The sequence below is a fragment of the Sebastes fasciatus genome, chromosome 1 (genome assembly GCF_043250625.1).
Source record: "Sebastes fasciatus isolate fSebFas1 chromosome 1, fSebFas1.pri, whole genome shotgun sequence".
In the NCBI taxonomy this organism is placed as follows: domain Eukaryota; kingdom Metazoa; phylum Chordata; class Actinopteri; order Perciformes; family Sebastidae; genus Sebastes; species Sebastes fasciatus.
The window spans coordinates 36,281,330-36,425,508 of NC_133795.1; the positions used below are offsets into that span (position 1 = coordinate 36,281,330).

At 42.7% G+C, this 144,179-nt stretch overlaps 10 protein-coding genes and 3 long non-coding RNA genes across 13 annotated transcripts; 7 read left to right on the forward strand and 6 right to left on the reverse strand.

Moving 5' to 3' along the window:
- The first annotated feature begins 12,065 nt into the window (after positions 1-12,065).
- On the forward strand, positions 12,066-17,749 carry LOC141776538 (ral GTPase-activating protein subunit beta-like). The gene is made up of 8 exons (XM_074650193.1): positions 12,066-12,088; positions 12,189-12,353; positions 13,532-13,646; positions 13,814-13,949; positions 15,345-15,406; positions 16,656-16,737; positions 16,906-17,039; positions 17,142-17,749. Exons 1-8 carry the CDS (start codon positions 12,066-12,068, stop codon positions 17,415-17,417), a joined length of 993 nt encoding a protein of 330 aa, XP_074506294.1. The 3' UTR covers positions 17,418-17,749.
- A 523-nt stretch (positions 17,750-18,272) lies between these two features.
- Positions 18,273-23,416, forward strand: LOC141776546 (ral GTPase-activating protein subunit beta-like). The gene is made up of 11 exons (XM_074650204.1): positions 18,273-18,483; positions 18,805-18,917; positions 19,015-19,170; positions 19,313-19,498; positions 19,600-19,758; positions 21,569-21,698; positions 21,811-21,927; positions 22,559-22,662; positions 22,752-22,854; positions 23,074-23,128; positions 23,202-23,416. Exons 1-11 carry the CDS (start codon positions 18,321-18,323, stop codon positions 23,353-23,355), a joined length of 1,440 nt encoding a protein of 479 aa, XP_074506305.1. The 5' UTR covers positions 18,273-18,320; the 3' UTR covers positions 23,356-23,416.
- A 5,392-nt stretch (positions 23,417-28,808) lies between these two features.
- Positions 28,809-30,507, reverse strand: LOC141774366 (tripartite motif-containing protein 16-like). Its single transcript, XM_074647000.1, has one exon. The coding sequence runs from the start codon at positions 30,475-30,477 to the stop codon at positions 28,810-28,812; it is 1,668 nt and encodes a 555-aa protein (XP_074503101.1). The 5' UTR covers positions 30,478-30,507; the 3' UTR covers position 28,809.
- Positions 30,508-51,394: 20,887 nt separating this feature from the next.
- On the reverse strand, positions 51,395-53,074 carry LOC141774380 (tripartite motif-containing protein 16-like). Its single transcript, XM_074647026.1, has one exon. It carries the CDS (start codon positions 53,072-53,074, stop codon positions 51,407-51,409), a length of 1,668 nt encoding a protein of 555 aa, XP_074503127.1. The 3' UTR covers positions 51,395-51,406.
- Positions 53,075-55,526: 2,452 nt separating this feature from the next.
- On the forward strand, positions 55,527-57,269 carry LOC141774428 (uncharacterized). The gene is made up of 3 exons (XR_012595344.1): positions 55,527-55,627; positions 56,807-56,921; positions 57,077-57,269. It is a non-coding gene; the product is annotated as an uncharacterized LOC141774428 (long non-coding RNA).
- A 562-nt stretch (positions 57,270-57,831) lies between these two features.
- LOC141774435 (uncharacterized) lies at positions 57,832-60,525 on the forward strand. The gene is made up of 4 exons (XR_012595346.1): positions 57,832-57,860; positions 58,003-58,188; positions 58,290-58,432; positions 60,132-60,525. It is a non-coding gene; the product is annotated as an uncharacterized LOC141774435 (long non-coding RNA).
- A 505-nt stretch (positions 60,526-61,030) lies between these two features.
- LOC141776551 (ral GTPase-activating protein subunit beta-like) lies at positions 61,031-62,899 on the forward strand. The gene is made up of 6 exons (XM_074650219.1): positions 61,031-61,040; positions 61,117-61,220; positions 61,310-61,412; positions 61,632-61,686; positions 61,760-61,899; positions 62,724-62,899. The coding sequence occupies exons 1-6, from the start codon at positions 61,031-61,033 to the stop codon at positions 62,894-62,896; spliced, it is 585 nt and encodes a 194-aa protein (XP_074506320.1). The 3' UTR covers positions 62,897-62,899.
- A 4,320-nt stretch (positions 62,900-67,219) lies between these two features.
- Positions 67,220-68,899, reverse strand: LOC141774414 (tripartite motif-containing protein 16-like). Its single transcript, XM_074647079.1, has one exon. It carries the CDS (start codon positions 68,882-68,884, stop codon positions 67,220-67,222), a length of 1,665 nt encoding a protein of 554 aa, XP_074503180.1. The 5' UTR covers positions 68,885-68,899.
- An 18,630-nt stretch (positions 68,900-87,529) lies between these two features.
- On the reverse strand, positions 87,530-90,810 carry LOC141774360 (tripartite motif-containing protein 16-like). Its single transcript, XM_074646989.1, has one exon. It carries the CDS (start codon positions 90,787-90,789, stop codon positions 89,119-89,121), a length of 1,671 nt encoding a protein of 556 aa, XP_074503090.1. The 5' UTR covers positions 90,790-90,810; the 3' UTR covers positions 87,530-89,118.
- An 11,223-nt stretch (positions 90,811-102,033) lies between these two features.
- Positions 102,034-106,472, forward strand: LOC141774422 (uncharacterized). Its single transcript, XR_012595342.1, has 4 exons — positions 102,034-102,195; positions 103,377-103,800; positions 105,115-105,176; positions 106,426-106,472. It is a non-coding gene; the product is annotated as an uncharacterized LOC141774422 (long non-coding RNA).
- On the forward strand, positions 106,473-115,000 carry LOC141777280 (ral GTPase-activating protein subunit beta-like; the record flags this gene model as incomplete). Its single annotated transcript, XM_074651407.1, has 16 exons — positions 106,473-106,506; positions 106,671-106,804; positions 106,895-107,077; positions 107,558-107,706; positions 108,362-108,528; positions 108,861-108,964; positions 109,062-109,217; positions 109,360-109,545; positions 109,647-109,805; positions 111,600-111,723; positions 111,836-111,952; positions 112,837-112,940; positions 113,026-113,128; positions 113,348-113,402; positions 113,476-113,615; positions 114,819-115,000. Coding segments are annotated over 16 exons (2,088 nt in total), but the record flags the coding sequence as incomplete, so codon positions are not given.
- A 3,783-nt stretch (positions 115,001-118,783) lies between these two features.
- LOC141774443 (tripartite motif-containing protein 16-like) lies at positions 118,784-120,508 on the reverse strand. The gene has a single exon (XM_074647113.1). It carries the CDS (start codon positions 120,495-120,497, stop codon positions 118,824-118,826), a length of 1,674 nt encoding a protein of 557 aa, XP_074503214.1. The 5' UTR covers positions 120,498-120,508; the 3' UTR covers positions 118,784-118,823.
- Positions 120,509-141,909: 21,401 nt separating this feature from the next.
- On the reverse strand, positions 141,910-143,592 carry LOC141777593 (tripartite motif-containing protein 16-like). Its single transcript, XM_074652002.1, has one exon. The coding sequence runs from the start codon at positions 143,579-143,581 to the stop codon at positions 141,914-141,916; it is 1,668 nt and encodes a 555-aa protein (XP_074508103.1). The 5' UTR covers positions 143,582-143,592; the 3' UTR covers positions 141,910-141,913.
- Between the last annotated feature and the right edge of the window lie 587 nt (positions 143,593-144,179).

Sequence of the window (144,179 nt, forward strand, 5' to 3'; positions counted from 1 at the left end):
CCTGTACGGGCAGCCGTTTACTGACAGGCTAGTGACACATTACACACACTCCTGAGGCTGCAGAGATTGTTTTTAAGAAATCTCATAAGCCATTGTTTTACTGCTTAATTTTTCATTTTACATAAGAAAGTAGAGATAAGTAACCTAAGCAACTAGTGTAGTAATAATAATAATAATTTATATAACACTTGTCAAACTTAAGTACAAAGTTCTTTCCAGATTAAAAGATTTACAGAAAAGAAATGAAAAGTAAATCTAAATCTCATGTAACAGCGGGGCAGCTGAGCTGAAATATTCATAACAATTGTGCATTTTGCGATTAAAGCAATAAATTAGGCACAGATGTAGGGTTATATGTCACGAAAAGATATAGATATCGGGGCGCTGCCAATTCGGCCCCTGACGGACGCGGCAGCCATTTTCCAAAATGGCCGCAAAATAGGTTTTCCAAAACGTTGCAGAAAACTGATTTTACGACTCTTGATGATTTCCAAGGTGCGTTCAAGCTGATGAGATCAGATGTCAGAAGATCACAGAAATTATTTTTTTACCTCCTCATTTTTTAAGTGTACTTTTTAAAAGCTTTTAACCTGAGAAAAACATGAAAACCAAATAAAAGGAGCATGGTCACTTCAGGGTCAAACTTCACCCCCATGCCTTCATGGTAGAATGACAACCAATAAAGCAGTAAAACTGACGGAGATAACGCTGGATACATTTCTTGGTTACCAGTAACCTCTAATCACAGTTAAAGTGATGCTGAACTTTGGTAGAACTTTGGGTTGTATTGCTAGCAGTAAAACTGACAGAGATGACATGAGAGCTTTTTAGTTGGAGTAAGCACTTCAGGTTCATATGACAATGTTTTATTTTTGCAATGGCCTTCTAATCTGAACAAAGGAGCTGATATTTGTTCGGTCTCTAACCTGTGACCAAGCTGACTTGGTTGAACTTATAAGGAAACTTAGATCAGTCTCCCGTTGAAATACAGGGTTAAAGAGACACACAAGCTTATCCACCACAGCAAGGTGCCAACTCCAGTAGGATTCATTTTTGTTTTATTTTTTTCAAAGGGAGAGGGGAAACACCAAATGAAAACAGGCCTAAAGGAAGGCTCCCTACACTCAATATAACTTGAAAAAACTAAAACTAAAACTCCGCTATCGAGCAGCTGACTAGAACATGAATGAAACAAAAGAACCAGCGAAGGCAGGCCACACAGACCTAACCCACTCTAAGAGACTCTGAGAAGAGAAGAAGCTAAATGGTTCACGTGGTACTTCTGCAGATTGTTGGATTTATTATGTACAAGAATGTTTACAATAACCTGACTGTTGGATTTGTTATGAATAGAGTGATTGTGAGGAAAAGGGAGGTGGCAGGTGCTGTTTTCTTTCTCTTCATTTTTACTTGTGCAACATTGATTGTTCGGAATAAATTGTATTATTATGCTTTAACCCGTCTGTTTGGAAAATCTCTTTGTCACACAAGATTAACCAGCACGTAACTGGGCCTTGACCTCTCGGAGGTAGAAGGCCAGTTCCTTCAATTGGTGACCCCGACGTGATTTTCGGCATTGAGAAGCGTGTCCAAAGGACGGACAGACCGGCGAGAGAGAGAAAGGGCCCTGAAATCTTAAGGTAAGCAGAACCTGTTGTATCGAACTCTGCAAATTGGCTTACTCTAAATTATCTCTCTTGTTGTGCTGAATCTCCTTTGTAGTGATAAATGTTGCAAAAGTAAAAACTGGAACATTAGAAAAGCGTTTGGAACGCTGCGCTTGGAGCGCTAGAGTAGTGTGCTTGGAGCGCTAGTTTTTAGTAACGTCTGGGACGTTAGAGTTTAGTAAAAATAGCGCTTGGAGCGCCTGTATGAGTAGTGCGCTTGGAGCGCTAGTTTAGTAACGTCTAGGACGTTAGAGTTTAGTAAAAATAGCGCTTGGAGCGCCTGTATGAGTGTACATTAATAACTAGTATTCAGAGGAAAATTAAAACTTACTGTTGATACTGGGCCAACATCGCTGGAACATCAAAGTGTCCAGTAGAAGCTTATGTTGGTAGGATCACAGCGAGGGGCATAGCGACCCATTTACTCTGAATCTAGTTACTGTCATAAACTGAATAAACCTGTGTGAAATAGTACTGGACAGAATGGACGGAGAATTTGACAAAGACTGTGAGGAACGGGGTGGCTGTGGGCCTCCCCGTTTATCATTTGGACAGCAATGGGTTAAAGTCAGGACTAATGTAATCTGTACATTTGATCCTAAGACTAGAAATAAAGAGACTCAAGACCTAGATGAGACAGTGAAGGAAGGGCATTTTCCTGCCACGGGAAGTGAAGCCAAATTCATGCCAGTGATGAGAGCATTAATACAGGTGGTTCATAGAAAGCTGCTGCAAGCAGGACAAGACAAAGAAAAGGGACATATGTTTGTAAGGAGGAAATTGAGGAAGAAAGAAGACGAGTTGGCAAGTAAATTGGTAAAATATAATGTGATACAGATGGCTGCCCTATCAGCCTTAGGCAGCCAGACGAAAGCCACCCACGCAAAAACCGCTGAAGCAAAACCACTAGTGAAACCCTCACCCAGTCCTAGCGCACCCCCACCACCAAACCCACATACTAGCCCGCCGCCACATGACATGTCCCTCCATCAGCAGTACCCACCTGGCCCACATCCCAACCCCCCTCCTTATCCTCCTCCTACCCCTAGTCCGGTACCAACCCCACAGGACAGTGATTATACAAACGAAGTTATGGCACCATTGTTTCAAGTGTTAGGTGGTACTTTGGAACTAGAAGAGGAAATAGAAAAAGAACGAGGAGCAGGTTCAGCCTCAGAGACGGGTAGTATGTCTGATGTAGCCAGAGAAATAGACAGGCTAAGGGAAGAACTGAGAGATCAGGCTGAACAGTACAGGTTAGGACAAGCCATGTTACCACCAGATTTGCGTAATGGAGGCGTAAGAAGGAGAGCTCAATCTACCCCTAAACCCCACACAGAGAGATCCCGTGCAGAGTATCAGGATGTTCACACTAGTGGAGAGGTAGATGAGGACGCTGATGACGAGGCTAGTAGAGCAGTAGAGGAGGGTGATGATGATGAAGATGAAAACATTCCTATCACTATAGAGCAGGGGTCTCAAACTCGCGGCCCGCGGGCCAATTGCGGCCCGCAAGACGATATTTTGTGGCCCCCACCTTGATATGAAAGTTTAATGTTAGTGCGGCCCGCAAATTTTTTTTTTTTTTATAAAGTTTTTTTTGGGGGCATTTTTTCATTTTTATTGACAGGACAGTGGATAGAGTCTTGGAAAGGGGGGAGAGAGAGAGTGGATGCGGAAAGGGCCACAGGCCGGATTCGAACCCGGGCCGCCGCGGTCAGGACCAAGTCTTGTTACATGGGCGCCCGCTCTACCAACTGAGCTAACCAGGCGCCCTCAGCCCGCGAGTTTTATGTGAATGGCAGTTTGCCGTTGAAGGTCCCTTTGTTGCGCGAGCCCGAGCTGAACGAACCTACCAATCACAGTGGGGTATATGGCTCCCGGGGGCGGGCAATCGGCCGGGCTTGATGCAAGCAGAGAAACATTTCACAACAACTGTGGCGGCGCCCGTGTAACATCGCATAAACTCGATTAAAGCTTGATTTATACTTCTGCGTTGAATCGACGCCGTAGCCTGACGTGCACCTCTCCAGAAATGTAACTACACGTCGCGGCGACGCAGACCGCAACAGCTGTGATTGGTCCAGTCTCTCAGCGATGCTGAGCGGCCAGGACCAAGTTCTACTTCTCTCTGCCTCCATCTTTTCAATGTTTGTTCACACAAATCCACTCAGATATATTTTCTCTTTTCGGCGTTGCAGTAATATCAGTAAAAGTTCTGTGGTTCAACAGTTATTAGCTCCAACTCCCTCAGTTTCTGTTTGTAGTACAAGAAGAAGAAGGAAACTCATAGAGACGCCGCCGCCAACTAGCGGTTTGGTGGTGTAATTGCAGAGCAACACAAACACAGCAGGCACAACTTTATTGCGGAGTGACACCAAGTGGAATGAATATATATCTTGTCACACAGCCCCAATCATGTCTTTTTCAAAGCCTGCAGTGAAGAGAAAGGTTGGTGACGAGCACAGACAATTTCAGGAAAAGTGGGAGACGCAATAGAGGCCATGTTCAGAAGAACCGTTCATGTTCTTCAATGTTCCATTAATGTTCAGGACAGTTCATGTTCAGAAGAACCCATTCAAGTTAAAGAACTGTTAATAATGACGTTTGAGAAGATTGTTGTTTTTTTTAACAAAGCTTTTTTTGTGGAATACCTGATGCGGCCCAGCCTCACCCAGACTCTGCCTCCAGCGGCCCCCAGGTAAATTGAGTTTGAGACCACTGCTATAGAGGGAACCATGAGAACGCACTCCAAAGGAGGGATACATAGGAGACGGGAGGGTGGGGACGAAGAGGCGAGACCATATACACCCCCCAAAACTAGGTCACATAAAGTTTATGGAAAGTACGAAGACAAAGGTGACAAACAGAGGAGTCAGTGTGTTGGCATGTTTCCCATTGTGGCCAAAAGCAACGGTAGAGACGAGTATCAGCCGTTCACTTTAGGTGACATTCAAGCACTGAGTGAGCTCCTCCCAGGAATTCAAGAGGGAGGGGGAGTGTGGCTCACGAGCCTGTATAACAAGACCCGAGGGAAGACTTTAGCTATGGGTGATCTCAGGGCTATTTTGGGTTTCTCGGTTTTGGACTGGGCACTGAAAGAATTAGAAGCAGCGGCCGGAACAGTCCAGGTGTCAGATAGAAGCCCCCTTAACCCCTACGCTACCTCCTTCGGTAATGCTATTAGACAAAAGTATCCCATACCAGCGGGTAAGCTCCACAGCTTGGTGTTTAAGATTAAGAACGGGGAGAGCGGACGCACGTTCATAGAAAGAGCAAAGACAGAGTGGGCGGGGGCTACGGGGGTGAACCCAGATAAAGAATCACAGCAGCCTCTGTTCAGAATAGCTCTGTTAAAACATGCTCCGGAAGGAGTTAAGAGAAAGATGCAAGAGAATCCAGATATGGCAGGGGCAAAATCATCAAGATGGGAAACACATTTCTGCCATCATCAGGATGCAGAAACCAAGGAGGAGGAAGAGGAAAATGAGTCATTAAAAGAGATGGTAGCTCAGTTGACTAAATTACAGTTGGCAGATGCACGGACTCGTGCAACAGATAAGAAAAAGGGAGGGAAAGAGAAAGATACCCAGATGGCTCAAATTGTAACACCAGCTCCAGCCCCGCCACAGAATCCTTATCCACTGCAGGGCCCGCCACAGGCTATGTATCAACCCCAGTATCATGTTCCTTACCAAGCTGCCCCATATCAGCAGCCCCCTTATCATGGAGGCCGGAATAGAGGCAGAGGGAGAGGAGGAGGCCGGGGGAGGGGGTATGCCCAACCAAAAGGAGGCAGTTGTTACATCTGCGAAAGCCCGGATCACTGGGCACGTGACTGTCCTCAGAAACAACAACAGCAGATGAGAGGGCCTCCACAGCAGTCATATCAGCCAACAATACAGACTCCACCAAACCAACAGCTAGCTCCAATGCAGGCATACAGCGGGTACTCTGCGCAGGGACCTCCACCTGGTCCATATACACCAGGAATGTTCCCATAGGGGTGCCCGACGGAGATGGAGGGGCAGGGGCTGGCAGAGCCCTGTCTCCAGTTGACAGTGAACGGAAAACGAAGATGGTTCATGGTGGATACGGGAGCACGTTACTCCACCTTAGCTGAACCTCTGTGTTCCCTTTCCTCTCACTATGTTTCCGTTTTGGGATTTTCCGGCACTGAACAAAGACTGCCTTTTACTGTTCCCCTTCCTGTCCGGCTTGGGAGACAGGTGATGGAGCACCCCTTTTTGTATGCACCTGATTGTCCACGTGATCTCCTGGGAAGAGATGTTTTGGCAGCACTGGGGGCTTCTGTACATTGTTCACCAGAAGCTGTGATAGTGAGTTTCCCCGGAGGAGAAGAAATGGTGTGCTCCTCGCCCTCCAGTGCTGATCGCATGTGCATGTTGAGTCCTGATACCTCACCTGATGCCCCACCACCCTGTGCAGACATATATTGGGCCCTGCTAGCCGACAGAAACCCTCTGATTGACTTTTACAACATGTGGCAACCATGGATTAGGGCTCTACACCCTTACCTCCCTGTTCCCGATCCTCCCCACTGCACTCTGAATTATGACAGAAATAATGATCTTACGTATCAAGATGAGTTCCAACAGAACCTGTTAGATACAACCTGGGGGATAGGAGTAGGAGGTGTTTATCCACCTCAAGCAGGAAATGGCAGAGGCCGCAGCACTCGCTCTCCCAGATTACTCTCAACCATTCCATCTGGATGTCTCAGAGCAGCTTAGTACAGCCCATGGTGTCTTATATCAGAAACACAGAGGAGCTAGGAACGTATTGTACTATTGTAGCATTTTGCTAGACACACAAGAACAGAGAGCCAGCCCCTGTGTCAGATATGCAGCTGCTCTGGCAAAAATTGTAGACAAAGTAGGTCATATAGTCATGCACCATCCTCTACAGATTCTGACCTCTCACAGCACTGTAACATATGTCACATCCTCCTGTTTCACTCTCACCCCCCTCAGACAGACTAAGATCTTACAAGTACTCTCGAAACCACACATCTCCTTTGTACATGAGGGCTGTAATATGGCTGACAATATGACTGATGGCGAGAAGCACTTCTGTGTAGAAAAATCGCTGCCCTTTGTAAAACTAAGGCTGGACTTAGAAAACTCCCCTTTAATGGAAACTGACCTTAGCTTATTTACAGATGGTTGCTGTTTCCGTCATCCCACCGAAGGGTTAAAAGCAGGTTATGCTGTGGTGTCTATGAATACAGTAAAAGAGGAACCATGTACTCTCGATCACGGTCCTCTTGATGGGAAACAATCTGCTCAGGCAGCAGAACTTACGGCTGTAGTTTGTGTGATGGAATTTTCCATCAATTCCTCTCTTATTGGTAGAAAGGTCAGAGTGTTTGTCAGAGTGTCCCTCTGTTGACATTCTTGGGTTGGAGTCCTGTCTAGAGGAGCCACCGTTATCTGTACAGCTGTGCCTGTAGTGGAGACCGTAGAGCCAGTCGCTAGGGCAACCAGGGTCAGAGATGCCAGAGGAACGAAGTAAGTCATAACATGATAAGGGGTAAGACACTGAGCACCGGGGAGGAAGGACAGAGTTGTGAGGCCTTCACGCAGAGAGCATCTATTGTGGAGACCTGACAATTCTCCTTGATCAAGCTTCAATAAACCTTCTTTTGTAAGACATCATCAGCTCCGGACCTCTTCCTTCCAAAGATAACTTGTATATCAATTATTCCATCACAGTTTGTGCTCTGCGGTTAGCGGAAGGGAAGGCAGTGAATATTTTCACAGACTCTGCGTATGTGTGCAATGCAATTCACAGAGATATGTCTGGCTGGGTACAAGCGGGTTTTAAGACTAGTCAGAATAAACCTATGGCTCATGAGGAGTTGATGAAAGAGTTGTTGGAAGCAATCCAGTTACCACAGAGGGTAGCTGTGATCAAAGTGAAAGGACACAGTCAGGGCTCTGACTTAGAGAGTATAGGAAACGAAGCAGCTGATGCAGCCGCTAAAAAGGCGGCAGGGTATTTACCTACTATGATGGTCATGACCACAGCAGATCTCGGTTCTGAGATAACTGATTTCTCCATTATACAAGCTCAAGAATCTGCCACAGCAGCAGAACGAACCATCTGGGAAGATAAGGGAGCTATAGAACAGTTTGATGGTATATGGTATAACGGAGATCAAATAGTTATGCCCCCGTGTTGGATGTCCTCAATATTGACTCAGACTCATGGACTTGACCATAAAAGCCACAAACAGATGTTACGAGATCTCCGCCACTGGTTGATTCCCCGGAAACATGCTACTATAACTGACTTCTTGACTAAGTGTGACGTATGTAGTACATGTAACATCAGACCTACCATCACTCCTAGGGCAGGAAAACATCCTTCTCCCACTGCCCCGGGACAGGAAATCTTTATGGATTTCACAGATATGGGAGTAAGGGCTGGGGGGAAAAGATTCCTCCTAGTAATTGTGGACGCATTTTCACGTTGGGTTGAGGCCTACCCTACGGGAAAAGAGGACGCAAAATCAGTCATTAAATGTCTGGTGAATGAGTACATTCCGAAACATGGGTTTCCTAAATTGATCAGGTCAGATAATGGTTCACATTTCAAAAATAAAGACCTGCAATCTGTTGAAAAGGCTCTGGGACTACAACACAAATTTGGCACTGTGTACCACCCAGAATCGCAAGGAAAAGTTGAACGTGCTAATCAGACCATTAAGTTAAAACTGCTAAAAATCGTTCGCACGACTGGGCTCCCTTGGACTGAAGCCCTGCCCATTGCACTGATAGGCATCAGAGCCTCGGTCAATCGGTCAACAGGACTCACACCATTCGAGCTTACGTGTGGCCGACCTTTCCCAGGGCCGTCCCAAAACCCCTCTCCCCTTCCTGACCTCGGTTATAGACCATACTATTTGAAGGTTAATGCTCTTGTGTCAGCTCTCTCCTATACAGGTGACAAACCTGTCACCCCTGTCACAGAGGACGTTCCAGGACCTGACCCCGGACCCCCGGAACACCTTTGGTTGAAGGTGTTAAAGAGGAAGTGGTCGGAGCCACGTTGGACAGGCCCACACAAGGTTCTGGCCAGAACTGCAACAGCTGTGCAGCTTGCAGGAAAAGGACTCAACTGGTGGCACCTAACACAGTGCTCCAGCAGCAGGACAGGACCTGAAGCAGAGGAGGCAGCCCCACAAGGAGCCCAGGCTACGTGAAAAGAGGGTCACGTATATTTTTTATTTTTCATATACTGTATAAACTGTGACTGTGATGAGATACACATAAGGGAAAGAAGGTTACAAGGTCTTGCCTGTATTTACAGTTAAATCAGGCTAACATGGTTGTTTAGGTGGACTCATATAGGTGGTTTTTGAAAAACATTATATATCACATTGTATTAAAACTTGTTGCTTAGAATAAATGCTAAAATAGATAAAAAGAGGAACCAGGGGTGGGGAGAATCCACCAGAGAGAAGTTTCACTTCCTTTCCCAAACCAGTATAAAATAGGACCACCCGGATAAAAGTTTTTCAGTTGCGCACAGGAAAACAAACTAGAAGCATCATGCAGTACGGCAAACTGCTAGTGGCGTTTGCTGTAGCATTTGTGTTTACCTCTCTTGTCCTCGTTCTTCTGTACAAACTTTCTTAATGTGATTTGTCATGTATTTTAAATGTTTTCATTTCATATTACTATCTTAATGCAATTCATCATGTATTTTCGTGTTTTCAGTTACCATTTTAGTTATTCATGATAAAAGGAGGGAATGTGAGAGAAAATATCATGACCCTTGTGTAGAATTTGTGTACTCAGATAAATCTGAATAACCTGGGAAAGCACAGACTGTACTAGTTTAGATACATTACTTATCATCCTCGCCTCTGCACTCTGCTAAAACTAGCTAATCACAAGTAACTCTTTAACAATAGACAATGCTTTCACTCAGAAGCAGGGTGGAAGGTGTGGGCTACAAGGGGGGGAAGGCTAAACCAAGATTATAAAGAATGATGTAGTGAGGTAGCTCCCCTAATGAATATAAACTAGCTGACCAAATAGCTGCAGGTTTTGAAAACATACCTATAATAAGTGCTCTGATCCCTATCACTCCTAACAAAAATGTTGACCGCATTAACTACATCCACTATAATGTTCTCCATTTGACTAATCTAACCCGTGATGCAATTGCCGGACTAGCTGAACAAATGGCTCCTACGTCACTGATGGTGATCCAAAATAGAATGGCATTAGATATGCTGCTGGCAGAGAAGAAAGACGGTGTATGCTCAATGTTCCAAGACTCATGTTGTATTTTCATCCCTAACAATACAGCGCCGGACGGGACTGTAACTAAGGCGCTAGAGGGGCTCCGGACGCTGTCTGAATCGATGCACGATGACTCAGGTATCAACAGCCCCATTAACGACTGGTTAGACCGTACCTTTGGGAAATGGAAGTCCATGGTGGTATCTCTATTCTCCTCAATCCTTGCTGTGTGTGCATGCTTAGTATTATGCGGTTGTTGCTGTATTCCATGTATTCGCCACCTCACTGAGCGTGTGATTATTTCTGCTGTGCAACGAAAGCATCCGGATGCACCTCCTTCTTATCAGATGGCCATGTTCCAAGCTGAGAGACAGGGTCTCCTGGAAATGGTGGGGGATAGTGAAGATGTTGACCCTGAAGAGGTTGTGTGATGATGCTTATAATTAATACATCTGTACGTAACATGATGATGCTTATAATAAATATATCTGTATGTAACATTATCTGTAGGTGAACTTAGTTAAGTTCAAAAGAGGGTCTGTTGGATTTATTATGTACAAGAATGTTTACAATAACCTGACTGTTGGATTTGTTATGAATAGAGTGATTGTGAGGAAAAGGGAGGTGGCAGGTGCTGTTTTCTTTTGCAAGGTCAAGGAGAGGACGGAGCCAGAAGGAGATAACGAAGAAGAAGACATGCAGCAGAAACATCACGTGCCATAACTCATGAATATTAATATTGTGTAAACCATAAAACGCTGGATCAGGGATAGCTCGGGGTTCAGACTTCGCGAACTGACCCATGCACTGTATGTTGTCAGGGACACGTAGGTTGGATCCAGATATCTGTAAACTCTTTATTTTTACTTGTGCAACATTGATTGTTCGGAATAAATTGTATTATTATGCTTTAACCCGTCTGTTTGGAAAATCTCTTTGTCACACAAGATTAACCAGCACGTAACTGGGCCTTGACCTCTCGGAGGTAGAAGGCCAGTTCCTTCAAGATTCACACACCCCTATACAGATACAGCAACAACAGGACAGCACTCTCACTACCTCTGACAAAGAGATAATGGGCCTTTCCCATTTCCGATTTTATAAGGCTCGATTCCTCTCCTCGACTCCTCTCCTCGCTTCTTAGTCCCGCCCACGGGAGATGTGAGCGGAGGAGGCGAGGAAGAGACACGAGGAGAAAGGAAGAGAGGAAGAGAGGAAATATGTTTTGACAGACGTGAGAAGTCCTTTCCTCTGAAGCGTCACGTGAAGCGACGTCCGTTTCTGATGACAGCAGCAGCTGATCACAGCTGGATCAGCTGTCAGTCGGCTTTAACAGCTGTTAATGTCTGAACTGATCTAATACTAATAAAGACACAGTTATTATCAGTGGTAGAGCAGCAGTGTTTCCTCTGAAAAGTTAATGAGGGGAAATACCAGATCATCAAAAGAAAATTCTTTCTAATAAATGAAGAAAGTTGATTGAGGTCTGTTTGTTGTCAGGTGTTATAAAGCCCTTTCAGTAACAGACTCCTTCAGCTGCGGTGTGTGAAGCAGAGATCCTGCAGGTCCTTTCAGCTGTCACCATTCCCACGCATTTTCAGGAGGAAATGCATTTTCTAGTTAGTATTATTAGACTGCAAATCAGCCACATTATGATGAATAATAGTAGAGACAGGACTGTACAAAAGCCTCTTTACACGCTTTCAGATGATTGGTGTGAATGCATAGTGAAAACGTCGGGGACCGCACGGACACGTGCATGGGGTGTATTACTGTGAGATCGCTGTCATACACTTTTTTATATAGAGTTAATGGTTAATGGTAAATAGACTTGCATTTATATAGCACTTTTCTAGTCCTCAGAGCGCTTTACACTACATGTCAGCATTCACACACACATTCACACACTGATGGCAGAGGCTGCGAGAAGAAGCTAAATGATGAGTGAATCCCACAGATAGGTTCACGTGGTACTTCTGCAGATTCACACACCCCTATACAGATACAGCAACAACAGGACAGCACTCTCACTACTCTCACTACACTCACTTACTCTGTCCCCAGAGTTACAAGAAGCCAGCAGACCAAAGGGCCTTTTCCTATCATACCACCTTCTTATGGAATGATTTCCCTTAACATCACACAGTCTGTTTCTGTCTGACTGCCTGCCTCCCCACACACACACACACGCACACACACAATTTAAAACTTAAGTGCGTTCTCCCCTCCTCTGTCCAACCTTCAGGTTCTACCTGGTTCTCCTTCAGGGTCTGCAGGTGGAGGAGGTGTGTCCCCGTGTTCTGGCCTCCATCCTGCTGAACTCCACATGTCTGTTCTGCTGTGACCTGAGAGGAGTCAACCTGCTGCTCCCCTCCTTCGTCTCAGCTGTGGAGAACGTGCTGCTCGACAGGTACAAGTACTGCAAATACTACAGTAACTGTGAATACTAGAATCACTACCGTAGACACTGCTACTTTCAATACTTATACTGCAGATACTTAACTACCAATGACAGTTCTGCTGCTCTTGACCTCACAGCCTGATCCGGTCTGATGAGGCCCAGTGAGTCTCACCTGGACCAGGTTCTTGTGAGGAGCAATGTCAGATTCTGTTGTTTGTTTTTCCTAAAACATAATTTAAACAAACTGTAGTAGGCTATAGTTTTTTACAGTCAGGGGTTAGCGGGCTCCCGCCTCTGACATCACACAGGACCCCATGTCTCTCTCTAAGGATGGTGGGTTCACGTTGTCCCATGTTATTTCTTTAGGCTGAGCTGGACCCAGAACCCTGTGGGTACCAGCTCATTTCACCAGTTTTTTCACTTTTACTTTGAACTGATCTATTGAGCGCACAAATCCCTTCTCCTCCAGTTTATCTCGAATGACTTTATAAGCGTCACTTTTTTTGTGGACTTTATTTAGCATATTGCGTATGTTCCCTTCGGTCCAGATCATAAGCAAACATCGGACTTCTGCAGAAGTCCAAGTCAGTCCTCTCCAACTCATGTTAACATGTTGTTTACCTGAGTCCATCTCAACAACTAACCGTGCAGGCCTAGTTCAATTCGTGCAATTGGGTCGAAGTATGTTCTCACTGCCATCAAACCGCACTAGGGTCTTCTTGGAAACATGGTTGTTTTGGTCCACACCAGAGCATGATTACTGCGTTCACAACTGCCAAAACAAACCGCACCAGGGGTTGAACCGCGCCAGAGTTTACAGTTTAAACGGACTAAATGTTGGCTTGTGAAAGCAACCAAAAAATACAAAATTATTTGCATCAAAAGTACAATATTTCCCTCTGAGATGAAGTGTAGTAGTATAAAGTAGCAGAAAATGGAAATTGTCAAGTAAAGTATTAGTATCTTAAAATTGTACTTAAGTAAAGTACTTAGTACTTAGTTACTTCTGAAACTGCATATCTGAAACCTAAAGGAGGCGACATTTTGAATCATCCAGCAGTAATGTCTTCATGAAGGCTGTAACCAACACCTGACGTAGTCATACAATCACTGACTCTACTCCTACAGGTACAGACAAGTGTGACTGCAGGTAAATCTCTCTCTGTCTGTGTGTGTCTCTCGCCCAGAGAGCTGTTGAGGTTCAAGAGTTTTGTGAGTCCGGTGGATTTGAGGCGAGCCTCCATCCTGGTCCTGCTGTCCCTGCTGCCCCTCCCTCTGCAGTTTGGATCTGCCCAATCAGAGGTCAGCTTCTATCCACCCTGTTAAACACCTACACACACCTGTGCAGACCTGACCTGGACCTCACAGGTGAAGTAAGAACACCCATTAAAAACCACAGATACAGTAACAGTCAGCTGTGTGTGTGTGTGTGTGTGTGTGTGTGTGTGTGTGTGTGTGTGTGTGTTCAGGTGTTATTGGACGGGCGGTTCAGTGGTGATGATGTCACAGCAGGTAGCTTCCTGTCTCTGAAGCCCCGTCTCATCGGTGTTCTGATTGGAGCTCTGCAGACGGAGACCAACACCTCCAACACACAGCTAATACTCGGTCAGTTTCACATCCTGATCATTCATTCACTCATTGATTCATTCAGTCACTCATTCATCTCCAACACACAGATAATACTGGGTCAGTTTCACATCCTGATCATTCATTCACTCACTGATTCATTCAGTCACTCATTCATCTCCAACACACAGATAATACGGGGTCAGTTTCACATCCTGATCATTCATTCACTCATTGATTCATTCAGTCACTCATTCACCTCCAACACACAGATAATACTGGGTCAGTCATAGATTTCTGCTTAAAGTTTAAAACCACTCCCACCGGAGGGGAAAAACAATCAGTGCCACAATATGCAACCAAGGGCTGAAACACTATAATAAATGCCTTTAGCTAGCTAAACACATTAGATTTAAGCATGTCAAAGAATTATTTTAGCACCGTACGTCTAGCAGGGGTGCAGTTGATGACTAAAATGATGGTGGATGATGATGAAGTTAGCTGTTAGCTAATGTTAGCTATGTTAGCTAAGCTACTGTAGTTAGCTAAGGCCCTTGCAAATATAATATATACTGCATATTTCTGATTTATCCAAATTCCACTATAACACAAGCGATGTTATATAGCCTAGTACATTTTATATAATGAAATCTGAAACCTGCGTTTGCTTTAGAGTTGAAAGCAATGTCGGTCACATCAACTGACCACTAGACTGACTAGACTGGCCGCTATAAGCCACAAAGGAAGCTCGAAGCTGTACTAACAGATGCAAACTGTATTACCGTGTTTTATACACAAACTCACTGCAGGATAATCCTCCGTCCGTGGTGCCTCCCTTCGTGTGCGCCGGCAAGCTGAACAGTTTTTTGACTGCAGTGGAAATGTTGTTTTTGAAAGGCTAAATGCCAACAAATAAGAATTGAAGCAGAATATTTTGTTTAATAAAAACATGTTGTGAGTTTTGGAAATGATTACATTTATCTTTTTTCAATTAAGTTTGACTTTTTGACTTTACAACACTCGTTCTATAGCCCTAGAACGAATGCAAACTGTATTATACACACAGACTCATTGCAGGATAATGGTGCACATTTGAAACCATACCACGGTAACAATAAAAATACAGTCGGCACTGTCGTTGGTGCGCGACCATATTCCTATGTTTAACACATTCTACCCATAATTCAGAAACCCTTTATGTTTTTTAATTCTTCTTTTTCATTTTTAAAGTTTAAGGTTATTGGCGAGTGAAAGATGCAAGTGCTACAGCCACCACTAGGCTTCAGCAATTGTGCTCTGTGTCTATCTGTGAAACATGTAGCAGTGCATTGTGGGTTTGTTATTCTGTCAGACTCTACTGTTTTCATTCTGTCAGACTCTACTGTGTTACACTCTCCGCGTTCACACAGCCTGAATGAATTCTGTTCTGTGTAGCGGCCATGTTGAACCTGGTTCAGGACTCGGCTCTGTTAGAGGCTGCAGGACAAACTCAGCAGGTGAGTCCACTCACATCTATTGACATCTACTGAAACTCGACTGACACACAATATGTCAGATCAGATGAACATCATTACATAACAGAAATCAGATTTTGAAGGTTAATGTGTATAGAAACACTTTTCAGGTTGACAGTTAACCGTTTTATTCAGCCTCTTTTGAGGGAACATAAACAAAAAGAACCGTCTATATGTCATATTGTAAATTCTGATTTGTTGTTTTAATATTACACATTTTCTTAATGATCTTTACTGCACAGTGTCTTGTTGTCTTTCACTCAGTCTTGTAATGTTTGTGGTGTTCATGGAATCCCTGGACTTCAGATAATATTCATGAGGTCTTATTATTAACATATTTATGTAGATGAATATTAAAAAATAAATAAAATAAAATACATCCCCAGAGCTTTTAGAAAAGTGCTGAAGAAAAGTATGGCTTTTCATGAAAAAATAAATATTGTGATTGTGAATGAATCACTTAAAAAATGTTGGTGGGTCCAAAATTCATGTTTTGTTTATCTCCGTGGAAGATATCTGACGTTCGGTTCTCATTTCTAACAAGGCTTGTGAGCCGATAGTATAACAACGTTGGTATCACGTGGTACCTCTGGGTCATCAGTTAGTGTGGAAAAAACGGATAAATGACTGAGATTGAGGGTCAGTGCCTGACAACGACTTGTTTTGAAGTGAATGCAATGGAACGGGAGAGGGAGAATACGACATCTAGTGGCTGAATGTTATGAATGTTATCAATAGCACCTTTAAACTACTAAATTTGACTTAAATCCAACAATCAGCCTGCAGGTGTCGCCAACAGGACTTTACACTGTTACTCTGGGTTTCTATACCCCTGCGACAATGTGGTTGGGGGTAAAAATATATATAATATAATATAAAATTATAATATAATTTAATATATACCGCTCAGCGTGTTTGTCCTTCTGTCCGTCTGTCCGTCCTTCCCTCCATTTGCGTGTCACACTTTCGTTTCCGGAGCAGAACTCGGAAACTATTTCACTTAGGAACCTCAAATTTGGTGTGATGGTTGACAGTGTGGTCTAGTTGTGCCTTTTGGGGGTTAGAAGTCCAGGGTGCCCAAAATTTGTAAAATTTTTCCAAAAGGGCAAAACCTTTTGCTCTACTTTAGTAGGGATCAAGCAGTGAGTGGGGGTATGTGAGCCATGCTCACTTTACCCTTGTCTTTTACTATCAGGAAAAACCAAAACACTTCATCTACTTTTGTTTTCAGGAAACTGAGTCTCAGCAAGGAGGAGCTAGTAGACCCAGATGGACCGGGGGAACCAGTGCAAATAGATGGACCAGAGGAACCGGTAGTTAACTATGCTGATTGGATTTTAGTTAAGTTTAACTGACTTTTATAACATTGATCGTCCTGTCATGGAAATCTACGTGTGTGTGTGTGTGTGTGTGTGTGTGTGTGTGTGTGTGTCTGTCTGTGTGTGTGTTCGTGTGTGTGCTTACATTGCCATGGTAACCAGCCGTTCAGTCAGACGCAGCATCGATCCTGTGGGTTCAATTTGTGCGCCTGCTGACTCAGCGTCTGACGGCTCAGTGGAGGAATGACTCAGCAGTTTGTCTGTCTGCACTGGAAGTACTGGGAGGACTGGCTAAGGTGGGCACACACACACACACACACACACACACACACACACACACACACACACCATTAACTGTAAACGTTATTATGACGTTACTCTCTCCTGTTGGCCTGCAGGTGAAGGTTAGTGTGGAGGAAAGTGAGAGGATGCGAGCGGTCACTTCAGTTTGTTGTTACATCGTGTTTCAGTGCAGTCGTCCTCCTCCGCTTCACTCCAGAGATCTGCACTCCATCATCGTTGCTGCTTTCTACTGTCTGAACGTCTGGTTAATTGAACACCCCGCCATGCTCGACCACCAGGTAACTAACCGACAGGTGACAAACTGCCAGGCGGCTAACTCACTATACGTTTGCGTTAACAAGATCTGTCTGGCAGCCTCCCCCGCCATCTGATCCCACTCACCAGCACTGTAGGTGGTGATCAGTTGACAGCTCTGCTCCTCTCTTCACCCGAGTGTTCAAGACATGCGGCCGCAGATCTGATGATACAACCACAAAGACGATCATCGATCTTTTCCACCTGCTGAAGTCCACCACCAACGCCTCCGTCTTGCCAGTGTTAGGCTGCAGGTGCTTCTGCTCACACCACTCAATGAAGTCCATGAGTCCACAACGCTCCTTTTCTCAGCGTCCTTCAGCCAACATTGCGGAGTTGTTGGAGAACTTCTGCAGGTGGCAGGACTTGGAGTTGTAGCTGAAGTCCGAGGTGTAGAGGGTGAACAGAAATGGGGACAGGACTGTGGTTTGCGTGTATTAAATGTGGTTACAAAGGATATTTTCACAGTTTGCTGAATTATTGAAATAATGTTTGTGCAATTAGTTGTGTATATATCTGGTTAATATGATAATGATGATCAGCTGTGGTAGAAGGAGGTGGTGAGACTAAGTGTCTACTTGTGTAGAGTGGGACATCGGTACAGTCTTTGATCTCACGTCGTTGATATTTTTTGTATGTTAAAATGTGAAAATAAATGAGCTGAAATGAAGGCAGCGATATCTGTGACTGTGACTGTTGCAATTTGGACATGGATTGGAAAAGAACAGGCCACTACAGGCTCTTTCTGAACCGAGACCATGATCTTTCCCTGACGTGAAGCAGGTTTGAGTTGCCTTGTCTTAACCTGTAGTTGCCATGCGCAGATCAGATCAGATCAGATTCAGACATAATTCAGATTAGATTCAGACCAGATACGGCCTGACTCTAAAACTAGTCAGGGGGGACCGATTCAGGACTAAAGTCGGGCCAACCCCGAACAGTATCTGCACCAGTCTGATCTTTATTCATATCTCAGTGTTATGCAGGTTTCGGGGGCCTTCCCATTCCTTGGAGGCCTGCTGGATGAGGACGCTCTGATTGGCTCCACCATGAGTGATAGCAGTGTGAAGAAGTTCAGATATTTTGTGGTGGACAGCTCAGTGATCCTGGCCATGCTGGAACAACCACAGGGACCTGAACAGGGTCAGTCCTGACTCACTGATCCTGAACCACATATAGACGGAAACACATATGCTCATACAGCAGGAACACAATGAAACCAAAAAGCTCCCTGACCTTTCCCCTGTCATCATCAGTCCAACATTTCCACATGACAAAATCAAAATAATCTCTAAATTAACTCAAAAGTGTTTAACAGCATTTGACGACACAAACTGAGAGGCTGATGTAACTTCCTCTTGCTGCTCTTTTGTTTCTTGATGTTGCTTTTGATTCACTTTCTGTTGATCGACTAATCGATCAATCAACTAATCCTAATGTTCAAAAAATCCTAATGTGTCTAAGTGTGTGCAGCGCCATGTCCGTCGATCACAGTGCTGATCAGAGGACCGTCAGGAGGTCACACATGGACTCTACAGCTCCACCTGCAGCCCAGAGAGGGAAGAACCGACACACAGGTGACCACTCCCATCAATGACAAAAAATTACAATAAAATACATAATAATAGGCTTGAGATCAGTGTTTTATCTCTCCTGTCTGTTGATCTACTTTAGCAAACTCTGATCCCAGAACAGCGCGGTTTAGCCCAGGAGGATGCTGGGATACGAGGTGGTGTCAAACATCAGCTGTTTCCTGAAAACATGGACAGAGTTGCTTCAGTTAAAGCAGATCTGAGTATTCCAACTCTGCACGAGACCGTTACTGAGGAGGTATGAACCTGGGTCAACCCAGATCCAGATCCTGCTGGATGTCACAGAACTTTCTGAAGCTACATTAAAGTCAGACAGGTGTTCTTTACCTGTCTGTCTGTAAAGAATTAGCACCTGCAAACTCCTGCTCCTCCTCCGTCAGGTGCAGCAGCAGCTGGAGTGTCTGCAAGCAGCGTTGAAGAGACAGCGACGGGTCGAGGCTCGGCCGCAGGTGAGCGGGCGATCGGTCGTCATGAAGACCTGCAGGCCGCCGCCTCCCATTACCAACTTCCAGACGGCGAGATTCTTCCTGTCCCACCTGGGCCTGCTGACACCTGAGACCCTGAAGGTACTGAGGACTGGACAGAGATTGATTCATTGATTCATTTAGACCTGCGTGTTGCCTCGCCCGTCTGTCTCACCTGTCTCCCTCTCACTTGTCCTCTGTAGAATCCAGGTACCAGCGGTGTCCCGGCTCAGTTGGTGTCTCTGGACTCGTCCCTTCCAGGTTTCTCTGAGGATCTGAGACGTCTGGACCAGCTGCCGTCAAGAAACTTTGACTCTGCTTTCGTGTTCTACATGAGAGCAGGACAGAGGACAGCTGCTGAGGTCAGATACACCTGTCTGTCTCACCTGTCTGTCTGTCTGTTAGCTGCTGAGATCATTCAATATGCTTTATTGGCCTGAGTGTAACAATGACAATATCGTCAAAGCGTCAAGAAATAATGAGATTATAAAGAAAAAGGTGCAAATTAATAAAATCAAGAAAATAGCAGGAAACAATTAACCCTTGTTTGTTTCAGAGAGACTGTGGAAGTTGTTAGTGTGTGTGTGTTGATGTTGTTTTTGTTGCTCTCGCATTTGGGTATTTCCCCAAGTAAATATGGGTGTTTCTCTACGTCTGTTAGGTGTTCAAATTCAGGGTGTATTTTTATGATATTGGGAAAATGTTCATTTCTCAGAGCCTGGTATTTGGGGCATGAGGTGAGGAAATGAAGTTCTGACTCTACGTCTTGTCTGTTACACTGGGAGCAGAGCCTCTCGTTTGGCAGCCAGCTCTGTCTATGCCGACCTTTCTCTGTAGCTAGGCTGTGCTCGCTGAGTCTGTACATAGTCAAAGCTTTTCTTAATTTAGGATTTTCTTACTCTGGTCAGATAATTTGCTAATGTGAAGTCTCTTTTTAGATCACATTTTAATAGTGTTTTAGTTGTTTCCTTCCAATACGTAACATAGTTTTATTTTTGTTGGTTGATAATTTGGTTTGGTTTGATTGGGTTGGTATTGTGGTCCTTCTGGCCTGTCTCTGTCTCTTATGGTACGTGTCCACAGTGGCGTTTTCAAACATAAGGCACCGCCTCGCTTCCAAGCATTGGACGCTTGATCGGCTGCCACTAGGCACCTGATTGGACGAACGCTTTCCCTCGTGGGCTGCTGCTCTCAGCTTTCAAACCGGAACCAACATGGTGGCTCAGAAACTTTTTTCTCTTATGTTACGAAAATAGTTTAACGAAATGTGTTTCTGAAAACGTACAGTATGCAAGATTAAAGCCTTGTAATTGCTGAATCTGTCTTTATTTTAGATCGACAACAGTTAGTTTAAACATTTCTCGGGAGTTCCAAAAGTGGCGAGTCTCAACGGACGCCCCTGATTTACATAAAATAGCCTAGACCTCAACTTTATGCAAATGAGGAGCAGCCACCCCACTACCAGAATACATTGCACGGCTGCTTTCATAGACAATGACTGGGAAGCGGGGAAGTACGGATCCTGTGGACACCATCATGCCTGGTTCACACTACAGGACTTTAGCCCTGATTTTCCACTCGCCAACAGTTTTTGGAGCTCCCCGACAAAAAGCCCCAGATAGGAGGCAAATAATTGGCTTGGTGCTCGCAAATTGGTGCTCGAGCACTGTGTGAGAACTGTTCAAGGACGCAAGCTGAGAGGCTCGATGCTGCATCGGGGACACTTTCCAGATATCTAGCATGGTAAATATCTGAACATGTTGGGGAGTCTGTCGGGGAGCTACAACCAATGAGAGCGCAAGACACAGGTTGAGGGGAAACCTGTGGGATGGGTCACCTGTAACTGTGTGTGCTATGTGTAGCATTTGCAACACGCACCAGAGTTATTGTTGCACCTAGGATGTTGGATGTTTGCATGAATAAACATAGCGACTGATCTTCATAGGGGAAATAGTAAAGACGTGTGGAAATAGGCTATTATGTGAACACGTGCCAATGACAACATCACTTCCTGAATGTTCTTTTCGTGACAAAACGTAGTGTGAAAACCACAACGACTTCAAGTCTCCCGATTACAAGACAGGAAGTTGTGTAGTGTGAACAGTACAGCCATCTCACCACTTTGAAAGCTGTGTATTGTGAACTTGGCTTAACCAGTCCGTCTCTTTGTAGATCCTGAGGAACGTGGAGTCCAGCTGCAGTGTCCCGTCTCACTTCCTCGACTACCTGTCATCTCTTGGTCAGCCGGTGGAGGCGGGGCGACGACAGGGGGGCGGGGTCAACATCAACATCAACAGTTCAGGTCAGTGCTCTGATTGGTCACTTCTCATCAACAGGACACTGTCAGAGGTCAGAGGTTACCTGAGGTCACTCTGTTCTCCTTGATCGTTGATTGATTGTTTTCTGTCTTCCAGAATTCCCTGCTGTGCTGGGTGACAGTGGAGGGGGCGTGTTTAATGGAGAGAGGTTTGTCCTGATGTACGCCAATGCTCTGACAGAGATCACCTTCATTGTCCCCTCATCATCATACAGTGAGTGTCTGATGATCTAAATACTGAGGTCACTAAACTCTTCTGTATTGACCATATGAGGAGAGGTGTTGCCATAGAAATAGAATAGGAGTAGGACGGACATTCCCAATGTAGTAGGGTGGTTGGAACGGCTGCCATTTTTATGTGTAACGTTGCCATTGCGACGTTGTAGCGGGCTCATTTCCGTATAGACCAAACTGTCTAATGGCCAGTTGTGGACTCACTGAGGTGTGGTTTTGCAATAACGATTCAAACGAGCAGTGGAGTAGTAAGTCATGTTACAAAGCATAGAGAGCCAGAGTAAATGAGTACAATTTAACAACTTAATGCTTCAGCCACAAACTGTTGTCTCAGTGGAGGAAAGCACATTTCTATCGCCATGTGAGTGACAACTTTGTTCGCCTCATTTTCTGTTACCAGTTTATACATAGAATGAGAGGTGTGAGCATATAAGGAAACATGTGACCATGTAAGGAGAGTTGTGACCATATACGGAAAAGTGGTATCATAAGGAGAGGTGATACCATTTAGGAAAGGTGGTACCGCATGAGGAGAGGTGAGACCATATATGGAGAAAATCTAAGTTATTTCCTTTTACTTTATTAAATTCTTCTTTTTGTTTGGTGTAAAGCGGCTGATTTGTCGAAGAGTCCAGACAAGGCGCAGCCTCCGACTGAGCTGCCATCCAACTTGAGTCTTTCTGAGCCAAGCCAAGACTCCGCCCCTCAACCCACAGTATGGACCTTCAAAATAAAAGCTTTTTCATGTCGTTATGACTTATCTTAACTTATTTCTGTCAGTCTCTGACCTTTCTGTTTGTCCAGAGTTCTCCAGTTGAAGACATGAAGTCTTTTCGTTTTGTGTTGTCGTCCGTCGGCTCTGAATCCAAACTCCTGATAGTCTGGGTCGAACGCTTCGAGGATATCGGTAACTAACTTTATATCAACATTATAATAAGTAGTTTTATTAGTAATTATAATTATTTTGTAGTGTTCTAACTAGTACCAGTATAACTGAGTGCACCCAGCCAGATGAGATCAGTTGTTTGGTCAGAATAAACCAGTCCAAAATAGATTGGGGAGTGACAATAATCCATAGTTTTCTGGAGTGATGAAGTGAGAACAGATTTGTGACTTTGTGTTTCAGAGAGTTTCCCTCTGTCCGACCTGCTGTCAGAGATGAAGGCAGAAACACCGACCAGGTGAAACATCCAAATACACTGTAACAAACTGCTTCAGTCTTATTAATGACAAAACTGTCTCTCTGTCTGTCAGTGCGTCAAATGTCCAGCTGATCTTTGTCCATCCTCTGAAAACTGGACTCTACCGGATCCATTTCAATGGAAACACCACCAGCAAGTTCAGTTTGGTTGTCCCATTGGTCAGCGGGAGTGTGGTCAGCAAGAGGTCTTTGGGTATGTCTGACTGACTGTCTGTCTGTCTGTCTGTCGGTCCCCACATAGAGGAGATCAATACCAGAAGGAAGTAGACTAGGTGGAATATTAGTGGTGTGCTTTAACCAAAATCCTGACTTGAAAATAACTAAATAGATATTGGATTGTGACAAGTTGTAAGAGGTGGCAAATAGACCCCCCAAATTTGGAGGGAGCAAAAAGGTATGGTCACTAGATGTATGGAAGACCAGAATGGAAGTAAAACCTTCATTGCTTCATTTGGGCCCAGACCTTTAAAGGAATACTTCAACCCCAAAATGATTATTAGTATATCAAATACCTACCCCGTTACATTGAATTCGTGAAGAAAACATAGTTTTTCTCACATGTTTCCATGGCGAACAAAGAATCCAAAAACGGAGAAAATTTCTGTTGAATTGAAGTAAATGGGCAAATGAACATTTTGGGGGTGAGGTTCTCTTTAACTGTGTGAACGACATCTAAAGTCATTGAATATTTGGATGACATGAAGTCGATCTACATACTAAATCTCGGAGGGATGACGATGGCACCAACTATCCTGCTTTTCACTGCACCATAATGCTATCTTGTGAAGGTCAGCTGTACTTATCCTCCTACAGATGAAGATAATCTGGATTATTAAATGATACATATAAATGAAAATAATAACCGTCCTTTCTTTTATCTCCTCGATAGTCTGGAGGTTTAGTTGGTTATTGTTTAAAGTAGTCAGTTTAGTCTCGTCTTCATCGTGGGACAAAAACCTTGAACGAATGTATTTTCATGAATGAAACACTATTGAAACAGACCTTGTTTCTTTCTCTGTCTTCAGGTTTCCTGGTTAGAGAGACGGTGATCAACTGTTGCCATCGGCGACAGTTAGAGAGTGACTCTGCCCTTCCATCCCATGTCAGAAGGAAGCACATGATCAATGACATCATCCTTCGCTACCGCAGCCGCCGTTCTGAACCCGCCTTTTACTCCGCCCTGTTCCAGGACCCCTGAACCCCTGACCTTTAACCTCTCTCACTGACTCCTGACCTTTAACCTCTCTGACTGACCCCCGACCTTTGACCTTTTCTGACCAACCCCCCATAACCTCTACCTACTGTACACCATAGACTGTATATAAAGATGGACGACATGACAGCTCCCCAAAATTGAAGCCAAAACATCTTGATTGCCAATCATAAGCTGCGGCCGTGCTCGGCTTGTGATTGGGTCGGTCGGTTGTGATGGCGCGACCAGGATATAGCGGCTCCAGCTCCCCGATCACAACTGTACAGACTCTGGCTCCAAATGATGTCAAAAGCGTGAGATGGCTGCTCCCATATCCGAGATATTTGGGCTTCATTTTACAATGCAAGGAAGTGGAGACTCGTCGTCCATCTATCTATACAGTCTATGCTGTACACCAACAACCAGCTCCACTGTTACCATGGCAACCTGATGTTTTATTTACCAATCACAGATTTAAAAATGTGCTTGTGTGTTTGTGTAGTTGTAAACCAGCCAATCAGAATCAACAGTTACTGCTCTCACAGGTTTTGAGTGAAGACAGGTGTTACTGAGTGATGATGTCACTTGAGTCATGATGTCACCTGCAGGTTTAATAAACAGTGTGTGTAAAAACCTCACATTCTGATTGGTCCTTTAGTGTGATGTCATCAATTCATTTCAATGGGGCTTTATTGGCATGAAAGCTTCAAGAACAACGTTGCCAAAGCATCAAAACAACAATCTGTCCAAATCACATGTTAACAATGTTGAACATTTATCTTTCATAAATATGAATGAGCCAATCACAGCTGCTCCTCCTTGTGATGTCACAGCCCTCCTGTGTTGTGTTTCTGTTAACTTAATATTAAGATATAATCAGATTCTGATGTGCAAGATGCAAGTAAAACCTAAATTTAGTCCTCCGCCGCTAACCTCTGGAACAGCTTACCTTTTCATATCAACAGCTCAGACAAACAGAATAGTTGAAGTCGCTGCTAGAGAGAGAGAGAGAGAAGATGGATAGATGGATGGATGGATGGATGGATAGAGACCTTTCATTCATTCCAGGATCAAAAACAGGAAGAATGTGAAATGCCATAAACCTAAGATGGTAAAAGGTGAGGGTCAACCAAGACCTACACACTACCAAGACCTACACACTACCAAGACCTACACACTACCAAGACCTACACACTACCGAGACCTACACACTACCGAGACCTACACACTACCGAGACCTACACACTACCGAGACCTACACACTACCCAGACCTACACACTACCCAGACACCCTAAAGACACCCTAATAATTAAAGACACAGATGTGAGTTCTTTTTTTTGTTCTCAAGTTTCCTCTATAAAACCTCCCTGGTCAAGACCTGGACAGCATCACTTGGGGTAATACAATATATTGTATTAACAAGTTTAGATTCAAGGAAAGACAGAGGTTCTGTAGGACATCTGAAGCTCAAATGTGTCCACCAGTTTTAGTCGTCATCAGGCTGACAACCCACAGTAGTCATCATGGTAAAAAAGTGTTATTGAGTTTCCTCAAAGTCTGGTGTTTTATGGAGAAGAAAAGCCTGAACTACAGGATTCTCTCTATTATTGTAGATTTGTTAAAAAGAAAAAGTAGTAGGAAGAAATTCCCCAAACTTCCAGTTATCTAACAGCATTTTAAGCATGGGCTTTTTTCTTTGCTCAGATAATGAAACGAAGAAGCTCTTTCACCCCAACAGATATGTGTTTGAGGCTTTGGAGCTCTGAACAAACTGGAAAAGGAGAACACTACATAGACTTGACTCTTTCTATGTTGTTGTCTTTAGTCAAAGAGTGTTAAACTGAATCAAAAACCAACATCTCTGCCGACACCAACGTCAAACAGACGCGAGTGTCAGAAACAACTTTATATACAGCTTTGCCAGACACACACACACACACACACACACACACACACACACACACACACACACACACACACACACACACACACACACACACACACACACACACACACACACACACACGAGAAGCATCCTATTGGACGATTGCATCCTTCAGTAATCAGGCCGTCATCTGTGTCAGCTGTAGCTCCACCTGTCTTCACTCTGGAAGTAATCAGTGGCGTCTGGTGATCCACCTCATTGTGGCTCTTGTAATGCATCTTACACAAAAATCCAAGAGATTTGATCAATACACACTTTAAATCAATCTCATGTATTGCAACAAACAAAATAAATGCATATAAAGAAAGAGATGTAAATATGTAAAGAAAGAGATGTAGAGTCCATGTGGCAAGACGGTTTCGTTCATGTATCCAAAACAGTTTAAAAAGCCATAAATCCACAACAGTTGTTGTGTTTAAAGCTGCATGATACGGGTTGAATGAAGAACAAACAATAGTCCCGTTTGTGTGCTCTCCAGGTTGCTCAGAGAATCACCAAAGCACCACAGCTGTGGTTATACAGAGGAGACAACAAGCCCAGTGGAAATAAAACGTTCTGAACACGGTGTAGAAACAAGTGTTGAGCGTATCGTCAGAGGAATAATACGAGCTGAAGTGGAGAAAAAGAGCGTTCTTCTATCAGTATGTGGGGAAAGAAGTTGGAATTTGTATTCAATATATGAACTTGTGATTGTGTTCAATAACTATGATAACAAAATCCTCATGTCACAACTAATAAGTTATGTTACCTTTTAGTTTTAATCTTTTTTTAGATTGTTTTTAAACAGAGACTGACTGACTCTAAACATGAACACTGGACTTTGTGGTGTTTCAGGAGGAAAACTGCCTCAGTTATTCTCTCCTAGTCACATTTACTCCATCAGCTTTGTATGATACCCTGGAAAAAAGACAAGCAAAGACTTAGTTCATTCTTGTTTATTGATTATAGAAACCTTCAGTTTGTTCACACATCCCATCAGTAAAGTCTGCTAAATGACTCTTGTTCAATGATTTCACGTACAGATTCATTTTCATCCACACAATCAGTTTGTTTGAGCAGAATCTCAGCGATGTAACAGAGAATAATGATTTCCTTATTGATTATGATCATGATAATTACAGTTTCATTAAACATCTTAGGATCTCGTTTGTACGTCGATCTGGACGACAACATTTAGTCTGCCCAACAAATAAATGTGATTCTAGATATCTTTACAAAAAGTGGTGAGAACAGAATATCTATGATCAGAAATAAATCACTAGACCTTCCTTTAAGACCCGTGCAGTGGAAGAGAAACAACAACACACACACACACACACACACACACGCACACACACACACACACACACACACACACACACATATATATATACAAATATTCATCAGACATTTAGAGCACAGAGAAGTTTACAAAGTAGAGCCCATAATGTTTGATTGACAGCTGATCTCTGTGCAGTGAAGACATGAAAAGAACAAGACTCAGTCTAAAGCGAGTATCTGTCTGGACCGTATCTGGTCAGGATGTGAATTTGTGGCTAAATTGTTACACAAATAATCAGTGGTCATGTCTATCATGTTTTATGAACAGTTTTTTCCACTTATATCTTAATGTTTGATTGAAAGACAACTTATAATGATCAGATTGCATTCAGTAATAGTAAATGGTGACATTTACTAGTCAGTATATTATACATTTTATACAAGGTGTAAATGTATCATCATGACATACAGTCTGCAGGTTACAAGTATTTCAGCTTGTTATTAAAGCATGTGTATCAAAAGCATTCATCATATAAGTGGTGTGTAACAATATATACATACTTACAAAGTTGATGTCATCACTGATGTTGTTGCTGCCGTGTTTATTCCTAGATGAAGTGTTGATGGAGCAGCTACAATGTTAGCATAGCCTGGCACTGATCGATCCGGACTCCGTTCAGAAAACAAGCATTTTAAGAGTTGTTTGCTTGCTGTGTTGCGGACAGACCCGACAAAGCATGAATTCAGTCTTTTTACAAATCAACATCATAATGTCGTTATTTCGGCATCATTTTGATCCGTTTATTGATATTAAATCACAGCACAGTGTGTTTATTTTGGGTTCATACCGCAGTAGCGACGTGTGGCTTGCTAATGTGCTTCCTGCTTGGTGTGAATGCACGGTGGTAACACAATACGAAGCACAACGTAACGTAACTTAAACTACTATAAACAATAGCACATGCACAACAACAGCACGATGTAATGATTCAATGAACCGCTGACACAATCCCCAGAAAACATAAACACTGAACTGTTCTCCAGCTTTTCATTTAGAAAGAGCAACAACCAATGAGGAACCTGCAACAGTCGCTGATGAATCCTGTAACTTCATCACTCAGTCAGTCAGTCAGTGACACACTTTAGTGTTTGTAGGGCTGGTCCTCTGCGGTCCAGACACAAATCAGCTCTGCAGCAACAATGATGGACACCAGAGAAGTTTAAGAGTTAAAACACTGAATTTAACCCTTAAATGACTTCTGTCTATTTCAGTTTACACAACTCAGCAGTGACATCAGAATAATAAAGCCAAAGTCCAGCATAGAGAGGCTCAGTGAATGTGGTCTGGACTCTGTGGAGGAGAGTCATGGTTTCAGAGACGCTGTAGAAGGACAGAATACCTGCACTGTGATCCAGGTACACTCCTACTCTGGAGGACGGAGGACCTGAGACGGGGGTTTTGATATTGTTGTACCAAAAGCTATAACTGTTTTGGTTACAATCTAACGCCCAAGATTTATCATTGTATCCAAACAAACGTTCATTCGACCCCCCTGCTCTCCTGATACTCTTGTATGCGACTGCTACATGAACTCCTGTCCCTCTCCTCTCCACCTCCCAGTAACAACGTCCAGTCAGACTCTCTCTACTCAGGACCTGCTGACATCCAGTGAATCTGTCTGGGTGACTAGAATAAGACTGATGTTGACTCATATATGTTGCTTTTCTGTTCCCCTCAGATAATAACAGCTGTGTGTATGCTGTGTTTGGATCCAGTGTGATTTCTTGTGAATATTGTAAGAATCCAGCTCTGGTCTTGGGCTCTGGTTGTGACAGTAAAACATCCACTTCAGTCACTGTCTGTGAGACGTTTGTCCATTTCTCTCTCAGAACGTCCTGTAGTTTATCTCTGACTTCTGACACAGCCGCCGTCACGTCCTCAAAGTAGCTCAGAGGACGGATATTGATGCTGGATGTAGATTCAGTGAGTGGTGACAGTGAGGGGTAGTTAAGAAGAAACTGGTTGTGATCCTCTGTGTGTGACAGCAGCTTCATCTCAGCGTCTCTCCTCTTCAGCTCAGTGATCTCCTGCTCCAGCTTCTCCTGAAGCTCTTTGACTCGACTCACTTCACTTTTCTGCTGGGATCTGACCTGCTGCTTCACATCACAGCTTCTTTTCTCCATGAGACGGATCAGCTCGGTGAAGATCTTCTCACTGTCCTCCACTGCTTTATCAGCGGAGCGATTGACGGCCTCCACCTCCTGTTGGAGCAGCTTCACATCTTTCTCTCTGTCCTGGATCCTCTGCTGGATGTTGAGTCGACTCACCTCCAGCTCTCTCTGCCTCTCGGTCCTTTCTGCTGCAGCTGAGACGGTGTCGTGGCCTTTATGTTCATCCACAGAGCAGAGATAACAGATACACTGCTGATCAGTACGACAGAACATCTTCATCACCTCGTCGTGACGAGAGCAGATGTTCTCCTGGAGCTTCTTGGAGGGCTCCACCAGCTTGTGTTTCTTGAACGGAGCTGAGTCATAATGAGGCTGGAGGTGTTTCTCACAGTAAGAGGCCAGACACACCAGACAGGACTTGAAGGCTTTCAGTTTCCTCCCAGTGCAGACATCACAGGCCACATCTTCAGGTCCAGCATAGCAGTGATCAGCAGGAGCAGCTTGGAGTCCAGTCTTCTTCAGTTCCTCCACTAAAACTGCTAACATGGTGTTTTTCAGCAGGACAGGCCTCGGTGTGAAGGTCTGCCTACACTGAGGGCAGCTGTAGATCTTCTTCTCATCCTCTCCATCCCAGAAGCTTTTAATACAGTTCATGCAGTAGCTGTGTCCACAGGGAATAGCCACCGGATCCTTCAGTAGATCCAGACAGATCGAACAAGAGAATGACTCTCTCTCCAGCTGAACTCCTTTCTGCGCCATTTCACCTCTCAGTAGCAACGACTGTCTGAGTTTCACTTCCTGAGAACCGACACTAGTTTGAGCTCTGATGTAATCATCATGTGTTATGTTGGTTACACCCACCTTCAAACTGTCGATCTGAAGGGGAGGGAACAAGGAAATAAGAGGACCGGGTTATCAAGTTGTGAATCATTCCAGGACGAGGAGCAGCACGACTGACTATGTCCCAAATCACATACTTTTCCTTTTTACTTCTAGTACACTGCAGCTGCCCTTACAAAGTACGTACTGTTGCATGCAGTATGAATACAATATATCTGCTGTGCAGAGGATTGTGGGTCAGAACAGCCAGAAAAGCATGCTGGCTTTCATACTGTAAAATGTGACCAGATGTAGTGGGACATCCTGGTATTTTTGGCACACTGCATTTGACATACTATGTATTGGGACATAAGAAATCTTTTTTTTCTGTCATACTAAGTAGTATGGTAGAATGGGTTTTGGAACGCACAGTATGTTTCGTCATTTACAAACAGAGCCTCGGTTCAAACCTGCTCCATGTTTGAAAACATTTCAGTTTTCAGCTGTAAAATATTTCTTGGCTCCTCAGGCTTTGGTGATGGCTCCACATTTCTCATAAACTCTCCCTCACCCGGGACAGGAACCCGGTGTGGGCAACGGACCGCTGTACGGGCAGCCGTTTACAGACAGGCTAGTGACACATCACACACACTCCTGAGGCTGCAGAGATTGTTTTTAAGAAATCTCATAAGCCATTGTTTTACTGCTTCATTTTTCGTTTTAAATAAGAAAGTAGAGATAAGTAACCTAAGCAACTAGTGTAGTAATAATAATAATAATAATTTATACAACACTTGTCAAACTTAAGTACAAAGTTCTTTCCAGATTAAAAGATTTACAGAAAAGAAATGAAAAATAAATCATAATCTCATGTAACAGCGGGGCAGCTAAGCTGAAATATTCATAACAATTGTGCATTTTGCGATTAAAGCAACAAATTTGGCACAGATGTAGGGTTATATGTCACGAAAATATATAGATATCGGGGCGCTGCCAATTCGGCCCCTGACGGACGCGGCAGCCATTTTCCAAAATGGCCGCAAAATAGGTTGCAGAAAACTGATTTTACGACTCTTGATGATTTCCAAGGTGCGTTCAAGCTGATGAGATCAGATGTCAGAAGATCACAGAAATGATTTTTTTACCTCCTCATTTTTTAAGGGTACTTTTTAAAAGCTTTTAACCTGAGAAAAACATTAAAACCAGATAAAAGGAGCATGGTCACTTCAGGGTCAAACTTCACCCCCATGCCTTCATGGTAGAATGACGACCAATAAAGCAGTAAAACTGACGGAGATAACGCTGGATACATTTATTGGTCGCCAGTATCCTCTAATCACAGTTAAAGTGATGCTGAACTTTGGTAGAACTTTGGGTTGTATTGCTAGCAGTAAAACTGACAGAGATGACATGAGAGCTTTTTAGTTGGAGTAAGCACTTCAGGTTCATATGACAATGTTTTATTTTTGCAATGGCCTTCTAATCTGAGCAAAGGAGCTGATATTTGTCCGGTCTCTAACCTGTGACCAAGCTGACTTGGTTGAACTTATAAGGAAACTTAGATCAGTCTCCTGTTGAAATACAGGGTTAAAGAGACACACAAGCTTCTCCACCACGGCAAGGTGCCAACTCCAGTAGGATTCATTTTTTTGTTTTATTTTTTTGATATGCAATAGCACTTTAAAAACATGTATATACTATTGTATAACAGCAAACGCTGGCCGGGTTACGGCATGATACAAGAACTGAGGAAGCGGGTTGCTGGAGGCAAAGTTTGACCAAAAGAAATCCAATTAAATATTCCATTGCCATACTCCAGCACATTGTTTACACTTTGGGATCCACAAATTTGAATGTTTTGGACGTGATTAAAGTGCGCACGTTGTTGGTTTGCTTGGTTTTGCGGAGCGTTTCAGACGGAGGGAGAATACAGATATATTCAGGCAGGCAGTATGAAAAATAATGTTGCATTGTCAGGGAAAACATAGGGTGGTTCCCCTGAACGTTGGTGAATGAGGGGAGAGATGGACTGGTACCACGGGACATTTTAGAACATTTTCATATTTTTCGTAGGTCTTGTGCTGATCAGCCACCACACTCTAAGAAAAAACATCTGAAGAAAAACAGAAAATGTCCTGGAAGAAAATTACCAGGGGTCTCTTTTATAAAACTGTGCGTAGGATCCATACTAAAAATGTACGTGCGCACAAAAGCCTAAAAATGGCGTGCGCCAAAAAAAAATCAGACTTATAAAACTGTGCGTACGCACACCTGCACGCAATGTTCCCTTTATAAATCACACTCCACCTGGAAATGTGCGCACGTGGATCCGCCTCATATTCCGCCCACTACACGCCCACATTCAACCATAAATGGTCGATGCAAAGCACCTCATGAATGTTTCTGCATGTGAATGAGCCTGTTGTTGATCAGTGGTTCTTTACGGTGAATCACGGCAACTCCCAAGAGGAAGACCAAGAAAAGGAGTTTTTCTGACACAGAGATGGAGGTGTTTGTAGGTGAGGAGGTCTCTGAACACTCGTTCCCCCCTGATTCTCTCATTCACGTCACGTAGTCCTCACAGTGCCGGTATATCCACCAGCACCATGCAGCATGTTCCGAGTCTCACCGCTGTGTTTATATCTTTACAGCAATCACACTGATCCATTCACTTAAAATGATCAAGACAATCAGTAATATCCCCCACCTGGATATCATTAGAAAAAAGGAAGTTTGACAGGTGTACACTATTTATTATTTATTTATTTATTATTTAAGTTTTTATAGTGAACTTGTCCTGCATTATGATTAGGACTGATAATGATAATGCTGATATGGAGTGTAACGATTGTGTGAGAGCTGTCACTGGCTTCATTTACACACTTTGTTAATTTACACAATCCATACTGGTGAAGATGTGCTGGTTGGAGGTGACTGGAGGAGGCAGAGTGTGTGGCGCAGCGCGGTGGCGCACTGGAGACAGTCTGATAGTTGCATCGGATAGCCATTTTCATTTTGTCTATATGTATACTGTATCTGTCCCTATCTAATAAACCATAAATAAATGAATAAGTCATGTCATTGTAACCCACCTGATGAATAAGTATACACTGGACTAGTATAACCTAGATTCGTAGAGAGGAATAATGAACAGGAATCGGACACCACAATGAGTAAGCAGAACACAGAATTAAGTTTAAGGGAAAATGATTGTATTGACACAGAATAAATTCACAATTACTGCCGACATTCAGTTTTGTTCAGTTTGAAATGTCTATTGAACTGGGTGCACCCTAAAAAATAAAAGTAATCCCCAAAATAAAATGTTCAGATCCAATTGTCTTTTGAGGTCCTTCCCCACAGTCCTACCACACTGACAGCAACGCAGATGAAAGTTGAAAGCGCTCCTCAATCCAGGTGCTCAGCACGGGTAGCTCGCCATCCCCCTCGTCAGGGAGAGATTCCAATCCAAATCCGGAGTTCAAGGGTATCCAGAAAACCTAGCCTGTGTAAAATAACACGGCTTATAATAATAATAATAATAATAATAATAATAATAATAATAATAGCTTGGATTTATATAGCGCCTTTCATGAAACCCAAGGACGCTTAACAAAGACATAAATAAACACAACAAATGTAACAGTAGCTAGAGGCCATAGGCCTTGGTGAAGAGGTGGGTTTTGAGGAGTCTTTTGAAGGTGTCCAGAGATGGTGCGTTGCGGAGCTCTATGGGGAGAGAGTTCCAGAGGGTGGGGGCTGTCACACTGAAGGCTCTGTCCCCAAAAGTTCTCATTCTTGTGTGAGGGACGGAGAGCTGACCCGTGCCTGAGGATCTAAGGTTCCGGGGCTGTGTGTAAGGGTGGAGGAGGTTAGATAAATACTGAGGAGCCAGGGCGTTGAGGGATTTGTAGGTGAGGAGGAGGATCTTGTAGGTGATGCGGGACTTGACCGGGAGCCAGTGGAGGTGGATGAGTGTGGGGGTGATGTGCTGCCAGGGCTTGGTGCGGGTGAGAACCCTGGCAGTCGAGTTTTGCACATACTGGAGCCTGTCCAGGGCTTTGCTGGGAACCCCGGACAGAACTCCATTGCAGTAGTCCAAACGGGAGGTGACGAAAGCGTGGATGAGGGTTTCTGCCACAGAGTCAGAGAAAGAAGAATTATAGAAGAATTGCTATATATATAGCAATATATGCAAATCTATCCAAGCTCTTAACTGTACAGTTTAATTTGATCAATATCAACATATAATACAACTTTTCAATGCTTAACCCATGAATGTAGGAGAACTGTTGCATCACAATATTAACTTGCATCGTAATATTAACATATGAAATATGTCAACCTCACTATTATTATAAACCACTCAATAGTAAAGTGTAAACAACACTATTAAATGACTATTTAATAATTGTGAACCCATTTGAGTTGGAGATTATTATGCAAACAACCTACAGTTTAAACATTAAATACTCACTATATGTGAATATTGTGAGTAAGGCAATGTGAATACTTTCCCTGTCACAACACTGACACCTTGCGTTGATGCACACAAGCAGCACAGGGATGAACAGAATCAAGCTAATCTCATAACCCATGAACTTCAGCTAAAGAATCCCTCTCTGTCCACACAATGTAAATAACACACACATATTACACACACATATTTCTTTCTGCCTCTATCACCAAAGAAATACAAAATATCATTTTAGAATACAGCTCAGTGGCAAAACATTTCGCTATGCCAGCTCTCAGAGCATTTGACTCGTGTTGCCATGTGCGGCGGCTGCTTTAATGTTTGGAACGCACCGAGAAAAGAAAAGAATCAAACGATGCTCTCAGATGTTCTCAGGTCGCTTCAATAGGTGACGGAGCTCTTACTGGCTCATATATAGTTTTACTTCTCTCTGTTCAGTAGTATATCAAGTATAAGTAGTAATAATATCACTCTGTAAATCCAGCTTCTCCGCTGCTCTCTCATCAATCTCCGTGTTTTCCACACTGCGTCTCTAACCTGAGTGAGGAGGCGGGACTTGGGATGTTTCTTCTTCTTCTCTTCTCTCGGTTTCTGGCGGATCGCAACCAACTTTAAGGTGCATACCGCCACCTACTGTACAAGAGTGTGTAACATCATGTCATTTGCACTTTACTCCTACTCTTAAATTCTACCCACCAATCCTGTGTCTCTTAAGAACATTAATAATGCCTTCCTGGTGCCTTCAACCCCCTCACCCTCTGTTCCCAGTATCCCCATCAGATCCCAGTCCCGTCCCTCCTCTCTGACTTGGTCCTGTAGTCTTTTTCTTTCAGCCTCATACTTTTTACATTGAATTAGGATATGCTCCACATTTTCTTTATCACCACAATCCCCACACTTGTCACTGTTCCTTTTCCCCATTAAAGCCAACGTGCCATTAAGAGTCTTGTTATGATGATTTCTTCCCTTCTGTTCCTTTCTTTATACGTCTTTGTTATGACCGACTTTTGTATTTTGAAATATCTCCTTCCTTTCTGGTCCTCCTCCCATCTTTTCTGCCATATCTCAACTCCTTTCCTTTTAATCACAGCTTTTCCTTCTCCTTTCCCAAGTAAAACTTTTACTGTAATGTCTTTTTGCAGTGAACTTTTTGCTAGTTTATCTGCAAACTCGTTTCCTTTCACCCCCTCGTGTGCTGGAACCCAACAGAATAATACATCTATACCCCCTCTGTGTAGTCTTAGCAAGCTATAGTACAGTTCAATGATTAGATCTTGCCTTACAGCTTTTGTTGAATGTATACTTTCCAAAACAGCTTTTGAATCTGTGCATATCACCACTCGGTCAGGTCTGACCTCCTCAACCCACTGCATTGCAATGATGATTGCCACTATTTCTGCTGTGTACACTGATACCTGGTCTGAAAGTCTTTTGGAAATAGATATTTTAAATTCTGGAATATATATACCGACTCCCACACACTCCTGTTTATTTTTGGATCCATCTGTATATATTTTGAGATAATTATTATAGCTGTTCCTTAGGTATACACTTGTTTTAACTCTCACTTCATTTACTTGCCATTCCCTTTTCTTTTCAATGATACTCATGTCTATTTTAACTTCTGGGAGCAGCCAGGGGGGTACGCTGCTTATTGGTGTCGACCTGGTGAACTCGAAGGCCTCCAATCCATATGTCCGCACTTTTTCTTCCATTGTCCATCCAAATCCATACCCTTGAACCTTAGAGTATTCCCAGCAGTTTTGAATTGTTACCTTTGTAGGATTTTCTTCTCCACTTCCTTTTAACCTGACCCAGTATGCTAGAGCTAATTTCTCTCTTCTTAATTCCAGTGTAGTCTCTCCTGCTTCAATTAATACTGCATTAATGGGTGTTGACTTGATAGCTCCGATACATAACCGTAATGCTCTACACTGTATTCTATCCACTTTTTGTAATGATGTCTTTGCTGCTGCTTCATAAACTATACAACCATAATCCATTGTTGATCTCATGTTCGCCCTATATATGTCAATCAATGACTGTTTATCTGCCCCCCAGTTACATCCAGCCACAGCTCGTAGTCAATTTATTACTTTTTTGCATTTTGTTTCCAGATGTTTTATATGAACATGCCATGTATATTTACTGTCTAACCATAGACCCAGATATTTGTATTCATTCACCCTCTCCATCAACTGACCATATAATGTTAAATTCTCAGTATTAATGTTTCTCTTTTTTGTAAATATCATATAACATGTTTTATTTGTTGACATTTTGAATCCCCACTCATATGACCATTTCTCTACTTTCCCTATTGCTTTCCTTATATTTTCCATCACATATGGCACATTTCTTCCCCTCATCCATATTGCCCCATCATCTGCATATATCGCTGATTTGATGCATCCATCTAAATTTTCAAATATATCATTTATCATTATGTTAAACAACACCGGGCTGATTGCACTCCCACTTGGAATGTTTGACACCAATAGCAACAGTTATTTCACTTTGAACCAATGAGCTTATTTGTTGTCAAGTTTTTGACCGGTAGAACACATCCTGATGCAAAGTTAAAACTCTGAGCAAAAACGGAAATAAAATAAACAATGATAAATTAATTTCAGAATAAAATATAGAATGTGGTTATTTATTAAATAAAAGGAATTTTCAGTGAGGGAAATATCTCTAAATGTTTTAGAAACAACTGGTTTTCCCAGAGGGTTACATCATGTTTACTGCAGCGATTTTACACAACAACTTTATGAAAACTAATATGGTACTTGGTGATATCTGCACACTATTAGTAGATATTATTAAAACTATTGGCGCTCTGTTCTGCCATTCTTTAATGCTATTTGATATAATCTTGGATTTCTACAACCGATGATGATGATTTCATCAGCTGCTCCACAGCTGACTGCGACTCTCGGAAGTCCGGTCCTCTCCTCTCAGATCTCCTCTGAGCTCCGGTGGTGGAGGGGGGGACATGATGGTGAGACAGCGCTGATGAGATATTGAGCGGAATTTGCTTTGAGATTTGAGTTGATCTTTTACAATTTGTAAGGTGCTTATGTAATAGTTATGGCTCACTAGCACAAAGAACACTGCTGTTTTAAATGTTTATGATACAGTGGATATAAGTATGAAGTGAAGTTAAATGTGTGAGAGGTATCATTATACGTATAATGACATTTAATGTCTACAGTCTGGCTTCAATTCATCTGCGTCTCCAGTTTCCCCTGCCTCGGTGCCTCCATAATATGCGTACGCACGGGTCAAAGTTTCCGTACCGGTGCGCACATTCTCCCGTCAAGTTTGTTTTTATAGATCACAACTGTTGCGTGGGAAGTGGCGTACGCACATTTCAGGCCCCGTTTTGTGCGTACGCAACGGTTATAAATGAGACCCCAGGACATTTTCCGTTAAGTTAACCATCAGGGGGAGGGACGCAATTGCGGACCAGGGGCCTCATGTATAAAAGACTGCGCAGCTTTCACACTGGAAGATGGCGTACTAACAAAATTGGAAAAGTACGTAAGCACAGAAATTTCCACATGTATAAAACTGTGCGTACGCCTGTTCCTGCGTACCTTTCCTTTATACATCTCAATGAACGTGAAATTGAGCGCAGCTGCACGTGCCACTTGGTCCGCCTTGTCTCCTCCCATTAATAACTATGCAAATGACTATAAACACGCTCCATGCTGTCACCTATTGTCCAAATAACGACGGCAAATCACGCTGGAAAAGGAACAAAAAGAAGAACGGTCAGCTGCGCCCGAGCCTCGACTGCTGAGGGGCGGCGGTCTGGCCGTGTCCTCACTAACGCTGTGCTGTGAGTCACAGAGAGAGATTGTCAATACAATGAAGAATATATATGCAACGAATTAAAAAGAATGAATGAGGTTCTTGGTGGGATAAGTTATATATTAAAAGACCTTGTTGAAAAATAAATGTTTGTCTCAACTCACCTCGTTGCTTTACATTCTGTGTGTTGCATCTAAACGGCGCTGTAAAGCTGCTGCTTTTGGCTCATTGTTAGGTGTGCCAGGGTCCGGTTCATCCATCTGAAGCTCCTCTGGAGCACAGACACAGCATGTTGGTCTGCCACATTGTGCAGCACGCGATTTTGGTTTTGACACAGTGGTTAAGGCATGTCATCTCAGGGACATTAGTTTAAATGTGTTTTTGTTGTGCCTTCTGATGTTAAACATTATGCGCAAACTAGTAAAGAAATATGTGGGTTTTTTTTTGGATCCCACATCATAAATAAAACTCAGTAAGTTGAGTGGAAAAAATATTTTACGCATTTAGCGAGTTTCAGTACTTTATAGTTTGACACTGCCAGATGACAGAGTTTGGAGGACGGCCCGCACATTTTCACGACTGGTCTAGAATTTGCGGCACGGTTCGCACATTCTCACGTCACGTTGACTTTTATACATCCCGGCGTCAGCGTGAAACACAGCGTACGCAACATTTTAGTACGTGCGCACCGTTTATACATGAGGCCCCAGGGGAATCTTGAAGTTACTCCTGAAGGATAACCACAAAAATCGCAAGCAATTCAAAGGGAGAAGGGGAAACACCAAATGAAAACAGGCCTAAAGGAAGACTCCCTACACTCAATATAACTTGAAAAGACTAAAACTAAAACACCGCTATCGAGCAGCTGACTAGAACAGAGATCCTGCAGGTCCTTTCAGCTGTCAGCATTCCCACGCATTTTCAGCAGGAAATGCATTTTCTAGTTAGTATTATTAGACTGCAAATCAGCCACGTTGTAAGTGTGGCTCCGTCTATTTCTTAAAGATGCCCACTTAAGCTACAGAGTCCAAGCATGTAGTTGACGCGTGTTTCAATAAAACTCCGTAGTCCATGTTCTTCATTTCAACCGTTTACTGAAAATCTTTCTTTAGTCTACAAATACAAAAATGGTAACAAAATATCAAAAACATAAGCAGTAAAAAGGTAAGAACAGTAATATTAAGCACGGTATATTAAGCACGGTATATTAAGCACGGTCAAAGACTAGTGTGCTCTCCAGGCTCCATAGCTTCAACTGAATCGTTTAACGAGCACATGCAGCACAATTTAGCTTTCGCCCAATCAGAATACAGGACTGGCTGCAGTCACACTTGGTCCTTATTGAGCACACTGCAGTGAAACTACAGAGTTATTTATCTCAAGCAAATTAAACAAAATGTAAATTTGTTTAAACAGATCGCAAACAGATAAATGTCTTTAACTTATTCAGTCTCTTTTGATCTTCACAATGCCTCCTCCAAGAGGCATATCTTAGTTATGGGTCTCTCCAATGTGCTTGTCTTCGTCTGAACACAGACACTGCGGACGGTTCCTTTCGAGTCTGGCATTATCTTGACGATTTTTCCCATTATGAGGCTTGTAAGGCGCTGCTCGGCTAAAGATCTGTTATCAGGCATTTTTAAGTCTTTGTCTTTCAGTGGTAGTCCGATGCAGTAGTGACCATCAACTAGCTGTGTTGATCCTTTCACTGAGTCAAGGAACTGACGGTCCTCCTGTGACATCTCAGTCTTATCATCGTATCCTCTCTCTGGGAAGTCTGCATTGTACAGCTGAGTCAACAGGTTTTCCACATTGGATACTGAAATGCGATTGACTGAGTGACTCACCATTTCTAGGTTGGCTGTAGTGGTGCCTCTGAGTGGACCGTTGATGACCCATCCAAGAGGAGTCTTCACTGCATACGGCCCATCACATCTGCTGTTTATTATCTGCTGGGGCTCCATGGCTTTAAAGGCATCAGTACCAATAAGCAAGCCGACTTCTGCTTCGATATGCGAGATGCGAACTTCATGCAGATAAGGCCATCGATCGACATCTTTCTGAAGAGGAACGTTGTCTTTTTTCACTGGTATACTTGGTTGAGTGAACGCCTGCGGAAGGTCTATGTAATTCTTCCCTTCCAGGCTGCATACTTCCAGATCTGACAGAACGTGAGTGCTCACCTTCTTTTCTGATGCCATAGTAGTGAGTAAGAGTTCCGCTTTCCTTCCTCGGAGGTTAAGCTGCTGCCTGACCTCATCGGTACAGAAGGTTGCTGTGCTTTCTTGGTCTAAAAACGCATAGACCTGGATCACCTTGTCACTTCTTTTGGACTTTATTTTCACTGGTACTATGGAAAGGATATTTTCTCCATTACCTGCCCCAGTGTCTCTGCTGCTTTCATGTTCTGTTCCTACGAAGGCGCTTGTGACCGCGTTAGTAGTTTCTGTATTCCTATTTTCATCCTTTTCGGACAGAACTGGGAATTCCTTCACAACATGCAAAATGCTTGGGTGTTTTCCTGAACACTCCTGGCATTGCATTCTCTTACGACAATATTTACTCATGTGACCTGGTGTGAGGCATCCAAAACAGAGTCCTTGTGATGTTAAGAATTTGATTCTGTCTTTGGGAGTCTGTTCTTTTATCTTCTCACAAAACTCCAAGGTGTGGCTTTTATGACAGTACATGCAGGATTTTTGGAAAACATCAGATAGTTTGGCTGAACCATACTTCTTCTCTTGTGGTTGTTGAGCACCACTGTGTCTTCCAGCCAGAGAGACACTTGTAGCAAAACTGATGCTCTTGGGGTTACTTGTCTTAATGTTTATCTTAGGCTTCCCCTTTCCTTCTACGCTGACATCCAAAATATCTCCCAAAAGTGGGTCGTTGCTGACCTTTGCTTGCCAGTTGATGAAATCCACCAGGTCGGAAAACCTGGCTCTTCTTCCTGTTTTTGTTTGGATTTCATATGCTCGATTTCTCCACCGTTCTTTTAGTTTGAAGGGGAGTTTTGAGATGACAGTCTTCATATTGCTAGGGTTGTCCATCTCATCCATGTAATCCACATCACTCATAGTGTTTCGACATCCTATGAGGAACAAAGCATATGCATTTAATGCTTTCCTGTCTTCTGATTTTATCTGAGGCCATTCAAGAGCTTTATTCATCAAGGCTGTGGTTATTCGCAGTTCATCTCCATACTGTTGTTGAAGGAGCCTCCTAGCTTCTCTGTAACCTTCATCTGGCCACATGTGTTCACAACTACGAACAAGGTTAAGAGGTTCTCCACTTGTGACCTGCTGCAGGTAGAACAACCTATCTTGTGCACTAGCAGTCTTGTTCTCAATAGTCTGTTCGAATGCCCTTATAAACGAACGGTAGCTGAGTGGATCTCCTGAGAAAGTTGGAACATCTCTCTGTGGGAGTTGTGACATGTTTTGCTGCTTGACTAGCATTTCTGTTATCTCATTCTGGCACTGCATTATTTTGGAGATGCCATCAGAGGAACCTGCTTGCTGTGAAGGGTCTGGAGGTACTGTTGAACTAGCTGCTCTCTGAGGGGGAGGTACTGCTGACCTGGCTGCTTTAAGAGGCGAAGCTCTGTGATGATCATTAGCAGTCTGAGCTGGGTGCTTTGGGCCTACAGGTGCTGGGAAACTCACTTGTGTCTCACCATCTTCATCTTTAACATACATGTCCTTTAAACCCACTTTGTACCTGCTTTTTGACTCGTAATATTCATTCATGCCATCTTGACCATCTTCATAATCTGCATACACCTTTATTTTGGCGTCTGATGCAGCAATCTTGGCATCTAGCTCCACTTGCTCTTTGCGCGCCTTTAAGTGTGTTTCTTCCATCTCAATGTCTTGACGTTTCTTTAGAAAGGCAGCACGTGCTAACAGCTCTTCCCGCTCTGCCTGCAGCTTCAAACGAGCAGAACTTGCACTGGATGCTTGTGATGCATGGCTAAGCACAGAGCTTCTCTTGGATGTGCGACTGATGACCTCTGAGATGCTATCACTTGGCTTTATGTCATCATCATCCTCATATTTATTGCCATCATCATTCTCTTCTTCAGGATGTCTCTTAATCTTTTCAATCCAGTCCTCTGTTTCCTGAACAAAGTTCTCAAAGTCCACACATTTGGGCATGTACCAGTTACACTGCTCCTCTTCTTTATCTTCGTCTTCTAGAAGAGTTCATATTTCTGCATTAAGCTCTTTAAATTCTCTAAAGAACTTCCAAAAGATAAATAATGCTTCATCTTTAATCATTTCATTATTAACTTTATCTTTCTTGAGATTTTCAATCTCCCTTCTTTTACGAGTGAGATGAGCCAGCTTGCCTTTTCTTTCATTCTTAAGCCTGTTCACTTTTTCTTCCACAGCCTTTGCCGTGGGCTTTGGCTCCCTCTTCTGGCCGTTTCCTGCAACTTCCATTATCTACGGCGTCACTCTTGCCAAGGTTTAATGCACACAAACTGTCTTGTTTTCTTCAAAACGACAGCTTCTCACTCTTCCACAATATGTCCACAGACGTTTTCAAGAGTTTTAACATGTGCACTTCAAAGAATGACCACTGCAGCTTAGTTGCAAAACGGCTTGAGGCTTAATTGAACATGGCTCCAGAATGTAAGGACATTGTAGACTGAGATCTTCATGTACTCACTTTCCTTTAGTGCACAGCGATGAAAATCAACGTGGCTCTTATATCCTTGTTACGTGAAGAATTATGTCCATAATCCACGTCTCTTTACAAAGGGTCCATCCATATGCTTCGTTTCCTTAACGAGCTTAGTCTTTGACTAATGTAAGTGTGGCTCCGTCTATTTCTTTAGATGCCCACTTAAGCTACAGAGTCCAAGCATGTAGTTGACGCGTGTTTCAATAAAACTCCGTAGTCCATGTTCTTCATTTCAACCGGTTACTGAAAATCTTTCTTTAGTCTTCAAATACAAAAATGGTAACAAAATATCAAAAACATAAGCAGTAAAAAAGCAAGAACAGTAATATTAAGCACGGTATATTAAGCACGGTCAAAGACTAGTGTGCTCTCCAGGCTCCATGGCTTCAACTGAATCGTTTAACGAGCACATGCAGCACAATTTAGCTTTCGCCCAATCAGAATACAGGACTGGCTGCAGTCACAATTGGTCCTTATTGAGCACACTGCAGTGAAACTACAGAGTTATTTATCTCAAGCAAATAAAACAAAATGTAAATTAACCACAGATATTTCTACTGAACAAATGGCTCTAACATGCATATTTTATCTTAAACTATGTTATTCAAATTTAAGGAAATCATTTTGAAAGATGTCACAACTCAAATATGAATTGAGAATTTGTGCTTACATCAATTCCTCAAAGTAAGCATGCGCAAAATATCCAGAAGTGAGGCTCTACTCAGCTGCAGGACAGCGTGACCACTGAGACCATGACGCCTTCTCTGCACCGACGGTGACTGTTCGGCCAGGACGGAGCAATCTGTTTTAATAACTCCACTACAAAATTCATAATTATTATGTAACCCGGGCACTTAGCAGAAACCCAGGCTATTACAACCCGACAACGCCACTCTGGGAATTTCACCCAGAGAATAACCCAACCAAGTTACACAAGTTCCTTGATAAAGAGACGGGGCAGAGACGTGAGTTTCAAGTTTCAAAATCAAATAACTTTTATTTAAATTCAAAAATGGTGATTAGTTGCTGCAATGATAAAAGCTGCAAGAGAGGCCAGGCTAGAAAAATAATGTCCTTTATTACAAAAATAGAGTTCAAATGTTTTTAAAAATGTCACTACACCACTAACCTTACCAGTACAGGAGGAAGGGTGCCAGGGAAACCCACAGGAGGAATGGAGTGAGGGGAGAGGAAATGCAGAACAGTTCACCACCACCAGTAGTTGGAAAAACACACAGTTACTTCCACTCACACTGCAAGGTAAAGAGCACACAGGGGTTAGGAGGACACAGCAAGCCTCATGCAATAAGAACCCCAACACAAGAAGAATCCCTCCACCCACTGACCAACCACCTGCAAGTATATAGCAACCCAACCGTCCTGTTAACTGGCAGAGAGCTAGGAATGTTCACTTCCCGATTACCTCCACAACAGCTGGTTTACAGATAAACTAAATAAATGCCCCCTCCCCTATTACAGCAAGAAACCTATGTTGGTGTTGGGCCACCACTTTAAACAAAAAGAAAGAAGCAAATGAACAAAAGCAAAACACACTAACCACAAATGCAGAAGATAGAGGTAAACGGGTAAACAGATTATTAAAAATAAATCAACATACAAAAATCCAATACAACCAAAAATAACTTAATAACCAGAAATAGGAAAAATAAAATAACTAACTAAGGGACAAAAACAGCAGTGGCAACAGAGCTCCTCCTCCGCCACGTACAGCCAACTACGTCACACAGGAAGCACCAGTTTCCTCGTTCCTCGAGCCGCAAGTTACGGTGACCAAACAATTGGCCTACGTGTGATCCTCCAGCACGCCAACGCACACACACCGTATCCTACGCTCTTCATATAAAGCTACACGAGCGTCGCGGGGGGGAGCTAAGACTGCAAACGGCACCTTAGTCTGATGTTCATCTCCCTCAACAGCAGTAACAGGACAGAACAGAGTGAGCCGAGCCTCCGTTTGGCCACCAGCTGCTCCCTTTAAGGGGCTGCTAGACTAGGGGAGTAATGAAGGTGTCAACCGTTCTCAATCTCAGTGATTAAGGGGGAAAGATCACCAATGACAATTAGTTGCAACTTTGACGTGATCTGTTGGGGGTCTTGGGAATGCATGTCGCCTAGCTCACTAGCTAAAGAGTGCTACAGGAATGAGTCCTAACACCCGGATATGAGTCAGCATTTTAGCACATTAGAGCTAACTAGAATCAGATACTGATGTGCAAGATGCAAGTAAAATCATATCTAAATTTAGTCCTCCGCCGCTAACCTCTGGAACAGCTTACCTTTTCATATCAACAGCTCAGACAAACAGAATAGTTGAACCTCTTTTTGCTGGCGTTTCATTAAGTTAATTTTCTGTTGAGCTGCAACTCCTTTACTGCTATTATATTCACATTATTACCTCCTTCAACGCCCGAGGTTATGTTTTCATCAGCGTTGGTTTGTCTGTTATCAGGATTACTGCAAAAGTTCGTGAAGGATTTGAATGAATTGTTTTGGAGGGGTGGAGTGTAGCACAATGAACAATTCATTAGATTTTGGTGGCGATCCGGATCATGATCCAGATTCAGGATTTTCTTTTAAGAATTCCAATCAGCCTGAGCATTAAGACCACAGGGTATAACACATGTGCAGTGTAGCTGATGACACGTTGATGACGCGTGACCCCGCCTTCTTCCTCCTGAGAGCAGAGAGATACGTGTGTGGATGTGTGGCGAGACATCGAGGTGCGACGGGAGCTGCTGTCCGTCCGTGGTGAGAAAGAAAAAAAAGCGGTAGATGACGGGATGAGAGACGACGTAGTGTAACGTTATACAGACATAACAAGGCTGCTGAATGAGAGAGGCATCCGCCGATACGTTACACGGAAACACACCGTGTTAATAACAAGCCGACCACCTCACGGTACCGCCAGCTGTGAGCTGTGATCTGTTTTTAAAGTCAGGCACCTTGGCGGAGGTCTACGCTCTCCGAGTGCCATTCTAGTGTTCATTGTTTTTACTCTGTTCTTATTATTGCTTGCTTTGTATTCATTGTCATCATGTACATGTTCAGCACTGCGGTTGTTTTTAAAACGTGCTGAGAGAGAGAGAGAGAGAGAGAGAGACTGCACACACTACAATTACCTCGGTTTAAAAATGAGTTCAACTGGACATTTTAAAGAGGCAGTTCATGAGCTGAGAGAGAAAGCACGCAGGGCTTTCTATGCCATTAAAAAAAATATCCAAACCGAAATACCGATTAAAATTTGGCTTAAACTTATCGAGTGTGTTATTGAACCAATTGCACTCTATGGCAGCGAGGTGTGGGGTCCACTTACAAACCAAGACTTCACTCAATGGGATAAACACCCCACTGAGACCCTGCATGCAGAGTTCTGTAAGATTCTCCTACATGTCCAGAGGAAAACTACAAATAATGCATGCAGGGCAGAATTAGGCCAGTATCCACAAAAAAGAGCAATTTTAAATTTTGGACACATCTAAAACATAGTGACCCCCTCTCATATCATTACCAAGCCCTGCAGTGCCAAGAGATGAGCAGAAAGGGGAACCCCCTTACCCAGCTGGTCCTGAGGCTGAGTTCATCAACCCTCTCCACTAACACACCAAGGCCTCAGGACCAGAACAGACCACCAATTAGACTCAACCAAATTACAACACAGTTAAAACAAAACTACATCACCTATTGGCAAACACAGACAAAGGCACAGAGCAGAATGCAGTGCTATCTGGCTCTAAACCAACAGTACACCATAGCAGACTATCTGAGCATGGTTACTGATCTACATTTAAGAAAAACCTGGACAAAGTACAGACTGAGTGAGCACAGCCTCGCCATTGAACAGGGGCGACACAGGAAGACCTGGCTCCCTGTAGAGCAATGGCTGTGTTCTCACTGCAGCCTGAGTGAGCCTGAGACAGAACTACACTTCCTCACCAGATGTGAGAAATATCAAAACTACAGGGAAATATATTTCAATAAAATTAATTTAATAACTAAAGGTTTTCTACAGCTCTCAGGTGAAGACAAATTATCTGTCCTACTGGGGGAGGACACTAGGACCTGTGAGCTGGTAGCAGCCTATGTTGCTGCCTGCCATCAACTGAGGGACAGGGACATGAACTGAGGGACAGGGACGGGGACAGCTGTCTGCACCTTGTTGTTGTTTGTTTGTTTGTTAATTTGTATATTACCTGTTTATATCATTGTTCAAATTAATTAATTGATTGAAATTATTTTGTATTTTATTTTATTTAATCGATATTTATGAATGTAATTATTGTAAAAAAAAAGATTCATCATTTGAATATGCTTTGGCAACATGTGCAGTGTTACGTCATGCCAATAAAGCCATTTGAATTGAATTGAATTGAGAGAGAGAGAGAGAGAGAGAGAGAGAGAGAGAGAGAAAAATGATGGATAGTGACCTTTCATTCATTCCAGGATCAAAAACAGGAAGAATGTGAAATACCATAAACCTAAGATGGTAAAAGGTGAGGGTCAACCAAGACCTACACACTACCAAGACCTACACACTACCCAGACATACACACTACCCAGACCTACACACTACCAAGACACCCTAAAGACACCCTAATAATTAAAGACACAGATGTGAGTTCTTTTTTTTGTTATGAAGTTTCCTCTATAAAACCTCCCTGGTCAAGACCTGTACAGCATCACTTGGGGTAATACAATATATTGTATTAACAAGTTTAGATTCAAGGAAAGACAGAGGTTCTGTAGGACATCTGAAGCTCAAATGTGTCCACCAGTTTTAGTCGTCATCAGCCTGACAACCCACAGTAGTCATCATGGTAAAAAAGTGTTATTAAGTTTCTCAAAGTCTGGTGTTTTATGGAGAAAAAAAGCCTGAACTACAGGATTCTCTCTATTATTGTAGATTTGTTAAAAAGAAAAAGTAGTAGGAAGAAATTCCCCAAACTTCCAGTTATCTAACAGCATTTTAAACATGGGCTTTTTTCTTTGCTCAGATAATGAAACGAAGAAGCTCTTTCACCCCAACAGATATGTGTTTGAGGCTTTGGAGCTCTGAACAAACTGGAAAAGGAGAACACTACATAGACTTGACTCTTTCTATGTTGTTGTCTTTAGTCAAAGAGTGTTGAACTGAATCAAAAACCAACATCTCTGCCGACACCAACGTCAAACAGACGCGAGTGTCAGAAACAACTTTATATACAGCTTTGCCAGACACACACACACACACACACACACACACACACACACACACACACACACACACACACACACACACACACACACACACACACACACACACACACACACAAAGCATCCTATTGGACGATTGCATCCTTCAGTAATCAGGCCGTCATCTGTGTCAGCTGTAGCTCCACCTGTCTTCACTCTGGAAGTAATCAGTGCCGTCTGGTGATCCACCTCATTGTGGCTCTTGTAATGCATCTTACACAAAAATCCAAGAGATTTGATCAATACACACTTTAAATCAATCTCATGTATTGCAACAAACAAAATAAATGCACATAAAGAAAGAGATGTAAATATGTAAAGAAAGAGATGTAGAGTCCATGTGGCAAGACGGTTTCGTTCATGTATCCAAAACAGTTTAAAAAGCCATAAATCCACAACAGTTGTTGTGTTTAAAGCTGCATGATACGGTTTGAATGAAGAACAAACAATAGTCCCGTTTGTGTGCTCTCCAGGTTGCTCAGAGAATCACCAAAGCACCACAGCTGTGGTTATACAGAGGAGACAACAAGCCCAGTGAAAATAAAACGTTCTGAACACGGTGTAGAAACAAGTGTTGAGCGTATCGTCAGAGGAATAATACGAGCTGAAGTGGAGAAAAAGAGCGTTCTTCTATCAGTATGTGGGGAAAGAAGTTGGAATTTGTATTCAATATATGAACTTGTGATTGTGTTCAATAACTATGATAACAAAATCCTCATGTCACAACTAATAAGTTATGTTACCTTTTAGTTTTAATCTTTCTTTAGATTGTTTTTAAACAGAGACTGACTGACTCTAAACATGAACACTGGACTTTGTGGTGTTTCAGGAGGAAAACTGCCTCAGTTATTCTCTCCTAGTCACATTTACTCCATCAGCTTTGTATGATACCCTGGAAAAAAGACAAGCAAAGACTTAGTTCATTCTTGTTTATTGATTATAGAAACCTTCAGTTTGTTCACACATCCCATCAGTAAAGTCTGCTAAATGACTCTTGTTCAATGATTTCACGTACAGATTCATTTTCATCCACACAATCAGTTTGTTTGAGCAGAATCTCAGCGATGTAACAGAGAATAATGATTTCCTTATTGATTATGATCATGATAATTACAGTTTCATTAAACATCTTAGGATCTCGTTTGTACGTCGATCTGGACGACAACATTTAGTCTGCCCAACAAATAAATGTGATTCTAGATATCTTTACAAAAAGTGGTGAGAACAGAATATCTATGATCAGAAATAAATCACTAGACCTTCCTTTAAGACCCGTGCAGTGGAAGAGAAACAACAACACACACACACACACACACACACACACACACACACAGACACACACACACACACACACACACACACACACACACACACACACACATATATATATATATATACAAATATTCATCAAACATTTAGAGCACAGAGAAGTTTACATTTTCATGCAGAGAAATATCAGTTCAGTTGAACAAAGATCATCATGAGCAGTGAAACAGACACAGGAAGGAGCGCCACCTGAAGACACTCACACATTTACAGAACCGCCGCCATTTTGGACTGAAAACACTTCTTATATTCATATTTTGTTGTTCAACACCGGCCATTTTGGTAGAATGTGACAATAGAATAGAAATAATGTGAATTTGTGGCTAAATTGTTACACAAATAATCAGTGGTCATGTCTATCATGTCTTGTGAACAGTTTTTTCCACTTATATCTTAATGTTTGATTGAAAGACAACTTATAATGATCAAATTGCATTCAGTAATAGTAAATGGTGACATTTACTAGTCAGTATATTATACATTTTATACAAGGTGTAAATGTATCATCATGACATACAGTCTGCAGGTTACAAGCATTTCAGCTTTTTATTAAAGCATGTGTATCAAAAGCATTCATCATATAAGTGGTGTGTAACAATATATACATACTTACAAAGTTGACGTCATCACTGATGTTGTTGCTGCCGTGTTTATTCCTAGATGGAGTGTTGATGGAGCAGCTACAATGTTAGCATAGCCTGGCACTGATCGATCCGGACTCCGTTCAGAAAACAAGCATTTTAAAAGTTGTTTGCTTGCTGTGTTGCGGACAGACCTGACAAAGCATGAATTCACTCTTTTTACAAATCAACATCATATTATCGTTATTTCGGCATCATTTTGATCCGTTTATTGATATTAAATCACAGCACAGTGTGTTTATTTTGGGTTCATACCGCAGTAGCGACGTGTGGCTTGCTAATGTGCTTCCTGCTTGGTGTGAATGCACGGTGGTAACACAATACGAAGCACAACGTAACGTAACTTAAACTACTATAAACAATAGCACATGCACAACAACAGCACGATGTAATGATTCAATGAACCGCTGACACAATCCCCAGAAAACATAAACACTGAACTGTTCTCCAGCTTTTCATTTAGAAAGAGCAACAACCAATGAGGAACCTGCAACAGTCGCTGATGAATCCTGTAACTTCATCACTCAGTCAGTCAGTCAGTGACACACTTTAGTGTTTGTAGGGCTGGTCCTCTGCGGTCCAGACACAAATCAGCTCTGCAGCAACAATGATGGACACCAGAGAAGTTTAAGAGTTAAAACACTGAATTTAACCCTTAAATGACTTCTGTCTATTTCAGTTTACACAACTCAGCAGTGACATCATAACCATAAAGCCTAAGTCCAGCATAGAGAGGCTCAGTGAATGTGGTCTGGACTCTGTGGAGGAGAGTCATGGTTTCAGAGACGCTGTAGAAGGACAGAATACCTGCACTGTGATCCAGGTACACTCCTACTCTGGAGGACGGAGGACCTGAGACGGGGGTTTTGACTTTGTTGTACAAAAATGTATAACTGTTTTGGTTACAATCTAACGCCCAAGATTTATCATTGTATCCAAACAAACGTTCATTCGACCCCCCTGCTCTCCTGATACTCTTGTATGTGACTGCTACATTAACTCCTGTCCCTCTCCTCTCCACCTCCCAGTAACAACGTCCAGTCAGACTCTCTCTACTCAGGACCTGACGACATGCAGTGAATCTGTCTGGATGACTAGAATAAGACTGATGTTGTATCATAAATGTTGCTTTTCTGTTCCCCTCAGATAATAACAGCTTTGTGTATGCTGTGTTTGGATCCAGTGTGATTTCTCGTGAATATTGTAAGAATCCAGCTCTGGTCTTGGGCTCTGGTTGTGACAGTAAAACATCCACTTCAGTCACTGTCTGTGAGACGTTTGTCCATTTCTCTCTCAGAACGTCCTGTAGTTTATCTCTGACTTCTGACACAGCCGCCGTCACGTCCTCAAAGTAGCTCAGAGGACGGATATTGATGCTGGATGTAGATTCAGTGAGTGGTGACAGTGAGGGGTAGTTATATAGAAACTGGTAGTGATCCTCTGTGTGTGACAGCAGCTTCATCTCAGCGTCTCTCCTCTTCAGCTCAGTGATCTCCTGCTCCAGCTTCTCCTGAAGCTCTTTGACTCGACTCACTTCACTTTTCTGCTGGGATCTGACCTGCTGCTTCACATCACAGCTTCTTTTCTCCATGAGACGGATCAGCTCGGTGAAGATCTTCTCACTGTCCTCCACTGCTTTATCAGCAGAGCGATTGACAGCCTCCACCTCCTGTTGGAGCAGCTTCACATCTTTCTCTCTGTCCTGGATCCTCTGCTGGATGTTGAGTCGACTCACCTCCAGCTCTCTCTGCCTCTCGGTCCTTTCTGCTGCAGCTGAGACGGTGTCGTGGCCTTTATGTTCATCCACAGAGCAGAGATAACAGATACACTGCTGATCAGTACGACAGAACATCTTCATCACCTCGTCGTGACGAGAGCAGATGTTCTCCTGGAGCTTCTTGGAGGGCTCCACCAGCTTGTGTTTCTTTAACGGAGCCACATCATAATGAGGCTGGAGGTGTTTCTCACAGTAAGAGGCCAGACACACCAGACAGGACTTGAAGGCTTTCAGTTTCCTCCCAGTGCAGACATCACAGGCCACATCTTCAGGTCCAGCATAGCAGTGATCAGCAGGAGCAGCTTGGAGTCCAGTCTTCTTCAGCTCCTCCACTAAATCTGCTAACATGGTGCTTTTCAGCAGGACAGGCCTCGGTGTGAAGGTCTGCCTACACTGAGGGCAGCTGTAGATCTTCTTCTCATCCTCTCCATCCCAGAAGCTTTTAATACAGTTCATGCAGTAGCTGTGTCCACAGGTAGTAGTCACCGGATCCTTCAGTAGATCCAGACAGATCGAACAAGAGAATGACTCTCTCTCCAGCTGAACTCCTTTCTGCGCCATTTCACCTCTCAGTAGCAACGACTGTCTGAGTTTCACTTCCTGAGAACCGACACTAGTTTGAGCTGTGATGTAATCATCATGTGTTATGTTGGTTACACCCACCTTCAAACTGTCGATCTGAAGGGGAGGGAACAAGGAAATAAGAGGACCGGGTTATCAAGTTGTGAATCATTCCAGGACGAGGAGCAGCACGACTGACTACGTCCCAAATCACATACTTTTACTTTTTACTTCTAGCACACTGCAGCTGCCCTTACAAAGTACGTACTGTTGCATGCAGTATGAATACAATATATCTGCTGTGCAGAGGATTGTGGGTCAGAACAGCCAGAAAAGCATGCTGGCTTCCATACTGTAAAATGTGACCAGATGTAGTGGGACATCCTGGTATTTTTGGCACACTGCATTTGACATACTATGTATTGGGACATAAGAAATCTTTTTTTCTGTCATACTAAGTAGTATGGTAGTATGGGTTTTGGAACGCACAGTATGTTTCGTCATTTACAAACGGAGCCTCGGTTCAAACCTGCTCCACATTTGAAAACATTTCAGTTTTCAGCTGTAAAATATTTCTTGGCTCCTCAGGCTTTGGTGATGGCTCCACATTTCTCATAAACTCTTCCTCACCCGGGACAGGAACCCGGTGTGGGCAACGGACCGCTGTACGGGCAGCCGTTTACTGACAGGCTAGTGACACATTACACACACTCCTGAGGCTGCAGAGATTGTTTTTAAGAAATCTCATAAGCCATTGTTTGACTGCTTAATTTTTCGTTTTACATAAGAAAGTAGAGATAAGTAACCTAAACAACTAGTGTAGTAATAATAATAATCATTTATATAACACTTGTCAAACTTAAGTACAAAGTTCTTTCCAGATTAAAAGATTTACAGAAAAGAAATGAAAAAATAAATCTAAATCTCATGTAACAGCAGGGCAGCTAAGCTGAAATATTCATAACAATTGTGCATTTTGCGATAAAAGCAACAAATTAGGCACAGATGTAGGGTTATATGTCATGAAAAGATATAGATATCGGGGCGCTGCCAATTCGGCCCCTGACGGACGCGGCAGCCATTTTCCAAACTGGCCGCAAAATAGGTTTTCCAAAACGTTGCAGAAAACTGATTTTACGACTCTTGATGATTTCCAAGGTGCGTTCAAGCTGATGAGATCAGATGTCAGAAGATCACAGAAATAATTTTTTTACCTCCTCATTTTTTAAGGGTACTTTTTAAAAGCTTTTAACCTGAGAAAAACGTGAAAACCAAATAAAAGGAGCATGGTCACTTCAGGGTCAAACTTCACCCCCATGCCTTCATGGTAGAATGACGACCAATAAAGCAGTAAAACTGACAGAGATAACGCTGGATACATTTCTTGGTCGCCAGTAACCTCTAATCACAGTTAAAGTGATGCTGAACTTTGGTAGAACTTTGGGTTGTGTTTCAGACGGAGGGAGAATACAGATATATTCAGGCAGGCAGTATGAAAAATAATGTCGCATTGTCAGGGAAAACATAGGGTGGTTCCCCTGAACGTTTGTGAATGAGGGGATAGATGGACTGGTACCACGGAACATTTTAGAAAATGTTCTTATTTTTCGTAGGTCTTGTGCTGATCAGCCACCACACTCTAAGAAAAAACATCTGAAGAAAAACAGAAAATGTCCTGGCAGAAAATTACCAGGACATTTTCCGTTTAGTTAACCATCAGGGGGACAGGGGGAGGGACGCAATTGTGGACCAGGGGAATCTAAAAGTTACTCCAGAAGGATAACCACAAAAATCACAAGCGATTCAAAGGGAGAGGGGAAACTCCAAATGAAACTCAAAATAACTTGAAAAGACTAAAACTAAAACACCGCTATCGAGCAGCTGACTAGAACATAAATTAAACAAAAGAACCAGCGAAGGCAGGCCACACAGACCTAACCCACTCTAAGAGACTCTGAGAAGAGAAGAAGCTAAATGGTGAGTGAATCCCACAGATAGGTTCACGTGGTACTTCTGCAGATTCACACACCCCTGTACAGATACAGCAACAACAGGACAGCACTCTCATTACACTCACTACACTCACTAACTCTGTCCCCAGAGTTACAAGAAGCCAACAGGCCAAAGGGCCTTTTCCTATCATACCACCTTCTTATGGAATGATTTCCCTTAACATCACACAGTCTGTTTCTGTCTGACTGCCTGCCTCCCCACACACACACACACACACACACACCCACCCACCCACCCACCCACACACACACACACACACACACACACACACACACACACACACACACACACACACACACACACACACAGACACACACACACACACACACAATTTAAAACTTAAGTGCGTTCTCCCCTCCTCTGTCCAACCTTCAGGTTCTACCTGGTTCTCCTTCAGGGTCTGCAGGTGGAGGAGGTGTGTCCCCGTGTTCTGGCTTCCATCCTGCTGAACTCCACATGTCTGTTCTGCTGTGACCTGAGAGGAGTCAACCTGCTGCTCCCCTCCTTCGTCTCAGCTGTGGAGAACGTGCTGCTCGACAGGTACAAGTACTGCAAATACTACAGTAACTGTGAATACTAGAATCACTACCGTAGACACTGCTACTTTCAATACTATACTGCAGATACTTAACTACCAATGACAGTTCTGCTGCTCTTGACCTCACAGCCTGATCCGGTCTGATGAGGCCCAGTGAGTCTCACCTGGACCAGGTTCTTGTGAGGAGCAATGTCAGATTCTGTTCTGTTTGTTTTTCCTAAAACATAATTTAAACAAACTGTAGTAGGCTATAGTTTTTTACAGTCAGGGGTTAGCGGGCTCCCGCCTCTGACATCACACAGGACCCCATGTCTCTCTCTAAGGATGGTGGGTTCACGTTGTCCCATGTTATTTCTTTAGGCTGAGCTGGACCCAGAACCCTGTGGGTACCAGCTCGTTTCACCAGTTTTTTCACTTTTACTTTGAACTGATCTATTGAGCACACAAATCCCTTCTCCAGTTTATCTCAAATGACTTTATAAGCGTCACTTTTTTTGTGGACTTTATTTAGCATATTGCGTATGTTCCCTTCGGCCCGGATCATAAGCAAACATCGGACTTCTGCAGAAGTCCAAGTCAGTCCTCTCCAACTCATGCTAACATGTTGTTTACCTGAGTCCATCTCAACAACTAACCGTGCAGGCCTAGTTCAATTCGTGCAATTGGGTCGAAGTATGTTCTCACTGCCATCAAACCGCACTAGGGTCTGCTTAGAAACATGGTTGTTTTGGTCCACACCAGAGCATGATTACTGCGTTCACAACTGCCCAAACAAACCGCACCAGGGGTTGAACCGCGCCAGAGTTTACAGTTTAAACGGACTAAATGTTGGCTTGTGAAAGCGACCAAAAAATACAAAATGATTAGCATCAAAAGTACAATATTTCCCTCTGAGATGAAGTGGAGTAGTAGTATAAAGTAGCAGAAAATGGAAATTGTCAAGTAAAGTATTAGTATCTTAAAATTGTACTTAAGTAAAGTACTTAGTACTTAGTTACTTCTGAAACTGCATATCTGAAACCTAAAGGAGGCGAAATTTTTAATCATCCAGCAGTAATGTCTTCATGAAGGATGTAACCAACACCTGACGTAGTCATACAATCACTGACTCTACTCCTACAGGTACAGACAAGTGTGACTGCAGGTAAATCTCTCTCTGTCTGTGTGTGTCTCTCGCCCAGAGAGCTGTTGAGGTTCAAGAGTTTTGTGAGTCCGGTGGATTTGAGGCGAGCCTCCATCCTGGTCCTGCTGTCCCTGCTGCCCCTCCCTCTGCAGTTTGGATCCGTCCAATCAGAGGTCAGCTTCTATCCACCCTGTTAAACACCTACACACACCTGTGCAGACCTGACCTGGACCTCACAGGTGAAGTAAGAACACCCATTAATAACCACAGATACAGTAACAGTCAGCTGTGTGTGTGTGTGTGTGTGTGTGTGTGTGTGTGTGTTCAGGTGTTATTGGACGGGCGGTTCAGTGGTGATGATGTCACAGCAGGTAGCTTCCTGTCTCTGAAGCCCCGTCTCATCGGTGTTCTGATTGGAGCTCTGCAGACGGAGACCAACACCTCCAACACACAGATAATACTGGGTCAGTTTCACATCCTGATCATTCATTCACTCATTGATTCATTCAGTCACTCATTCATCTCCAACACACAGATAATACTGGGTCAGTTTCACATCCTGATCATTCATTCACTCATTGATTCATTCAGTCACTCATTCACCTCCAACACACAGATAATACTGGGTCAGTTTCACATCCTGATCATTCATTTATTCATTGATTCACTCATTCAGTCACTCATTCATCTCCAACACACAGATAATACGGGGTCAGTCATAGATTTCTGCTTAATGTTTAAAATCACTCCCACCGGAGGGGAAAAACAATCAGTGCCACAATATGCAACCAAGGGCTGAAACACTATAATAAATGCCTTTAGAGACCTGCAGCCCAGAGAGGGAAGAACCGACACACAGGTGACCACTCCCATCAATGACAAAAAATGACAATAAAATACATAATAATAGGCTTGAGATCAGTGTTTTATCTCTCCTGTCTGTTGATCTACTTTAGCAAACTCTGATTCCAGAACAGCGCGGTTTAGCCCAGGAGGATGCTGGGATACGGTGTGGTGTCAAACATCAGCTGTTTCCTGAAAACATGGACAGAGTTGCTTCAGTTAAAGCAGATCTGAGTATACCAACTCTGCACGAGACCGTTACTGAGGAGGTATGAACCTGGTTCAACCCAGATCCAGATCCTGCTGGATGTCACAGAACTTTCTGAAGCTACATTAAAGTCAGACAGGTGTTCTTTACCTGTCTGTCTGTAAAGAATTAGCACCTGCAAACTCCTCCTCCTCCTCCGTCAGGTGCAGCAGCAGCTGGAGTGTCTGCAAGCAGCGTTGAAGAGGCAGCGACGGGTCGAGGCTCGGCCGCAGGTGAGCGGGCGATCGGTCGTCATGAAGACCTGCAGGCCGCCGCCTCCTATTACCAACTTCCAGACGGCGAGACTCTTCCTGTCCCACCTGGGCCTGCTGACACCTGAGACCCTGAAGGTACCAAGGACTGGACAGAGATTGATTCATTGATTCATTTAGACCTGTCTGTTGCCTCACCAGTCTGTCTCACCTGTCTCCCTCTCACTTGTCCTCTGTAGAATCCAGGTACCAGCGGTGTCCCGGCTCAGTTGGTGTCTCTGGACTCTCTGAGGATCTGAGACGTTTGGACCAGCTGCCGTCAAGAAACTTTGACTCTGCTTTCGTGTTCTACATGAGAGCAGGACAGAGGACAGCTGCTGAGGTCAGATACACCTGTCTGTCTCAATAATGAGATTATCAAGAAATCAAGAAAATAGCAGAAAACAATTAACCCTTGTTTGTTTGAGAGAGACTGGGGAAGTTGTTAGTGTGTGTTTGTGTTGATGTTGTTTTTGTTGCTCTCACATTTGGGTATTTCCCCAAGTAAATATGGGTGTTTCTCTACGTCTGTTAGGTGTTCAAATTCAGGATGTATTTTTATTATATTGGGAAAATGTTCATTTCTCAGAGCCTGGTATTTGGGGCGAGGTGAGGAAATGAAGTTCTGACTCTACGTCTTGTCTGTTACACTGGGAGCAGAGCCTCTCGTTTGGCAGCCAGCTCTGTCTATGCCGACCCTTCTCTGTAGCTAGGCTGTGCTCACTGAGTCTGTACATAGTCAAAGGTTTTCTTAATTTAGGATTTTTTACTCTGGTCAGATAATTTGCTAATGTGAAGTCTCTCTTTAGATCACATTTTAATAGTGTTTTAGTTGTTTCCTTCCAATACGTGACATAGTTTTCTTTTTGTTGGTTGATAATTTGGTTTGGTTTGATTGGGTTGGTATTGTGGTCCTTCTGGCCTGTCTCTGTCTCTTATGGTACGTGTCCACAGTGGCGTTTTCAGACGTGAGGCACCGCCTCGCTTCCCAGCATTGGATGCTTGATCGGCTGCCACTAGGCACCTGATTGGACGAACCCTTTCCCTCATGTGCTGCTGCTCCCAGCTTTCAAACCGGAACCAACATGATGGCTCAGAAACTTTTTTCTCTTATATTACGAAAATAGTTTAACGAAATGTGTTTCTGAAAACGTACAGTATGCAAGATTAAAGCCTTGTAATTGCTGAATCTGTCTTTATTTTAGATCGACAAGTTAGTTTAAACATTTCTCGGGAGTTCCAAAAGCAGCGAGTCTCAACGGACGCCCATGATTTACACAAAATAGCCTAGACCTCAACTTTATGCAAATGAGGAGCAGCCACCCCACTACCAGAATACATTGAACGGCTGCTTTCATAGACAATGACTGGGAAGCGGGGAAGTACGGATCGTGTGGACACCATCATGCCTGGTTCACACTACAGGACTTTAGCCCTGATTTTCCACTCGCCGACAGTTTTTGGACCTCCCCGACAAAAGCCCCTGATAGGAGGCAAATAATTGGCTTGGCGCTCGTAAATCGGTGCTCGAGCACTTTGTGTGAACTGTTCAAGGACGCAAGCTGAGAGGCTTGATGCTGCATCGGGGACACTTTCCAGATATCTAGCATGCTAAATATCTGAACATGTTGGGGAGTCTGTTGGGGAGCTACAACCAATGAGAGCGCAAGACACAGGTTGAGGGGAAACCTGTGGGATGGGTCACCTGTAACTGTGTGTGCTATGTGTAGCATTTGCAACACGCACCAGAGTTATTGTTGCACCTAGGATGTTGGATGTTTGCATGAATAAACATAGCGACTGATCTTCATAGGGGAAATAGTAAAGACGTGTGGAAATAGGCTATTATGTGAACACATGTGCCAATGACAACATCACTTCCTGAATGTTCTTTTCGTGACAAAACGTAGTGTGAAAACCACAACGACTTCAAGTCTCCCGATTACAAGACAGCAAGTTGTGTAGTGGGAACAGTACAGCCATCTCACCACTTTGAAAGCTGTGTATTGTGAACTTGGCTTAACCAGTCCGTCTCTTTGTAGATCCTGAGGAACGTGGAGTCCAGCTGCAGCGTCCCGTCTCACTTCCTCGACTTCCTGTCATCTCTTGGTCAGCCGGTGGAGGCGGGGCGACGACAGGGGGGCGGGGTCAACACCAACAGTTCAGGTCAGTGCTCTGATTGGTCACTTCTCATCAACAGGACACTGTCAGAGGTCAGAGGTTACCTGAGGTCACTCTGTTCTCCTTGATCGTTGATTGATTGTTTTCTGTCTTCCAGAATTCCCTGCTGTGCTGGGTGACAGTGGAGGGGGCGTGTTTAATGGCGAGAGGTTCGTCCTGATGTACGCCAATGCTCTGACAGAGATCACCTTCATTGTCCCCTCACCATCATACAGTGAGTGTCTGATGATCTAAATACTGAGGTCACTAAACTCTTCTGTATTGACCATATGAGGAGAGGTGTTGCCATAGAAATAGAATAGGAGTAGGACGGACATTCCCAATGTAGTAGGGTGGTTGGAACGGCTGCCATTTTTATGTGTAACGTTGCCATTGCGACGTTGTAGCGGGCTCATTTCCGTATAGACCAAACTGTCTAATGGCCAGTTGTGGACTCACTGAGGTGTGGTTTTGCAATAACGATTCAAACGAGCAGTGGAGTAGTAAGTCATGTTACAAAGCATAGAGAGCCAGAGTAAATGAGTACAATTTAACAACTTAATGCTTCAGCCACAAACTGTTGTCTCAGTGGAGGAAAGCACATTTCTATCGCCATGTGAGTGACAACTTTGTTCGCCTCATTTTCTGTTACCAGTTTATACATGGAATGAGAGGTGTGAGCATATAAGGAAACATGTGACCATGTAAGGAGAGTTGTGACCATATACGGAAAAGTGGTATCATAAGGAGAGGTGATACCACTTAGGAAAGGTGGTACCGCATGAGGAGAGGTGAGACCATATAAGGAGAAAATCAAAGTTATTTCCTTTTACTTTATTAAATTCTTCTTTTTGTTTTGGTGTAAAGTGGCTGATTTGTCGAAGAGTCCAGACAAGGCGGAGCCTCCGACTGAGCTGCCATCCAACTTGAGTCTTTCTGAGCCAAGCCAAGACTCCGCCCCTCAACCCACAGTATGGACCTTCAAAATAAAAGCTTTTTCATGTCGTTATGACTTATCTTAACTTATTTCTGTCAGTCTCTGACCTTTCTGTTTGTCCAGAGTTCTCCAGTTGAAGACATGAAGTCTTTTCGTTTTGTGTTGTCGTCCGTCGGCTCTGAATCCAAACTCCTGATAGTCTGGGTCGAACGCTTCGAGGATATCGGTAACTAACTTTATATTAACAGTATAATAAGTAGTTATATTAGTAATTATAATAATTGAGTAGTGTTCTAACTAGTACCAGTATAAATGAGTGCACCAAGCCAGATGAGATCAGTTGTTTGGTCAGAATAAACCAGTCCAAAATAGATTGGGGAGTGACAATAATCTGTAGTTTTCTGGAGTGATGAAGTGAGAACAGATTTGTGACTTTGTGTTTCAGAGAGTTTCCCTCTGTCCGACCTGCTGTCAGAGATGAAGGCAGAAACACCGACCAGGTGAAACATCCAAATACACTGTAACAAACTGCTTCAGTCTTATTAATGACAAAACTGTCTCTCTGTCTGTCAGTGCGTCAAATGTCCAGCTGATCTTTGTCCATCCTCTGAAAACTGGACTCTACCGGATCCATTTCCATGGAAACACCACCAGCAAGTTCAGTTTGGTTGTCCCATTGGTCAGCGGGAGTGTGGTCAGCAAGAGGTCTTTGGGTATGTCTGACTGACTGTCTGTCTGTCTGTCCCCACATAGAGGAGATCAATACCAGAGGGAAGTGGACTAGGTGGAAAATTAGTGGTGTGCTTTAACCAAAATCCTGACTTGAAAATAACTAAATAGATATTGGATTGTGACAAGTTGTAAGAGGTGGCAAATAGACCCCCCAAATTTGGAGGGAGCAAAAAGGTATGGTCACTAGAGGTATGGAAGACCAGAATGGAAGTAAAACCTTCATTGCTTCATTTGGGCCCAGACCTTTAAAGGAATACTTCAACCCCAAAATGATTATTAGTATATCAAATACCTACCCCGTTACCTTGAATTCATGAAGAAAACATAGTTTTTCTCACATGTTTCCATGGCGAACAAAGAATCCAAAAACGGAGAAAATTTCTGTTGAATTGAAGTAAATGGGCAAATGAACATTTTGGGGGTGAGGTTCTCTTTAACTGTGTGAACGACATCTAAAGTCATTGAATATTTGGATGACATGAAGTCGATCTACATGCTAAATCTTGGAGGGATGACGATGGCACCAACTATCCTGCTTTTCACTGCACCATAATGCTATCTTGTGAAGGTCAGCTGTACTTATCCTCCTACAGATGAAGATAATCTGGATTATTAAATGATACATATAAATGAAAATAATAACCGTCCTTTCTTTTATCTCTTCGATAGTCTGGAGGTTTAGTTGGTTATTGTTTAAAGTAGTCAGTTTAGTCTCGTCTTCATCGTGGGACAAAAACCTTGAACGAATGTATTTTCATGAATGAAACACTATTGAAACAGACCTTGTTTCTTTCTCTGTCTTCAGGTTTCCTGGTTAGAGAGACGGTGATCAACTGTTGCCATCGGCGACAGTTAGAGAGTGACTCTGCCCTTCCATCCCATGTCAGAAGGAAGCACATGATCAATGACATCATCCTTCGCTACCGCAGCCGCCGTTCTGAACCCGCCTTTTACTCCGCCCTGTTCCAGGACCCCTGAACCCCTGACCTTTAACCTCTCTCACTGACTCCTGACCTTTAACCTCTCTGACTGACCCCCGACCTTTGACCTTTTCTGACCAACCCCCCATAACCTCTACCTACTGTACACCACAGACTGTATATAAAGATGGACGACATGACAGCTCCCCAAAATTGAAGCCAAAACATCTTGATTGCCAATCATAAGCTGCGGCCGTGCTCGGCTTGTGATTGGGTCGGTCGGTTGTGATGGCGCGACCAGGATATCGCGGCTCCAGCGCCCCGATCACAACTGTACAGACTCTGGCTCCAAATGATGTCAAAAGCGTGAGATGGCTGCTCCCATATCCAAGATATTTGGGCTTCATTTTACAATGCAAGGAAGTGGAGACTCGTCGTCCATCTATCTATACAGTCTATGCTGTACACCAACAACCAGCTCCACTGTTACCATGGCAACCTGATGTTTTATTTACCAATCACAGATTTAAAAATGTGCTTGTGTGTTTGTGTAGTTGTAAACCAGCCAATCAGAATCAACAGTTACTGCTCTCACAGGTTTTGAGTGAAGACAGGTGTTACTGAGTGATGATGTCACTTGAGTCATGATGTCACCTGCAGGTTTAATAAACAGTGTGTGTAAAAACCTCACATTCTGATTGGTCCTTTAGTGTGATGTCATCAATTCATTTCAATGGGGCTTTATTGGCATGAAAGCTTCAAGAACAACGTTGCCAAAGCATCAAAACAACAATCTGTCCAAATCACATGTTAACAATGTTGAACATTTATCTTTCATAAATATGAATGAGCCAATCACGACTGCTCCTCCTTGTGATGTCACAGCCCTCCTGTGTTGTGTTTCTGTTAACTTAATATAAAGATATAATCAGATTCTGATGTGCAAGATGGAAGTAAAACCTAAATTTAGTCCTCCGCCGCTAACCTCTGGAACAGCTTACCTTTTCATATCAACAGCTCAGACAAACAGAATAGTTGAAGTCGCTGCTAGAGAGAGAGAGAGAGAGAGAGAGAAGATGGATAGATGGATGGATGGATGGATGGATAGAGACCTTTCATTCATTCCAGGATCAAAAACAGGAAGAATGTGAAATGCCATAAACCTAAGATGGTAAAAGGTGAGGGTCAACCAAGACCTACACACTACCAAGACCTACACACTACCAAGACCTACACACTACCGAGACACCCTAAAGACACCCTAATAATTAAAGACACAGATGTGAGTTCTTTTTTTTGTTCTCAAGTTTCCTCTATAAAACCTCCCTGGTCAAGACCTGGACAGCATCACTTGGGGTAATACAATATATTGTATTAACAAGTTTAGATTCAAGGAAAGACAGAGGTTCTGTAGGACATCTGAAGATCAAATGTGTCCACCATGTGAAGTCGTCATCAGCCTGACAACCCACAGTAGTCATCATGGTAAAAAAGTGTTATTAAGTTTTCTCAAAGTCTGGTGTTTTATGGAGAAAAAAAGCCTGAACTACAGGATTCTCTCTATTATTGTAGATTTGTTAAAAAGAAAAAGTAGTAGGAAGAAATTCCCCAAACTTCCAGTTATTTAACAGCATTTTAAGCATGGGCTTTTTTCTTTGCTCAGATAATGAAACGAAGAAGCTCTTTCACCCCAACAGATATGTGTTTGAGGCTTTGGAGCTCTGAACAAACTGGAAAAGGAGAACACTACATAGACTTGACTCTTTCTATGTTGTTGTCTTTAGTCAAAGAGTGTTAAACTGAATCAAAAACCAACATCTCTGCCGACACCAACGTCAAACAGACGCGAGAGTCAGAAACAACTTTATATACAGCTTTGCCAGACACACACACACACACACACACACACACACACACACACACACACACACACACACACACACACACACGAGAAGCATCCTATTGGACGATTGCATCCTTCAGTAATCAGGCCGTCATCTGTGTCAGCTGTAGCTCCACCTGTCTTCACTCTGGAAGTAATCAGTGCCGTCTGGTGATCCACCTCATTGTGGCTCTTGTAATGCATCTTACACAAAAATCCAAGAGATTTGATCAATACACACTTTAAATCAATCTCATGTATTGCAACGAAAAAAATGAAAGCACATAAAGAAAGAGATGTAGATATCTAAAGAAAGAGATGTAGAGTCCATGTGGCAAGACGGTTTCGTTCATGTATCCAAAACAGTTTAAAAAGCCATAAATCCACAACAGTTGTTGTGTTTAAAGCTGCATGATACGGTTTGAATGAAGAACAAACAATAGTCCCGTTTGTGTGCTCTCCAGGTTGCTCAGAGAATCACCAAAGCACCACAGCTGTGGTTATACAGAGGAGACAACAAGCCCAGTGAAAATAAAACGTTCTGAACACGGTGTAGAAACAAGTGTTGAGCGTATCGTCAGAGGAATAATACGAGCTGAAGTGGAGAAAAAGAGCGTTCTTCTATCAGTATGTGGGGAAAGAAGTTGGAATTTGTATTCAATATATGAACTTGTGATTGTGTTCAATAACTATGATAACAAAATCCTCATGTCACAACTAATAAGTTATGTTACCTTTTAGTTTTAATCTTTTTTAAGATTGTTTTTAAACAGAGACTGACTGACTCTAAACATGAACACTGGACTTTGTGGTGTTTCAGGAGGAAAACTGCCTCAGTTATTCTCTCCTAGTCACATTTACTCCATCAGCTTTGTATGATACCCTGGAAAAAAGACAAGCAAAGACTTAGTTCATTCTTGTTTATTGATTATAGAAACCTTCAGTTTGTTCACACATCCCATCAGTAAAGTCTGCTAAATGACTCTTGTTCAGTGATTTCACGTACAGATTCATTTTCATCCACACAATCAGTTTGTTTGAGCAGAATCTCAGCGATGTAACAGAGAATAATGATTTCCTTATTGATTATGATCATGATAATTACAGTTTCATTAAACATCTTAGGATCTCGTTTGTACGTCGATCTGGACGACAACATTTAGTCTGCCCAACAAATAAATGTGATTCTAGATATCTTTACAAAAAGTGGTGAGAACAGAATATCTATGATAAGAAATAAATCACTAGACCTTCCTTTAAGACCCGTGCAGTGGAAGAGAAACAACAACACACACACACACACACACACACACACACACACACACACACACACATATATATATACAAATATTCATCAGACATTTAGAGCACAGAGAAGTTTACAAAGTAGAGCCCATAATGTTTGATTGACAGCTGATCTCTGTGCAGTGAAGACATGAAAAGAACAAGACTCAGTCTAAAGCGAGTATCTGTCTGGACCGTATCTGGTCAGGATGTGAATTTGTGGCTCAATTGTTACACAAATAATCAGTGGTCATGTCTATCATGTTTTATGAACAGTTTTTTCCACTTATATCTTAATATTTGATTGAAAGACAACTTATAATGATCAAATTGCATTCAGTAATAGTAAATGGTGACATTTACTAGTCAGTATATTATACATTTTATACAAGGTGTAAATGTATCATCATGACATACAGTCTGCAGGTTAAAAGTATTTCAGCTTGTTATTAAAGCATGTGTATCAAAAGCATTCATCATATAAGTGGTGTGTAACAATATATACATACTTACAAAGTTGACGTCATCACTGATGTTGTTGCTGCCGTGTTTATTCCTAGATGGAGTGTTGATGGAGCAGCTACAATGTTAGCATAGCCTGGCACTGATCGATCCGGACTCCATTCAGAAAACAAGCATTTTAAAAGTTGTTTGCTTGCTGTGTTGCGGACAGACCCGACAAAGCATGAATTCAGTCTTTTTACAAATCAACATCATAATGTCGTTATTTCGGCATCATTTTGATCCGTTTATTGATATTAAATCACAGCACAGTGTGTTTATTTTGGGTTCATACCGCAGTAGCGACGTGTGGCTTGCTAATGTGCTTCCTGCTTGGTGTGAATGCACGGTGGTAACACAATACGAAGCACAACGTAACGTAACTTAAACTACTATAAACAATAGCACATGCACAACAACAGCACGATGTAATGATTCAATGAACCGCTGACACAATCCCCAGAAAACATAAACACTGAACTGTTCTCCAGCTTTTCATTTAGAAAGAGCAACAACCAATGAGGAACCTGCAACAGTCGCTGATGAATCCTGTAACTTCATCACTCAGTCAGTCAGTCAGTCAGTGACACACTTTAGTGTTTGTAGGGCTGGTCCTCTGCGGTCCAGACACAAATCAGCTCTGCAGCAACAATGATGGACACCAGAGAAGTTTAAGAGTTAAAACACTGAATTTAACCCTTAAATGACTTCTGTCTATTTCAGTTTACACAACTCAGCAGTGACATCATAACCATAAAGATAAAGTCCAGCATAGAGAGGCTCAGTGAATGTGGTCTGGACTCTGTGGAGGAGAGTCATGGTTTCAGAGACGCTGTAGAAGGACAGAATACCTGCACTGTGATCCAGGTACACTCCTACTCTGGAGGACGGAGGACCTGAGACGGGGGTTTTGACTTTGTTGTACCAAAATATATAACTGTTTTGTTTACAATCTAACGCCCAAGATTTATCATTGTGTCCAAACACACATTCAATCCCCCCCCCTGCTCTGCTGATACTCTTGTATGTGACTGCTACATGAACTCCCCCTCTCCTCTCCACCTCCCAGTAACAACGTCCAGTCAGACTCTCTCTACTCAGGACCTGAGGCCATACAGTGAATCTGTCTGGGTGACTAGGATAAGACTGTTGTTGTTTCATATATGTTGCTTTTCTGTTCCCCTCAGATAATAACAGCTCTGTGTTTGCTGTGTTTGGATCCAGTGTGATTTCTCGTGAATATTGTAAGAATCCAGCTCTGGTCTTGGGCTCTGGTTGTGACAGTAAAACATCCACTTCAGTCACTGTCTGTGAGACGTTTGTCCATTTCTCTCTCAGAACGTCCTGTAGTTTATCTCTGACTTCTGACACAGCCGCCGTCACGTCCTCAAAGTAGCTCAGAGGACGGATATTGATGCTGGATGTAGATTCACTGAGTGGTGACAGTGAGGGGTAGTTAAGAAGAAACTGGTAGTGATCCTCTGTGTGTGACAGCAGCTTCATCTCAGCGTCTCTCCTCTTCAGCTCAGTGATCTCCTGCTCCAGCTTCTCCTGAAGCTCTTTGACTCGACTCACTTCACTTTTCTGCTGGGATCTGACCTGCTGCTTCACATCACAGCTTCTTTTCTCCATGAGACGGATCAGCTCGGTGAAGATCTTCTCACTGTCCTCCACTGCTTTATCAGCAGAGCGATTGACAGCCTCCACCTCCTGTTGGAGCAGCTTCACATCTTTCTCTCTGTCCTGGATCCTCTGTTGGATGTTGAGTCGACTCACCTCCAGCTCTCTCTGCCTCTCGGTCCTTTCTGCTGCAGCTGAGACGGTGTCGTGGCCTTTATGTTCATCCACAGAGCAGAGATAACAGATACACTGCTGATCAGTACGACAGAACATCTTCATCACCTCGTCGTGACGAGAGCAGATGTTCTCCTGGAGCTTCTTGGAGGGCTCCACCAGCTTGTGTTTCTTGAACGGAGCTGAGTCATAATGAGGCTGGAGGTGTCTCTCACAGTAAGAGGCCAGACACACCAGACAGGACTTGAAGGCTTTCAGTTTCCTCCCAGTGCAGACATCACAGGCCACATCTTCAGGTCCAGCATAGCAGTGATCAGCAGGAGCAGCTTGGAGTCCAGTCTTCTTCAGTTCCTCCACTAAAACTGCTAACATGGTGTTTTTCAGCAGGACAGGCCTCGGTGTGAAGGTCTGCCTACACTGAGGGCAGCTGTAGATCTTCTTCTCATCCTCTCCATCCCAGAAGCTTTTGATACAGTTCATGCAGTAGCTGTGTCCACAGGAAGTAGCCACCGGATCCTTCAGTAGATCCAGACAGATCGAACAAGAGAATGACTCTCTCTCCAGCTGAACTCCTTTCTGCGCCATTTCACCTCTCAGTAGCAACGACTGTCTGAGTTTCACTTCCTGAGAACCGACACTAGTTTGAGCTCTGATGTAATCATCATGTGTTATGTTGGTTACACCCACCTTCAAACTGTCGATCTGAAGGGGAGGGAACAAGGAAATAAGAGGACCGAGTGTAGCAGTCTGTGTTTGAGAGCAGGAAGAGGAGGGAGGAGTTATCAAGCTATGAATCATTCCAGGACGAGGAGCAGCACGACTGACTACGTCCCAAATCACATACTTTTCCTTTTTACTTCTAGCACACTGCAGCTGCCCTTACAAAGTACGTACTGTTGCATGCAGTATGAATACAATATATCTGCTGTGCAGAGGATTGTGGGTCAGAACAGCCAGAAAAGCATGCTGGCTTTCATATTGTAAAATGTGACCAGATGTAGTGGGACATCCTGGTATTTTTGGCACACTGCATTTGACATACTATGTATTGGGACATAAGAAATCTTTTTTTTCTGTCATACTAAGTAGTATGGTAGAATGGGTTTTGGAACGCACAGTATGTTTCGTCATTTACAAACAGAGCCTCGGTTCAAACCTGCTCCATGTTTGAAAACATTTCAGTTTTCAGCTGTAAAATATTTCTTGGCTCCTCAGGCTTTGGTGATGGCTCCACATTTCTCATAAACTCTCCCTCACCCGGGACAGGAACCCGGTGTGGGCAACGGACCCCTGTACGGGCAGCCGTTTACTGACAGGCTAGTGACACATCACACACACTCCTGAGGCTGCAGAGATTGTTTTTAAGAAATCTCATAAGCCATTGTTTTACTGCTTCATTTTTCGTTTTAAATAAGAAAGTAGAGATAAGTAACCTAAGCAACTAGTGTAGTAATAATAATAATAATAATTTATACAACACTTGTCAAACTTAAGTACAAAGTTCTTTCCAGATTAAAAGATTTACAGAAAAGAAATGAAAAATAAATCTAAATCTCATGTAACAGCGGGGCAGCTAAGCTGAAATATTCATAACAATTGTGCATTTTGCGATTAAAGCAACAAATTTGGCAGAGATGTAGGGTTATATGTCACGAAAAGATATAGATATCGGGGCGCTGCCAATTCGGCCCCTGACGGACGCGGCAGCCATTTTCCAAAATGGCCGCAAAATAGGTTGCAGAAAACTGATTTTACGACTCTTGATGATTTCCAAGGTGCGTTCAAGCTGATGAGATCAGATGTCAGAAGATCACAGAAATGATTTTTTTACCTCCTCATTTTTTAAGGGTACTTTTTAAAAGCTTTTAACCTGAGAAAAACATTAAAACCAGATAAAAGGAGCATGGTCACTTCAGGGTCAAACTTCACCCCCTTGCCTTCATGGTAGAATGACGACCAATAAAGCAGTAAAACTGACGGAGATAACGCTGGATACATTTATTGGTCGCCAGTAACCTCTAATCACAGTTAAAGTGATGCTGAACTTTGGGTTGTATTGCTAGCAGTAAAACTGACAGAGATGACATGAGAGCTTTTTAGTTGGAGTAAGCACTTCAGGTTCATATGACAATGTTTTATTTTTGCAATGGCCTTCTAATCTGAGCAAAGGAGCTGATATTTGTCCGGTCTCTAACCTGTGACCAAGCTGACTTGGTTGAACTTATAAGGAAACTTAGATCAGTCTCCTGTTGAAATACAGGGTTAAAGAGACACACAAGCTTCTCCACCACGGCAAGGTGCCAACTCCAGTAGGATTCATTTTTTTGTTTTATTTTTTTGATATGCAATAGCACTTTAAAAACATGTATATACTATTGTATAACAGCAAACGCTGGCCGGGTTACGGCATGATACAAGAACTGAGGAAGCGGGTTGCTGGAGGCAAAGTTTGACCAAAAGAAATCCAATTAAATATTCCATTGCCATACTCCAGCACATTGTTTACACTTTGGGATCCACAAATTTGAATGTTTTGGACGTGATTTAAGTGCGCACGTTGTTGGTTTGCTTGGTTTTGCGGAGCGTTTCAGACGGAGGGAGAATACAGGTATATTCAGGCAGGCAGTATGAAAAATAATGTTGTCTTGTCAGGGAAAACATAGGGTGGTTCCCCTGAACGTTGGTGAATGAGGGGAGAGATGGACTGGTACCACGGGACATTTTAGAACATTTTCATATTTTTCGTAGGTCTTGTGCTGATCAGCCACCACACTCTAAGAAAAAACATCTGAAGAAAAACAGAAAATGTCCTGGAAGAAAATTACCAGGGGTCTCTTTTATAAAACTGTGCGTAGGATCCATACTAAAAATGTACGTGCGCACAAAAGCCTAAAAATGGCGTGCGCCAAAAAAAAATCAGACTTATAAAACTGTGCGTACGCACACCTGCACGCAATGTTCCCTTTATAAATCACACTCCACCTGGAAATGTGCGCACGTGGATCCGCCTCATATTCCGCCCACTACACGCCCACATTCAACCATAAATGGTCGATGCAAAGCACCTCATGAATGTTTCTGCATGTGAATGAGCCTGTTGTTGATCAGTGGTTCTTTATGGTGAATCACGGCAACTCCCGAGAGGAAGACCAAGAAAAGGAGTTTTTCTGACACAGAGATGGAGGTGTTTGTAGGTGAGGAGGTCTCTGAACACTCGTTCCCCCCTGATTCTCTCATTCACGTCACGTAGTCCTCACAGTGACGGTATATCCACCAGCACCATGCAGCATGTTCCGAGTCTCACCGCTGTGTTTATATCTTTACAGCAATCACACTGATCCATTCACTTAAAATGATCAAGACAATCAGTAATATCCCCCACCTGGATATCATTAGAAAAAAGGAAGTTTGACAGGTGTACACTATTTATTATTTATTTATTTATTATTTAAGTTTTTATAGTGAACTTGTCCTGCATTATGATTAGGACTGATAATGATAATGCTGATATGGAGTGTAACGATTGTGTGAGAGCTGTCACTGGCTTCATTTACACACTTTGTTAATTTACACAATCCATACTGGTGAAGATGTGCTGGTTGGAGGTGACTGGAGGAGGCAGAGTGTGTGGCGCAGCGCGGTGGCGCACTGGAGACAGTCTGATAGTTGCATCGGATAGCCATTTTCATTTTGTCTATATGTATACTGTATCTGTCCCTATCTAATAAACCATAAATAAATGAATAAGTCATGTCATTGTAACCCACCTGATGAATAAGTATACACTGGACTAGTATAACCTAGATTCGTAGAGAGGAATAATGAACAGGAATCGGACACCACAATGAGTAAGCAGAACACAGAATTAAGTTTAAGGGAAAATGATTGTATTGACACAGAATAAATTCACAATTACTGCCGACATTCAGTTTTGTTCAGTTTGAAATGTCTATTGAACTGGGTGCACCCTAAAAAATAAAAGTAATCCCCAAAATAAAATGTTCAGATCCAATTGTCTTTTGAGGTCCTTCCCCACAGTCCTGCCACACTGACAGCAAGGCAGATGAAAGTTGAAAGCGCTCCTCAATCCAGGTGCTCAGCACGGGTAGCTCGCCATCCCCCTCGTCAGGGAGAGATTCCAATCCAAATCCGGAGTTCAAGGGTATCCAGAAAACCTAGCCTGTGTAAAATAACACGGCTTAAAATAATAATAATAATAATAATAATAATAATAATAATAATAATAATAATAGCTTGGATTTATATAGCGCCTTTCATGAAACCCAAGGACGCTTAACAAAGACATAAATAAACACAACAAATGTAACAGTAGCTAGAGGCCATAGGCCTTGGTGAAGAGGTGGGTTTTGAGGAGTCTTTTGAAGGTGTCCAGAGATGGTGCATTGCGGAGCTCTATGGGGAGAGAGTTCCAGAGGGTGGGGGCTGTCACACTGAAGGCTCTGTCCCCAAAAGTTCTCATTCTTGTGTGAGGGACGGAGAGCTGACCCGTGCCTGAGGATCTAAGGTTCCGGGGCTGTGTGTAAGGGTGGAGGAGGTTAGATAAATACTGAGGAGCCAGGGCGTTGAGGGATTTGTAGGTGAGGAGGAGGATCTTGTAGGTGATGCGGGACTTGACCGGGAGCCAGTGGAGGTGGATGAGTGTGGGGGTGATGTGCTGCCAGGGCTTGGTGCGGGTGAGAACCCTGGCAGTCGAGTTTTGCACATACTGGAGCCTGTCCAGGGCTTTGCTGGGAACCCCGGACAGAACTCCATTGCAGTAGTCCAAACGGGAGGTGACGAAAGCGTGGATGAGGGTTTCTGCCACAGAGTCAGAGAAAGAAGAATTATAGAAGAATTGCTATATATATAGCAATATATGCAAATCTATCCAAGCTCTTAACTGTACAGTTTAATTTGATCAATATCAACATATAATACAACTTTTCAATGCTTAACCCATGAATGTAGGAGAACTGTTGCATCACAATATTAACTTGCATCATAATATTAACATATGAAATATGTCAACCTCACTATTATTATAAACCACTCAATAGTAAAGTGTAAACAACACTATTAAATGACTATTTCATAATTGTGAACCCATTTGAGTTGTAGATTATTATGCAAACAACCTACAGTTTAAACATTAAATACTCACTATATGTGAATATTGTGAGTAAGGCAATGTGAATACTTTCCCTGTCACAACACTGACACCTTGCGTTGATGCACACAAGCAGCACAGGGATGAACAGAATCAAGCTAATCTCATAACCCATGAACTTCAGCTAAAGAATCCCTCTCTGTCCACACAATGTAAATAACACACACATATTACACACACATATTTCTTTCTGCCTCTATCACCAAAGAAATACAAAATATCATTTTAGAATACAGCTCAGTGGCAAAACATTTCGCTATGCCAGCTCTCAGAGCATTTGACTCGTGTTGCCATGTGCGGCGGCTGCTTTAATGTTTGGAACGCACCGAGAAAAGAAAAGAATCAAACGATGCTCTCAGATGTTCTCAGGTCGCTTCAATAGGTGACGGAGCTCTTACTGGCTCATATATAGTTTTACTTCTCTCTGTTCAGTAGTATATCAAGTATAAGTAGTAATAATATCACTCTGTAAATCCAGCTTCTCCGCTGCTCTCTCATCAATCTCCGTGTTTTCCACACTGCGTCTCTAACCTGAGTGAGGAGGCGGGACTTGGGATGTTTCTTCTTCTTCTCTTCTCTCGGTTTCTGGCGGATCGCAACCAACTTTAAGGTGCATACCGCCACCTACTGTACAAGAGTGTGTAACATCATGTCATTTGCACTTTACTCCTACTCTTAAATTCTATCCACCAATCCTGTGTCTCTTAAGAACATTAATAATGCCTTCCTGGTGCCTTCAACCCCCTCACCCTCTGTTCCCAGTATCCCCATCAGATCCCAGTCCCGTCCCTCCTCTCTGACTTGGTCCTGTAGTCTTTTTCTTTCAGCCTCATACTTTTTACATTGAATTAGGATATGCTCCACATTTTCTTTATCACCACAATCCCCACACTTGTCACTGTTCCTTTTCCCCATTAAAGCCAACGTGCCATGATTTCTTCCCTTCTGTTCCTTTCTTTATACGTCTTTGTTATGACCGACTTTTGTATTTTGAAATATCTCCTTCCTTTCTGGTCCTCCTCCCATCTTTTCTGCCATATCTCAACTCCTTTCCTTTTAATCACAGCTTTTCCTTCTCCTTTCCCAAGTAAAACTTTTACTGTAATGTCTTTTTGCAGTGAACTTTTTGCTAGTTTATCTGCAAACTCATTTCCTTTCACCCTCTCGTGTGCTGGAACCCAACAGAATAATACATCTATACCCCCTCTGTGTAGTCTTAGCAAGCTATAGTACAGTTCAATGATTAGATTTTCCCTTACAGCTTTTGTTGAATGTATACTTTCCAAAACAGCTTTTGAATCTGTGCATATCACCACTCGGTCAGGTCTGACCTCCTCCACCCACTGCATTGCAATGATGATTGCCACTATTTCTGCTGTGTACACTGATACCTGGTCTGAAAGTCTTTTGGAAATAGATATTTTAAATTCTGGAATATATATACCGACTCCCACACACTCCTGTTTATTTTTGGATCCATCTGTATATATTTTGAGATAATTATTATAGCTGTTCCTTAGGTATACACTTGTTTTAACTCCCACTTCATTTACTTGCCATTCCCTTTTCTTTTCAATGATACTCATGTCTATTTTAACTTCTGGGAGCAGCCAGGGGGGTACGCTGCTTATTGGTGTCGACCTGGTGAACTCGAAGGCCTCCAATCCATATGTCCGCACTTTTTCTTCCATTGTCCATCCAAATCCATACCCTTGAAACTTAGAGTATTCCCAGCAGTTTTGAATTGTTACCTTTGTAGGATTTTCTTCTCCACTTCCTTTTAACCTGACCCAGTATGCTAGAGCTAATTTCTCTCTTCTTAATTCCAGTGGTCTCTCCTGCTTCAATTAATACTGCATTAATGGGTGTTGACTTGATAGCTCCGATACATAACCGTAATGCTCTACACTGTACTCTATCCACTTTTTGTAATGATGTCTTTGCTGCTGCTTCATAAACTATACAACCATAATCCATTGTTGATCTCATGTTCGCCCTATATATGTCAATCAATGACTGTTTATCTGCCCCCCAGTTACATCCAGCCACAGCTCGTAGTCAATTTATTACTTTTTTGCATTTTGTTTCCAGATGTTTTATATGAACATGCCATGTATATTTACTGTCTAACCATAGACCCAGATATTTGTATTCATTCACCCTCTCCATCAACTGACCATATAATGTTAAATTCTCAGTATTAATGTTTCTCTTTTTTGTAAATATCATAACATGTTTTATTTGTTGACATTTTGAATCCCCACTCATATGACCATTTCTCTACTTTCCCTATTGCTTTCCTTATATTTTCCATCACATATGGCACATTTCTTCCCCTCATCCATATTGCCCCATCATCTGCATATATCGCTGATTTGATGCATCCATCTAAATTTTCAAATATATCATTTATCATTATGTTAAACAACACCGGGCTGATTGCACTCCCACTTGGAATGTTTGACACCAATAGCAACAGTTATTTCACTTTGAACCAATGAGCTTATTTGTTAAAGTTTGTTAAAGTTAGAACTCTGAGCAAAAACGGAAATAAAATAAACAATGATAAATTAATTTCAGAATAAAATATAGAATGTGGTTATTTATTAAATAAAAGGAATTTTCAGTGAGGGAAATATCTCTAAATGTTTTAGAAACAACTGGTTTTCCCAGAGGGTTACATCATGTTTACTGCAGCGATTTTACACAACAACTTTATGAAAACTAATATGGTACTTGGTGATATCTGCACACTATTAGTAGATATTATTAAAACTATTGGCGCTCTGTTCTGCCATTCTTTAATGCTATTTGATATAATCTTGGATTTCTACAACCGATGATGATGATTTCATCAGCTGCTCCACAGCTGACTGCGACTGTCGGAAGTCCGGTCCTCTCCTCTCAGATCTCCTCTGAGCTCCGGTGGTGGAGGGGGGGACATGATGGTGAGACAGCGCTGATGAGATATTGAGTGGAATTTGCTTTGAGATTTGAGTTGATCTTTTACATTTGTAAGGTGCTTATGTAATAGTTATGGCTCACTAGCACAAAGAACACTGCTGTTTTAAATGTTTATGATAAAGTGGATATAAGTATGAAGTGAAGTTAAATGTGTGAGAGGCATCATTATACGTATAATGACATTTAATGTCTACAGTCTGGCTTCAATTCATCTGCGTCTCCAGTTTCCCCTGTCTCGGTGCCTCCATAATATGCGTACGCACGGGTCAAAGTTTCCGTACCGGTGCGCACGTCCTCCCGTCAAGTTTGTTTTTATAGATCACAACTGTTGCGTGGGAAGTGGCGTACGCACATTTCAGGCCCCGTTTTGTGCGTACGCAACGGTTATAAATGAGACCCCAGGACATTTTCCGTTAAGTTAACCATCAGGGGGAGGGACGCAATTGCGGACCAGGGGCCTCATGTATAAAAGATTGCGCAGCTTTCACACTGGAAGATGGCGTACTAACAAAATTGGAAAAGTACGTAAGCACAGAAATTTCCACATGTATAAAACTGTGCGTACGCCTGTTCCTGAGTACCTTTCCTTTATACATCTCAATGAACGTGAAATTGAGCGCAGCTGCACGTGCCACTTGGTCCGCCTTGTCTCCTCCCATTAATAACTATGCAAATGACTATAAACACGCTCCATGCTGTCACCTATTGTCCAAATAACGACGGCAAATCACGCTGGAAAAGGAACAAAAAGAAGAACGGTCAGCTGGGCCCGAGCCTCGACTGCTGAGGGGCGGCGGTCTGTACGTGTCCTCACTAACGCTGTGCTGTGAGTCACAGAGAGAGATTGTCAATACAATGAAGAATATATATGCAACGAATTAAAAAGAATGAATGAGGTTCTTGGTGGGATAAGTTATATATTAAAAGACCTTGTTGAAAAATAAATGTTTGTCTCAACTCACCTCGTTGCTTTACATTCTGTGTGTTGCATCTAAACGGCGCTGTAAAGCTGCTGCTTTTGGCTCATTGTTAGGTGTGCCAGGATCCGGTTCATCCATCTGTAGCTCCAGGGGACACAGGCTCACCACGGTGGTTTGCCACATTGTGCAGACGCGATTTTGGTTTTGACACGGTGGTTAAGGCAAGTCATCTCTGGGAAATTAGTTTAAATGTGTTTTTGTTGTGCCTTCTGATGTTAAATATTATGCGCAAACTAGTTAAGAAATATGTGTTTTTTTTGGATCCCACATCATAAATAAAACTCAGTAAGTTGAGTGGAAAAAATATTTTTACGCATTTAGCGAGTTTCAGTACTTTGTAGTTTGACACTGCCAGATGACAGAGTTTGGAGGACGGCCCGCACATTTTCACGACTGGTCTAGAATTTACGGCACGGTTCGCACATTCTCACGTCACGTTGACTTTTATACATCCCGGCGTGAGCGTGAAACACAGCGTACGCAACATTTTAGTACGTGCGCACCGTTTATACATGAGGCCCCAGGGGAATCTTAAAGTTACTCCTGAAGGATAACCACAAAAATCGCAAGCGATTCAAAGGGAGAGGGGAACACTAAATGAAAACAGGCCTAAAGGAAGGCTCCCTACACTCAATATAACTTGAAAAGACTAAAACTAAAACACCGCTATCGAGCAGCTGACTAGAACAGAGATCCTGCAGGTCCTTTCAGCTGTCAGCATTCCCACGCATTTTCAGCAGGAAATGCATTTTCTAGTTAGTATTATTAGACTGCAAATCAGCCACGTTGTAAGTGTGGCTCCGTCTATTTCTTAAAGATGCCCACTTAAGCTACAGAGTCCAAGCATGTAGTTGACGCGTTTCAATAAAGCTCCGTAGTCCATGTTCTTCATTTCAACCGTTTACTGAAAATCTTTCTTTAGTCTTCAAATACAAAAATGGCAACAAAATATCAAAAACATAAGCAGTAAAAAAGCAAGAACAGTAATATTAAGCACGGTATATTAAGCACGGTATATTAAGCACGGTATATTAAGCACGGTCAAAGACTAGTGTGCTCTCCAGGCTCCATGGCTTCAACTGAATCGTTTAAAGAGCACATGCAGCACAATTTAGCTTTCGCCCAATCAGAATACAGGACTGGCTGCAGTCACAATTGGTCCTTATTGAGCACACTGCAGTGAAACTACAGAGTTATTTATCTCAAGCAAATAAAACAAAATGTAAATTAACCACAGATATTTCTACTGAACAAATGGCTCTAACATAACCTGCCCCTAATTGACTAGGCTGTTAGCATATCAATTATCAAACATAAATGCTTCGAGACATTGTCCACTTATACAATACTAATACTAATACTTATACAACAAACTATAAATCCTTTTTTCAGGTTTTAAAGATACATATTTGCTTTAACCTAAACAGATAAATGTCTTTAACTTATTCAGTCTCTTTTGATCTTCACAATGCCTCCTCCAAGAGGCATATCTTAGTTATGGGTCTCTCCAATGTGCTTGTCTTCGTCTGAACACAGACACTGCGGACGGTTCCTTTCGAGTCTGGCATTATCTTGACGATTTTTCCCATTATGAGGCTTGTAAGGCGCTGCTCGGCTAAAGATCTGTTATCAGGCATTTTTAAGTCTTTGTCTTTCAGTGGTAGTCCGATGCAGTAGTGACCATCAACTAGCTGTGTTGATCCTTTCACTGAGTCAAGGAACTGACGGTCCTCCTGTGACATCTCAGTCTTATCATCGTATCCTCTCTCTGGGAAGTCTGCATTGTACAGCTGAGTCAACAGGTTTTCCACTTTGGATACTGAAATGCGATTGACTGAGTGACTCACCATTTCTAGGTTGGCTGTAGTGGTGCCTCTGAGTGGACCGTTGATGACCCATCCAAGAGGAGTCTTCACTGCATACGGCCCATCACATCTGCTGTTTATTATCTGCTGGGGCTCCATGGCTTTAAAGGCATCAGTACCAATAAGCAAGCCGACTTCTGCTTCGATATGCGAGATGCGAACTTCATGCAGATAAGGCCATCGATCCACATCTTTCTGAAGAGGAACGTTGTCTTTTTTCACTGGTATACTTGGTTGAGTGAACGCCTGCGGAAGGTCTATGTAATTCTTCCCTTCCAGGCTGCATACTTCCAGATCTGACAGAACGTGAGTGCTCACCTTCTTTTCTGATGCCATAGTAGTGAGTAAGAGTTCCGCTTTCCTTCCTCGGAGGTTAAGCTGCTGCCTGACCTCATCGGTACAGAAGGTTGCTGTGCTTTCTTGGTCTAAAAACGCATAGACCTGGATCACCTTGTCACTTCTTTTGGACTTTATTTTCACTGGTACTATGGAAAGGATATTTTCTCCATTACCTGCCCCAGTGTCTCTGCTGCTTTCATGTTCTGTTCCTACGAAGGCGCTTGTGACCGCGTTAGTAGTTTCTGTATTCCTATTTTCATCCTTTTCGGACAGAACTGGGAATTCCTTCACAACATGCAAAATGCTTGGGTGTTTTCCTGAACACTCCTGGCATTGCATTCTCTTACGACAATATTTACTCATGTGACCTGGTGTGAGGCATCCAAAACAGAGTCCTTGTGATGTTAAGAATTTGATTCTGTCTTTGGGAGTCTGTTCTTTTATCTTCTCACAAAACTCCAAGGTGTGGCTTTTATGACAGTACATGCAGGATTTTTGGAAAACATCAGATAGTTTGGCTGAACCATACTTCTTCTCTTGTGGTTGTTGAGCACCACTGTGTCTTCCAGCCGGAGAGACACTTGTAGCAAAACTGATGCTCTTGGGGTTACTTGTCTTAATGTTTATCTTAGGCTTCCCCTTTCCTTCTACGCTGACATCCAAAATATCTCCCAAAAGTGGGTCGTTGCTGACCTTTGCTTGCCAGTTGATGAAATCCACCAGGTCGGAAAACCTGGCTCTTCTTCCTGTTTTTGTTTGGATTTCATATGCTCGATTTCTCCACCGTTCTTTTAGTTTGAAGGGGAGTTTTGAGATGACAGTCTTCATATTGCTAGGGTTGTCCATCTCATCCATGTAATCCACATCACTCATAGTGTTTCGACATCCTATGAGGAACAAAGCATATGCATTTAATGCTTTCCTGTCTTCTGATTTTATCTGAGGCCATTCAAGAGCTTTATTCATCAAGGCTGTGGTTATTCGCAGCTCATCTCCATACTGTTGTTGAAGGAGCCTCCTAGCTTCTCTGTAACCTTCATCTGGCCACATGTGTTCACAACTACGAACAAGGTTAAGAGGTTCTCCACTTGTGAACTGCTGCAGGTAGAACAACCTATCTTGTGCACTAGCAGTCTTGTTCTCAATAGTCTGTTCGAATGCCCTTATAAACGAACGGTAGCTGAGTGGATCTCCTGAGAAAGTTGGAACATCTCTCTGTGGGAGTTGTGACATGTTTTGCTGCTTGACTAGCATTTCTGTTATCTCATTCTGGCGCTGCATTATTTTGGAGATGCCATCAGAGGAACCTGCTTGCTGTGAAGGGTCTGGAGGTACTACTGAACTAGCTGCTCTCTGAGGGGGAGGTACTGCTGACCTGGCTGCTTTAAGAGGCGAAGCTCTGTGATGATCATTAGCAGTCTGAGCTGGGTGCTTTGGGCCTACAGGTGCTGGGAAACTCACTTGTGTCTCACCATCTTCATCTTTAACATACATGTCCTTTAAACCCACTTTGTACTTGCTTTTTGACTCGTAATATTCATTCATGCCATCTTGACCATCTTCATAATCTGCATACACCTTTATCTTGGCGTCTGATGCAGCAATCTTGGCATCTAGCTCCACTTGCTCTTTGCGCGCCTTTAAGCGTGTTTCTTCCATCTCAATGTCTTGACGTTTCTTTAGAAAGGCAGCACGTGCTAACAGCTCTTCCCGCTCTGCCTGCAGCTTCAAACGAGCAGAACTTGCACTGGATGCTTGTGATGCATGGCTAAGCACAGAGCTTCTCTTGGATGTGCGACTGATGACCTCTGAGATGCTATCACTTGGCTTTATGTCATCATCATCCTCATATTTATTGCTATCATCATTCTCTTCTTCAGGATGTCTCTTAATCTTTTCAATCCAGTCCTCTGTTTCCTGAACAAAGTTCTCAAAGTCCACACATTTGGGCATGTACCAGTTACACTGCTCCTCTTCTTTATCTTCGTCTTCTAGAAGAGTTCATATTTCTGCATTAAGCTCTTTAAATTCTCTAAAGAACTTCCAAAAGATAAATAATGCTTCATCTTTAATCATTTCATTATTAACTCTATCTTTCTTGAGATTTTCAATCTCCCTTCTTTTACGAGTGAGATGAGCCAGCTTGCCTTTTCTTTCATTCTTAAGCCTGTTCACTTTTTCTTCCACAGCCTTTGCCGTGGGCTTTGGCTCCCTCTTCTGGCCGTTTCCTGCAACTTCCATTATCTACGGCGTCACTCTTGCCAAGGTTTAATGCACACAAACTGTCTCGTTTTCTTCAAAACGACAGCTTCTCACTCTTCCACAATATGTCCACAGACGTTTTCAAGAGTTTTAACATGTGCACTTCAAAGAATGACCACTGCAGCTTAGTTGCAAAACGGCTTGAGGCTTAATTGAACATGGCTCCAGAATGTAAGGACATTGTAGACTGAGATCTTCATGTACTCACTTTCCTTTAGTGCACAGCGATGAAAATCAACGTGGCTCTTATATCCTTGTTACGTGAAGAATTATGTCCATAATCCACGTCTCTTTACAAAGGGTCCATCCATATGCTTCGTTTCCTTAACGAGCTTAGTCTTTGACTAATGTAAGTGTGGCTCCGTCTATTTCTTTAGATGCCCACTTAAGCTATAGAGTCTAAGCATGTAGTTGACGCGTGTTTCAATAAAACTCCGTAGTCCATGTTCTTCATTTCAACCGGTTACTGAAAATCTTTCTTTAGTCTTCAAATACAAAAATGGTAACAAAATATCAAAAACATAAGCAGTAAAAAAGCAAGAACGGTAATATTAAGCACGGTATATTAAGCACGGTCAAAGACTAGTGTGCTCTCCAGGCTCCATGGCTTCAACTGAATCGTTTAACGAGCACATGCAGCACAATTTAGCTTTCGCCCAATCAGAATACAGGACTGGCTGCAGTCACAATTGGTCCTTATTGAGCACACTGCAGTGAAACTACAGTTATTTATCTCAAGCAAATAAAACAAAATGTAAATTAACCACAGATATTTCTACTGAACAAATGGCTCTAACATGCACATTTTATCTTAAACTATGTTATTCAAATTTAAGGAAATCATTTTGAAAGATGTCACAACTCAAATATGAATTGAGAATTTGTGCTTACATCAATTCCTCAAAGTAAGCATGCGCAAAATATCCAGAAGTGAGGCTCTACTCAGCTGCTGCACTGCGTGACCACTGAGACCATGACGCCTTCTCTGCACCGACGGTGACTGTTCGGCCAGGACGGAGCAATCTGTTTTAATAACTCCATTACAAAATTCATAATTATTATGTAACCCGGGCACTTAGCAGAAACCCAGGCTATTACAACCCGACAACGCCACTCTGGGAATTTCACCCAGAGCATAACCCAACCAAGTTACACAAGTTCCTTGATAAAGAGACGGGGCAGAGACGTGAGTTTCAAGTTTCAAAATCAAATAACTTTTATTTGAATTAAAAAATGGTGATTAGTTGCTGCAATGATAAAAGCTGCAAGAGAGGCCAGGCTAGAAAAATAATGTCCTTTATTACAAAAATAGAGTTAAAGTGTTTTTAAAAATGTCACTACACCACTAACCTTACCAGTACAGGAGGAAGGGTGCCAGGGAAACCCACAGGAGGAATGGAGTGAGGGGAGAGGAAATGCAGAACAGTTCACCACCACCACCAGTAGTTGGAAAAACACACAGTTACTTCCACTCACACTGCAAGGTAAAGAGCACACAGGGGTTAGGAGGACACAGCAAGCCACATGCAATAAGAACCCCAACACAAGAAGAATCCCTCCACCCACTGACCAACCACCTGCAAGGATATAGCAACCCAACCGTCCTGTTAACTGGCAGAGAGCTAGGAATGTTCACTTCCCGATTACCTCCACAACAGCTGGTTCACAGATAAACTAGATAAATGCCCCCTCCCCTATTACAGCAAGAAACCTATGTTGGTGTTGGGCCACCACTTTAAACAAAAAGAAAGAAACAAATTAACAAAAGCAAAACACACTAACCACAAATGCAGAAGTTAGAGGTAAACGGGTAAACAGATTATTAAAAATAAATCAACATACAAAAGCCCAATACAACCAAAAATAACTTAATAACCAGAAATAGGAAAAATAAAATAACTAACTAAGGGACAAAAACAGCAGTGGCAACAGAGCTCCTCCTTCGCCACGTACAGCCAACTACGTCACACAGGAAGCACCAGTTTCCTCGTTCCTCGAGCCGCAAGTTACGGTGACCAAACAATTGGCCCACGTGTGATCCTCCAGCACGCCAACGCACACACACCGTATCCTACGCTCTTCATATAAAGCTGCATGAGCATTAGAGCTAGGTAGAATCAGATTCTCATGTGCAAGATGCAAGTAGAATCATATCTAAATTTAGTCCTCCGCCGCTAACCTCTGGAACAGCTTACCTTTTCATATCAACAGCTCAGACAAACAGAATAGTTGAAGTCGCTGCTGAATCTCTTTTTGCTGGCGTTTCATTAAGTTAATTTTCTGTTGAGTTGCAACTCCTTTACTGCTGTTATGTGCACATTATTACCTCCTTCAAGGCCCGAGGTTATGTTTTCATCAGCGTTGGTTTGTCTGTTAGCAGGATTACTCCAAAAGTTCGTGATGGATTTGAATGAATTGTTTTGGAGGGGTGGAGTGTAGCACAATGAACAATTCATTAGATTTTGGTGGCGATCCGGATCATGATCCAGATTCAGGATTTTCTTTTAAGAATTCCAATCAGCCTGAGCATTAAGACCACAGGGTATAACACATGCGCAGTGTAGCTGATGACACGTTGATGACGCGTGACCCCGCCTTCTTCCTTCTGAGAGCAGAGAGATACGTGTGTGGATGTCTGGCGAGACATCGAGGTGCGACGGGAGCTGCTGTCCGTCCGTGGTGAGAAAGAAAAAAAAGCGGTAGATGACGGGATGAGAAACGACGTAGTGTAACGTTATACAGACATAACAAGGCTGCTGAATGAGAGAGGCATCCGGCGATACGTTACACAGAAACACACCGTGTTACAGTTTTTCTCGATTGTTTACACACATTTTCTGAAAGCATGCCTCATACTCTCAGAACTCTACACACAAATCAAAAAACACACACACACAATGGGCAAAACCCCTCAATTCTCCTGCAAAATGAAACTTTACATTCAAAACAATGTTATTTCTTCTCAAAATGGTATTTTGTTTTCAAATGACACACACAAACCATCATATGAATAGACATTCATAAGAACCAGTTGAACATTGATGTGCTCAATGTAAAACACTATGATGAATGGAAAACACTTCTTCTCCATTCATCATAATGACTTAGGCCTTTTTTTTGTTCAGTGTTACACTTACTACAGACAGTACATACATAAGTGTGTTGTAAAATATTTTAGAATATTGTTTTTATACTCAGAACACACAAATACACGGTAACAAATATATTTTATTTTCCCCACAAAAACTATGTACACAGTGTACATCCCAACCAACACAAAGTTGCACATACAGTGGTCTACATACAAAACAACAGAAGAATTTACTGTATACAGTTACAGTAAAAACAAACTATGCTGCATCCTCTCTTCTGTTTCGGTCTGGCCACAGCACCTCATCCACATCACAAGCAATGTTTTCCCTGGCCAAGCAGCGGCGGAAATATCGCTTAGCATGTCGAATCCAGCCATGAAAAGCATCAACTGATTGCTAATTGTAACACTGTGTGACAGGTGTTTGCCCATGTGATGAGTCAGTGTGCATAATAGGGCAATTGACTTTAGAATTTTGAATGACAGTGTGTTCCTTGTGAAAACGAGATTTTCTTCATGAAAATTGTGCCAAATGCAGAGAATTGTGTGTAGTGTTTTGAAAAAAGTGTGTTTTAGAACTGCAATTTGAGTGTAAAGCAGGAATTGTGCTTGTAGTTTAGCAGAATTGGTTCAGGGGGTTGGTGCATGAGTTACATGTTGTGGTCATTGTGTGTCAAGTACCAGTATTTGTGTGTAAACAATTGAGAAAAACTGTAATAACAAGCCGACCACCTCACGGTACCGCCAGCTGTGAGCTGTGATCTGTTTTTAAAGTCAGGCACCTTGGTGGAGGTCTGCGCTCTCCGAGTGCCATTCTAGTGTTTATTGTCAAAATGTACATGTTCAGCACTGCGGTTGTTTTTAAAACGTGCTGAGAGAGAGAGATAAAAAATTATAAAATGATGGATAGTGACCTTTCAAACATTCCAGGGTCAAAAACAGGAAGAATGTGAAATGCCATAAACCTAAGATGGTAAAAGGTGAGGGTCAACCCAGACCTACACACTACCAAGACCTACACACTACCAAGACCAAGACCTACACACTACCAAGACCTACACACTACCCAGACACCCTAAAGACACCTTAATAATTAAAGACACAGATGTGAGTTCTTTTTTTGTTATGAAGTTTTCTCTATAAAACCTCCCTGGTCAAGACCTGTACAGCATCACTTGGGGTAATACAATATATTGTATTAACAAGTTTAGATTCAAGGAAAGACAGAGGTTCTGTAGGACATCTGAAACTCAAATGTGTCCACCAGTTTTAGTCGTCATCAGCCTGACAACCCACAGTAGTCATCATGGTAAAAAGTGTTATTAAGTTTCTCAAAGTCTGGTGTTTTATGGAGAAAAAAAGCCTGAACTACAGGATTCTCTCTATTATTGTAGATTTGTTAAAAAGAAAAAGTAGTAGGAAGAAATTCCCCAAACTTCCAGTTATCTAACAGCATTTTAAGCATGGGCTTTTTTCTTTGCTCAGATAATGAAACGAAGAAGCTCTTTCACCCCAACAGATATGTGTTTGAGGCTTTGGAGCTCTGAACAAACTGGAAAAGGAGAACACTACATAGACTTGACTCTTTCTATGTTGTTGTCTTTAGTCAAAGAGTGTTAAACTGAACCAAAAACCAACATCTCTGCCGACACCAACGTCAAACAGACGCGAGTGTCAGAAACAACTTTATATACAGCTTTGCCAGGCACACACACACACACACACACACACACACAGACACACACACACACACACACACACACACACACACACACACACACACACACACACACACACACACACACACACACACACACACCGTCTGGTGATCCACCTCATTGTGGCTATTGTAATGCATCTTACACAAAAATCCAAGAGATTTGATCAATACACACTTTAAATCAATCTCATGTATTGCAACGAACAAAATAAATGCACATAAAGAAAGAGATGTAAATATGTAAAGAAAGAGATGTAGAGTCCATGTGGCAAGACGGTTTCATTCATGTATCCAAAACAGTTTAAAAAGCCATAAATCCACAACAGTTGTTGTGTTTAAAGCTGCATGATACGGTTTGAATGAAGAACAAACAATAGTCCCGTTTGTGTGCTCTCCAGGTTGCTCAGAGAATCACCAAAGCACCACAGCTGTGGTTATACAGAGGAGACAACAAGCCCAGTGAAAATAAAACGTTCTGAACACGGTGTAGAAACAAGTGTTGAGCGTATCGTCAGAGGAATAATACGAGCTGAAGTGGAGAAAAAGAGCGTTCTTCTATCAGTATGTGGGGAAAGAAGTTGGAATTTGTATTCAATATATGAACTTGTGATTGTGTTCAATAACTATGATAACAAAATCCTCATGTCACAACTAATAAGTTATGTTACCTTTTAGTTTTAATCTTTTTTTAGATTGTTTTTAACAGAGACTGACTGACTCTAAACATGAACACTGGACTTTGTGGTGTTTCAGGAGGAAAACTGCCTCAGTTATTCTCTCCTAGTCACATTTACTCCATCAGCTTTGTATGATACCCTGGAAAAAAGACAAGAAAAGACTTAGTTCATTCTTGTTTATTGATTATAGAAACCTTCAGTTTGTTCACACATCCCATCAGTAAAGTCTGCTAAATGACTCTTGTTCAATGATTTCACGTACAGATTCATTTTCATCCACACAATCAGTTTGTTTGAGCAGAATCTCAGCGATGTAACAGAGAATAATGATTTCCTTATTGATTATGATCATGATAATTACAGTTTCATTAAACATCTTAGGATCTCGTTTGTACGTCGATCTGGACGACAACATTTAGTCTGCCCAACAAATAAATGTGATTCTAGATATCTTTACAAAAAGTGGTGAGAACAGAATATCTATGATAAGAAATAAATCACTAGACCTTCCTTTAAGACCCGTGCAGTGGAAGAGAAACAACAACACACACACACACACACACACACACAACACACACACACACACACATATATATATATATACAAATATTCATCAAACATTTAGAGCACAGAGAAGTTTACAAAGTAGAGCCCATAATGTTTGATTGACAGCTGATCTCTGTGCAGTGAAGACATGAAAAGAACAAGACTCAGTCTAAAGCGAGTATCTGTCTGGACCGTATCTGGTCAGGATGTGAATTTGTGGCTCAATTGTTACACAAATAATCAGTGGTCATGTCTATCATGTTTTATGAACAGTTTTTTCCACTTATATCTTAATGTTTGATTGAAAGACAACTTATAATGATCAAATTGCATTCAGTAATAGTAAATGGTGACATTTACTAGTCAGTATATTATACATTTTATACAAGGTGTAAATGTATCATCATGACATACAGTCTGCAGGTTAAAAGTATTTCAGCTTTTTATTAAAGCATGTGTATCAAAAGCATTCATCATATAAGTGGTGTGTAACAATATATACATACTTACAAAGTTGACGTCATCACTGATGTTGTTGCTGCCGTGTTTATTCCTAGATGGAGTGTTGATGGAGCAGCTACAATGTTAGCATAGCCTGGCACTGATCGATCCGGACTCCGTTCAGAAAACAAGCATTTTAAAAGTTGTTTGCTTGCTGTGTTGCGGACAGACCTGACAAAGCATGAATTCACTCTTTTTACAAATCAACATCATAATATCGTTATTTCGGCATCATTTTGATCCGTTTATTGATATTAAATCACAGCACAGTGTGTTTATTTTGGGTTCATACCGCAGTAGCGACGTGTGGCTTGCTAATGTGCTTCCTGCTTGGTGTGAATGCACGGTGGTAACACAATACGAAGCACAACGTAACGTAACTTAAACTACTATAAACAATAGCACATGCACAACAACAGCACGATGTAATGATTCAATGAACCGCTGACACAATCCCCAGAAAACATAAACACTGAACTGTTCTCCAGCTTTTCATTTAGAAAGAGCAACAACCAATGAGGAACCTGCAACAGTCGCTGATGAATCCTGTAACTTCATCACTCAGTCAGTCAGTCAGTGACACACTTTAGTGTTTGTAGGGCTGGTCCTCTGCGGTCCAGACACAAATCAGCTCTGCAGCAACAATGATGGACACCAGAGAAGTTTAAGAGTTAAAACACTGAATTTAACCCTTAAATGACTTCTGTCTATTTCAGTTTACACAACTCAGCAGTGTCTCCATCATAACCATAAAGCCTAAGTCCAGCATAGAGAGGCTCAGTGAATGTGGTCTGGACTCTGTGGAGGAGAGTCATGGTTTCAGAGACGCTGTAGAAGGACAGAATACCTGCACTGTGATCCAGGTACACTCCTACTCTGGAGGACGGAGGACCTGAGACGGGGGTTTGGACTTTGTTGTACCAAAAGCTATAACTGTTTTGTTTACAATCTAACGCCCAAGATTTATCATTGTATCCAAACAAACGTTCACTCCCCCCCCCTGCTCTCCTGATACTCTTGTATGTGACTGCTACATAAACTCCTGTCCCTCTCCTCTCCACCTCCCAGTAACAACGTCCAGTCAGACTCTCTCTACTCAGGACCTGATAACATCCAGTGAATCTGTCTGGGTGACTAGAATAAGACTGATGTTGTTTCATTAATGTTGCTTTTCTGTTCCCCTCAGATAATAACAGCTGTGTGTATACTGTGTTTGGATCCAGTGTGATTTCTCGTGAATATTGTAAGAATCCAGCTCTGGTCTTGGGCTCTGGTTGTGACAGTAAAACATCCACTTCAGTCACTGTCTGTGAGACGTTTGTCCATTTCTCTCTCAGAACGTCCTGTAGTTTATCTCTGACTTCTGACACAGCCGCCGTCACGTCCTCAAAGTAGCTCAGAGGACGGATATTGATGCTGGATGTAGATTCAGTGAGTGGTGACAGTGAGGGGTAGTTAAGAAGAAACTGGTTGTGATCCTCTGTGTGTGACAGCAGCTTCATCTCAGCGTCTCTCCTCTTCAGCTCAGTGATCTCCTGCTCCAGCTTCTCCTGAAGCTCTTTGACTCCACTCACTTCACTTTTCTGTTGGGATCTGACCTGCTGCTTCACATCACAGCTTCTTTTCTCCATGAGACGGATCAGCTCGGTGAAGATCTTCTCACTGTCCTCCACTGCTTTATCAGCAGAGCGATTGACAGCCTCCACCTCCTGTTGGAGCAGCTTCACATCTTTCTCTCTGTCCTGGATCCTCTGCTGGATGTTGAGTCGACTCACCTCCAGCTCTCTCTGCCTCTCGGTCCTTTCTGCTGCAGCTGAGACGGTGTCGTGGCCTTTATGTTCATCCACAGAGCAGAGATAACAGATACACTGCTGATCAGTACGACAGAACATCTTCATCACCTCGTCGTGACGAGAGCAGATGTTTTCCTGGAGCTTCTTGGAGGGCTCCACCAGCTTGTGTTTCTTTAACGGAGCTGAGTCATAATGAGGCTGGAGGTGTTTCTCACAGTAAGAGGCCAGACACACCAGACAGGACTTGAAGGCTTTCAGTTTCCTCCCAGTGCAGACATCACAGGCCACATCTTCAGGTCCAGCATAACAGTGATCAGCAGGAGCAGCTTGGAGTCCAGTCTTCTTCAGTTCCTCCACTAAAACTGCTAACATGGTGTTTTTCAGCAGGACAGGCCTCGGTGTGAAGGTCTGCCTACACTGAGGGCAGCTGTAGATCTTCTTCTCATCCTCTCCATCCCAGAAGCTTTTAATACAGTTCATGCAGTAGCTGTGTCCACAGGAAGTAGCCACCGGATCCTTCAGTAGATCCAGACAGATCGAACAAGAGATTGCTTCCTGGTCCAGCTGAACTCCTTTCTGCGCCATTTCACCTCTCAGTAGCAATGACTGTCTGAGTTTCACTTCCTGAGAACCGACACTAGTTTGAGCTCTGATGTAATCATCATGTGTTATGTTGGTTACACCCACCTTCAAACTGTCGATCTGAAGGGGAGGGAACAAGGAAATAAGAGGACCGATTGTAGCTGTCTGTGTTTGAGAGCAGGAAGAGGAGGGAGGAGTTATCAAGCTATGAATCATTCCAGGACGAGGAGCAGCACGACTGACTACGTCCCAAATCACATACTTTTCCTTTTTACTTCTAGTACACTGCAGCTGCCCTTACAAAGTACGTACTGTTGCATGCAGTATGAATACAATATATCTGCTGTGCAGAGGATTGTGGGTCAGAACAGCCAGAAAAGCATGCTGGCTTTCATACTGTAAAATGTGACCAGATGTAGTAGGACATCCTGGTATTTTTGGCACACTGCATTTGACATACTATGTATTGGGACATAAGAAATCTTTTTTTCTGTCATACTAAGTAGTATGGTAGAATGGGTTTTGGAACGCACAGTATGTTTCGTCATTTACAAACAGAGCCTCGGTTCAAACCTGCTCCATGTTTGAAAACATTTCAGTTTTCAGTTGTAAAATATTTCTTGGCTCCTCAGGCTTTGGTGATGGCTCCACATTTCTCATAAACTCTCCCTCACCCGGGACAGGAACCCGGTGTGGGCAACGGACCCCTGTACGGGCAGCCGTTTACAGACAGGCTAGTGACACATTACACACACTCCTGAGGCTGCAGAGATTGTTTTTAAGAAATCTCATAAGCCATTGTTTTACTGCTTAATTTTTCATTTTACATAAGAAAGTAGAGATAAGTAACCTAAGCAACTAGTGTAGTAATAATAATAATAATTTATATGACACTTGTCAATCTTAAGTACAAAGTTCTTTCCAGATTAAAAGATTTACAGAAAAGAAATGAAAATAAATCTAAATCTCATGTAACAGCGGGGCAGCTAAGCTGAAATATTCATAACATATCGTGCATTTTGCGATTAAAGCAATAAATTAGGCACAGATGTAGGGTTATATGTCACGAAAAGATATAGATATCGGGGCGCTGCCAATTCGGCCCCTGACGGACGCGGCAGCCATTTTCCAAAATGGCCGCAAAATAGGTTTTCCAAAACGTTGCAGAAAACTGATTTTACGACTCTTGATGATTTCCAAGGTGCGTTCAAGCTGATGAGATCAGATGTCAGAAGATCACAGAAATTATTTTTTTACCTCCTCATTTTTTAAGTGTACTTTTTAAAAGCTTTTAACCTGAGAAAAACATGAAAACCAAATAAAAGGAGCATGGTCACTTCAGGGTCAAACTTCACCCCCATGCCTTCATGGTAGAATGACGACCAATAAAGCAGTAAAACTGACGGAGATAACGCTGGATACATTTCTTGGTTACCAGTAACCTCTAATCACAGTTAAAGTGATGCTGAACTTTGGTAGAACTTTGGGTTGTATTGCTAGCAGTAAAACTGACAGAGATGACATGAGAGCTTTTTAGTTGGAGTAAGCACTTCAGGTTCATATGACAATGTTTTATTTTTGCAATGGCCTTCAAATCTGAGCAAAGGAGCTGATATTTGTTCGGTCTCTAACCTGTGACCAAGCTGACTTGGTTGAACTTATAAGGAAACTTAGATCAGTCTCCTGTTGAAATACAGGGTTAAAGAGACACACAAGCTTATCCACCACGGCAAGGTGCCAACTCCAGTAGGATTCATTTTTGTTTTATTTTTTTCAAAGGGAGAGGGGAAACACCAAATGAAAACAGGCCTAAAGGAAGGCTCCCTACACTCAATATAACTTGAAAAAACTAAAACTAAAACTCCGCTATCGAGCAGCTGACTAGAACATGAATGAAACAAAAGAACCAGCGAAGGCAGGCCACACAGACCTAACCCACTCTAAGAGACTCTGAGAAGAGAAGAAGCTAAATGGTTCACGTAGTACTTCTGCAGATTGTTGGATTTATTATGTACAAGAATGTTTACAATAACCTGACTGTTGGATTTGTTATGAATAGAGTGATTGTGAGGAAAAGGGAGGTGGCAGGTGCTGTTTTCTTTCTATTCATTTTTACTTGTGCAACATTGATTGTTCGGAATAAATTGTATTATTATGCTTTAACCCGTCTGTTTGGAAAATCTCTTTGTCACACAAGATTAACCAGCACGTAACTGGGCCTTGACCTCTCGGAGGTAGAAGGCCAGTTCCTTCAATTGGTGACCCCGACGTGATTTTCGGCATTGAGAAGCGTGTCCAAAGAAGGACGGACAGACCGGCGAGAGAGAGAAAGGGCCCTGAAATCTTAAGGTAAGCAGAATCTGTTGTATCGAACTCTGCAAATTGGCTTACTCTAAATTATCTCTCTTGTTGTGCTGAATCTCCTTTGTAGTGATAAATGTTGCAAAAGTAAAAACTGGAACATTAGAAAAGCGTTTGGAACGCTGCGCTTGGAGCGCTAGAGTAGTGTGCTTGGAGCGCTAGTTTTTAGTAACGTCTGGGACGTTAGAGTTTAGTAAAAATAGCGCTTGGAGCGCCTGTATGAGTAGTGCGCTTGGAGCGCTAGTTTAGTAACGTCTAGGACGTTAGAGTTTAGTAAAAATAGCGCTTGGAGCGCCTGTATGAGTGTACATTAATAACTAGTATTCAGAGGAAAATTAAAACTTACTGTTGATACTGGGCCAACATCGCTGGAACATCAAAGTGTCCAGTAGAAGCTTATGTTGGTAGGATCACAGCGAGGGGCATAGCGACCCATTTACTCTGAATCTAGTTACTGTCATAAACTGAATAAACCTGTGTGAAATAGTACTGGACAGAATGGACGGAGAATTTGACAAAGACTGTGAGGAACGGGGTGGCTGTGGGCCTCCCCGTTTATCATTTGGACAGCAATGGGTTAAAGTCAGGACCAATGTAATCTGTACATTTGATCCTAAGACTAGAAATAAAGAGACTCAAGACCTAGATGAGACAGTGAAGGAAGGGCATTTTCCTGCCACGGGAAGTGAAGCCAAATTCATGCCAGTGATGAGAGCATTAATACAGGTGGTTCATAGAAAGCTGCTGCAAGCAGGACAAGACAAAGAAAAGGGACATATGTTTGTAAGGAGGAAATTGAGGAAGAAAGAAGACGAGTTGGCAAGTAAATTGGTAAAATATAATGTGATACAGATGGCTGCCCTATCAGCCTTAGGCAGCCAGACGAAAGCCACCCACGCAAAAACCGCTGAAGCAAAACCACTAGTGAAACCCTCACCCAGTCCTAGCGCACCCCCACCACCAAACCCACATACTAGCCCGCCGCCACATGACATGTCCCTCCATCAGCAGTACCCACCTGGCCCACATCCCAACCCCCCTCCTTATCCTCCTCCTACCCCTAGTCCGGTACCAACCCCACAGGACAGTGATTATACAAACGAAGTTATGGCACCATTGTTTCAAGTGTTAGGTGGTACTTTGGAACTAGAAGAGGAAATAGAAAAAGAACGAGGAGCAGGTTCAGCCTCAGAGACGGGTAGTATGTCTGATGTAGCCAGAGAAATAGACAGGCTAAGGGAAGAACTGAGAGATCAGGCTGAACAGTACAGGTTAGGACAAGCCATGTTACCACCAGATTTGCGTAATGGAGGCGTAAGAAGGAGAGCTCAATCTACCCCTAAACCCCACACAGAGAGATCCCGTGCAGAGTATCAGGATGTTCACACTAGTGGAGAGGTAGATGAGGACGCTGATGACGAGGCTAGTAGAGCAGTAGAGGAGGGTGATGATGATGAAGATGAAAACATTCCTATCACTATAGAGGGAACCATGAGAACGCACTCCAAAGGAGGGATACATAGGAGACGGGAGGGTGGGGACGAAGAGGCGAGACCATATACACCCCCCAAAACTAGGTCACATAAAGTTTATGGAAAGTACGAAGACAAAGGTGACAAACAGAGGAGTCAGTGTGTTGGCATGTTTCCCATTGTGGCCAAAAGCAACGGTAGAGACGAGTATCAGCCGTTCACTTTAGGTGACATTCAAGCACTGAGTGAGCTCCTCCCAGGAATTCAAGAGGGAGGGGGAGTGTGGCTCACGAGCCTGTATAACAAGACCCGAGGGAAGACTTTAGCTATGGGTGATCTCAGGGCTATTTTGGGTTTCTCGGTTTCGGACTGGGCACTGAAAGAATTAGAAGCAGCGGCCGGAACAGTCCAGGTGTCAGATAGAAGCCCCCTTAACCCCTACGCTACCTCCTTCGGTAATGCTATTAGACAAAAGTATCCCATACCAGCGGGTAAGCTCCACAGCTTGGTGTTTAAGATTAAGAACGGGGAGAGCGGACGCACGTTCATAGAAAGAGCAAAGACAGAGTGGGCGGGGGCTACGGGGGTGAACCCAGATAAAGAATCACAGCAGCCTCTGTTCAGAAAAGCTCTGTTAAAACATGCTCCGGAAGGAGTTAAGAGAAAGATGCAAGAGAATCCAGATATGGCAGGGGCAAAATCATCAAGATGGGAAACACATTTCTGCCATCATCAGGATGCAGAAACCATGGAGGAGGAAGAGGAAAGTGAGTCATTAAAAGAGATGGTAGCTCAGTTGACTAAATTACAGTTGGCAGATGCACGGACTCGTGCAACAGATAAGAAAAAGGGAGGGAAAGAGAAAGATACCCAGATGGCTCAAATTGTAACACCAGCTCCAGCCCCGCCACAGAATCCTTATCCACTGCAGGGCCCGCCACAGGCTATGTATCAACCCCAGTATCATGTTCCTTACCAAGCTGCCCCATATCAGCAGCCCCCTTATCATGGAGGCCGGAATAGAGGCAGAGGGAGAGGAGGAGGCCGGGGGAGGGGGTATGCCCAACCAAAAGGAGGCAGTTGTTACATCTGCGAAAGCCCGGATCACTGGGCACGTGACTGTCCTCAGAAACAACAACAGCAGATGAGAGGGCCTCCACAGCAGTCATATCAGCCAACAATACAGACTCCACCAAACCAACAGCTAGCTCCAATGCAGGCATACAGCGGGTACTCTGCGCAGGGACCTCCACCTGGTCCATATATACACCAGGAATGTTCCCATAGGGGTGCCCGACGGAGATGGAGGGGCAGGGGCTGGCAGAGCCCTGTCTCCAGTTGACAGTGAACGGAAAACGAAGATGGTTCATGGTGGATACGGGAGCACGTTACTCCACCTTAGCTGAACCTCTGTGTTCCCTTTCCTCTCACTATGTTTCCGTTTTGGGATTTTCCGGCACTGAACAAAGACTGACTTTTACTGTTCCCCTTCCTGTCCGGCTTGGGAGACAGGTGATGGAGCACCCCTTTTTGTATGCACCTGATTGTCCACGTGATCTCCTGGGAAGAGATGTTTTGGCAGCACTGGGGGCTTCTGTACATTGTTCACCAGAAGCTGTGATAGTGAGTTTCCCCGGAGGAGAAGAAATGGTGTGCTCCTCGCCCTCCAGTGCTGATCGCATGTGCATGTTGAGTCCTGATACCTCACCTGATGCCCCACCACCCTGTGCGGACATATATTGGGCCCTGCTAGCCGACAGAAACCCTCTGATTGACTTTTACAACATGTGGCAACCATGGATTAGGGCTCTACACCCTTACCTCCCTGTTCCCGATCCTCCCCACTGCACTCTGAATTATGACAGAAATAATGATCTTACGTATCAAGATGAGTTCCAACAAAATCTGTTAGATACAACCTGGGGGATAGGAGTAGGAGGTGTTTATCCACCTCAAGCAGGAAATGGCAGAGGCCGCAGCACTCGCTCTCCCAGATTACTCTCAACCATTCCATCTGGATGTCTCAGAGCAGCTTAGTACAGCCCATGGTGTCTTATATCAGAAACACAGAGGAGATAGGAACGTATTGTACTATTGTAGCATTTTGCTAGACACACAAGAACAGAGAGCCAGCCCCTGTGTCAGATATGCAGCTGCTCTGGCAAAAATTGTAGACAAAGTAGGTCATATAGTCATGCACCATCCTCTACAGATTCTGATCTCTCACAGCACTGTAACATATGTCACATCCTCCTGTTTCACTCTCACCCCCCTCAGACAGACCAAGATCTTACAGGTACTCTCGAAACCACACATCTCCTTTGTACATGAGGGCTGTAATATGGCTGACAATATGACTGATGGCGAGAAGCACTTCTGTGCAGAAAAATCGCTGCCCTTTGTAAAACTAAGGCTGGACTTAGAAAACTCCCCTTTAACGGAAACTGACCTTAGCTTATTTACAGATGGTTGCTGTTTCCGTCATCCCACCGAAGGGTTAAAAGCAGGTTATGCTGTGGTGTCTATGAATACAGCAAAAGAGGAACCATGTACTCTCGATCACGGTCCTCTTGATGGGAAACAATCTGCTCAGGCAGCAGAACTTACGGCTGTAGTTTGTGCTCTGCGGTTAGCGGAAGGGAAGGCAGTGAATATTTTCACAGACTCTGCGTATGTGTGCAATGCAATTCACAGAGATATGTCTGGCTGGGTGCAAGCGGGTTTTAAGACTAGTCAGAATAAACCTATGGCTCATGAGGAGTTGATGAAAGAGTTGTTGGAAGCAATCCAGTTACCACAGAGGGTAGCTGTGATCAAAGTGAAAGGACACAGTAAGGGCACTGATTTAGAGAGTATAGGAAACGAAGCAGCTGATGCAGCCGCTAAAAAGGCGGCAGGGTATTTACCTACTATGATGGTCATGACCACAGCAGATCTCGGTTCTGGGATAACTGATTTCTCCATTATACAAGCTCAAGAATCTGCCACAGCAGCAGAACGAACCATCTGGGAAGATAAAGGAGCTATAGAACAGTTTGATGGTATATGGTATAACGGAGATCAAATAGTTATGCCCCCCTGTTGGATGTCCTCAATACTGACTCAGACTCATGGACTTGACCATAAAAGCCACAAACAGATGTTACGAGATCTCCGCCACTGGTGGATTCCCCGGAAACATGCTACTATAACTGACTTCCTGACTAAGTGTGACGTATGTAGTACATGTAACATCAGACCTACCATCACTCCTAGGGCAGGAAAACATCCTTCTCCCACTGCCCCGGGACAGGAAATCTTTATGGATTTCACAGATATGGGAGTAAGGGCTGGGGGGAAAAGATTCCTCCTAGTAATTGTGGACGCATTTTCACGTTGGGTTGAGGCCTACCCTACGGGAAAAGAGGACGCAAAATCAGTCATTAAATGTCTGGTGAATGAGTACATTCCGAAACATGGGTTTCCTAAATTGATCAGGTCAGATAATGGTTCACATTTCAAAAATAAAGACCTGCAATCTGTTGAAAAGGCTCTGGGACTACAACACAAATTTGGCACTGTGTACCACCCAGAATCGCAAGGAAAAGTTGAACGTGCTAATCAGACCATTAAGTTAAAACTGCTAAAAATCGTTCGCACGACTGGGCTCCCTTGGACTGAAGCCCTGCCCATTGCACTGATAGGCATCAGAGCCTCGGTCAATCGGTCAACAGGACTCACACCATTCGAGCTTACGTGTGGCCGACCTTTCCCAGGGCCGTCCCAAAACCCCTCTCCCCTTCCTGACCTCGGTTATAGACCATACTATTTGAAGGTTAATGCTCTTGTGTCAGCTCTCTCCTATACAGGTGACAAACCTGTCACCCCTGTCACAGAGGACGTTCCAGGACCTGACCCCGGACCCCCGGAACACCTTTGGTTGAAGGTGTTAAAGAGGAAGTGGTCGGAGCCACGTTGGACAGGCCCACACAAGGTTCTGGCCAGAACTGCAACAGCTGTGCAGCTTGCAGGAAAAGGACTCAACTGGTGGCACCTAACACAGTGCTCCAGCAGCAGGACAGGACCTGAAGCAGAGGAGGCAGCCCCACAAGGAGCCCAGGCTACGTGAAAAGAGGGTCACGTATATTTTTTATTTTTCATATACTGTATAAACTGTGACTGTGATGAGATACACATAAGGGAAAGAAGGTTACAAGGTCTTGCCTGTATTTACAGTTAAATCAGGCTAACATGGTTGTTTAGGTGGACTCATCTAGGTGGTTTTTGAAAAACATTATATATCACATTGTATTAAAACTTGTTGCTTAGAATAAATGCTAAAATAGATAAAAAGAGGAACCAGGGGTGGGGAGAATCCACCAGAGAGAAGTTTCACTTCCTTTCCCAAACCAGTATAAAATAGGACCACCCGGATAAAAGTTTTTCAGTTGCGCACAGGAAAACAAACTAGAAGCATCATGCAGTGCGGCAAACTGCTAGTGGCGTTTGCTGTAGCATTTGTGTTTACCTCTCTTGTCCTCGTTCTTCTGTACAAACTTTCTTAATGTGATTTGTCATGTATTTTAAATGTTTTCATTTCATATTACTATCATAATGCAATTCATCATGTATTTTCGTGTTTTCAGTTACCATTTTAGTTATTCATGATAAAAGGAGGGAATGTGAGAGAAAATATCATGACCCTTGTGTAGAATTTGTGTACTCAGATAAATCTGAATAACCTGGGAAAGCACAGACTGTACTAGTTTAGATACATTACTTATCATCCTCGCCTCTGCACTCTGCTAAAAATAGCTAATCACAAGTAACTCTTTTTAACAATAGACAATGCTTTCACTCAGAAGCAGGGTGGAAGGTGTGGGCTACAAGGGGGGGAAGGCTAAACCAAGATTATAAAGAATGATGTAGTGAGGTAGCTCCCCTAATGAATATAAACTAGCTGACCAAATAGCTGCAGGTTTTGAAAACATACCTGTAATAAGTGCTCTGATCCCTATCACTCCTAACAAAAATGTTGACCGCATTAACTACATCCACTATAATGTTCTCCATTTGACTAATCTAACCCGTGATGCAATTGCCGGACTAGCTGAACAAATGGCTCCTACGTCACTGATGGTGATCCAAAATAGAATGGCATTAGATATGCTGCTGGCAGAGAAAGGCGGTGTATGCTCAATGTTCCAAGACTCATGTTGTATTTTCATCCCTAACAATACAGCGCCGGACGGGACTGTAACTAAGGCGCTAGAGGGGCTCCGGACGCTGTCTGAATCGATGCACGATGACTCAGGTATCAACAGCCCCATTAACGACTGGTTAGACCGTACCTTTGGGAAATGGAAGTCCATGGTGGTATCTCTATTCTCCTCAATCCTTGCTGTGTGTGCATGCTTAGTATTATGCGGTTGTTGCTGTATTCCATGTATTCGCCACCTCACTGAGCGTGTGATTATTTCTGCTGTGCAACGAAAGCATCCGGATGCACCTCCTTCTTATCAGATGGCCATGTTCCAAGCTGAGAGACAGGGTCTCCTGGAAATGGTGGGGGATAGTGAAGATGTTGACCCTGAAGAGGTTGTGTGATGATGCTTATAATTAATACATCTGTACGTAACATTATCTATGCTTATAATAAATATATCTGTATGTAACATTATCTGTAGGTGAACTTAGTTAAGTTCAAAAGAGGGTCTGTTGGATTTATTATGTACAAGAATGTTTACAATAACCTGACTGTTGGATTTGTTATGAATAGAGTGATTGTGAGGAAAAGGGAGGTGGCAGGTGCTGTTTTCTTTTGCAAGGTCAAGGAGAGGACGGAGCCAGAAGGAGATAACGAAGAAGAAGACATGCAGCAGAAACATCACGTGCCATAACTCATGAATATTAATATTGTGTAAACCATAAAACGCTGGATCAGGGATAGCTCGGGGTTCAGACTTCGCGAACTGACCCATGCACTGTATGTTGTCAGGGACACGTAGGTTGGATCCAGATATCTGTAAACTCTTTATTTTTACTTGTGCAACATTGATTGTTCGGAATAAATTGTATTATTATGCTTTAACCCATCTGTTTGGAAAATCTCTTTGTCACACAAGATTAACCAGCACGTAACTGGGCCTTGACCTCTCGGAGGTAGAAGGCCAGTTCCTTCAAGATTCACACACCCCTATACAGATACAGCAACAACAGGACAGCACTCTCACTACCTCTGACAAAGAGATAATGGGCCTTTCCCATTTCCGATTTTATAAGGCTCGATTCCTCTCCTCGACTCCTCTCCTCGCTTCTTAGTCCCGCCCACGAGAGATGTGAGCGGAGGAGGCGAGGAAGAGACACGAGGAGAAAGGAAGAGAGGAAGAGAGGAAATATGTTTTGACAGACGTGAGAAGTCCTTTCCTCTGAAGCGTCACGTGAAGCGACGTCCGTTTCTGATGACAGCAGCAGCTGATCACAGCTGGATCAGCTGTCAGTCGGCTTTAACATCTGTTAATGTCTGAACTGATCTAATACTAATAAAGACACAGTTATTATCAGTGGTAGAGCAGCAGTGTTTCCTCTGAAAAGTTAATGAGGGGAAATACCAGATCATCAAAAGAAAATTCTTTCTAATAAATGAAGAAAGTTGATTGAGGTCTGTTTGTTGTCAGGTGTTATAAAGCCCTTTCAGTAACAGACTCCTTCAGCTGCGGTGTGTGAAGCAGAGATCATGCAGGTCCTTTCAGCTGTCAGCATTCCCACGCATTTTCAGCAGGAAATGCATTTTCTAGTTAGTATTATTAGACTGCAAGTCAGCCACGTTATGATGAATAATAGTAGAGACAGGACTGTACAAAAGCCTCTTTACACGCTTTCAGATGATTGGTGTGAATGCATAGTGAAAACGTCGGGGAGCGCAAGGACACGTGCATGGGGTGTATTACTGTGAGATCGCTGTCATACACTTTTTTATATAGAGTTAATGGTTAATGGTAAATAGACTTGCATTTATATAGCACTTTTCTAGTCCTCAGAGCGCTTTACACTACATGTCAGCATTCACACACACATTCACACACTGATGGCAGAGGCTGCGAGAAGAAGCTAAATGGTGAGTGAATCCCACAGATAGGTTCACGTGGTACTTCTGCAGATTCACACACCCCTATACAGATACAGCAACAACAGGACAGCACTCTCACTACTCTCACTACACTCACTTACTCTGTCCCCAGAGTTACAAGAAGCCAGCAGACCAAAGGGCCTTTTCCTATCATACCACCTTCTTATGGAATGATTTCCCTTAACATCACACAGTCTGTTTCTGTCTGACTGCCTGCCTCCCCACACACACACACACACACACACACGCACACACACAATTTAAAACTTAAGTGCGTTCTCCCCTCCTCTGTCCAACCTTCAGGTTCTACCTGGTTCTCCTTCAGGGTCTGCAGGTGGAGGAGGTGTGTCCCCGTGTTCTGGCCTCCATCCTGCTGAACTCCACATGTCTGTTCTGCTGTGACCTGAGAGGAGTCAACCTGCTGCTCCCCTCCTTCGTCTCAGCTGTGGAGAACGTGCTGCTCGACAGGTACAAGTACTGCAAATACTACAGTAACTGTGAATACTAGAATCACTACCGTAGACACTGCTACTTTCAATACTTATACTGCAGATACTTAACTACCAATGACAGTTCTGCTGCTCTTGACCTCACAGCCTGATCCGGTCTGATGAGGCCCAGTGAGTCTCACCTGGACCAGGTTCTTGTGAGGAGCAATGTCAGATTCTGTTGTTTGTTTTTCCTAAAACATAATTTAAACAAACTGTAGTAGGCTATAGTTTTTTACAGTCAGGGGTTAGCGGGCTCCCGCCTCTGACATCACACAGGACCCCATGTCTCTCTCTAAGGATGGTGGGTTCACGTTGTCCCATGTTATTTCTTTAGGCTGAGCTGGACCCAGAACCCTGTGGGTACCAGCTCATTTCACCAGTTTTTTCACTTTTACTTTGAACTGATCTATTGAGCGCACAAATCCCTTCTCCTCCAGTTTATCTCGAATGACTTTATAAGCGTCACTTTTTTTGTGGACTTTATTTAGCATATTGCGTATGTTCCCTTCGGCCCAGATCAGAAGCAAACATCGGACTTCTGCAGAAGTCCAAGTCAGTCCTCTCCAACTCATGCTAACATGTTGTTTACCTGTGTCCATCTCAACAACTAACCGTGCAGGCCTAGTTCAATTCGTGCAATTGGGTCGAAGTATGTTCTCACTGCCATCAAACCGCACTAGGGTCTGCGTGGAAACATGGTTGTTTTGGTCCACACCAGAGCATGATTACTGCGTTCACAACTGCCAAAACAAACCGCACCAGGGTTTGAACCGCGCCAGAGTTTACAGTTTAAACGGACTAAATGTTGGCTTGTGAAAGCGACCAAAAAATACAAAATTATTAGCATCAAAAGTACAATATTTCCCTCTGAGATGAAGTGGAGTAGTAGTATAAAGTAGCAGAAAATGGAAATTGTCAAGTAAAGTATTAGTATCTTAAAATTGTACTTAAGTAAAGTACTTAGTACTTAGTTACTTCTGAAACTGCATATCTGAAACCTAAAGGAGGCGAAATTTTGAATCATCCAGCAGTAATGTCTTCATGAAGGCTGTAACCAACACCTGACGTAGTCATACAATCACTGACTCTACTCCTACAGGTACAGACAAGTGTGACTGCAGGTAAATCTCTCTCTGTCTGTGTGTGTCTCTCGCCCAGAGAGCTGTTGAGGTTCAAGAGTTTTGTGAGTCCGGTGGATTTGAGGCGAGCCTCCATCCTGGTCCTGCTGTCCCTGCTGCCCCTCCCTCTGCAGTTTGGATCTGCCCAATCAGAGGTCAGCTTCTATCCACCCTGTTAAACACCTACACACACCTGTGCAGACCTGACCTGGACCTCACAGGTGAAGTAAGAACACCCATTAATAACCACAGATACAGTAACAGTCAGCTGTGTGTGTGTGTGTGTGTGTGTGTGTGTGTGTGTGTGTGTGTGTGTGTGTGTGTTCAGGTGTTATTGGACGGGCGGTTCAGTGGTGATGATGTCACAGCAGGTAGCTTCCTGTCTCTGAAGCCCCGTCTCATCGGTGTTCTGATTGGAGCTCTGCAGACGGAGACCAACACCTCCAACACACAGATAATACTGGGTCAGTTTCACATCCTGATCATTCATTCACTCATTGATTCATTCAGTCACTCATTCACCTCCAACACACAGATAATACTGGGTCAGTTTCACATCCTGATCATTCATTCACTCATTGATTCATTCAGTCACTCATTCATCTCCAACACACAGATAATACGGGGTCAGTCATAGATTTCTGCTTAAAGTTTAAAACCACTCCCACCGGAGGGGAAAAACAATCAGTGCCACAATATGCAACCAAGGGCTGAAACACTATAATAAATGCCTTTAGCTAGCTAAACACATTAGATTTAAGCATGTCAAAGAATTATTTTAGCACCGTACGTCTACCAGGGGTGCAGTTGATGACTAAAATGATGGTGGATGATGATGAAGTTAGCTGTTAGCTAATGTTAGCTATGTTAGCTAAGCTACTGTAGTTAGCTAAGGCCCTTGCAAATATAATATATACTGCATATTTCTGATTTATCCAAATTCCACTATAACACAAGCGATGTTATATAGCCTAGTACATTTTATATAATGAAATCTGAAACCTGCGTTTGCTTTAGAGTTGAAAGCAATGTCGGTCACATCAACTGACCACTAGACCGACTAGACTGGCCGCTATAAGCCACAAAGGAAGCTCGAAGCTGTACTAACAGATGCAAACTGTATTACCGTGTTTTATACACAAACTCACTGCAGGATAATCCTCCGTCCGTGGTGCCTCCCTTCGTGTGCGCCGGCAAGCTGAACAGTTTTTTGACGGCAGTGGAAATGTTGTTTTTGAAAGGCTAAATGCCAACAAATAAGAATTGAAGCAGAATATTTTGTTTAATAAAAACATGTTGTGAGTTTTGGAAATGATAACATTTATCTTTTTTCAATTAAGTTTGACTTTTTGACTTTACAACACTCGTTCTATAGCCCTAGAACGAATGCAAACTGTATTATACACACAGACTCATTACAGGATAATGGTGCACATTTGAAACCATACCACGGTAACAATAAAAATACAGTCGGCACTGTCGTTGGTGCGCGACCATATTCCTCTGTTTAACACATTCTACCCATAATTCAGAAACCCTTTATGTTTTTTAATTCTTCTTTTTCATTTTTAAAGTTTAAGGTTATTGGCGAGTGAAAGATGCAAGTGCTACAGCCACCACTAGGCTTCAGCAATTGTGCTCTGTGTCTATCTGTAAAACATGTAGCAGTGCATTGTGGGTTTGTTACTCTGTCAGACTCTACTGTTTTCATTCTGTCAGACTCTACTGTGTTACACTCTCCGCGTTCACACAGCCTGATTGAATTCTGTTTTGTGTAGCGGCCATGTTGAACCTGGTTCAGGACTCGGCTCTGTTAGAGGCTGCAGGACAAACTCAGCAGGTGAGTCCACTCACATCTATTGACATCTACTGAAACTCGACTGACACACAATATGTCAGATCAGATGAACATCATTACATAACAGAAATCAGATTTTGAATGTTAATGAGTATAGGAACACTTTTCAGGTTGACAGTTAACCGTTTTATTCAGCCTCTTTTGAGGGAACATAAACAAAAAGAACCGTCTATATGTCATATTGTAAATTCTGATTTGTTGTTTTAATATTACACATTTTCTTAATGATCTTTACTGCACAGTGTCTTGTTGTCTTTCACTCAGTCTTGTAATGTTTGTGGTGTTCATGGAATCCCTGGACTTCAGATAATATTCATGAGGTCTTATTATTAACATATTTATGTAGATGAATATTAAAAAATAAATAAAATAAAATACATCCCCAGAGCTTTTAGAAAAGTGCTGAAGAAAAGTATGGCTTTTCATGAAAAAATAAATATTGTGATTGTGAATGAATCACTTAAAAAATGTTGGTGGGTCCAAAATTCATGTTTTGTTTATCTCCGTGGAAGATATCTGACGTTCGGTTCTCATTTCTAACAAGGCTTGTGAGCCGATAGTATAACAACGTTGGTATCACGTGGTACCTCTGGGTCATCAGTTAGTGTGGAAAAAACGGATAAATGACTGAGATTGAGGGTCAGTGCCTGACAACGACTTGTTTTGAAGTGAATGCAATGGAACGGGAGAGGGAGAATACGACATCTAGTGGCTGAATGTTATGAATGTTATCAATAGCACCTTTAAACTACTAAATTTGACTTAAATCCAACAATCAGCCTGCAGGTGTCGCCAACAGGACTTTACACTGTTACTCTGGGTTTCTATACCCCTGCGACAATGTGGTCGGGGGTAAAAATATATATAATATAATATAAAATTATAATATAATTTAATATATACCGCTCAGCGTGTTTGTCCTTCTGTCCGTCTGTCCGTCCTTCCCTCCATTTGCGTGTCACACTTTCGTTTCCGGAGCAGAACTCGGAAACTATTTCACTTAGGAACCTCAAATTATGTGTGATGGTTGACAGTGTGGTCTAGTTGTGCCTTTTGGGGGTTAGAAGTCCAGGGTGCCCAAAATTTGTAAAATTTTTCCAAAAGGGCAAAACCTTTTGCTCTACTTTAGTAGGGATCAAGCAGTGAGTGGGGGTATGTTAGCCATGCTCACTTTACCCTTGTCTTTTACTATCAGGAAAAACCAAAACACTTCATCTACTTTTGTTTTCAGGAAACTGAGTCTCAGCAAGGAGGAGCTAGTAGACCCAGATGGATCGGGGGGCCAGTGCAAATAGATGGACCAGAGGAACCGGTAGTTAACTATGCTGATTGGATTTTAGTTAAGTTTAACTGACTTTTATAACATTGATCGTCATGTCATGGAAATCTACGTGTGTGTGTGTGTGTGTGTGTGTGTGTGTGTGTGTCTGTCTGTGTGTGTGTTCGTGTGTGTGCTTACATTGCCATGGTAACCAGCCGTTCAGTCAGACGCAGCATCGATCCTGTGGGTTCAATTTGTGCGCCTGCTGACTCAGCGTCTGACGGCTCAGTGGAGGAATGACTCAGCAGTTTGTCTGTCTGCACTGGAAGTACTGGGAGGACTGGCTAAGGTGGGCACACACACACACACACACACACACACACACACACCATTAACTGTAAACGTTATTATGACGTTACTCTCTCCTGTTGGCCTGCAGGTGAAGGTTAGTGTGGAGGAAAGTGAGAGGATGCGAGCGGTCACTTCAGTTTGTTGTTACATCGTGTTTCAGTGCAGTCGTCCTCCTCCGCTTCACTCCAGAGATCTGCACTCCATCATCGTTGCTGCTTTCTACTGTCTGAACGTCTGGTTAACTGAACACCCCGCCATGCTCGACCACCAGGTAACTAACCGACAGGTGACAAACTGCCAGGCGGCTAACTCACTATACGTTTGCGTTAACAAGATCTGTCTGGCAGCCTCCCCCGCCATCTGATCCCACTCACCAGCACTGTAGGTGGTGATCAGTTGACAGCTCTGCTCCTCTCTTCACCCGAGTGTTCAAGACATGCGGCCGCAGATCTGATGATACAACCACAAAGACGATCATCGATCTTTTCCACCTGCTGAAGTCCACCACCAACGCCTTCGTCTTGCCAGTGTTAGGCTGCAGGTGCTTCTGCTCACACCACTCAATGAAGTCCATGAGTCCACAACGCTCCTTTTCTCAGCGTCCTTCAGCCAACATTGCGGAGTTGTTGGAGAACTTCTGCAGGTGGCAGGACTTGGAGTTGTAGCTGAAGTCCGAGGTGTAGAGGGTGAACAGAAATGGGGACAGGACTGTGGTTTGCGTGTATTAAATGTACAGTTATGTTGTTTTCAGGAGTGTTTGTTGGAGATCCTGGAGATCGTAGAATTGGGGATTTCAGGCAGTAAGTCCAGACAGGAACAGGAAGTGAGGTGTAAAGAGGAGAAAGAACTGAACCCGGCCTCTCTGAGGGTGAAGGAGGCTGCAGAGGCCACGCTGAGCTGGTGAGCAAAACAAACACACATGTAAAGGTACTAGATGTTTTAAAATAAGAGCTGTTTTTCATCTCCACTACCTTAATCACTTGAGTGATCAGACCAGAGTTCACATCCGGTACTTTGGCCTGTTGGTTACAAAGGATATTTTCACAGTTTGCTGAATTATTGAAATAATGTTTGTGCAATTAGTTGTGTATATATCTGGTTAATATGATAATGATGATCAGCTGTGGTAGAAGGAGGTGGTGAGACTAAGTGTCTACTTGTGTAGAGTGGGACATCGGTACAGTCTTTGATCTCACGTCGTTGATATTTTTTGTATGTTAAAATGTGAAAATAAATGAGCTGAAATGAAGGCAGCGATATCTGTGACTGTGACTGTTGCAATTTAGACATGGATTGGAAAAGAACAGGCCACTACAGGCTCTTTCTGAACCGAGACCATGATCTTTCCCTGACGTGAAGCAGGTTTGAGTTGCCTTGTCTTAACCTGTAGTTGCCATGCGCAGATCAGATCAGATCAGATTCAGACATAATTCAGATTAGATTCAGACCAGATACGGCCTGATTCTAAAACTAGTCAGGGGGGACCGATTCAGGGCTAAAGTCGGGCCAACCCCGAACAGTATCTGCACCAGTCTGATCTTTATTCATATCTCAGTGTTATGCAGGTTTCGGGGGCCTTCCCATTCCTTGGAGGCCTGCTGGATGAGGACGCTCTGATTGGCTCCACCATGAGTGATAGCAGTGTGAAGAAGTTCAGATATTTTGTGGTGGACAGCTCAGTGATCCTGGCCATGCTGGAACAACCACAGGGACCTGAACAGGGTCAGTCCTGACTCACTGATCCTGAACCACATATAGACGGAAACACAGATGCTCATACAGCAGGAACACAATGAAACCAAAAAGCTCCCTGACCTTTCCCCTGTCATCATCAGTCCAACATTTCCACATGACAAAATCAAAATAATCTCTAAATGAACTCAAAAGTGTTTAACAGCATTTGACGACACAAACTGAGAGGCTGATGTAACTTCCTCTTGCAGCTCTTTTGTTTCTTGATGTTGCTTTTGATTCACTTTCTGTTGATCAACTAATCGATCAATCAACTAATCCTAATGTTCATAAAATCCTAATGTGTCTAATGGTGTGTGCAGCGACATGTCCGTCGATCACAGTGCTGATCAGAGGACCGTCAGGAGGTCACACATGGACTCTACAGCTCCACCTGCAGCCCAGAGAGGGAAGAACCGACACACAGGTGACCACTCCCATCAATGACAAAAAATGACAATAAAATACATAATAATAGGCTTGAGATCAGTGTTTTATCTCTCCTGTCTGTTGATCTACTTTAGCAAACTCTGATCCCAGAACAGCGCGGTTTAGCCCAGGAGGATGCTGGGATACGATGTGGTGTCAAACATCAGCTGTTTCCTGAAAACATGGACAGAGTTGCTTCAGTTAAAGCAGATCTGAGTATTCCAACTCTGCACGAGACCGTTACTGAGGAGGTATGAACCTGGTTCAACCCAGATCCAGATCCTGCTGGATGTCACAGAACTTTCTGAAGCTACATTAAAGTCAGACAGGTGTTCTTTACCTGTCTGTCTGTAAGGAATTAGCACCTGCAAACTCCTCCTCCTCCTCCGTCAGGTGCAGCAGCAGCTGGAGTGTCTGCAAGCAGCGTTGAAGAGGCAGCGACGGGTCGAGGCTCGGCCGCAGGTGAGCGGGCGATCGGTCGTCATGAAGACCTGCAGGCCGCCGCCTCCCATTACCAACTTCCAGACGGCGAGACTCTTCCTGTCCCACCTGGGCCTGCTGACACCTGAGACCCTGAAGGTACTGAGGACTGGACAGAGATTGATTCATTGATTCATTTAGATCTGTCTGTTGCCTCACCCGTCTGTCTCACCTGTCTGCCTCTCACTTGTCCTCTGTAGAATCCAGGTACCAGCGGTGTCCCGGCTCAGTTGGTGTCTCTGGACTCGTCCCTTCCAGGTCTCTCTGAGGATCTGAGACGTCTGGACCAGCTGCCGTCAAGAAACTTTGACTATGCTTTCGTGTTCTACATGAGAGCAGGACAGAGGACAGCTGCTGAGGTCAGATACACCTGTCTGTCTCACCTGTCTGTCTGTCTGTTAGCTGCTGAGATCATTCAATATGCTTTATTGGCCTGAGTGTAACAATGACAATATCGTCAAAGCGTCAAGAAATAATGAGATTATAAAGAAAAAGGTGCAAATTAATAAAATCAAGAAAATAGCAGGAAACAATTAACCCTTGTTTGTTTGAGAGAGACTGTGGAAGTTGTTAGTGTGTTTGTGTTGATGTTGTTTTTGTTGCTCTCACATTTGGGTATTTCCCCAAGTAAATATGGGTGTTTCTCTACGTCTGTTAGGTGTTCAAATTCAGGGTGTATTTTTATTATATTGGGAAAATGTTCATTTCTCAGAGCCTGGTATTTGGGGCATGAGGTGAGGAAATGAAGTTCTGACTCTACGTCTTGTCTGTTACACTGGGAGCAGAGCCTCTCGTTTGGCAGCCAGCTCTGTCTATGCCGACCCTTCTCTGTAGCTAGGCTGTGCTCACTGAGTCTGTACATAGTCAAAGCTTTTCTTAATTTAGGATTTTTTACTGTGGTCAGATAATTTGCTAATGTGAAGTCTCTCTTTAGATCACATTTAATAGTGTTTTACTTGTTTCCTTCCAATACGTGACATAGTTTTATTTTTGTTGGTTGATAATTTGGTTTGGTTTGATTGGGTTGGTATTGTGGTCCTTCTGGCCTGTCTCTGTCTCTTATGGTACGTGTCCACAGTGGCGTTTTCAGACGTGAGGCACCGCCTCGCTTCCAAGCATCGGACGCTTGATCGGCTGCCACTAGGCACCTGATTGGACGAACGCTTTCCCTCGTGGGCTGCTGCTCCCAGCTTTCAACCCGGAACCAACATGGTGGCTCAGAAACTTTTTTCTCTTATGTTACGAAAATAGTTTAACGAAATGTGTTTCTGAAAACGTACAGTATGCAAGATTAAAGCCTTGTAATTGCTGAATCTGTCTTTATTTTAGATCGACAACAGTTAGTTTAAACATTTCTCGGGAGTTCCAAAAGTGGCGAGTCTCAACAGACGCCCCTGATTTACATAAAATAGCCTAGACCTCAACTTTATGCAAATGAGGAGCAGCCACCCCACTACCAGAATACATTGTACGGCTGCTTTCATAGACAATGACTGGGAAGCGGGGAAGTACGGATCGTGTGGACACCGTCATGCCTGGTTCACACTACAGGACTTTAGCCCTGATTTTCCACTCGCCAACAGTTTTTGGAGCTCCCCGACAAAAAGCCCCAGATGGGAGGCAAATAATTGGTTTGGCGCTCGAGCACTGTGTGAGAACTGTTCAAGGACGCAAGCTGAGAGGCTCGATGCTGCATCGGGGACACTTTCCAGATATCTAGCATGCTAAATATCTGGACATGTTGGGGAGTCTGTCGGGGAGCTACAACCAATGAGAGCGCAAGACACAGGTTGAGGGGAAACCTGTGGGATGGGTCACCTGTAACTGTGTGTGCTATGTGTAGCATTTGCAACACGCACCAGAGTTATTGTTGCACCTAGGATGTTGGATGTTTGCATGAATAAACATAGCGACTGATCTTCATAGGGGAAATAGTAAAGACGTGTGGAAATAGGCTATTATGTGAACACGTGCCAATGATAACATCACTTCCTGAATGTTCTTTTCGTGACAAAATGGAGTGTGAAAACCACAACGACTTCAAGTCTCCCGATTACAAGACAGCAAGTTGTGTAGTGGGAACAGTACAGCCATCTCACCACTTTGAAAGCTATGTAGTGTGAACTTGGCTTAACCAGTCCGTCTCTTTGTAGATCCTGACGAACGTGGGGTCCAGCTGCAGCGTCCCGTCTCACTTCCTCGACTTCCTGTCATCTCTTGGTCAGCCGGTGGAGGTGGGGCGACGACAGGGGGGCGGGGTCAACACCAACAGTTCAGGTCAGTGCTCTGATTGGTCACTTCTCATCAACAGGACACTGTCAGAGGTCAGAGGTTACCTGAGGTCACTCTGTTCGTCTTGATCGTTGATTGATTGCTTTCTGTCTTCCAGAATTCCCTGCTGTGCTGGGCGACAGTGGAGGGGGCGTGTTTAATGGTGAGAGGTTCGTCCTGATGTACGCCAATGCTCTGACAGAGATCACCTTCATCGTCCCCTCCTCATCATACAGTGAGTGTCTGATGATCTAATAATAGTCACTAAACTCTTCTGTATTGACCATATGAGGAGAGGTGGTGACATAGAAATAGAATAGGAGTAGGACGGACATTCCCAATGTAGTAGGGTGGTTGGAACGGCTGCCATTTTTATGTGTACTGTCGCCATTGCAACGTTGTAGCGGGCTCATTTCCGTATAGACCAAAGTGACTAATGGCCAGTTGCGGACTCACTGAGGTGTGGTTTTGCAATAACGATTCAAACCAGCAGTGGAGTAGTAAGTCATGTTAGAAAGCATAGAGAGCCAGAGTAAATGAGTACAATTTAACGACTTAATGCTTCAGCCACAAACTGTTGTCTCAGTGGAGGAAAGCACATTTCTATCGCCATGTGAGTGACAACTTTGTTCGCCTCATTTTCTGTTACCAGTATGGTATTAAAGTATGGCGGAATTAGCAAGCTAGCTAACTTGTCAGCTGTCCGCCAGTTAGATAGCTAGTAGTTGCTGAAAGGCAACAGTGGGCTGGTGGCCAGCGGCAGCGCTGAGTCCAACGGTCCTTCCGCCTCACTCCCCGCCGCTTCGGAGAAGGACAAGCTACCAACGAGCTGCGACCACACTTTACGGCCCCAATGACGCATGTTCTTTTGTCACCATAAAAGCTAACAACTAACAGTTCAATGTCCGTTCTACTCCTATTCTATTTCTATGGTTGGTGCCATATAAGGACACGTAGTACCATAGAATGAGAGGTGGTACCATATAAGGAAACATGTGACCATATAAGGAGAGGTATGACCATATAAGGAAAAGTGGTATCATATAAGGAGAGGTGGTACCATTTAGGAAAGGTGGTACTTTTTACTTTATTAAATTCTTCTTTTTGTTTTGTTTAAAGCGGCTGATTTGTCGAAGAGTCCAGACAAGGCGGAGCCTCCGACTGAGCTGCCATCCAACTTGAGTCTTTCTGAGCCAAGCCAAGACTCCGCCCCTCAACCCACAGTATGGACCTTCAAAATAAAAGCTTTTTCATGTCGTTATGACTTATCTTTATTTCTGTCAGTCTCTGAGCTTTCTGTTTGTCCAGAGTTCTCCAGTTGAAGACATGAAGTCTTTTCGTTTTGTGTTGTCATCTGTCGCCTCTGAATCCAAACTCCTGATAGTCTGGGTCGAACGCTTCGAGGATATCGGTAACTAACTTTATATCAACATTATAATAAGTAGTTATATTAGTAATTATAATAATTTAGTATTGTTCTAACTAGTACCAGTATAAATGAGTGCACAAAGCCAGATGAGATCAGTTGTTTGGTCAGAATAAACCAGTCCAAAATAGATTGGGGAGTGACAATAAGCCGTAGTTTTCTGGAGTGATGAAGTGAGAACAGATTTGTGACTTTGTGTTTCAGAGAGTTTCCCTCTGTCCGACCTGCTGTCAGAGATGAAGGCAGAAACACCGACCAGGTGAAACATCCAAATACACTGTAACAAACTGCTTCAGTCTCATTAATGACAAAACTGTCTCTCTGTCTGTCAGTGCGTCAAATGTCCAGCTGATCTTTGTCCATCCTCTGAAAACTGGACTCTACCGGATCCATTTCCATGGAAACACCACCAGCAAGTTCAGTTTGGTTGTCCCATTGGTCAGCGGGAGTGTGGTCAGCAAGAGGTCTTTGGGTATGTCTGACTGACTGTCTGTCTGTCTGTCTGTCTGTCCCCACATAGAGGAGATCAATACCAGAGGGAAGTAGACTAGGTGGAATATTAGTGGTGTGCTTTAACCAAAATCCTGACTTGAAAATAACTAAATAGATATTGGATTGTGACAAGTTGTAAGAGGTGGCAAATAGACCCCCCAAATTTGGAGGGAGCAAAAAGGTATGGTCACTAGAGGTATGGAAGACCAGAGTGGAAGTAAAACCTTCATTGCTTCATTTGGGCCCAGACCTTTAAAGGAATACTTCAACCCCAAAATGATTATTAGTATATCAAATACTTACCCCGTTACCTTGAATTCATGAAGAAAACATAGTTTTTCTCACATGCCTCCACGGCGAACGAAGACAACTACAACCACAACTTGTTCAGTATAATCCAGGTCTCATTTATCCAGTCTTATGCTCACTACTTCCCAAGCACATGCATCTTTGCTAAAACCTTACTATTTAAAACACTTCTGCATGAATAATAATCGTAGGGACGTGTAGCACGCGTGTGCAAACGTGAGATTGTTTGTGCGTTTTCGGCATAAATGCATTTGTGAAGTAGTGAGCATGCGACTAGATAAATGAGACTTGGATTATACTGCACGAATTGTGTGAGAGTTTATAAACGGATGTTTTGATTTAGTTTTGCTGATGTTAAACGCGGCCCCCACACTTTTGTCCGTTATTTGATTCTTCGTTCACCGTGGAGGCAAGCAAGAACAGCAACGTTTTCTCCATGAATTCAAGGTAACGCGGGGTGCGTGTAATTAATATACAAATAACCATTTTGGGGGTGAGGATTTCTTTAACTGTGAACGACATCTACAGTCATTGAATATTTGGATGACATGAAGTCGATCTACATGCTAAAGCTCGGAGGGATGACGATGGCACCAACTATCCTGCTGTTCACTGCACCATAATGCTATCTTGTGAAGGTCAGCTGTATTTATCCTCCTACAGATGAAGATAATCTGGATTATTAAATGATACATATAAATGAAAATAATAACCGTCCGTCTTTTATCTCCTCGATAGTCTGGAGGTTTAGTTGGTTATTGTTTAAAGTAGTCAGTTTAGTCTCGTCTTCATCGTGGGACAAAAACCTTTAACGAATGTATTTTCATTAATAAAACACGATTGAAACAGACCTTGTTTCTTTCTCTGTCTCCAGGTTTCCTGGTTAGAGAGACGGTGATCAACTGTTGCCATCGGCGACGGTTAGAGAGTGACTCTGCCCTTCCATCCCATGTCAGAAGGAAGCACATGATCAATGACATCATCCTTCGCTACCGCAGCCGCCGTTCTGAACCCGCCTTTTACTCCGCCCTGTTCCAGGACCCCTGAACCCCTGACCTTTAACCTCTTTGACTGACCCCTGACCTTTAACCTCTCTGACTGACCCCTGACCTTTTATCTCTCCGACCGGCCCCCCTGACCTTTAACCTCTCTGACTGACCCCTGACCTTTAACCTCTCTGACCGACCCCTGACCTTTTATCTCTCCAACCGGCCCCCGTGACCTTTAATCTCTCTGACTGACCCCCGACCTTTGACCTTTCTGACCAACCCCCCATAACCTCTACCTACTGTACACCATAGACTGTATATAAAGATGGACGACATGACAGCTCCCCAAAATTGAAGCCAAAACATCTTGATTGCCAATCATAAGCTGCGGCCGTGCTCGGCTTGTGATTGGGTCGGTCGGGTGTGTGGGCGCGACCAGGATATCGCGGCTCCAGCGCCCCGATCACAACTGCACAGACTCTGGCTCCAAATGATGTCAAAAGCGTGAGATGGCTGCTCCCATATCCGAGATATTTGGGCTTCATTTTACAATGCAAGGAAGTGGAGACTCGTCGTCCATCTATCTATACAGTCTATGCTGTACACCAACAACCAGCTCCACTGTTACCATGGCAACCTGATGTTTTATTTACCATTCACAGATTTAAAAATGTGCTTGTGTGTTTGTCCTTTTTCTGTTTGTCAATCTCAGACAAACAGAATAGTTGAAGTCGCTGCTGAAAAGAGAGAGAGAGAGAGAGAGAGAGAGAGAGAGAGAGAGAGAGAGAGAGAGAGAGAGAGAGAGAGAGAGAGAGAGAGAGAGAGAGAGAGAGAGAGAGAGAGAGAGAGAGAGAGAGAGAGAGAGAGAGAGAGAGAGAGAGAGAGAGAGAGAGAGAGAGAGAGAGAATAAAAATATATATATATATATATATCAGCCTGACAACCCACAGTAGTCATCATGGTAAAAAAGTGTTATTAAGTTTTCTCAAAGTCTGGTGTTTTATGGAGAAAAAAAGCCTGAACTACAGGATTCTCTCTATTATTGTAGATTTGTTAAAAAGGAAAAGTAGTAGGAAGAAATTCCCCAAACTTCCAGTTATCTAACAGCATTTTAAGCATGGGCTTTTTTCTTTGCTCAGATAATGAAACGAAGAAGCTCTTTCACCCCAACAGATATGTGTTTGAGGCTTTGGAGCTCTGAACAAACTGGAAAAGGAGAACACTACATAGACTTGACTCTTTCTATGTTGTTGTCTTTAGTCAAAGAGTGTTAAACTGAATCAAAAACCAACATCTCTGCCGACACCAACGTCAAACAGACGCGAGTGTCAGAAACAACTTTATATACAGCTTTCACACACACACACACACACACACACACACACACACACACACGAAGCATCCTATTGGAGGATTGCATCCTTCAGTAATCAGGCCGTCAGCTGTAGCTCCACCTGTCTTCACTCTTGAAGTAATCAGTGCCGTCTGGTGATCCACCTCATTGTGGCTCTTGTAATGCATCTTACACAAAAATCCAAGAGATTTGATCAATACACACTTTAAATCAATCTCATGTGTTGCAACGAACAAAATAAAAGCACATAAAGAAAGAGATGTAAATATGTAAAGAAAGAGATGTAGAGTCCATGTGGCAAGACGGTTTCGTTCATGTATCCAAAACAGTTTAAAAAGCCATAAATCCACAACAGTTGTTGTGTTTAAAGCTGCATGATACGGTTTGAATGAAGAACAAACAATAGTCCCGTTTGTGTGCTCTCCAGGTTGCTCAGAGAATCACCAAAGCACCACAGCTGTGGTTATACAGAGGAGACAACAAGCCCAGTGGAAATAAAACGTTCTGAACACGGTCTAGAAACAAGTGTTGAGCGTATCGTCAGAGGAATAATACGAGCTGAAGTGGAGAAAAAGAGCGTTCTTCTATCAGTATGTGGGGAAAGAAGTTGGAATTTGTATTCAATATATGAACTTGTGATTGTGTTCAATAACTATGATAACAAAATCCTCATGTCACAACTAATAAGTTATGTTACCTTTTAGTTTTAATCTTTTTTTAGATTGTTTTTAAACAGAGACTGACTGACTCTAAACATGAACACTGGACTTTGTGGTGTTTCAGGAGGAAAGCTGCCTCAGTTATTCTCTCCTAGTCACATTTACTCCATCAGCTTTGTATGATACCCTGGAAAAAAGACAAGCAAAGACTTAGTTCATTCTTGTTTATTGATTATAGAAACCTTCAGTTTGTTCACACATCCCATCAGTAAAGTCTGCTAAATGACTCTTGTTCAATGATTTCACGTACAGATTCATTTTCATCCACACAATCAGTTTGTTTGAGCAGAATCTCAGCGATGTAACAGAGAATAATGATTTCCTTATTGATTATGATCATGATAATTACAGTTTCATTAAACATCTTAGGATCTCGTTTGTACGTCGATCTGGACGACAACATTTAGTCTGCCCAACAAATAAATGTGATTCTAGATATCTTTACAAAAAGTGGTGAGAACAGAATATCTATGATCAGAAATAAATCACTAGACCTTCCTTTAAGACCCGTGCAGTGGAAGAGAAACAACAACAACACACACACACACACACACACACACACACACACACACACACACACATACATATATATATATACAAATATTCATCAAACATTTAGAGCACAGAGAAGTTTACATTTTCATGCAGAGAAATATCAGTTCAGTTGAACAAAGATCATCATGAGCAGTGAAACAGACACAGGAAGGAGCCACCTGAAGACACTCACACATTTTGGACTGAAAACACTTCTTATATTCATATTTTGTTGTTCAACACCGGCCATTTTGGTAGAATGTGACAATAGAATAGAAATAATGTGAATTTGTGGCTAAATTGTTACACAAATAATCAGTGGTCATGTCTATCATGTTTTATGAACAGTTTTTTCCACTTATATCTTAATGTTTGATTGAAAGACAACTTATAATGATCAGATTGCATTCAGTAATAGTAAATGGTGACATTTACTAGTCAGTATATTATACATTTTATACAAGGTGTAAATGTATCATCATGACATACAGTCTGCAGGTTACAAGTATTTCAGCTTGTTATTAAAGCATGTGTATCAAAAGCATTCATCATATAAGTGGTGTGTAACAATATATACATACTTACAAAGTTGACGTCATCACTGATGTTGTTGCTGCCGTGTTTATTCCTAGATGGAGTGTTGATGGAGCAGCTACAATGTTAGCATAGCCTGGCACTGATCGATCCGGACTCCGTTCAGAAAACAAGCATTTTAAAAGTTGTTTGCTTGCTGTGTTGCGGACAGACCCGACAAAGCATGAATTCACTCTTTTTACAAATCAACATCATATTATCGTTATTTCGGCATCATTTTGATCCGTTTATTGATATTAAATCACAGCACAGTGTGTTTATTTTGGGTTCATACCGCAGTAGCGACGTGTGGCTTGCTAATGTGCTTCCTGCTTGGTGTGAATGCACGGTGGTAACACAATACGAAGCACAACGTAACGTAACTTAAACTACTATAAACAATAGCACATGCACAACAACAGCACGATGTAATGATTCAATGAACCGCTGACACAATCCCCAGAAAACATAAACACTGAACTGTTCTCCAGCTTTTCATTTAGAAAGAGCAACAACCAATGAGGAACCTGCAACAGTCGCTGATGAATCCTGTAACTTCATCACTCAGTCAGTCAGTCAGTGACACACTTTAGTGTTTGTAGGGCTGGTCCTCTGCGGTCCAGACACAAATCAGCTCTGTAGCAACAATGATGGACACCAGAGAAGTTTAAGAGTTAAAACACTGAATTTAACCCTTAAATGACTTCTGTCTATTTCAGTTTACACAACTCAGCAGTGACTCCATCATAATAATAAAGCCAAAGTCCAGCATAGAGAGGCTCAGTGAATGTGGTCTGGACTCCGTGGAGGAGAGTCATGGTTTCAGAGACGCTGTAGAAGGACAGAATACCTGCACTGTGATCCAGGTACACTCCTACTCTGGAGGACGGAGGACCTGAGACGGGGGTTTGGACTTTGTTGTACAAAAATATATAACTGTTTTGGTAACAATCTAACGCCCAAGATTTATCATTGTATCCAAAGTAACATTCACTCCCCCCCCCTGCTCTCCTGATACTCTTGTATGCGACTGCTACATCAACTCTTCTCCCTCTCCTCTCCACCTCCCAGTAACAACGTCCAGTCAGACTCTCTCTACTCAGGACCTGACGACAATAGTCAGTGAATCTGTCTGGGTGACTAGAATAAGACTGATGTTGTTTCATAAATGTTGCTTTTCTGTTCCCCTCAGATAATAACAGCTGTGTGTTTGCTGTGTTTGGATCCAGTGTGATTTCTCGTGAATATTGTAAGAATCCAGCTCTGGTCTTGGGCTCTGGTTGTGACAGTAAAACATCCACTTCAGTCACTGTCTGTGAGACGTTTGTCCATTTCTCTCTCAGAACGTCCTGTAGTTTATCTCTGACTTCTGACACAGCCGCCGTCACGTCCTCAAAGTAGCTCAGAGGACGGATATTGATGCTGGATGTAGATTCACTGAGTGGTGACAGTGAGGGGTAGTTAAGAAGAAACTGGTTGTGATCCTCTGTGTGTGACAGCAGCTTCATCTCAGCGTCTCTCCTCTTCAGCTCAGTGATCTCCTGCTCCAGCTTCTCCTGAAGCTCTTTGACTCGACTCACTTCACTTTTCTGCTGGGATCTGACCTGCTGCTTCACATCACAGCTTCTTTTCTCCATGAGACGGATCAGCTCGGTGAAGATCTTCTCACTGTCCTCCACTGCTTTATCAGCAGAGCGATTGACAGCCTCCACCTCCTGTTGGAGCAGCTTCACATCTTTCTCTCTGTCCTGGATCCTCTGTTGGATGTTGAGTCGACTCACCTCCAGCTCTCTCTGCCTCTCGGTCCTTTCTGCTGCAGCTGAGACGGTGTCGTGGCCTTTATGTTCATCCACAGAGCAGAGATAACAGATACACTGCTGATCAGTACGACAGAACATCTTCATCACCTCGTCGTGACGAGAGCAGATGTTCTCCTGGAGCTTCTTGGAGGGCTCCACCAGCTTGTGTTTCTTGAACGGAGCTGAGTCATAATGAGGCTGGAGGTGTCTCTCACAGTAAGAGGCCAGACACACCAGACAGGACTTGAAGGCTTTCAGTTTCCTCCCAGTGCAGACATCACAGGCCACATCTTCAGGTCCAGCATAGCAGTGATCAGCAGGAGCAGCTTGGAGTCCAGTCTTCTTCAGTTCCTCCACTAAAACTGCTAACATGGTGTTTTTCAGCAGGACAGGCCTCGGTGTGAAGGTCTGCCTACACTGAGGGCAGCTGTAGATCTTCTTCTCATCCTCTCCATCCCAGAAGCTTTTAATACAGTTCATGCAGTAGCTGTGTCCACAGGTAGTAGTCACCGGATCCTTCAGTAGATCCAGACAGATCGAACAAGAGAATGACTCTCTCTCCAGCTGAACTCCTTTCTGCGCCATTTCACCTCTCAGTAGCAACGACTGTCTGAGTTTCACTTCCTGAGAACCGACACTAGTTTGAGCTGTGATGTAATCATCATGTGTTATGTTGGTTACACCCACCTTCAAACTGTCGATCTGAAGGGGAGGGAACAAGGAAATAAGAGGACCGGGTTATCAAGTTGTGAATCATTCCAGGACGAGGAGCAGCACGACTGACTACGTCCCAAATCACATACTTTTCCTTTTTACTTCTAGCACACTGCAGCTGCCCTTACAAAGTACGTACTGTTGCATGCAGTATGAATACAATATATCTGCTGTGCAGAGGATTGTGGGTCAGAACAGCCAGAAAAGCATGCTGGCTTTCATACTGTAAAATGTGACCAGATGTAGTGGGACATCCTGGTATTTTTGGCACACTGCATTTGACATACTATGTATTGGGACATAAGAAATCTTTTTTTTCTGTCATACTAAGTAGTATGGTAGAATGGGTTTTGGAACGCACAGTATGTTTCGTCATTTACAAACGGAGCCTCGGTTCAAACCTGCTCCACATTTGAAAACATTTCAGTTTTCAGCTGTAAAATATTTCTTGGCTCCTCAGGCTTTGGTGATGGCTCCACATTTCTCATAAACTCTCCCTCACCCGGGACAGGAACCCGGTGTGGGCAACGGACCGCTGTACGGGCAGCCGTTTACTGACAGGCTAGTGACACATCACACACACTCCTGAGGCTGCAGTGATTGTTTTTAAGAAATCTCATAAGCCATTGTTTTACTGCTTCATTTTTCGTTTTACATAAGAAAGTAGAGATAAGTAACCTAAGCAACTAGTGTAGTAATAATAATAATAATAATTTATACAACACTTGTCAAACTTAAGTACAAAGTTCTTTCCAGATTAAAAGATTTACAGAAAAGAAATGAAAAATAAATCTAAATCTCATGTAACAGCGGGGCAGCTAAGCTGAAATATTCATAACAATTGTGCATTTTGCGATTAAAGCAACAAATTTGGCACAGATGTAGGGTTATATGTCACGAAAATATATAGATATCGGGGCGCTGCCAATTCGGCCCCTGACGGACGCGGCAGCCATTTTCCAAAATGGCCGCAAAATAGGTTGCAGAAAACTGATTTTACGACTCTTGATGATTTCCAAGGTGCGTTCAAGCTGATGAGATCAGATGTCAGAAGATCACAGAAATGATTTTTTTACCTCCTCATTTTTTAAGGGTACTTTTTAAAAGCTTTTAACCTGAGAAAAACATTAAAACCAGATAAAAGGAGCATGGTCACTTCAGGGTCAAACTTCACCCCCATGCCTTCATGGTAGAATGACAACCAATAAAGCAGTAAAACTGACAGAGATAACGCTGGATACATTTATTGGTCGCCAGTAACCTCTAATCACAGTTAAAGTGATGCTGAACTTTGGGTTGTATTGCTAGCAGTAAAACTGACAGAGATGACATGAGAGCTTTTTAGTTGGAGTAAGCACTTCAGGTTCATATGACAATGTTTTATTTTTGCAATGGCCTTCTAATCTGAGCAAAGGAGCTGATATTTGTCCGGTCTCTAACCTGTGACCAAGCTGACTTGGTTGAATTTATAAGGAAACTTAGATCAGTCTCCTGTTGAAATACAGGGTTAAAGAGACACACAAGCTTCTCCACCACGGCAAGGTGCCAACTCCAGTAGGAGTCATTTTTTTGTTTTATTTTTTGATATGCAATAGCACTTTAAAAACATGTATATACTATTGTATAACAGCAAACGCTGGCCGGGTTACGGCATGATACAAGAACTGAGGAAGCGGGTTGCTGGAGGCAAAGTTTGACCAAAAGAAATCCAATTAAATATTCCATTGCCATACTCCAGCACATTGTTTACACTTTGGGATCCACAAATTTGAATGTTTTGGACGTGATTTAAGTGCGCACGTTGTTGGTTTGCTTGGTTTTGCGGAGCGTTTCAGACGGAGGGAGAATACAGGTATATTCAGGCAGGCAGTATGAAAAATAATGTTGCATTGTCAGGGAAAACATAGGGTGGTTCCCCTGAACGTTGGTGAATGAGGGGAGAGATGGACTGGTACCACGGGACATTTTAGAACATTTTCATATTTTTCGTAGGTCTTGTGCTGATCAGCCACCACACTCTAAGAAAAAACATCTGAAGAAAAACAGAAAATGTCCTGGAAGAAAATTACCAGGGGTCTCTTTTATAAAACTGTGCGTAGGATCCATACTAAAAATGTACGTGCGCACAAAAGCCTAAAAATGGCGTGCGGCAAAAAAAAATCAGACTTATAAAACTGTGCGTACGCACACCTGCACGCAATGTTCCCTTTATAAATCACACTCCACCTGGAAATGTGCGCACGTGGATCCGCCTCATATTCCGCCCACTACACGCCCACATTCAACCATAAATGGTCGATGCAAAGCACCTCATGAATGTTTCTGCATGTGAATGAGCCTGTTGTTGATCAGTGGTTCTTTACGGTGAATCACGGCAACTCCCGAGAGGAAGACAGAGAAAAGGAGTTTTTCTGACACAGAGATGGAGGTGTTTGTAGGTGAGGAGGTCTCTGAACACTCGTTCCCCCCTGATTCTCTCATTCACGTCACGTAGTCCTCACAGTGCCGGTATATCCACCAGCACCATGCAGCATGTTCCGAGTCTCACCGCTGTGTTTATATCTTTACAGCAATCACACTGATCCATTCACTTAAAATGATCAAGACAATCAGTAATATCCCCCACCTGGATATCATTAGAAAAAAGGAAGTTTGACAGGTGTACACTATTTATTATTTATTTATTTATTATTTAAGTTTTTATAGTGAACTTGTCCTGCATTATGATTAGGACTGATAATGATAATGCTGATATGGAGTGTAACGATTGTGTGAGAGCTGTCACTGGCTTCATTTACACACTTTGTTAATTTACACAATCCATACTGGTGAAGATGTGCTGGTTGGAGATGACTGGAGGAGGCAGAGTGTGTGGCGCAGCGCGGTGGCGCACTGGAGACAGTCTGATAGTTGCATCGGATAGCCATTTTCATTTTGTCTATATGTATACTGTATCTGTCCCTATCTAATAAACCATAAATAAATGAATAAGTCATGTCATTGTAACCCACCTGATGAATAAGTATACACTGGACTAGTATAACCTAGATTCGTAGAGAGGAATAATGAACAGGAATCGGATACCACAATGAGTAAGCAGAACACAGAATTAAGTTTAAAGGAAAATTATTGTATTGACACAGAATAAATTCACAATTACTGCCGACATTCAGTTTTGTTCAGTTTGAAATGTCTATTGAACTGGGTGCACCCTAAAAAATAAAAGTAATCCCCAAAATAAAATGTTCAGATCCAATTGTCTTTTGAGGTCCTTCCCCACAGTCCTACCACACTGACAGCAAGGCAGATGAAAGTTGAAAGCGCTCCTCAATCCAGGTGCTCAGCACGGGTAGCTCGCCATCCCCCTCGTCAGGGAGAGATTCCAATCCAAATCCGGAGTTCAAGGGTATCCAGAAAACCTAGCCTGTGTAAAATAACACGGCTTATATAGCAATATATGCAAATCTAGCCAAGCTCTTAACTGTACAGTTTAATTTGATCAATATCAACATATAATACAACTTTTCAATGCTTAACCCATGAATGTAGGAGAACTGTTGCATCACAATATTAACTTGCATCATAATATTAACATATGAAATATGTCAACCTCACTATTATTATAAACCACTCAATAGTAAAGTGTAAACAACACTATTAAATGACTTTCATAATTGTGAACCCATTTGAGTTGTAGATTATTATGCAAACAACCTACAGTTTAAACATTAAATACTCACTATATGTGAATATTGTGAGTAAGGCAATGTGAATACTTTCCCTGTCACAACACTGACACCTTGCGTTGATGCACACAAGCAGCACAGGGATGAACAGAATCAAGCTAATCTCATAACCCATGAACTTCAGCTAAAGAATCCCTCTCTGTCCACACAATGTAAATAACACACACATATTACACACACATATTTCTTTCTGCCTCTATCACCAAAGAAATACAAAATATCATTTTAGAATACAGCTCAGTGGCAAAACATTTCGCTATGCCAGCTCTCAGAGCATTTGACTCGTGTTGCCATGTGCGGCGGCTGCTTTAATGTTTGGAACGCACCGAGAAAAGAAAAGAATCAAACGATGCTCTCAGATGTTCTCAGGTCGCTTCAATAGGTGACGGAGCTCTTACTGGCTCATATATAGTTTTACTTCTCTCTGTTCAGTAGTATATCAAGTATAAGTAGTAATAATATCACTCTGTAAATCCAGCTTCTCCGCTGCTCTCTCATCAATCTCCGTGTTTTCCACACTGCGTCTCTAACCTGAGTGAGGAGGCGGGACTTGGGATGTTTCTTCTTCTTCTCTTCTCTCGGTTTCTGGCGGATCGCAACCAACTTTAAGGTGCATACCGCCACCTACTGTACAAGAGTGTGTAACATCATGTCATTTGCACTTTACTCCTACTCTTAAATTCTACCCACCAATCCTGTGTCTCTTAAGAACATTAATAATGCCTTCCTGGTGCCTTCAACCCCCTCACCCTCTGTTCCCAGTATCCCCATCAGATCCCAGTCCCGTCCCTCCTCTCTGACTTGGTCCTGTAGTCTTTTTCTTTCAGCCTCATACTTTTTACATTGAATTAGGATATGCTCCACATTTTCTTTAACACCACAATCCCCACACTTGTCACTGTTCCTTTTCCCCATTAAAGCCAACGTGCCATTAAGAGTCTTGTTATGATGATTTCTTCCCTTCTGTTCCTTTCTTTATACGTCTTTGTTATGACCGACTTTTGTATTTTGAAATATCTCCTTCCTTTCTGGTCCTCCTCCCATCTTTTCTGCCATATCTCAACTCCTTTCCTTTTAATCACAGCTTTTCCTTCTCCTTTCCCAAGTAAAACTTTTACTGTAATGTCTTTTTGCAGTGAACTTTTTGCTAGTTTATCTGCAAACTCATTTCCTTTCACCCCCTCGTGTGCTGGAACCCAACAGAATAATACATCTATACCCCCTCTGTGCAGTCTTAGCAAGCTATAGTACAGTTCAATGATTAGATCTTGCCTTACAGCTTTTGTTGAATGTATACTTTCCAAAACAGCTTTTGAATCTGTGCATATCACCACTCGGTCAGGTCTGACCTCCTCAACCCACTGCATTGCAATGATGATTGCCACTATTTCTGCTGTGTACACTGATACCTGGTCTGAAAGTCTTTTGGAAATAGATATTTTAAATTCTGGAATATATATACCGACTCCCACACACTCCTGTTTATTTTTGGATCCATCTGTATATATTTTGAGATAATTATTATAGCTGTTCCTTAGGTACACACTTGTTTTAACTCCCACTTCATTTACTTGCCATTCCCTTTTCTTTTCAATGATACTCATGTCTATTTTAACTTCTGGGAGCAGCCAGGGGGGTACGCTGCTTATTGGTGTCGACCTGGTGAACTCTAAGGCCTCCAATCCATATGTCCGCACTTTTTCTTCCATTGCCCATCCAAATCCATACCCTTGAAACTTAGAGTATTCCCAGCAGTTTTGTAATGTTACCTTTGTAGGATTTTCTTCTCCGCTTCCTTTTAACCTGACCCAGTATGCTAGAGCTAATTTCTCTCTTCTTAATTCCAGTGTAGTCTCTCCTGCTTCAATTAATACTGCATTAATGGGTGTTGATTTGATAGCTCCGATACATAACCGTAATGCTCTACACTGTACTCTATCCACTTTTTGTAATGATGTCTTTGCTGCTGCTCCATAAACTATACAACCATAATCCATTGTTGATCTCATGTTCGCCCTATATATGTCAATCAATGACTGTTTATCTGCCCCCCAGTTACATCCAGCCACAGCTCGTAGTACATTTATTACTTTTTTGCATTTTGTTTCCAGATGTTTTATATGAACATGCCATGTATATTTACTGTCTAACCATAGACCCAGATATTTGTATTCATTCACCCTCTCCATCAACTGACCATATAATGTTAAATTCTCAGTATTAATGTTTCTCTTTTTTGTAAATATCATATAACATGTTTTATTTGTTGACATTTTGAATCCCCACTCATATGACCATTTCTCCACTTTCCCTATTGCTTTCCTTATATTTTCCATCACATATGGCACATTTCTTCCCCTCATCCATATTGCCCCATCATCTGCATATATCGCTGATTTGATGCATCCATCTAAATTTTCAAATATATCATTTATCATTATGTTAAACAACACCGGGCTGATTGCACTCCCACTTGGAATGTTTGACACCAATAGCAACAGTTATTTCACTTTGAACCAATGAGCTTATTTGTTGTCAAGTTTTTGACCGGTAGAACACATCCTGATGCAAAGTTAAAACTCTGAGCAAAAACGGAAATAAAATAAACAATGATAAATTAATTTCAGAATAAAATATAGAATGTGGTTATTTATTAAATAAAAGGAATTTTCAGTGAGGGAAATATCTCTAAATGTTTTAGAAACAACTGGTTTTCCCAGAGGGTTACATCATGTTTACTGCAGCGATTTTACACAACAACTTTATGAAAACTAATATGGTACTTGGTGATATCTGCACACTATTAGTAGATATTATTAAAACTATTGGCGCTCTGTTCTGCCATTCTTTAATGCTATTTGATATAATCTTGGATTTCTACAACCGATGATGATGATTTCATCAGCTGCTCCACAGCTGACTGCGACTGTCGGAAGTCCGGTCCTCTCCTCTCAGATCTCCTCTGAGCTCCGGTGGTGGAGGGGGGGACATGATGGTGAGACAGCGCTGATGAGATATTGAGCGGAATTTGCTTTGAGATTTGAGTTGATCTTTTACATTTGTAAGGTGCTTATGTAATAGTTATGGCTCACTAGCACAAAGAACACTGCTGTTTTAAATGTTTATGATACAGTGGATATAAGTATGAAGTGAAGTTAAATGTGTGAGAGGCATCATTATACGTATAATGACATTTAATGTCTACAGTCTGGCTTCAATTCATCTGCGTCTCCAGTTTCCCCTGCCTCGGTGCCTCCATAATATGCGTACGCACGGGTCAAAGTTTCCGTACCGGTGCGCACATTCTCCCGTCAAGTTTGTTTTTATAGATCACAACTGTTGCGTGGGAAGTGGCGTACGCACATTTCAGGCCCCGTTTTGTGCGTACGCAACGGTTATAAATGAGACCCCAGAACATTTTCCGTTAAGTTAACCATCAGGAGGACAGGGGGAGGGACGCAATTGCGGACCAGGGGCCTCATGTATAAAAGACTGCGCAGCTTTCACACTGGAAGATGGCGTACTAACAAAATTGGAAAAGTACGTAAGCACAGAAATTTCCACATGTATAAAACCGTGCGTACGCCTGTTCCTGCGTACCTTTCCTTTATACATCTCAATGAACGTGAAATTGAGAGCAGCTGCACGTGCCACTTGGTCCGCCTTGTCTCCTCCCATTAATAACTATGCAAATGACTATAAACACGCTCCATGCTGTCACCTATTGTCCAAATAACAATGGCAAATCACGCTGGAAAAGGAATAAAAAGAAGTCAGCTGGGCCCGAGCCTCGACTGCTGAGGGGCGGCGGTCTGGCCGTGTCCTCACTAACGCTGTGCTGTGAGTCACAGAGAGAGATTGTCAATACAATGAAGAATATATATGCAACGAATTAAAAAGAATGAATGAGGTTCTTGGTGGGATAAGTTATATATTAAAAGACCTTGTTGAAAAATAAATGTTTGTCTCAACTCACCTCATTGCTTTACATTCTGTGTGTTGCATCTAAACGGCGCTGTAAAGCTGCTGCTTTTAGCTCATTGTTAGGTGTGCCAGGGTCCGGTTCATCCATCTGTAGCTCCTCTGGAGCACAGACACAGCATGTTGGTCTGCCACATTGTGCAGCACGCGATTTTGGTTTTGATACAGTGGTTAAGGCATGTCATCTCTGGGAAATAGGTTTAAATGTGTTTTTGTTGTGCCTTCTGATGTTAAACTTTATGCGCAAACCAGTAAAGAAATATGTGGGGTTTTTTGGATCCCACATCATAAATAAAGCTCAGTAAGTTGAGTGGAAAACATATTTTTACGCATTTAGCGAGTTTCAGTACTTTGTAGTTTGACACTGCCAGATGACAGAGTTTGGAGGACGGCCCGCACACTTTTATACATCCTGGCGTGAGCGTGAAACACAGCGTACGCAACATTTTAGTACGTGCGCACCGTTTATACATGAGGCCCCAGGGGAATCTTAAAGTTACTCCTGAAGGATAACCACAAAAATCGCAAGCGATTCAAAGGGAGAAGGGGAACACTAAATGAAAACAGGCCTAAAGGAAGGCTCCCTACACTCAATATAACTTGAAAAGACTAAAACTAAAACACCGCTATCGAGCAGCTGACTAGAACAGAGATCCTGCAGGTCCTTTCAGCTGTCAGCATTCCCACGCATTTTCAGCAGGAAATGCATTTTCTAGTTAGTATTATTAGACTGCAAATCAGCCACGTTGTAAGTGTGGCTCCGTCTATTTCTTAAAGATGCCCACTTAAGCTATAGAGTCCAAGCATGTAGTTGACGCGTGTTTCAATAAAACTCCGTAGTCCATGTTCTTCATTTCAACCGTTTACTGAAAATCTTTCTTTAGTCTACAAATACAAAAATGGTAACAAAATATCAAAAACATAAGCAGTAAAAAGGTAAGAACAGTAATATTAAGCACGGTATATTAAGCACGGTATATTAAGCACGGTCAAAGACTAGTGTGCTCTCCAGGCTCCATAGCTTCAACTGAATCGTTTAACAAGCACATGCAGCACAATTTAGCTTTCGCCCAATCAGAATACAGGACTGGCTGCAGTCACACTTGGTCCTTATTGAGCACACTGCAGTGAAACTACAGAGTTATTTATCTCAAGCAAATTAAACAAAATGTAAATTTGTTTAAACAGATCGCAAACAGATAAATGTCTTTAACTTATTCAGTCTCTTTTGATCTTCACAATGCCTCCTCCAAGAGGCATATCTTAGTTATGGGTCTCTCCAATGTGCTTGTCTTCGTCTGAACACAGACACTGCGGACGGTTCCTTTCGAGTCTGGCATTATCTTGACGATTTTTCCCATTATGAGGCTTGTAAGGCGCTGCTCGGCTAAAGATCTGTTATCAGGCATTTTTAAGTCTTTGTCTTTCAGTGGTAGTCCGATGCAGTAGTGACCATCAACTAGCTGTGTTGATCCTTTCACTGAGTCAAGGAACTGACGGTCCTCCTGTGACATCTCAGTCTTATCATCGTATCCTCTCTCTGGGAAGTCTGCATTGTACAGCTGAGTCAACAGGTTTTCCACATTGGATACTGAAATGCGATTGACTGAGTGACTCACCATTTCTAGGTTGGCTGTAGTGGTGCCTCTGAGTGGACCGTTGATGACCCATCCAAGAGGAGTCTTCACTGCATACGGCCCATCACATCTGCTGTTTATAATCTGCTGGGGCTCCATGGCTTTAAAGGCATCAGTACCAATAAGCAAGCCGACTTCTGCTTCGATATGCGAGATGCGAACTTCATGCAGATAAGGCCATCGATCCACATCTTTCTGAAGAGGAACGTTGTCTTTTTTCACTGGTATACTTGGTTGAGTGAACGCCTGCGGAAGGTCTATGTAATTCTTCCCTTCCAGGCTACATACTTCCAGATCTGACAGAACGTGAGTGCTCACCTTCTTTTCTGATGCCATAGTAGTGAGTAAGAGTTCCGCTTTCCTTCCTCGGAGGTTAAGCTGCTGCCTGACCTCATCGGTACAGAAGGTTGCTGTGCTTTCTTGGTCTAAAAACGCATAGACCTGGATCACCTTGTCACTTCTTTTGGACTTTATTTTCACTGGTACTATGGAAAGGATATTTTCTCCATTACCTGCCCCAGTGTCTCTGCTGCTTTCATGTTCTGTTCCTACGAAGGCGCTTGTGACCGCGTTAGTAGTTTCTGTATTCCTATTTTCATCCTTTTCGGACAGAACTGGGAATTCCTTCACAACATGCAAAATGCTTGGGTGTTTTCCTGAACACTCCTGGCATTGCATTCTCTTACGACAATATTTACTCATGTGACCTGGTGTGAGGCATCCAAAACAGAGTCCTTGTGATGTTAAGAATTTGATTCTGTCTTTGGGAGTCTGTTCTTTTATCTTCTCACAAAACTCCAAGGTGTGGCTTTTATGACAGTACATGCAGGGTTTTTGGAAAACATCAGATAGTTTGGCTGAACCATACTTCTTCTCTTGTGGTTGTTGAGCACCACTGTGTCTTCCAGCCGGAGACACTTGTAGCAAAACTGATGCTCTTGGGGTTACTTGTCTTAATGTTTATCTTAGGCTTCCCCTTTCCTTCTACGCTGACATCCAAAATATCTCCAAAAAGTGGGTCGTTGCTGACCTTTGCTTGCCAGTTGATGAAATCCACCAGGTCGGAAAACCTGGCTCTTCTTCCTGTTTTTGTTTGGATTTCATATGCTCGATTTCTCCACCGTTCTTTTAGTTTGAAGGGGAGTTTTGAGATGACAGTCTTCATATTGCTAGGGTTGTCCATCTCATCCATGTAATCCACATCACTCATAGTGTTTCGACATCCTATCAGGAACAAAGCATATGCATTTAATGCTTTCCTGTCTTCTGATTTTATCTGAGGCCATTCAAGAGCTTTATTCATCAAGGCTGTGGCAATTCGCAGCTCATCTCCATACTGTTGTTGAAGGAGCCTCCTAGCTTCTATGTAACCTTCATCTGGCCACATGTGTTCACAACTACGAACAAGGTTAAGAGGTTCTCCACTTGTGAACTGCTGCAGGTAGAACAACCTATCTTGTGCACTAGCAGTGCTGCTGGCTGCTTTAAGAGGCGAAGCTCTGTGATGATCATTAGCAGTCTGAGCTTGGTGCTTTGGGCCTACAGGTGCTGGGAAACTCACTTGTGTCTCACCATCTTCATCTTTAACATACATGTCCTTTAAACCCACTTTGTACTTGCTTTTTGACTCGTAATATTCATTCATGCCATCTTGACCATCTTCATAATCTGCATACACCTTTATCTTGGCGTCTGATGCAGCAATCTTGGCATCTAGCTCCACTTGCTCTTTGCGCGCCTTTAAGCGTGTTTCTTCCATCTCAATGTCTTGACGTTTCTTAAGAAAGGCAGCACGTGCTAACAGCTCTTCCCGCTCTTGCCTGCAGCTTCAAACGAGCAGAACTTGCACTGGATGCTTGTGATGCATGGCTAAGCACAGAGCTTCTCTTGGATGTGCGACTGATGACCTCTGAGATGCTATCACTTGGCTTTATGTCATCATCATCCTCATATTTATTGCCATCATCATTCTCTTCTTCAGGATGTCTCTTAATCTTTTCAATCCAGTCCTCTGTTTCCTGAACAAAGTTCTCAAAGTCCACACATTTGGGCATGTACCAGTTACACTGCTCCTCTTCTTTATCTTCGTCTTCTAGAAGAGTTCATATTTCTGCATTAAGCTCTTTAAATTCTCTAAAGAACTTCCAAAAGATAAATAATGCTTCATCTTTAATCATTTCATTATTAACTTTATCTTTCTTGAGATTTTCAATCTCCCGTCTTTTACGAGTGAGATGAGCCAGCTTGCCTTTTCTTTCATTCTTAAGCCTGTTCACTTTTTCTTCCACAGCCTTTGCCGTGGGCTTTGGCTCCCTCTTCTGGCCGTTTCCTGCAACTTCCATTATCTACGGCGTCACTCTTGCCAAGGTTTAATGCACACAAACTGTCTTGTTTTCTTCAAAACGACAGCTTCTCACTCTTCCACAATATGTCCACAGACGTTTTCAAGAGTTTTAACATGTGCACTTCAAAGAATGACCACTGCAGCTTAGTTGCAAAACGGCTTGAGGCTTAATTGAACATGGCTCCAGAATGTAAGGACATTGTAGACTGAGATCTTCATGTACTCACTTTCCTTTAGTGCACAGCGATGAAAATCAACGTGGCTCTTATATCCTTGTTACGTGAAGAATTATGTCCATAATCCACGTCTCTTTACAAGGGGTCCATCCATATGCTTCGTTTCCTTAACGAGCTTAGTCTTTGACTAATGTAAGTGTGGCTCCGTCTATTTCTTTAGATGCCCACTTAAGCTATAGAGTCCAAGCATGTAGTTGACGCGTGTTTCAATAAAGCTCCGTAGTCCATGTTCTTCATTTCAACTGTTTACTGAAAATCTTTCTTTAGTCTTCAAATACAAAAATGGTAACAAAATATCAAAAACATAAGCAGTAAAAAAGCAAGAACGGTAATATTAAGCACGGTATATTAAGCACGGTCAAAGACTAGTGTGCTCTCCAGGCTCCATGGCTTCAACTGAATCGTTTAACGAGCACATGAAGGACAATTTAGCTTTCGCCCAATCAGAATACAGGACTGGCTGCAGTCACAATTGGTCCATATTGAGCACACTGCAGTGAAACTACAGTTATTTATCTCAAGCAAATAAAACAAAATGTAAATTAACCACAGATATTTCTACTGAACAAATGGCTCTAACATGCATATTTTATCTTAAACTATGTTATTCAAATTTAAGGAAATCATTTTGAAAGATGTATGTCACAACTCAAATATGAATTGAGAATTTGTGCTTACATCAATTCCTCAAAGTAAGCATGCGCAAAATATCCAGAAGTGAGGCTCTACTCAGCTGCTGCACTGCGTGACCACTGAGACCATGACGCCTTCTCTGCACCGACGGTGACTGTTCGGCCAGGACGGAGCAATCTGTTTTAATAACTCCATTACAAAATTCATAATTATTATGTAACCCGGGCACTTAGCAGAAACCCAGGCTATTAGAACCCGACAACGCCACTCTGGGAATTTCACCCAGAGAATAACCCAACCAAATTACACAAGTTCCTTGATAAAGAGACGTGGCAGAGACGTGAGTTTCAAGTTTCAAAATCAAATAACTTTTATTTGAATTAAAAAATGGTGATTAGTTGCTGCAATGATAAAAGCTGCAAGAGAAGCCAGGCTAGAAAAATAATGTCCTTTATTACAAAAATAGAGTTAAAGTGTTTTTAAAAATGTCACTACACCACTAACCTTACCAGTACAGGAGGAAGGGTGCCAGGGAAACCCACAGGAGGAATGGAGTGAGGGGAGAGGAAATGCAGAACAGTTCACCACCACCAGTAGTTGGAAAAACACACAGTTACTTCCACTCACACTGCAAGGTAAAGAGCACACAGGGGTTAGGAGGACACAGCAAGCCTCATGCAATAAGAACCCCAACACAAGAAGAATCCCTCCACCCACTGACCAACCACCTGCAAGGATATAGCAACCCAACCGTCCTGTTAACTGGCAGAGAGCTAGGAATGTTCACTTCCCGATTACCTCCACAACAGCTGGTTTACAGATAAACTAAATAAATGCCCCGTCCCCTATTACAGCAAGAAACCTATGTTGGTGTTGGGCCACCACTTTAAACAAAAAGAAAGAAACAAATGAACAAAAGCAAAACACACTAACCACAAATGCAGAAGTTAGAGGTAAACGGGTAAACAGATTATTAAAAATAAATCAACATACAAAAGTCCAATACAACCAAAAATAACTTAATAACCAGAAATAGGATAAATGAAATAACTAACTAAGGGACAAAAACAGCAGTGGCAACAGAGCTCCTCCTTCGCCACGTACAGCCAACTACGTCACACAGGAAGCACCAGTTTCCTCGTTCCTCGAGCCGCAAGTTACGGTGACCAAACAATTGGCCTACGTGTGATCCTCCAGCACGCCAACGCACACACACCGTATCCTACGCTCTTCATATAAAGCTGCACGAGCGTCGCGGGGGGGAGATAAGACTGCAAACGGCACCTTAGTCTGATGTTCATCTCCCTCAACAGCAGTAACAGAGCAGAACAGAGTGAGCCGAGCCTCCGCTTGGCCACCAGCTGCTCCCTTTAAGGGGCTGCTAGACTAGGGGAGTAATCAAGGTGTCAACCGTTCTCAATCTCAGTGATTAAGGGGGAAAGATCACCAATGACAATTAGTTGCAACTTTGACGTGATCTGTTGGGGGTCTTGGGAATGCATGTCACCTAGCTCACTAGCTATAGAGTGCTACAGGAATGAGTCCTAAAGCCCGGATATGAGTTAGCATTTTAGCACATTAGAGCTAGCTAGAATCAGATTCTGATGTGCAAGATGCAAGTAAAATCATATCTAAATTTAGTCCTCCGCCGCTAACCTCTGGAACAGCTTACCTTTTCATATCAACAGCTCAGACAAACAGAATAGTTGAAGTCGCTGTTGAACCTCTTTTTGCTGGCGTTTCATTAAAGGTCACATATTATGCAAAATGCACTTTTCCATGTCTTTTAAACATCAATATCTGTCCCCAGTGTGTCTACAGGCCACCATAGTATCATAAAAGACCATCCTCTCTCTTTTTCTCCTGCTCCGTTTGTCCGGAAATGGGTGCAGAAATAAAAAATCGCTTTTTTCCTAGTCTTCTGACGTCATTAGAGAAATGCAAGCCATATAAGGGTTTCCTGGTCGAACCAGAGAGAACCTTCAGTAGCTGACCCCGCCCCACAGCGCGTCACTGTCTCTCCTCCTCAACCTAACTTGAGCAAAGTCTGCAAGAACCAGCAGAACAGGCTTCATGTACTCCCATCATCTAAATATAACATGTTCTTTCACAAAGGCTTTATGTAATTACACTGTTTAAACAGATGATATTTATATATTATATATATTTGATGTCATGCATGTAGCAGAATACAGGTAGTAAATAGTGACTTGTAAGCAACACAACACATTTCTGTTTCACAGTCAAACTTTATTTGAGTAGACAGATGACAATATTAATTATTCACAGCATTTGTAATCATCTCACCTGTTAGTTAGTTATGTTCACATGGTACAGGAGAAAGTCTTCAGCTCTGGTAAACTATGGTAAGCTAAGCTCCGGTGGTCTGTAGTCATGGTAACACAGAGACAGCTACTACTGTAAATAATATACCATTACTCTGATCTTCCATACATTTATCTTTTAGCAGAAATAATGAACTGACTACTGTTTCACATCTTCTATTTTCCACCCTGATGGTCGCTGTGTTTACACACCGTGTCATAGCGGTAGCATGTAGCTAATCCGTTAGCATGTAGCTACATGCTAATGGGTTAGCTCTGTATCTCCCATCTGCTTTCAGCTATCTGCTCTCAGCTGTCTGCTCTCCTCTGGGATGATTCTGTCGGTCATTTCTCACAGATGGATCTGTAAAGACAGACGTAAAACAGAGTGTATGTTTACGGTTTACAGAGTTGATGCATAAGGTAAACACTGAGCTAACTAACAGAGATATAAATAGTATTATTTACCTGAGAGAAACCGTCAGGAAAACCTGGAATCTGGACCGCAGATGTTCATCATGTGTCGCCGATTTCTGATCAGATTCCTCCGGTAACGTGCGCTGGGTGAAGTTTCTGGTTTATAAACTTTAAAGTGGTTTATAAACTTTATTCTAGCTCCTCTCTCTCCACTCGTCTCTCTCTCTCTCTCTCTCTCTCTCTCTCTAGAGAGAGAGAGAGAGAGAGAGAGAGAGCTTCTCCGGGAGGGAGGGGGAGGGTGACGTTGAGGACGTTTGATTGACAGAAAACGCTGACCAATCAGAGCAGAGTGGGAGGAGACAGGCTGTGAATCAGTGGTTTTCAGACAGAGGCTGAATTAGGCTCTGAGGCAGGCAGACTCAGGCTGCAGTATGAGAAGAATAAAGGGTTTTTTGAACATTGCAGCATGTAAACATGTTCTAGTGCAACATTAAAATACATCTATGAACCTGGAAATGAGCATAATATGTGACCTTTAAGTTAATTTTCTGTTGTGCTGCAACTCCTTTACCGCTATTATGTGCACATTATTACCTCCTTCAAGGCCCGAGGTTATGTTTTCATCAGCGTTGGTTTGTCTGTTAGCAGGATTACTGCAAAAGTTCGTGATGGATTTGAATGAATTGTTTTGGAGGGGTGGAGTGTAGCACAATGAACAATCCATTAGATTTTGGTGGCGATCCGGATCATGATCCAGATTCAGGATTTTCTTTTAAGAATTCCAATGAGCCTGAGCATTAAGACCACAGGGTATAACACATGCGCAGTGTAGCTGATGACACGTTGATGACGCGTGACCCCGCCTTCTTCCTTCTGAGAGCAGAGAGATACGTGTGTGGATGTGTGGCGAGACATCGAGGTGCGACGGGAGCTGCTGTCCGTCCGCGGTGAGAAAGAAAAAAAAGCGGTAGATGACGGGATGAGAGACGACGTAGTGTAACGTTATACAGACATAACAAGGCTGCTGAATGAGAGAGGCATCCGCCGATACGTTACACGGAAACACACCGTGTTAATAACAAGCCGACCACCTCACGGTACCGCCAGCTGTGAGCTGTGATCTGTTTTTAAAGTCAGGCACCTTGGCGGAGGTCTACGCTCTCCGAGTGCCATTCTAGTGTTCATTGTTTTTACTCTGTTCTTATTATTGCTTGCTTTGTATTCATTGTCATCATGTACATGTTCAGCACTGCGGTTGTTTTTAAAACGTGCTGAGAGAGAGAGAGAGAGAGAGAGAGAGAGACTGCACACACTACAATTACCTCGGTTTAAAAATGAGTTCAACTGGACATTTTAAAGAGGCAGTTAATGAGCTGAGAGAGAAAGCACGCAGGGCTTTCTATGCCATTAAAAAAAATATCCAAACCGAAATACCGATTAAAATTTGGCTTAAACTTATCGAGTGTGTTATTGAACCAATTGCACTCTATGGCAGCGAGGTGTGGGGTCCACTTACAAACCAAGACTTCACTCAATGGGATAAACACCCCACTGAGACCCTGCATGCAGAGTTCTGTAAGATTCTCCTACATGTCCAGAGGAAAACTACGAATAATGCATGCAGGGCAGAATTAGGCCAGTATCCACAAAAAAGAGCAATTAAATTTTGGACACATCTAAAACATAGTGACCCCCTCTCATATCATTACCAAGCCCTGCAGTGCCAAGAGATGAGCAGAAAGGGGAACCCCCTTACCCAGCTGGTCCTGAGGCTGAGTTCATCAACCCTCTCCACTAACACACCAAGGCCTCAGGACCAGAACAGACCACCAATTAGACTCAACCAAATTACAACACAGTTAAAACAAAACTACATCACCTATTGGCAAACACAGACAAAGGCACAGAGCAGAATGCAGTGCTATCTGGCTCTAAACCAACAGTACACCATAGCAGACTATCTGAGCATGGTTACTGATCTACATTTAAGAAAAACCTGGACAAAGTACAGACTGAGTGAGCACAGCCTCGCCATTGAACAGGGGCGACACAGGAAGACCTGACTCCCTGTAGAGCAATGGCTGTGTTCTCACTGCAGCCTGAGTGAGCCTGAGACAGAACTACACTTCCTCACCAGATGTGAGAAATATCAAAACATCAGGGAAATATATTTCAATAAAATTAATTTAATAACTAAAGGTTTTCTACAGCTCTCAGGTGAAGACAAATTATCTGTCCTACTGAGGGAGGACACTAGGACCTGTGAGCTGGTAGCAGCCTATGTTGCTGCCTGCCATCAACTGAGGGACAGGGACATGAACTGAGGGACAGGGACAGCTGTCTGCACCTTGTTGTTGTTTGTTTGTTTGTTAATTTGTATATTACCTGTTTATATCATTGTTCAAATTAATTAATTGATTGAAATTATTTTGTATTTTATTTTATTTAATCGATATTTATGAATGTAATTATTGTAAAAAAAAAAGATTCATCATTTGAATATGCTTTGGCAACATGTGCAGTGTTACGTCATGCCAATAAAGCCATTTGAATTGAATTGAATTGAGAGAGAGAGAGAGAGAGAGAGAAAAATGATGGATAGTGACCTTTCATTCATTCCAGGATCAAAAACAGGAAGAATGTGAAATACCATAAACCTAAGATGGTAAAAGGTGAGGGTCAACCAAGACCTACACACTACCAAGACCTACACACTACCCAGACATACACACTACCCAGACCTACACACTACCAAGACACCCTAAAGACACCCTAATAATTAAAGACACAGATGTGAGTTCTTTTTTTTGTTATGAAGTTTCCTCTATAAAACCTCCCTGGTCAAGACCTGTACAGCATCACTTGGGGTAATACAATATATTGTATTAACAAGTTTAGATTCAAGGAAAGACAGAGGTTCTGTAGGACATCTGAAACTCAAATGTGTCCACCAGTTTTAGTCGTCATCAGGCTGACAACCCACAGTAGTCATCATGGTAAAAAGTGTTATTAAGTTTTCTCAAAGTCTGGTGTTTTATGGAGAAAAAAAGCCTGAACTACAGGATTCTCTCTATTATTGTAGATTTGTTAAAAAGGAAAAGTAGTAGGAAGAAATTCCCCAAACTTCCAGTTATCTAACAGCATTTTAAACATGGGCTTTTTTCTTTGCTCAGATAATGAAACGAAGAAGCTCTTTCACCCCAACAGATATGTGTTTGAGGCTTTGGAGCTCTGAACAAACTGGAAAAGGAGAACACTACATAGACTTGACTCTTTCTATATTGTTGTCTTTAGTCAAAGAGTGTTAAACTGAATCAAAAACCAACATCTCTGCCGACACCAACGTCAAACAGACGCGAGTGTCAGAAACAACTTTATATACAGCTTTGCCAGACACACACACACACACACACACACACACACACACACACACACACACACACACACACACACACACACACACACACACACACACACACACACACACACACAAAGCATCCTATTGGACGATTGCATCCTTCAGTAATCAGGCCGTCATCTGTGTCAGCTGTAGCTCCACCTGTCTTCACTCTGGAAGTAATCAGTGCCGTCTGGTGATCCACCTCATTGTGGCTCTTGTAATGCATCTTACACAAAAATCCAAGAGATTTGATCAATACACACTTTAAATCAATCTCATGTATTGCAACAAACAAAATAAATGCACATAAAGAAAGAGATGTAAATATGTAAAGAAAGAGATGTAGAGTCCATGTGGCAAGACGGTTTCGTTCATGTATCCAAAACAGTTTAAAAAGCCATAAATCCACAACAGTTGTTGTGTTTAAAGCTGCATGATACGGGTTGAATGAAGAACAAACAATGGTCCCGTTTGTGTGCTCTCCAGGTTGCTCAGAGAATCACCAAAGCACCACAGCTGTGGTTATACAGAGGAGACAACAAGCCCAGTGGAAATAAAACGTTCTGAACACGGTGTAGAAACAAGTGTTGAGCGTATCGTCAGAGGAATAATACGAGCTGAAGTGGAGAAAAAGAGCGTTCTTCTATCAGTATGTGGGGAAAGAAGTTGGAATTTGTATTCAATATATGAACTTGTGATTGTGTTCAATAACTATGATAACAAAATCCTCATGTCACAACTAATAAGTTATGTTACCTTTTAGTTTTAATCTTTTTTTAGATTGTTTTTAAACAGAGACTGACTGACTCTAAACATGAACACTGGACTTTGTGGTGTTTCAGGAGGAAAACTGCCTCAGTTATTCTCTCCTAGTCACATTTACTCCATCAGCTTTGTATGATACCCTGGAAAAAAGACAAGCAAAGACTTAGTTCATTCTTGTTTATTGATTATAGAAACCTTCAGTTTGTTCACACATCCCATCAGTAAAGTCTGCTAAATGACTCTTGTTCAATGATTTCACGTACAGATTCATTTTCATCCACACAATCAGTTTGTTTGAGCAGAATCTCAGCGATGTAACAGAGAATAATGATTTCCTTATTGATTATGATCATGATAATTACAGTTTCATTAAACATCTTAGGATCTCGTTTGTACGTCGATCTGGACGACAACATTTAGTCTGCCCAACAAATAAATGTGATTCTAGATATCTTTACAAAAAGTGGTGAGAACAGAATATCTATGATAAGAAATAAATCAGTAGACCTTCCTTTAAGACCCGTGCAGTGGAAGAGAAACAACAACACACACACACACACACACACACACACACACACACACACACACAGAGACACACACACACACACACACACACACACACACACACACATATATATATATACATATATATACAAATATTCATCAGACATTTAGAGCACAGAGAAGTTTACAAAGTAGAGCCCATAATGTTTGATTGACAGCTGATCTCTGTGCAGTGAAGACATGAAAAGAACAAGACTCAGTCTAAAGCGAGTATCTGTCTGGACCGTATCTGGTCAGGATGTGAATTTGTGGCTAAATTGTTACACAAATAATCAGTGGTCATGTCTATCATGTTTTATGAACAGTTTTTTCCACTTATATCTTAATGTTTGATTGAAAGACAACTTATAATGATCAAATTGCATTCAGTAATAGTAAATGGTGACATTTACTAGTCAGTATATTATACATTTTATACAAGGTGTAAATGTATCATCATGACATACAGTCTGCAGGTTAAAAGTATTTCAGCTTGTTATTAAAGCATGTGTATCAAAAGCATTCATCATATAAGTGGTGTGTAACAATATATACATACTTACAAAGTTGACGTCATCACTGATGTTGTTGCTGCCGTGTTTATTCCTAGATGGAGTGTTGATGGAGCAGCTACAATGTTAGCATAGCCTGGCACTGATCGATCCGGACTCCGTTCAGAAAACAAGCATTTTAAAAGTTGTTTGCTTGCTGTGTTGCGGACAGACCTGACAAAGCATTAATTCAGTCTTTTTACAAATCAACATCATAATGTCGTTATTTCGGCATCATTTTGATCCGTTTATTGATATTAAATCACAGCACAGTGTGTTTATTTTGGGTTCATACCGCAGTAGCGACGTGTGGCTTGCTAATGTGCTTCCTGCTTGGTGTGAATGCACGGTGGTAACACAATACGAAGCACAACGTAACGTAACTTAAACTACTATAAACAATAGCACATGCACAACAACAGCACGATGTAATGATTCAATGAACCGCTGACACAATCCCCAGAAAACATAAACACTGAACTGTTCTCCAGCTTTTCATTTAGAAAGAGCAACAACCAATGAGGAACCTGCAACAGTCGCTGATGAATCCTGTAACTTCATCACTCAGTCAGTCAGTCAGTGACACACTTTAGTGTTTGTAGGGCTGGTCCTCTGCGGTCCAGACACAAATCAGCTCTGCAGCAACAATGATGGACACCAGAGAAGTTTAAGAGTTAAAACACTGAATTTAACCCTTAAATGACTTCTGTCTATTTCAGTTTACACAACTCAGCAGTGTTTCCATCATAACCATAAAGACAAAGTCCAGCATAGAGAGGCTCAGTGAATGTGGTCTGGACTCTGTGGAGGAGAGTCATGGTTTCAGAGACGCTGTAGAAGGACAGAATACCTGCACTGTGATCCAGGTACACTCCTACTCTGGAGGACGGAGGACCTGAGACGGGGGTTTGGACTTTGTTGTACCAAAATATATAACTGTTTTGGTTACAATATAACGCCCAAGATTTGTCATTGTGTCCAAAGTAACGTTCATTCCCCCCTGCTCTCCTGATACTCTTGTATGCGACTGCTACACGAACTCCTGTCCCTCCCCTCTCCACCTCCCAGTAACAACGTCCAGTCAGACTCTCTCTACTCAGGACCTGATAACATCCAGTGAATCTGTCTGGGTGACTAGAATAAGACTGATGTTGTATCATAAATGTTACTTTTCTGTTCCCCTCAGATAATAACAGCCGTGTGTATGCTGTGTTTGGATCCAGTGTGATTTCCCGTGAATATTTTAAGAACCCAGCTCTGGTCTTGGGCTCTGGTTGTGACAGTAAAACATCCACTTCAGTCACTGTCTGTGAGACGTTTGTCCATTTCTCTCTCAGAACGTCCTGTAGTTTATCTCTGACTTCTGACACAGCCGCCGTCACGTCCTCAAAGTAGCTCAGAGGACGGATATTGATGCTGGATGTAGATTCACTGAGTGGTGACAGTGAGGGGTAGTTAAGAAGAAACTGGTAGTGATCCTCTGTGTGTGACAGCAGCTTCATCTCAGCGTCTCTCCTCTTCAGCTCAGTGATCTCCTGCTCCAGCTTCTCCTGAAGCTCTTTGACTCGACTCACTTCACTTTTCTGCTGGGATCTGACCTGCTGCTTCACATCACAGCTTCTTTTCTCCATGAGACGGATCAGCTCGGTGAAGATCTTCTCACTGTCCTCCACTGCTTTATCAGCGGAGCGATTGACAGCCTCCACCTCCTGTTGGAGCAGCTTCACATCTTTCTCTCTGTCCTGGATCCTCTGTTGGATGTTGAGTCGACTCACCTCCAGCTCTCTCTGCCTCTCGGTCCTTTCTGCTGCAGCTGAGACGGTGTCGTGGCCTTTATGTTCATCCACAGAGCAGAGATAACAGATACACTGCTGATCAGTACGACAGAACATCTTCATCACCTCGTCGTGACGAGAGCAGATGTTCTCCTGGAGCTTCTTGGAGGGCTCCACAAGCTTGTGTTTCTTGAACGGAGCTGAGTCATAATGAGGCTGGAGGTGTCTCTCACAGTAAGAGGCCAGACACACCAGACAGGACTTGAAGGCTTTCAGTTTCCTCCCAGTGCAGACATCACAGGCCACATCTTCAGGTCCAGCATAGCAGTGATCAGCAGGAGCAGCTTGGAGTCCAGTCTTCTTCAGTTCCTCCACTAAAACTGCTAACATGGTGTTTTTCAGCAGGACAGGCCTCGGTGTGAAGGTCTGCCTACACTGAGGGCAGCTGTAGATCTTCTTCTCATCCTCTCCATCCCAGAAGCTTTTAATACAGTTCATGCAGTAGCTGTGTCCACAGGGAATAGCCACCGGATCCTTCAGTAGATCCAGACAGATCGAACAAGAGAATGACTCTCTCTCCAGCTGAACTCCTTTCTGCGCCATTTCACCTCTCAGTAGCAACGACTGTCTGAGTTTCACTTCCTGAGAACCGACACTAGTTTGAGCTGTGATGTAATCATCATGTGTTATGTTGGTTACACCCACCTTCAAACTGTCGATCTGAAGGGGAGGGAACAAGGAAACAAGAGGACCGGGTTATCAAGTTGTGCTTCATTCCAGGACGAGGAGCAGCACGACTGACTACGTCCCAAATCACATACTTTTCCTTTTTACTTCTAGCACACTGCAGCTGCCCTTACAAAGTACGTACTGTTGCATGCAGTATGAATACAATATATCTGCTGTGCAGAGGATTGTGGGTCAGAACAGCCAGAAAAGCATGCTGGCTTTCATATTGTAAAATGTGACCAGATGTAGTGGGACATCCTGGTATTTTTGGCACACTGCATTTGACATACTATGTATTGGGACATAAGAAATCTTTTTTTCTGTGATACTAAGTAGTATGGTAGAATGGGTTTTGGAACGCACAGTATGTTTCTTCATTTACAAACAGAGCCTCGGTTCAAACCTGCTCCACATTTGAAAACATTTCAGTTTTCAGCTGTAAAATATTTCTTGGCTCCTCAGGCTTTGGTGA

Coding starts and splice junctions, on each gene's coding strand:
- LOC141774443 (XM_074647113.1), bottom strand. CDS start 120,497: ATGGCGCAGAAAGGAGTTCAGCTGGAGAGAGAGTCATTCTCTTGTTCG.
- LOC141774366 (XM_074647000.1), bottom strand. CDS start 30,477: ATGGCGCAGAAAGGAGTTCAGCTGGAGAGAGAGTCATTCTCTTGTTCG.
- LOC141776538 (XM_074650193.1), top strand. CDS start 12,066: ATGATTTCCCTTAACATCACACA. Junction 12,354..13,531: donor GAGAACGTGCTGCTCGACAG/GTACAAGTACTG, acceptor TCTCTCGCCCAG/AGAGCTGTTGAGGTTCAAGA. Junction 17,040..17,141: donor TACTGGGAGGACTGGCTAAG/GTGGGCACACAC, acceptor GTTGGCCTGCAG/GTGAAGGTTAGTGTGGAGGA.
- LOC141776551 (XM_074650219.1), top strand. Junction 61,413..61,631: donor CGAACGCTTCGAGGATATCG/GTAACTAACTTT, acceptor TTTGTGTTTCAG/AGAGTTTCCCTCTGTCCGAC. Junction 61,687..61,759: donor AAGGCAGAAACACCGACCAG/GTGAAACATCCA, acceptor TCTGTCTGTCAG/TGCGTCAAATGTCCAGCTGA.
- LOC141776546 (XM_074650204.1), top strand. CDS start 18,321: ATGCAGGTTTCGGGGGCCTTCCCATTCCTTGGAGGCCTGCTGGATGAG. Junction 18,918..19,014: donor AGGGAAGAACCGACACACAG/GTGACCACTCCC, acceptor GATCTACTTTAG/CAAACTCTGATCCCAGAACA. Junction 22,855..23,073: donor CGAACGCTTCGAGGATATCG/GTAACTAACTTT, acceptor TTTGTGTTTCAG/AGAGTTTCCCTCTGTCCGAC.
- LOC141774360 (XM_074646989.1), bottom strand. CDS start 90,789: ATGGCGCAGAAAGGAGTTCAGCTGGACCAGGAAGCAATCTCTTGTTCG.
- LOC141774414 (XM_074647079.1), bottom strand. CDS start 68,884: ATGGCGCAGAAAGGAGTTCAGCTGGAGAGAGAGTCATTCTCTTGTTCG.
- LOC141774380 (XM_074647026.1), bottom strand. CDS start 53,074: ATGGCGCAGAAAGGAGTTCAGCTGGAGAGAGAGTCATTCTCTTGTTCG.
- LOC141777593 (XM_074652002.1), bottom strand. CDS start 143,581: ATGGCGCAGAAAGGAGTTCAGCTGGAGAGAGAGTCATTCTCTTGTTCG.